General features: G+C 47.4%; 1 protein-coding gene and 1 long non-coding RNA gene across 4 annotated transcripts; both read left to right on the top strand.

Moving 5' to 3' along the window:
- Positions 1 to 36,916: 36,916 nt before the first annotated feature.
- On the top strand, positions 36,917 to 39,473 carry LOC308658778. Its single transcript, XR_014024238.1, has 3 exons — positions 36,917 to 37,039; positions 38,267 to 38,492; positions 39,369 to 39,473. It is a non-coding gene; the product is annotated as an uncharacterized lncRNA (long non-coding RNA).
- A 6,433-nt stretch (positions 39,474 to 45,906) lies between these two features.
- NUAK1 (NUAK family kinase 1) lies at positions 45,907 to 114,292 on the top strand. Of its 3 annotated transcripts, none has more exons than XM_081309709.1 (8): positions 47,591 to 47,626; positions 66,302 to 66,387; positions 76,502 to 76,622; positions 92,866 to 93,017; positions 94,419 to 94,484; positions 104,973 to 105,092; positions 107,406 to 107,538; positions 109,904 to 114,292. In XM_081309709.1, exons 3-8 carry the CDS (start codon positions 76,550 to 76,552, stop codon positions 111,043 to 111,045), a joined length of 1,686 nt encoding a protein of 561 aa, XP_081165835.1. In that variant the 5' UTR covers positions 47,591 to 47,626; positions 66,302 to 66,387; positions 76,502 to 76,549; the 3' UTR covers positions 111,046 to 114,292. The 3 variants fall into 3 exon arrangements, with proteins under 3 accessions (XP_081165833.1, XP_081165835.1, XP_081165834.1); XM_081309708.1 differs by lacking the exon at positions 66,302 to 66,387 and adding an exon at positions 77,000 to 77,140 and having other exon boundaries at positions 47,606 to 47,626; XM_081309707.1 differs by lacking the exon at positions 66,302 to 66,387 and having other exon boundaries at positions 45,907 to 47,626.
- The last annotated feature ends 29,147 nt before the right edge of the window (positions 114,293 to 143,439 follow it).

Below are 143,439 nucleotides of genomic sequence, written 5' to 3'. Positions count from 1 at the left end.
GACAGAAACTCATGCTTGCATAATGAAACTCCATATCTATCCCCCACTCCATGCTTATTTCCCCCCCACAAAACTATACCAAATACACTCAGAATTCAGAGAAGACAGAGCTCTCTTTATGTCAGACATCAGGAAAGTTTTTCGGGACTCAACAAGATTAACTAATATTTCTTTGGTGCCTTCTTACAGGCACATCTCATTTAATTATCTTCTTTCAAGTTTATGAAGCTGTATTGTTTCCTTTTTTTCAGATGAGGAAACTGAGGCTCAGAAACATTAAATAATCTGTTCATAAGCAAACAGTGATAAGTGTTAGGTGAAATTTGAACCCGGACACTGTGATTCTAGAGCTATGTCACAAATTATCCCAAATTTACCAACCTAAAGCCACCGTGGAATTTACGAGCAGCATAGATGGATATGAGGAACCTCTCATTCTGGCACAGGATTCTCATAAGGTTGAAGTCAAAGTGTCAGCTCACACTGTCGTCATCTGAAAGCTTAACTGGAGTTGAAGGATCTGGTTCCAGACGGCTGATGCACACGGCTGACAGTTGGAGCTGGATATTGGCAGGAGGTCTCAGTTCCTCACCATGTGAAACTCTCCAGAAGGCTGCCTGAAAGTTCTCTCAACATGGCGACTGGCTCCCCACTGAGCGAATGTTCAAAGAGAAAGCAAGAAAGCAGTTGCAGTGATTTTTTTTTAATGATCTAGCCTCAGAAGTCATGTACCATCATTTCCATCATATTCTTTGGATAATACATATCAGCCCTGTGTTACACAAAGGTGTGAATACCAGAATGTGAGATGGGGAGCCATCTTAGAGTCTGACTAACAATGCACCTGTTAGCACATAGAAGGTACTCAACAAAATATTTTGCATTTTTGGAATGGTATTGATAGAAATGGTAGATTTTTGAATTGAATCTAGAAAGCTGGGGAGTATCTGTCTTTTCTAACTAGAAAAGACAGATGGTATGAGTCAATCATTTATCTTTGCTTCCTCATCCCTAATCTCTTTTTTTTTTTTTTTTTTTGGAGGAGGGTACCAAGGATTGCACTCAGGGGCACCTGACCACTGAGCCACATCACAGCCCTTTTTATTTTTTATATAGAGACAGGGTCTCACGGAGTTGCTTAGCACCTTACTTTTGATGAGGCTGGCTTTGAATTCATGATCCTCCTACCTCAACCTCCCGAGCAGCTGGGATTACAGATGTGGGCCACCATGCCTGGCATCCCTAATCATTTTGATCATCATGAACTGACACCAACATTGCTGTTGTTATCACCATCATCATCATTGTCATGCTACTGATGTCTTAGACTACCTTTCATAGGAGTTTACAATGTACGATTTCAAAGATACGAACAAACTACATTGGAGTTCACACATTTATAGTGCTAAAGCAGTGGCTGTTTTCATGGAGTGAAAAGGTAAATTTACTCTGGGAAGCCAATCTCCATTGAGACCTGAGGGATTTGATGGAAATGAAATATATAAATGAAAGAGGGCTATCCCCAAATGTCCTCACTGTGTGTTTCCTGGGCATCCTGAACCTGTAATTTCTTGTGAATCAGGATGTGAAATCTGACTTTTGGTATTTTGGCAAAGTTCCCAAGAGTTGAGACCATCTGTATAGTACAAGCTAAGAAATTATGAAATGAGTTTTATTTTAAAAATTCTTTGCTCATCATCCACAAACAAGACATACATGGGGTAGCCAGGAAACTGATTGAGAAAGAATGGAGAGTGAGTAGTCTTGTTGAGAAAATTGCCAGTCATGTGTGTGGTGAGGGTGAGGAGAGAGATGTCTCTCTCGCCTTCTTCAAAGCCAGGTGGGAAGGGCCTCTGAGAATCATTTGGAAAAATCCCAGGCATTGAAGGGACTTGGAGACTGGCATCTGATTCATGCCTGGAGGGTCTAAAGGAGAGAGGCTGAAGATTCTTCTGGCAGCTTTGAGCTCTGTTAGGCAGGCACTTTAAGGGGATAAGGTCATCCTAGGGATTCAGCCTTGAGCTATTATAAGCTATGTTGGTGTTTGCTTAATGATTTAATGTGAGTGGGGGAAAGGGAGTATCTGAAATGATTTATGTTGAGTTTGCAGTTTTTATAGGCCAAATATCTTAGTCTGTTTTGTGCTGCTATAACAGAATACCACAGACTGGGTAATTTATAATGTACAGAAACTTGTTGGCTCACAGTCCTGGAGGCTGTGAAGTCCAAGATCAAGGCACCCGCAGGTTTGGGGATTCTGATACCAAGATGGTGCTTTGAACACTTCATCATCCATTGAAAAGAAGTGCTTCATGTTCATAGGGCAGAGATGGAAGGGCAAGGAGGCAAAGGGGGACTGGACTCACTTTTTTAAATGGCATTGATCCCAATCATGAGGGTAGATCCCTCACGGCCCTAACATGTCTCAACGATTCCACCTTCTAACACATTCAAGTCATGGAGCCAAGGTTGAGAAGAAGGCTCAGAAGAACCTGGCTGAGTTTGGTCAAGCAGGGAAGCTGTCAAGGGACAAGGTGACCCCGACAGGGTGCTTGAACAGTAGAAGGTGCTGGAAGTGATGGGTGGGAGGTTGGCTGGAGGAAGGATGGCCTATGTCAGGAATCACAGGAGGCCACTTCTAATAATAGCAAGAGGGAGTCGAAAGGAAACCACTTGAGTCAAGAACCTTCATGAGACAGAGAAGCAACACTTGGGCCACTGCTAAGACCAAGGACATCAACTAGTACACACGGTCCTGCTTCCGTAGGGCCTTCTCACCTTCTTTTCCTCTGTTACCTCACCTTCCTGTCCTCTGGGTCCCTTGTCCTGGTGCCAGAGGAGCTTCAAGAGGCACAGTGAGTGGCAGAGGAGGGCAAGAATCAGAAAACTCTTACTGAGTCTGAGCCAGTCCTGGGTGAAAATGGGGAGAACTTTTTCACTGGATAAGAGTTTGCAGTCTTGACCCCAAAACAAATGGGATTTTATGAATTATCAAAAAATAAAGAGAGGCTATTTTCTCCATGCTTAAGAATGACCAGACTAGCAGTAGGCTCTATCTAAAATAGGTCAGATTTCCAGAATAGTTTTTTGTTTCTGGTTTCATTGCATCTTTCCAGAATAGGAAGAGAGGGCAGGTTTGAAGAGACAAGGACGAGAAAAATAAAATTGCTTTCACGGACTCCAGTTCATTCAGTAAGTTGGTTATGTTTTTAAAAAATCTTCTTCTCTTTTGCTGGACCGTGAGCTCCACAGAGGCAAGAAAGAAACCATGTGGATCTTGTTCAGCGTGGGATTCCTGGCACCAAGCACAGTGTGCAAGTCATAGTAGGAGCTCAGTAAATCTTTGTTTCATTGCACTAAATTGAGTCGAGGGGTTTGGGTGAATGTAATGTCCAGCTGAGTAATTTAGTGAGCGACAAAGAAACCATACCTTTGCTCTGTTTAGGGTACCAGCACGGGCACCATTCTGTGAGCTCTGAGCCAGTCCTGCTCTGCTGCCAGTTAGCTGCTTGTCCTGGGCGAGGTTATCCTGGGCTTCATTGGTCTGGTCTAGAAAATAACAAGGTCAGTTGGATGGGCAACTGACGAGGCTGTAGATGAGAAGCATTTGGGGAACTTGGTGATCACACATGACTGGGACTGAGGTGTCCACAACAGGCCCCAGCATCTGCAGTTTTTGGCATTTCCTAGGTAGATCTGATGTACAAACATGGAACCACTGTTTAAGGTGATCTCCAAGGTCTGCTCATGACCGAAGGGTACAAATCACTTTTCTTACCTGAAAAATGGGAAAAATCTTAGTATCTGCCTCACAGGGATGGCATCAGGAGCAGATGAGATGATATATATATATATATATATATATATATATATATATATATATATATATATATATATATAAAGGCTGAGAGAAGCTTCTGGCACATGCTACTGACTCTGTGAATAGCATCTCACTGATATTTGTCCTTCAAGTAGAATTGTCCACTTTAAAATTGGTTTTAAACCCACAAATAGAATGCCAGATCTTTTGTTGATGTTGTTTTATTTTATTTTATTTCCTTACATATTTCTAGCCTGGGCCATGGGCCTTTTCCCTCTCATGTGTTTGTAATTATTTTCTCTGCTAAATATTTTATTATCCCATCCCACCCACAGACCAGGCTGGTAGTTGTTTCCCTCTTCTACTGAAATCATGGACGTTCCTCACTCTTTGTACAGTTCTCCAGGCAAACTTCCACTGTACCCCCAAATCAATGTCCCCAACACCAAGTGCCTAACAGAGCCCCTGGCACGCAAGCCAAGCTTTCTATAAATCGCAAAGCAAGCTTAATGAGGATTTGGGGCAGTGGGTGTCTGTGCTTCTGTGGTCAAGGGCCTGCAGGCAGAGGGGTTGCTATGGTCCTGGTGAAATGTTGACCTTGGTCACGCTCAGCTTCCTGGCTGGTTTTCATTGCGTCTTGACTTGGCCAAAGTCAAACATTTTGTGCTGGGCCAGCAGTTGTGAAATCTTGGGCAGATCTAAGTGGTATTGTGTGTCTATTTTTAGATGCGTGTCCTTGGGGCCACAGAGAATGGGGGGTTCTGTGGTATTTCACTGCCTCTCTGGGGCTTTGCTGTCAGGGAGTTGACCTCATTTTTTACTCACCATCAGTAATTGACTGCAGAACCATCTCTGGGCTTCTCTAGAACCATCTCAGACTTTTTCCCCCTGCACTCCCACTGCCTGGATTCTTAGATGGAAGAGGAAATTGATCCTGGCTCCAGGCTCTGCTCCAATACCTTTCCCTATAGCCACCAAGAATAGCCTAAAGACCAGTGTGTCTCAACTCCCTGCAGGTCCCTGCTTTTGATGAGCTAATAGCAAAGGGAAAATTGGAACTGGAGAGAATGAAATTTGGAGGCTTGTTCCAAGGTTTGCCAGACCCTGTACAAAGTGAATGGCAGAAAACATGGCTCTCGCTCACATTCTCTGTTCTCACCTCCCCTTTACTTACCGTCATTGTAAGACTTGGCCAAGTAGATTGTTAGCAGCCTGTGACTTTTCCTGCATACGCTAGCAGGTTATAAATTACTATGGCCCAGGCACAGGGCGGGAGCTCAGTTGATATTTGCCAACTATGAGTACATTTTGAATAAGTTACATAAGGACTGAGTATCATTCACCGTTTATTTCTAGTTTAACATGGGATTTAGTGATGGTAGGTGCTCTGTGATATTTGAGAATGAATGAATTTCAGTATCTGTGGTCTCTAAACCTGGCAGGGGATTCAAATGCTGGCTGGATAACTGCCGCAGTCTGGCTGGGCACAAATCACGAGCCACTGAAGCAGGGACAAACTTTATTTTTGAACTGCAAGAAAACACTTCACACAGGCTCCTGGGGAATCCTCCCGAACCACGCGGCTCCTCCAGGAACCCGCAGCCATATCTCTCCCGGAAATCCCTCCTCCTGCACTTCCCCAACCAATGGGAACTCTCGGGGAATCCCCAGGAGAACTCCAAAGTAGCAGCCTAGGCGGATAGTAATGCCTCGCCTGTCAACCAATACTGTTGGTGGCAAAATGCCAGGGGCCATACAGACTCCGCGGTGGCTCTCAGCAGATAACCATATGGCCAAATTGCTCAGTTTCCTGTCTGAACTTCACTTTCTTCATTTGCAGAATAGAAGTAATAATACCTATTACACAGGGTTGTCTTGAGGGTAGGGAGATACGGGGCTAGTTAATGAAGACATTCAGGAAAGGGAGAGCCTCACAGAGTCAATGAGGACTTTGGGAAGAAAAAGAAAACAGAAATAAATTTTTCTGGGTAGCTAGGAATTTTTAAAAAATATCTATTGAGTGACATATTTCTCTCCACTCCTTTTGACTATCCAAATCTTCTCTATAGCATTGTCCGGACTCAAAATGTGCATGCTGATTGCAGATACGAAGTCTAAAAACCCTGGAGCCATAGGGGAGAAGGTAGGGACAACAGCAAAGATATGGTGAGGGTCCTTGAAGGGAACAGAGTTTTCCCAACTCTCTCAACAAAGTATTCCTCCCTTATCCACAGGGGAATCTTCCAAGACCTTCAATGGATGCCTGAAACTGCAGATAAGTCACAAACCCTGTGTTTGTATGTTCTTTCTGTACATATGTGCTTACCTATGATAAAGCTTAATTTGTACATTAGATACGGTGAGAAGTCAACAATAATTAATAACAAAATAGAACAATTATAACAATATACTGTAATAAGAGTTATGATAATATAGTCTCTCTGGAATATTCCATTTTATATTTTTGAACTGTGGTTGACCAAGGGTAACTGAAATCACAGATAAGGGAGTACTGCTCCAGTAGCCATTATGGGTGACCCCTTCTGGATTAGAGACATGGAGATCCAGCTAGGAAGACTAGAGAAGGTTCCTTCCCGGCTCTGATTTTCAGCTCGGGGCATGTAGGACCCCTTGATTCCATGGAGGGATCCTTTACTGTAAGTGACTTTGGAACAGGATACAGGTGATAGGCCCAGAGGTCCAGTCCCAATCCCAGGACATTGGGAGCACAGACCCAGATGCCTGGCCCACCTCTGGAAGATCAGTCCTAGTTGTACCGAGGTAAGTAGGGTTTTTAGACTGTGACTTCTCCAAAATCCTTCGTGGCTGCAATCAGCATGCACACTCAGTGTTTGGACGATGCTATAGAGATCTGGGTAGTCAAAAGGAGTGAAGAGTGGAGAGAAATATGTCACTCAAGAAATATTTTTTAAAATTCCCTAACTACCCAGGAAAATTCAAGCGATAAAGTTTACATATGTATCAAATCTACAAGTGCCTGCCTTCTTCTAGTTATTCAATAGCCATTACTTCTTTTTTTCTCCTTGGCTGGACAAATCAGAATGAAAGGAGCCCCCAACTCCCTGTTCCACATCTAAATTACCAAGTCCAGAAATGCTGTGGCGTTGAATTTCTTGCGCTGGTTTCCAAGGCAAGAAACCTACTGTTCTTACGGGGTGCCTCAGGAGAAATAAGCTCAGCCGATGATGCTGGAGAAGTCCCTCTCTGCCCCATCACCAGCTCTCTGTGCTGGGAAACAGGTTGCTTGAGTGAACTAAAGAGCACAAACAGAGGACCACCAGGAACAAGCTTTCCTTCCTCTGGGATGCAGCCTGGATGCAGGGAAGAAGGCTGGACCAAGAGGCCGAGTCCTGGTTCCTCACCTTTGCACTGCCATGGGTGGTCCTCGTGATTATGAACAAGTTAACTAATATGGCCTCAGTTTCTCTATCCATCAAATGAGGCGTTTGAACCACATTACCTCTGAGGTCTTGGCCGGGAGACCTGAGGATGCAAGAGGAAATTAACTGGTCACTGCCCTGGTAGTCAGAGGACCATGCGTTCCTGCACATTGCCATGTAACTCAGTGCTTCCCACGGATGTTGGGCTTGGACACAGACTAGCTTTGGTCCATGGAATGTAGGCAGATGTGACAGAGCCATCATTCAGCAGAATCTTTAACAGTGGGCTTCAGATATTATTCTGATACTCTCTACCAGGAGACTAAGCCTGGTTCCTGGAATGTGGTAGATTTTGGAGTAGAGCCACAGAGTGGACTCGATCTGTATCCATTACCTAATGTGAGTGAGAAATAAACCTTCGGTATCATAAGCCACTGAAAGCTTAGAACTGTTTGTTTTTTCAGCCTGACCGAAAATGGACTGGTACAGTTTCCAGAGTTGAAATTCTGGTTCTACTTGCTCTAAAGCAGAACGCTCTTGGTCATTCCTCCTCTAGATGGCATGATTTTACTTAACCAGATATGACTGTATCCAGTCCAGGATCCATCTAGCCTATCTGCAGCCAGGAGTGCAATATCATCAGATCTCCATCTCTCTTCACCTCTGGATCTTGCTTTATCATGTCTGGAATCATTCTCAGATGGTATATTGGTGGCGAGAAGCTTCAGCATTAATCTCTTGTAAATCCAGTCCAGCCTTACAAGGCTTTCATTAATAGGGTTTAAGCACATCCCAAGATTACTCTGATTGGACCAACTTGGGTGAGTCATCCTTGAAACAATCCCCACAATCTGAAGGATGGAATTAGGTGAATTGATAGGTTTACCTCTGAGCCAATCACTGTGGTTTAGGGAATTCTGTGCTCTGATTGACTAGGTTTGGGTCACATGGCTGGCTTCCTGGTTTCTAAAAGTTTCCTGGAGCTTGTCCTCCAAAAGAAATCTCAGCTGTCTTGCTGGAAGAAAGGGGATGGCTGTTGAGAGGGGAGTCAGCAAATGAGCATTGCACAGATTGTGTCATAAATAAAACCCACCCACAATTTTCAGGATCAAATCCCAGCTCTTTGACCTGACTTTTGCTGACTCATTCCCTTTCCCACCTCCAGTCAATCCTTTCCTCTCAGCAAGTCATTCTCTTGGAGGTCAAGAGACACCTGGATTGGATATTCTCTGAAGAACAATGACGACATGTCAGAACCGGATTAGGAAAACTGGTGTTTTTGAAATGTCTGGGTTGACTAACTCTTTAAACTTATGCACATGCATTATGTATTCTGGGTTCACAGAATCTCATTTGGTGATTAGGGCCCAGAGCCTGAATCTGGGGCCCTCTGTGAGGACAAGGCCCAGGCTGAATGGGGTTCCAGCCACACGCTAAACCTCTCCACTCCCTCCAGTTCCAGGGGCCCTCTGTATTCTCGCCAGTTACAGTTTCTGCAGAGTGTGTGCTTTTCTGAATCAAACATTAGAAAAACAACAACAACAACAAAAAACAAAATGGCACAAATTAGTACCTGTCCTTCAGCTTTGGCTTAGCCAGGCCCTAAGCAAATGTAAACCACCATAATTCTCCAATGACACAGACTGACTGATTGGATTAAAAAAGCAAGACCCAACTCTCTGTTGCCTGCAAGAAACACATCTCGTTGGCAAAGACATATACAGATTAAAAGAGAAAAGATGCAAAATAATATTCTAAGCAAACAAAATCTGAAAGCAAGCGTGAGAAGCTATACACATACCTGGTGAAGCAGACTCCAAACCAAAATTATAAGAGACAAAGAAGGTCACTACATATTGGTAAAGGGAACCAAGAAGAAAATCCAATTGTAAAGATATAGGCTCTAATATATAATATATAATATATAATAATATATAATATTATATGATATATAATATAATAATATCTAATATATTATATATATATGTGTGTGTGTGTATATATATATATATATATATATATATATAAAATGTTGCGCTCAGTTTCATAAAACAAACATTAATCAACATAAAGGGAGAGATAGGCTGCAAAATAATAGTGGTGGGTAATTTCAAACCTACCCTACTCTCACAAATAGGTCATACAAACCAAAAATTAAAAATGTATATCGATAAAGAAACATCAGAGTTAAACTCCACTATAGATCAAATGGGCTTAACAGACAGCTACAAAACATCCCAACAACAGCAGAATCCACATTCTGTCCAGTAGTTCATGGACCTTTCTCCAAAACAGAAACTATCTCAGGCCATAAAGCAGGTTTTCACAACAACAATAACAACAACAACTAAAGCCAGAAATAAGTTCTTGCATCTTATCAGATCATAATGGAACAAACTAGAAATCAACAGCATGAGAAACTACAAACGCATGGAGATTGAACTTTTCAATGACCAGTGAGTCACTGAAGAAATCAGGGGGGGAAACTTAAAAGTCCCTGGAGTCAAATAAAAATGGAAATACAATCAGAGTCTGTAGGACACAGTGAAGGCAGTTCTAAGAGGAAGTTTTAGAGCGATGAGTACCTCGTTAGAAAACCAGGGAGATGCTGGGTGTGGTGGTGCACGCCTGTAATTCCAGGAGCTTGGGAGGCTGAGGCAGGAGAATTTCAAGTTCAAAGCCAGCCTCAGCAACTTAGTGAGACCCTGTCTGTAAATAAAAAAATATTAAACAAGGGCTGAGGATGTGGCTCAGTGGTTAAGCACCCCTGGGTTCAATCCCTGGTATCAAAACAAAACAAAACAACAACAAAAACCCTAGAGAGAGAGCAAATATATACCTAATGATTCCTAATACCCTACTTAATAATGGAGAATAAAGTCCACTGGGGTTACTATTTAAAGATAGGTCTTAGAAAACCAGGAACCAAACCCAAAAGCAATAAAAGCAAAAAAATAATAAATTTCAGAGCTGAAACTAATGAAAAAGAGATTAAAATAGCAATACATATGATCAATGAAACAAAGAATTGGTCTTTACAAAGATAAACGAGGTTGATAAAACAAACCCTTCAAAAGAGAGAAAAGACACAAATGAACCAAATTAAAAACAAAAAAAAAGGACTTAATACAATAGATATCTCTGGAATCCTGAGAATCATTAGGGACTGTTTTGAAAATTTATATACCAATAAACTGGAAAATCTTTAAGAAATGGCTAAACTTCTAGGCACACAGCCATCTGATTTTTGCCAAAATTTCCAAAAACATACATTGGAGAAAAGACAGCTTCTTTAACAAATAGTGCTGGGAAACTACATCTCCATAAGCAAAAAATTGAATCCAGATCCTTATCTCTCACCCTGCACAAAAAGATCAACTAAAAATGGATCAAAGACCCTACTGTAAGACCTGATGCTTTGAAACCGCTGGAAGAAAGCAGAAAGGAAATCCTTCAAGACTTAGGCACGGGCAACGATCTCCTAAAAAGATTCTAGTAGCCCAGGAAATAATAGCAAGACCCTACCATTGGGGCTGCATCTTATCAAAAGCTTCTGCACAGCAAAGGAAACAGAGAGAGTGGAGTGACCGCCTGCAAATAGGGGAAAATCTTTGTCAGTTGCTCCTCTGACAGGGGATTGATTGACATCCAGAATATACTTCTGAAAGAAATATGAACGGCTCATCATTATATGAAAAACTGTTCCACATCTGTGGCACTGGAGAATGCCACCCAAAACTAAATTGAGATTCCATTTCTCCCCAGGCAGAATGGTTATCATCAAGAATACAAAAAGCAGTAGTCTCTGGTGAGGATGTGGGGGGAAAGGAATCCTTATACACTGTGGGTGGGAATGTAAATAAGTAAAGCCATATAGACATCAGTATAGAGGTTCCTCAAAAATCTAAATATAGAACTACCATATGATCTCACTTCACCACTTCTCAGTACATACCTAGAAGAATTGAAAGTCGGCAGACTATAGAGATACCTGCATGCACAGGTTCCTTGTGACATTATTCACAATAGCCCAGTTATAGAATCAGCCTAGGTACCTGTCAGTGGGTGAAAGAATAAAGAAAATGTGGTATAGATACACAAATGGAATATTAGTCAGTCATAAAGAAGAACATAATCATATCACATTGCAAGAAAGTAAATGGGACTGAACATCAGAATGTTAAGCCAAAAAAAGCCAGGTACAAAACGATGATTATCACAGGTTTTCCATCATATATGGTGGAATCAAGGGAAAAAATAATAACATGAAAATACAGAGACTATTGAAAGGGATAGGGGGAGGGGAGTGTCAGGGAGGATAACGGGGATGGATATAAGCAAAGTCTGTTATTTGCACGTAGAGATATGCCCCAGGGAAACCATTATTTTGTATAATTAAAATGCACTAGTAAAAAAAAAAAAAAAGAACAAAAAACAAAGTGCTTTTCTAAATGCTGTTTCCTAGCCTTAAATGTGTTCCTTTTCCTTTGCTTGGTTGAATTCATACCCTTTAAACACAAGCAACAAGTCCTTCAAAAGATTGTACTGGCAACACCTTGTCCATGGGCTACTAATCTCTTCATGTCTTGGATTCCATAGGAAAAAGTGATTTTAGAGATCGTACAATAGGTAAGTCTCTTTAGTCATGCATTAAGTAACACTATCCAGCAGAAGTCCCAGCAACTACCATGGTTTTGATGTAATGATCCAAATAATGTTATTTTGTGATTTTTTCCACCAGTGAAATAGGAAATGAGACTATCTGTGATTACCATTTGTGGCAGTCTCAGATAAAGCTACTACACTGTGGGTTGTTGCCAACATTTGTAACAGAAGATCACATTTCACTTCAGTTACATGTTGGTGAAAATTAAGATAAAGATTTTTTTTCTAATCCCCAATTCAGGGAGGCCCTCAATTTGATCTACAGACTGCAGGTTAATGACCTCGCTCTAGCTGGGTGTGGTGGTGCACGCCTGTAATCCCAGCGGCTCTGGAGGCTGAGGTAGGAGGATCATGAGTTCAAAGTCAGCCTCAGCAACTTACCAAGGCCCTAAGCAACTCAGTGAGACCCTGTCTCTAAATAAAAAATATTAAAAAGGGCTGGGGATGTGGCTCAATGGTTAAGCACCCCTGGGTTCAATCCCTGGTAACTGAAAACACACACACACACACACAAACACACACACACACACACACACACACACACACACACACACACCCTGCTCTAGTCTCACTTAGCTGTCCTTGACCTAGCATCTGGGTTTCTGTTTCTCCTTCTCTCTCTTCTCTCCAGGCTGGACTGAGACATGTGGGCACTCTAAGCCAGCACTGCTGTGGATCTGGATTGTCCCCTCAGGGTCACGCATTACAGACTTGGTCCCGGGTGCAGCAGAGTTCAGAGGTGGGGCCCTTGGAGAGTGACTGGGTCACTAGGGCTCTGACCTCCTCAGTGGATTAACCTGCTCAGAGATTCGTAATTTGAATGGACCTTTAGGAGGTGGTGGAAAGTGTGAGAGGTGAAACCTAGTCGCAGGCAGTGGGTCCTCGGGGGTGCGCCCTTGGGGACTAATCTTGTCCCCAGCCCTGTCCCCCTCTCTCTCGTCTCTCTGGCTGTCAGAAGCCGAACAGCTTTCCTCTGTCCTGTCCTTGTGCCCTGAAGTCCTGCCTCACCTCAGCCCAGTGCAGTGGAGGCTGCCACTTTGGACTGTTTTTCTGAGGCGTTTGTCTACTTACAGGAGGGTTGGGGGATGAGGGAGGATGGAGAGGAGGTTCGAACTCTGCTGGGAGTGCCTAGCCACAGCACTGCTCTGCAGCTCGGTCAGGGTCAGCCCAACTTCCCCCAGTGAGATCCCCACACTCTTTAGAAAGCCATTTGTGTTTCTAAATTGCTGCTTCCTGAGTTTGATCCTTACAGGTCCAGCAGTGGAGGATGTTCTAGAAGCTTCTTTCTTCTGGGGCTATGTCTACTTCCCTAGTATTCAAATCATCTTCCCTTAGCCATCCAATGCCCGCCTTTCCTTCCCGACTGGAGCACCGGAAGAGGCAGGCCTGGAGGTGGGAGGAATAAATTGCAAAGCCAGTGAGTTTTTCTTCATTTTCTTTGTCACAAGTGTCATCTGCTTAGATGGATCTTTCCTTTAATCTAGAGTGACAGCAATCCCGAATCTGTAGCTAGTTCTCCTCTGGTGGACTGAGGTTAGATCCCAGGGAACACGTTATATACTCAATATTTTGGGAAGAAAACCTTCTATGGAAAAGCAATAGTTAATATGGTGAAGATCTCAAGAATGAGGCCCTAAAATACTTGATGAGGCAGAGAATGAATAAAAAATTCATTTAGCCACCTGAGAGGGAAGAAAATACTGGTTTTCATATATTTGTTTTTATCACCAAAAGTTTTTAAAAAATCGACAAACGTAAGCAGCTTGTTCATGGTTTTAGCACGGGGCCCCTTTCACTCAGGCACTGGGGACCTCCAGCCCCATGGCAGTTTGGTTCCGATTTAATTTGGTGACTTTTGGACATGCTGCTCTTGTTCCAAGGATGCATCGCTTTCCTCTTGGAGCACCTGGCTCATGGGGTTCTAGCTGTAGACTTTGGTTTTATTGACGTTGGGAGCTGTAGATTGTGGGGTAGACCAGATGTCCTAGCAGGTGGCCGGTTTGTTCCTCAAGATATTTAAAACTTTGAGGAAAAGAGGCCTACTTTAAAATGTCAGGGAACTTTGTGGAAAAAAAAAAATCTACATTTCTAGAGTTTTGAGGAACAAGTAGGCTTGGCAAATGTGGGCTCGCTTTGCAGGTTCCAGTGCCTGACTGGTGTTGCGTGGAGGCCACCACAGTTTTCGGATGGGACATGATTCTCTGCTGGCTGTGGCCACCCCCTGCCCTCGATGCTGAAACCCTGCAGCCTTCCCTTTGAACCTGGGAAACAGGGGAGCATTCTCTCCCTGGCCCACAGGCCCGAACCGTCTGACTTGTGCCTGCCTCTCTGATCTCCCCTTGGGCCAGCCACAGTAACAGCAAACACACCCACACTGTGCCCTGGAGGGAGGCACCATGACGCTCCTCATTCCACAGGGGAAGAAAGTGAGGTAGGGAGGGGTCACAGAACTTGTTCAAGGAACACGGCTGGGAAGAGCCAGGGCTGGGATGCGAACCCAGGTGGCCAGTGGCTCAGAGGCTCCGCCCTTCACCAGGCTCCGCCCTTCACCAGGCTCCGCCCTTCACCAGGCTCCGCCCTTCACCAGGCTCCGCCCTTCACCAGGCTCCGCCCTTCACCAGGCTCCGCCCTTCACCAGGCTCCGCCCTTCACCAGGCTCCGCCCTTCACCAGGCTCCGCCCTTCACCAGGCTCCGCCCTCCCGGTGTTCCAGTCTCCCAGTTCCATCCTACCTCAGGCTTGTGGCCGCGGAGCCCCCTTCCCAGCTCTTCTTCCTGCTGGGCCCCGAGCTCTCGGCATCTGAGCTTATAGGTCTCCTTGTTTAGGTTCCTTTTCTCTCATGCAGGGTCCTCTGACGGGGGCTTCTGTGGTGGTGACAGTGCTCTGTTGCACGTCCAGCATGGTGGCCCTCGGCCACACTGGTCATGGGCACTTGACTGACGTGATCAAAGAAGTGCATGACTTATTTTGTTTCACTTTAATGAATTCAGTTATATTTAAATAGGGACCAGGAACAAGAGGCTACCCTACTGGACAGCCCAGCTCTGGGGTGTTCACCTCATGTTGGAGTCACCTTCCCTGGGGGGTGCTGGCAGATTTTTCTGCTTCTCTCAACCACAGCCCACAAACCCCACAGGGTGGACAAGCAGCTCCTGCTCCCTGGCCCATCTCAGAATCAGCCAAGTGGACAAGCTCCAGGGCTTTGTCTCCACCAGGGGAGAAGGTGTTATGGGGGGGTCACCTGACACCCTAGGAAGGGGCCGACATGCAATAGCATGGACATTGGGGTCAGAGCTGAATTTGAACATGGGCTCCCAAACTTAGAATTTGAACATGGGCTCCCAATCTTAAGAGATGATCTCACAAATGAGGAAGTCAATACCCAGAGAGGTTAAGAAATTTGCCCTATGACACACAGCTAGGTGGTGCCTCTGATCTTTTCTCTGTTAGGATTAGACCCAAACGCTTTGACTTCCAGCATTTCCCATTTTTTCCTCTCTTCTCTTAATTCTCCTAAGTTCCATTTCATTCTTCTTACAAAGAAGAATGATAAGCCCTGGATGGAAGAGAAAGCAAGATTTTTGTCCCCAAAGGAGTTGATTTCCAGTATGCAAGGGATTATTATCAGTGACACTAAGTCATATTAAATCATTAAAATAGCCCCATGTAAAAGGAACAAGTCATTCCTCAGAAAATGGCTTCAAAGTCATTTTTCAGAAATTAGAGGAGGAAAAAAAAAAAAAAAACTAGAAACAGAGCAGGAATATCACAGTTGATCCAAAGTGAACACATGGAAGGTCCAGGGCGCAGCCAAAGGAGACAGAAAGAGCCAATTTCTTTCAATTACCCCCATTTTCCATCCCTTAATCTAGATGCAGGTTGTCATTTTATTGGCTTGTCAACTTTAGAAAACTTGAATAAACTTCATTTATTCAATTCTTTCCAGCCCCCGCACTCTGGCCAGGAGAGCGCACAGGGCCAGCAACTCATTCTCTCTCTCCGGGGCTCCTCTGCTTTTCATTGCTCAAACAGCTGCTCGTTTCTGCGTTTGGTCACTTTTCATTTCTAGCACCCCTAGGTTCTACGTCTCGCCCAGCACTCCAGGAGCGTGGACTGCGGAGTCCGCCGGAGTTTGGTTTTGAGCCCAGCAGGGACACACACCACCAGGGCAGCTTTGGATATATGAGTCCTCTGAGCAGGAGTCTCCCCGTCTACAAAATGAGGATAACACAATGACACATGGTTGCAGGACAAATAAAATAAGGTCGTGTGTGTGAAGTTACCTGCACACACTGAGCGCTAGCTCTGCCGATGCCTGTCCTATCCACAGGGCACCTTGTGGGACGCACACCGTTCCTCTCGCTTAGACACCTCAGGAGTGAACAGTCAAGGCACTCTAAGAGATGCCAAGGACTTATCAAAACCTCAATAAAAAGGGAAGTGTCCTCTTCAAAAGGGTCAGAGTTGGGAGTCCAGAGAAACTCGACTGGAGATGGAGTTAGAGAAGAATCCAGAACCGAAAGACACTGAAAAGTCCTGCAGAAAGAAATCTGTGTCCATTTGTTTAAGTAAGCCTTCTCCAATCTTTCTGCCAAGTCGTACCTGTTCATTCGCACAGCGTCTACATTACCTGACACTTTTGAACCACAGTTAACAATTTTAAGAGTGTTTTTAGCCACCCCAGGTGGAGATGACCTGAGGGGTTGAGGTGCTTCGCCACCCAGGTCTGCTCACACACCCGGGACAGCTGTCATTGCCCACATGAGGAGATGTCTCTAATGACCTGTCCACCCTCAGCCCTGCAGCCGGATCTGTACTCAAGACTGACATCTCTGGAGTCCATGGCCTCTCCCTACACCACGCTCCTCCCAGTTTTCTGAGCTCTCCACCCCCATCTTTCTCAACGGGGCTGCAGCTAGCCCTTCTCTGGCTCTCTAAGTTCCCTGGATCAGACATCTCAAAACCGCATGATCCGGCCGATGCAGAGAACATGCCTTTGGTCAGCAATTAATGCATGGTGTGTGTCCGCCAGAGGCTGTCCAGCCTCCCTGCTCTCTGGACTCTTCTTTCGCAGAGCGTCTCCCTGCAGGCTGCTGGCGGCTCTCTGGGCCAGCACCCTGGAGGCAGAATTCTGGCTGCCTTAGCATAGACATGTCCTGATTTTCCTTCAGTACGTGACAGGAGCAGGAGCTCAACCAAATGTCCAGGCCTGAATTTCCTTGAACAATTCCTTGAACGAATCCTCCAAACTCCTTCTCTAGAATTCTAATGTTCCAGCTAGGAAACGAGCAGGGTGTGCCAGAACCTCAAAGATGCTCCCAATAAGTACCTACACAATAAGAGGATCTGGCTTTATCACTTCATAAAGACCTGGGTTATGAAGTCCAACTGTTCGGTTGGAATCCTGACTCTACCATTTACTGTGTGATTCTGAGCAAGTTACTTCACGTCTCTGTTCCTCAGTTCCTTTAGGTTTCAAATAGGATTAAATCATAGAATCTATTTTGAAGGATAAAGTGATTAAAACAATGCCCAGCATTCTCTGAACGCTTGACAAATGTTGGTGGTCACTACTGGTGTGAGTGACCTTGGAACCAAGGGCCGCCTCAAGGTTACAAAGCTCCAGATGTCCTGGTTCCTGGACAGAAACGACCCCTCTCCCCCAGAGCTTGTTCTCTCCCCCTTCTCCACCCCTCCCCCTGCACACCTCCCTCCACCCCTCCCCCTGCTGGCCTGAGAGTCTAAGACCCCCAAAGAGGGGTCTCCAAGGAGTGTGAATGGAAGCCTCCTGCCTCCGGGGGGGGGGGGGGCCTCTCACAGCTGGCCTGGGCTCACAGTGACCAGTTGAGCTGAACAAGGTCGGGGGCAGCAGAAAGGTCACCAGAGCGATTGGCAGGGTCACAGGCCCCTTCAGGGACACTTGGTGCCCTGCACGTCCCCAGGCCTCAGGGCCTCCGGGCTATTGTGAAGGAGGTGTCCTCGGGTTCTGCTGGGCTTGGCCCCCCGGATGCCACAAAGGCCCTGGCTGCCCAGAGCTGTCCCCAGAAGGGGCTCGACCCACAGGGGTGGGCTGTGTTCTGGCAGCTGGACTCAGAGGAGAGCTGGCCGCCAGCGTTTCATGACTCGGACTCGTGATTGAGAGCAGGAGCTGGGGAGGCACCTGCCACCGCGGGCCTCCCCACGCCCCCATGCCCTGACCCCTGGTGCCACAGCTCGCCAAGACTGCCAAATGCAGAAGCAGAAGGGAAACTCAGAACCATCAACTCACAAAAGAATCCTGACTGTTATCACTGCCAGTGATTCAGTGATTCTCCACAATCCTGGAGGCAGAAAATCTTCCTTTGTTTTCTGAGACATCAGCGCATTGGGTTGGGGAGGGGTTTGGGGTGGGGCTCTCCATAACATCCCTCTTAGAAGATTAGTGATGCTCCCCAAACTCTGGGTCCTAGATTATGCCTTGCAAAGGACACTGGCACAGAGGTTACAAGAGGGCTTAAGTCTCAGCCTGGACACTTTTCTTGCTGTGTGACGGGGCCAAAAGACATCATTGTGCTTTTAAAAGGTATCTTGAGTATTGCAATAGACAGGATTCCTGCTGCCTATGAACTCTCAGGTGTTTTCTATCTCTAAGATGGCTCTAAATCAGTTATTTATTTTTGATGCATAAAACTAAAATAATAAAACTTAACTGTGTTTCGGGAAGGCTTCAGTGAGATCACATGTGAACAGTGCCCTGTGTGTAGCAAATGTTCAATAAGAAAATAACAGCCCAATACAGGTGCTCAACAAACACCTGCTTATTGCATGTGTGTTGCTGTGGCTTCCCACTCCTCCCTTGTCTCAGGCCCTTTCTGTACCACAGGCACCCACAAAGACATTCTTCTCCCTTGCAAATGTCCCTATGGCCCACTTGCTGTCTCCTTTGAGCCTTTGTCCCAAAGCAGCTGCCCCTTCCCTGGCACCTGCCTGCCCAGCTGTCCATTTGGTCTGGCCAGTTTTTCCGACATGCTCTAGTTCCCACATTCCCAGTGAGACTGGAATTCTGGAAAATAGACAAAGAAGGAAAAAATTTCAAACTTCATGAGTCTAAAACTAACAGCCAGATACAGTGCCCATAAGTGCTTAGGTCATATTTTCTCCCGTTCTTTTTATCTACAAGAAATGTGTGGAAACCCAATTGGGGTCACAGGACACTTACAACTGTGCACCCTGACTTTTCCTATACCATGGTAAGAAGCCCTTCAGGCGCATGGTGGGCATCCCCTACTCCATGAGAATGGATGGCCCACAGCTTCTCAGCCTTTTCCTTTTTGTCCATCTGGAATATGTTTGTGGAGGGGCCCAGACGGAGCCAGGCACCACTAGACACTTAGGATATATCTACTATTTCTAATATCATGCATGATCCTGGGTTAAACAATCTTGAACAAAAGAAAAGTTTTTTTCCAAGTTGGAGATTATCTTCTTAGGAGAGGTTCCCAGAATTTGGAGGCAGCTGACTGTGGTTAGTGCAGAGATCAGAGGTCTCTGAGTCAGACCCATGGGCTCTGCCCCACTGACCAGGAATGGAACTCAGGGGCAATTAACCACTGAGCCACATCCCCAGCCCTTTTTAGTATTTTATTTAGAGACAGAGTCTCCCTGAGTTACTTAGGGCCTTGCTAAGTGGCTGAGGCTGGCTTTGAACTCCCAATCCTCCTGCCTCAGCCCCCTGGACTGCTGGGATTATAAGCATGCACCACCGCACCTGGCCTAAATTCTTCATGTTACACCCTCTTGCCTTCTTTTGAGATTTCTTGCAGCTATCACCTCTTCTCGAGTTCTGCTCCCGCCAGCCTCGTCTGTGTCCCCACACTCTCTGTTTCCCTCCCTCACCCCCAAGCATCACTTTGCAGAAGCTTCATGGGCCGCTTGCCCTACCCCTCTTCCCATTTGTCCCTGAACTATCCATAGGGTACATTCCAAGACCCCAGTGGATTACTGAATCCATGAATGTTACCAACCCTACCCACAAGCACTGCCATACTGAGACAGTAGATCTAGTAACTAAGATGGCACCTAGTGACTAACGGGCAAGTAGGATATACACGGTGGACTCACGGGATGAGAGGGTGAGTCACATCCTGGCAGGACAGAACAGCATGGTGCAAGATCTCCTCACATAGAATGGTGTGCAATTTGAAACTTGTAAATTATTTATCTGGAATTTTCCACTGAATATTTTCAGACTACAGTTCCCATGGGTAACTGAAACTGTGGAAAGAAAAATGGCAGATGGTGGGGGTGCTATAGTTTGGCTCTTGAATGTTTCCCCCAAACCCATGTTTCGGAAGGCGTGGTTGCCAGCCTGTTGTGTTGTTGGGAAGGGGAGTAGCCACTGGGAGATGGGACCTAAGTGGGCAGAAGGTGAGTCATTGGGCCATTCTCTTAAAGGGTGCTATTGGGTCCCTTCCACTTTCTCTCTTTCCTTTCAGGCCACCAGAGGTGAACAGACCTCCTTGGCCACATGCTCCCACCATGATGTACTATGCCACCATAGGCTCACAAGCAATAGGGCCAAATGATCATAGACCAAAACATCTGAAATTGTGAGCCACAATAAACCTTTCCTTTTTATAAGTGGATTATCTCAGGTATTTTGTCACAGTGATGAAAGCTGATCAATACAGGGGGACTATGTACAGGAAGGAGGGCACCCACATGGCCTGACTCCTTCAGTTTCCTTGGGTCTCCCACAGAGCTGGGTTAATAGAAGTGCCCCCCCAAAAATGTGTAGAATGTATTGATGAATCAACTCATTGATTAAGAACTAACTCAAGGACTGAAGCAGGAAGAGGTATTATGATAGGAGCTTTCGAACTCCAGGGTCAGGCTGGTTAAAAACAATGACAAAAATCCCTAAAGCTGACTGCCATGGGATGCCAGATGCCAGATGGTATTGTGAGCATCTCATCTCCATCCCGTCCTGTGGGCAAGCAAACTGCCCAACAGCACATGCCTGGAGGCTGCTATTCTGCCATCCTGTCATGTCTATGAGACTGTCATGCTCTGCTAAGTAATAAGCCAATCCCCCAAACCAAAGGCTGATAAGTGGAAGTTGGTCCATAAGTGGCAGGGGGCAAGGGAAGAAAGGTGGAACTTTGAATTGAGCAGAGGGGAGGCAGGGGAGGGAAGGGGAAGTTGAGCGGGGGAGACGGTAGAATGAGATGGACATTATTACCCCTATGCATGGGTATGATTGCACCCTACATCGTGTACAACCAGAAAAATGAAAGTTGTGCTCCATTTTGTGTAAAAAAAAAAAAAAGAAACAAGAAACAAGATGTCATGCTCTGCACAATAGCTGTGCCCATGTACAAAGACAGGAAGAAGAAACAGGATACACATTACGTCCACTGTTAGGATGGTCAGGATTCCCATGAGGTTCTTTCCATTAAAAGACATATTATCATTATGATTAATAATTCCTTCTGTTAGATTTTGATATTGCAAAAATCAGAAAGTTACAAAGAATATACTAAACCCCCATGGACCTATCGCCTTAAATTCTATTAGCATTTTATCTAATTGGTTGCAAATGTCATCATACCGATGAAATTCTAAAATTTGAAGATAAAGTCCAAGTCCTCTTTCCCCTTCTTTCTCAACCCTGTTTACCCCTCTCCTCCCTCTGCCTTCCCCACCTTGTGTACCACAGGCACCTGTAATGGGCCCATCGGGGGCTTCCTTCCCAACTCTCTTTTATACCTGACCAGTATACTCCTGTACGTCTTCTGCACTTATCTTAAACCACAGAGAGAGTGAGAAAAACAAATAAGGTACTCTTCTAAGCTCCATTCCTCCTCTGTTGGATGGCAGAATGAGAGGCCACAAATCTCAGGTTAAGGGTCTAGAACTTTCCAGTAGGCATTCCTAGGAAGAGACTGATTGCCAGACCTGGAGTTGCCTCATAGGGCGGGGTTAAATGTCCAGTTGGAGTCCACATGTTGAGCACAACCAGACAAATGACAACACGATTGGCCCTCTGCATCCGTGGCCTCTGCCGTCTCAGATTCAACCAGCATCAGATTGAAAATGTTTGAAAATAAATCCCATCTGCACAGCACATGTCCTCTTGTCATTCTGTTCCCTAAATAATGTCGTGGCACAGAGGTTTACACAACATTTACATTGCATTGGGCATTGTAAGTAACTTAGAGATGATTTAAAGCATACAGAAAGATGTGTGTTAGTTATATGCAAGTACTACCCCATTTTATTTAAGGGACTTGATCATGTGTAGATTTGGGTATCCATGGTGGGGTGTGTCCAGAAACAAATCCCCTTCAGAGGCTGAGGGACGACTCTAGATTTATAGTTTACAGAATCTGGGGTACCTCCTTTATAGAATCTCATGTAATCTTCCCAGAAGCCCATGAAGACAGAATTTCACCCCCATTTCCTGGATGAGGAAACTGAGATTTAGGTAAAGTGACTTCTCAGATTACTCCGCCAACATCAGGCCCAGCTGGTTGTGAACCATTGGCTCCCAGAGCTCCTGAGATGAGGGACAGCAGCTCACTCAGGTCTGCGGGCCAAGGCTCTTGATCTCATTAGCGAGGGCTTCTATTTGATGTTCTGTTTTCTTACACTCACTCATAATTTTTCTGAAAATTTTTCTCCTGAGGGCAACATTTTCCATCACGAAAGGTGATTTGTTTTGGAAAAGTCTGAGTAAAAACAGCTCTTCTATTTCTTGGTTTTCAGAGAATGGAAAAACACATGCTCTTCAGTTGTATTTTTAATAGCTACTTTAAGAAAAAAGACACAGTCCCTCGTAAATTATTTCTTCCTTGTTAATCACCCCAAATGCCATCCAATTGTGTTTCCAGAGAATAACTGGGAATGTGAGTTAAGAAGCTGACTAATTTTTCAGCATATTTACTGTCCGTATGAAGTCCGCATTCTCTGTTTCAGAAAAGCAAATGTGCTGTTTCTCAACTTTGAATTACTCAACGTTATCCCTGGCCCAGTCGACTTCTGGGTGCTTTAGGGGCATTTGGGTAGAAACGGTTCTTATCTATGACATTTTCAACTTCCAAATCTGGTAAATGGGCAAAGCCGTAGAGAACTGCCTGAACTAACAATGACTAGTACTGGGGTAGCGCTTTGCGACCCCAAAAGCCTGTTCACATGAAGGATTTCATCAGACAGCCCTCTTGAGAGGTAGGGGAGGGGCCTTTGTTGTCCCCATTTTATCCAACAGGCAAGCAGGGTGCTCAGGGATGGAGTGACTGGATGCGGTCACCTGCCCCCCCCCCCAATGGAGGTCATCTGACTCCTGGATCTCGCTCATGGTGCAGGGAGGTGGGCGGATCAGGGTTGGACTCCTGTCTCTGATGTGGACCAAGTGGGCATCCTTAACGAGACGGACACTCACCTTCTGTAAGCCACACGTCCTCCCATCAAGCTCAGCAGGCAGGGGCCTTCTGTGGGGGGCCCTGGGGTGTCTCAGGAAAACCACACGTGTGCACCCCTCCTTTCTCTCCTCTCCCTTTCCTTCTTCTCTTGCTTCCTCCTTCTCTCCCCCCCTCCCCCCTTTCTTCTTTAATTCTCCCGAGGACCTGAGGCCTCTCATCTCTGCTTCTTATTTCCCCGTGTTCTTCCTTCCCTCTTCCTGCGGGTTTCGCCTGCTTCTCTGGACACAGGATACAGAACTGCCACATCGGTTCCCTGCCATCTTGGTTCAAGGGCCAAAAGTAAAGAGGCAGGATTTCCCAGTGTCCGTGACAAAGGAGATCTCAATTGACCCAGCTTGGGTCGGGGTTCATGGAGATGTGGCCAAGGTGGTGTGGGGCCGGCCTTCACAATACAAGCTACAGTGACTTGCTTTTGCAAGTCAGGTACCTTCCCTGCACCCCCGGGTGGCATTTAGTCTTCACAAGCGACCCTTGGAAGCAAGCACAATGAACCTCACTCTGTGTGCCTCCACATCAGGCCGCGCTACCTAGGAGATAGTTACTGCTCATTGGAACGTGAATGAGCGACTCCATCACATTATTTGAAGATTCAAGAGACCAGGGGCATGCCATGGTCCCTTCCCAACTCGAGTGTGTTCTGATTACAGAAGGATCATTCTTGGGTCCTAGTTTAAGGCATCTCTCAAGCCTGTCTCAGTTCTGTATCTGCTGGCTTTCCAACTCCCCCATTCAAACCCCAGCACAGGACACCCACAGCTGGATTCCCCCCCAACCCCTAGAGCTGGCACTAAAGTTCCAGGTTGTCTTTCTGCTCTCTCCTCCCCAACACAACATAAGTGACAACACAGGACTTCACCCACGGGGGGTTGTGTCCTGTGCAGACCCTCATATGATGGGAGGTCTTGGAGGGAGGGCACCATGAGAGGCCTGCTCCTGACCGTGGGGGAGTCTAAGTGGGCTGTGATGCTCATGGTTCCTGCTATGGCCCTGTCCCTTGCTGAGCTCTGCTTGGGTTGGGGAGTGAAGAGATGGTGGGCACAGGGCATGGGATCCTACCCCCTGTTCCTAGAGCTTGGCTTTTTACTTGCTTATCAGGAAACAGGTGAAGTGTGTTATATCCAACCTGACAGTAGGGGGCGCCGAGACAGCTTCTGAAGTTTCCCGGATCCTTGTGGCAGAGACAGAGACCATGAATGAATAAATAAGTCCCTGGAAATGTGCACATAGGGACAGCATTAGCATCCTTTGGCTGGGCTCGTGCCTGTGTGAAGCCACTCTACAAGGACCCCAAGGGCTGGGGAGGCCTGTTTTACCTCTGGGTTGGAAACACAGCCTCTGCCTGGAATGGGAAGACCTAGTTTCGGCCTCTGTGACTCTTGCTAGTTGTGTGACCTCTCTGGTTCCTCCTCTGAAACGGATATAACGAAGGACACTTTACAGATGTGTCCCGAGGATGGAATGAGATAACGGCTCTCCATTCCCTCGCACACGGAGGATGCTTTCTTCCCTCTCCTGCAATCCCTCCCCTTCCAACCTCACTTTAGGAACATCTTCTCTCTCCCTGAGGGCCCAGCTCCAGTGTCATCACCTCCAGGAAGCCTGCCCAGATCTCACCACAGCCTACATACTTCCCCTCCTTGGGGGCCTCCTGGTGAGGTATTCTAAGAGAGGCATCTGTCTTCCTGTCAAGTTCCTCAGAGTGATTGAACTTGATTAACAGTCCCCATCTTAACAAGAGGATGTTTGCCTGGTCAGGCCCGGGGCTCTCCAGGGTAAAGACTTCTTTCTTCAACCTCCTCTGCAGCTAGTGTGGCCGAGTGACCTCATTATGCTATGGACAGAAGTTAGGTGGGAACCAAGGTCTTATTCTGCTAGCTCTGGGAGCTGCCTGGGCTGAGAATAGCTCAAGGTTGAAGGCAGTCTTTGGATCTGAGGTCGAACCCCTGTCCAAGGACTCATCTCCGTGGGTTTGAGGTCTCACCTGATTTTGGATGTCCTGGGCATCCTGGCTTCCTGGCTCCTCAGGTGTTGGCTGGGACCTGGACCACATCAGCCCCGCTCCTCCCTCTCCTCAGTCTGGCCAAGTACCCTCTTGCACAGGTGTGCATCCTGAGCACGATTGTTAACACACGTCCTGCAGGCGGCTCTCCGTCCATCTTGGGGTCCACTTCTTGGAGCTCAAACTGTGACATACTATGAAGAACCCAAAGCTGAGACGCATCCTGTGTCCCTGACACCATGGAACAGCAGGTCAGCCCTGTGCCGATCACACCCGGGCTGTGGTGTGGGGAAGGAAGACAGCTCCTTTGTTCAGGTGGTCGCTCTTCCTGGTCTGTCCCTGAAGGCCAGCAGGGGCCATGGGGACTTGCTGGAATCTGCAGATGGTCAACTGCAATCAGCAGATTGCAAAGACTCTGTCTTCCTGACCTGGATTTTCCAGCTTTTCATATTCTGTGAATGCAGCACAGTGGACAGAGGTGTCCCCTAAGTCCCTCTGGGCATCACTAAAAAATTCTCCTTTTGGGGTTTTATCTAAGACATCTTAACCCCAGGAGGTGACCCTGCAGCTAGCGGGGGCCCCCATCTGCAGCAGGCATTTGGGACACACTGTGCCGGGGAGACCCATTGACCCTTGGTCTGGCCTCAGTCCAGCTCTGAGGGCACCTCTTCCCACCTTGTTGTTTCTCTGGGCTTCAGTTTCCTCGTCTCTAAAACAGGACCGAGCTATTTGAAAGTGCCTCGCTCTGCCTGCTTCAGAAAGTACCATGAGGCCAAATTGAGCCCAGATGAGGGCCTCGGAAAGGTCAGTAGCCCTGTCTAAATACACAAGGTGCCATTCTCATGATTGGTTTTGACGTTAAAAGGCTGTTTTGGTCACAGGTTGTGCGAACTGATGCTTGACAGATGGCACTCCCAAGCGCTCCCGGGGGCCTGGTTACTGGGGGATTTTCCACTGAATGCAGTTCTCTTTCAAAGTTCTGTTTTGTTTTGAAACCAGAGAGCCAGCGAGGAGCCTGGGTTAATCCTGGATGCGGGCTGAGCAACTCAACTGGCTGAGTCGGGGCAGCCTTTGATTCAGAACAGAACCTTGGGTTGACCTGGGGAGAGATGGTCTTTCAGTCCCTAAGACAGCTGGCCACGCTTGGCCACATGTGAGCTGCAGGCTTACTAAAGTTCCCAGAAGTTTCTGGGCTGAATGGAGCTCAATTCTTTGTCTTGATATATTTTCTTTGGGGCAGGTGTCAGGGGTGGAGGGAGGAAGGAGGGCGGGATGACAGCATATTGGACCAAGAGGGGACTTTTAGCTACTTAGCTATCTTACCCAACTTTTTCATGTCAGTAAGCATGACACATGGACCAAAGAGGTTTAGGATCTTGTCTAACATCACAAAGAGAATTTGCAAAAGAAGAGGGACTTCTTCCAGGCCCGGGGCTGTTAATCACCCTACAGAGGCTGTTGATGGCAGGTACCCAGAGCTCTTGAAGAACTGGGGAGGGCAGGACTGGGACTGGCACCTCCCTCTGGTGCGGTAGCTCCTTGTTAGATGAGCTGATCCCCGGAAGTGGCCATGAGCAGTCACCTGGCCGAACCTGCTGTGAAGTAAAATAGAGAGTTGATGATGGTCTGAGGTCACTGCCTTCCGCAGATGCCCCAATGCTGACCTGAGATTCCTTTATTACAGCCCCTCTTTGGCACTGCCTTTCTAAGATTCGTTTGTTGAAAGTGCAAACACAGAATTTTCTTGTGCTCATATGTGAAGGCTCGACCAGGGTCGCTCCACATCCACGAGAATGGGAAGTTATGCTCCATGTAGGTAGGATATGTCCAAACACATTCTGCTGCCAAAACTAACTCAAAAGAACAATAAAAATAAAAAAAAAAAAATAAATAGATACAAAGGAGGAGGAGGAGGAGGAGAAAATTCAAACTCTCTGGGAGCAGCAACTCCCCCCCCCCCGCCCCTGTCTCTGTACCTCAGGATCACGGAGCAGGTCCTGGGAGAATCAGCCTGAGCACCTTTGGGAGAGGGTGGGTGAGGGGAAGAGTGCAGGTGTGAAGAACTGGGTCGTGGGGATCAAACTTCTCCCGTGATGGCTGGCAGCTCTGTGGGGTGGCCCCTGCCTGGGTGAGGGGCATTTACCCCCTCTTTCCTGGTGACCTTGGCCTGACTTCTAACTTGGTCTAGGAGGCCTGGGGAGACCAGGTGCTCCTTAGACCTGCTTCTGACCCCTTCCACGGATGTGGGGCAGGGCTTCTGGGGATCAGCGCATCTCGGAGCAGAGAGACCTCCTGCCCAGTCAGAGGGTCAGCTGACCATCTGGCCTTCTCAGGGGCATGGACTATGTCTTCAGGGCCCTTCCTAGGCACACGGCCTCAAGGTGGCGTTGGCAGAGAGCAGAGGTGGGGCTCAGCTACAGAGAAGGCCGACAAGGGTGTGGGGGAGGGTCCTTACGGAGGTGGAGGAGGCCCCTGCCCCTTGGGTGATTTCAGGGGGAAAGAGAAGTGCCTCTTGGCCTCTAAATAATCCTGCCGCTACCATGGGCTCTGCCTTCTTGTCAAGGGATAGGCATGTTTTAGAAAAAGAACATTAATAAAAATTTAAACTCATGTATAATATAAAAAATTCATAAATTTGCTAAGGAAAAAACCCAATCAGAAAGCAATCTCCTATAATCCTGTTGCCCATAGAAAACCACTGTACGCATTTTGGTTTGTTCCTCCTAGTATTTGTGTTGGTGGGCTTGAGTCTGACAAAAACTGCCTTTTTTCCTGTGCAGGTCTGGTCCCTGGAGAGCCCTGGCAGGAGGGATCCCAGTGCAGAGCTTCAAGGGATACAGGCGCAATGGAGGTGCAATGGCAGCACCCCTGGGCTAGCGACAGTCCCAAGAACTCACCTTGCCTGAGGATGTGAGGAAGGTGGAGAGGTTCGATGTGGACAGGCTGTGGTCACACAGCAGGCCACAAAGAAGGCTCCATGGCCATGGAAGGAAGCTGCCAGCCCCTGCTCCTCACTGGAACCTCCCATTGGCTGTGCAGTCCATGGGGACCAGCCTCTCTGGCTGGAGGAAAGAGAGGATAAGGATTGACAAATGAAGAGTCAGCATCTTCTTTCTCTCCTGGGAGGAGCGTGTGAGGGGCCAAAGGGGACAGTGCCTCGGTGGGGCTACCCACACTGAGTACAAGTCAAGGATGGAGAGGAGGCCCCTCCCCCACCCGCCTCCGTCTGTCCCTCTCTCTCTATTGATCATGTCTGTCTGTCTATAAATCCTTCTAGGAGAAACTCAGGCAGCACAGGTAGCCGCTAAGTGCAGCCTTTGGAACCACAGCTGGTGAGTCCTTCAGCCCTGGCTGGACCAGCTCCTGGCTGTGTGAGTTTGAGCCAGTTATCCACCTTCTGTGGCTCAGTTTCTTCGACTTGCAATGGGACCAGTGCAGGCGTGAGGACGAGAGGAGTGAACACTGAGAAGAAGAGCACTGGACACACGGACACACGGTAGGTAGCTTTGTCAACAATTCGTCTTGTTCAGAACCAGCCAATGGTTGAATACTACTTTCTGCTTCTCTCTCTCTTCTCAGGTCTCCCCCCAGGCTAGATGCTGCCCCCTTCACCTCCTCCATGGCCCCAGGGATGACCCTTCCGAGGGTCTTTCTGTGGACTTTTTCTTCCAGGTCAGCCTTTGAAAGTCCTCCTAGGGAGGGAGGGATTCTCACACAGGTGCTAGGAATTTGCCAGATCTTGGCAGGAAGGAGATATTTACTTAGCTCAGAGCCTGAAAGGAGAGAAAAGGGGAGGAAGGAAGAAAGGGGAGGAGGAAATTACAGTAAAAGGCGCTGAAGGAGGGTGGTGTGTTTGAGATGGAAGGGCCAGCTTTTTTTTTGGGGGGGGGCTGTGCACTCAGTTGGCCCCCTGGCTCCCTTCCCACCAGCCCCACTCTCCAAACTGCCGTGTGGCTTAGGGGACCAGCCATCCTTGCCTCTAATCCTTCTCTCCCCCTCCTGGGTATGCCCTGGGGAAAGTTATTTTTAAAAGCCTCAGTTTCCTTACCTGTAAAATGGGAATAACAACCCTTCATTTGCTTCCAGCAAGATTAAATGGATGATGCATCTATGTAGTTGCTAGAGTGCCTGATTAAAAAAATGTAAAAACAGTACAGGGCCATGAGAAATAAAGCCAAGTGACTTGAACGACATTTCTAAAAAAAAAGAAAAAAAAAAGAATGGCCTATGAGCATGTGACGATCTTCCCAACATCATTCATCATTTGGGAAATGAAAGTCAAAACCATAATGAGCTGTCACTTCATACCCGCTAGGATGGTAAAAAAAATAAAAATAAAAAAAACCAAAAACAAAACCCTCCACAAAAACACAGAAAATAACAAGTGTTGATAAAGACACGGAGAAATTGGGATTCTGTGCACTATTGGCGGAAATGTAAAATGGTGTAGCCACTGTGGAAAACGGTCTGCTGTTTCCTCCAAAAAAAGAAAGAAATATGGGATTACCATATGATTCAGCATTTTGACTTTTGGGTACTCAGGTACCCCGAAGAAATGAGAGCGGGAACCTGGAGAGATATTGGCCCACCCATGGCCACACCGCGTTGCTCACAATAGTCAAAAGGCAGAAGCATCCCACGTGTCCCCAATGGATGATGCATAAACAAGATGTGGCTGACGCGCAATGGAACGTGGTCCATCCTCAAAAAGGAAGGACGTTCTGACAAATGGAGGAAAGTCAAAGATATGACGCCAGTTGATATACACCAGACACCAAAGCACAATGTGGTGTGACTCCACCTAGTGCAGGTGAATCCACAGGGACAAGCAGTAGATGGCAGTTATCGGGGGATCAGGGGAGGGGCTGGGAGCGTTATTGCCTGATGGATACTGAGTTTCACTTGAGAAAGATGAACAAATTCTGGAGGTGGACAGTGATATGTTTGCCCACCAATATGAATGAACTCACTGAGGCTGAACCTTAAAGATGTCCGTAAACGTGGCAAACTTAATGTTATGAATGTTTTACCACCAAAAAGCAAGCACAAAACAAAACCAGGAAATTATAATAACGATGTTATCAACAACAATTATGACCTCTTTGAAAAGCAGATCCTGTTTTATTTTTGCAGGGGCGGGGAGCAGTGGCGGTGGTCCTGGGGATTGAACTCAGGGCACTCGACCACTGAGGCACATCCCCAGCCCGATTTTGTATTTTATTTAAGAGACAAGGTCTCACTGAGTGGCTTAGCACCTTGCTAAGTTGCTGAGGCTGGCTTTGAACTTGTGAACCTCCTGCCTCAGCCCCCTGGGCTGCAGGGATGACAGGCGTGTGCTCCACACCTGGCCTGATCCTGTTTAACATTCTGTTCTTCCCCGCCCAGTGCCAGGCTGTCAGTACATAAAAGCTTAAAACAAGGCAAAACGAACTCCGCCTGGCCAAGAAGCAGAGGTGCAGGATAGTTATGTGGGTTTTCTCTTCCCCTTGTTCACATCCTTTTCTGCGTCCTTCTGAATGCAGATCCTGTGTCTTCTCATCATATAATTTCCTGGGCCTAGCCTTGGGCAGCTTACCAGCATTTTTAAAACACATAAACAACAAAGGGCTCTTCCTAAGAGCTACTTGAAGGAGAAAAAAAAATGCACCTTGAGGTTATTGACTCGGGGTATATAAAAACAGTGTGGCAAGGCAGGAGCTAATAAAAATAACCAGCCCCTCTTTCTTGGAGCATGGGAAGCCACCCCCAGTTTATTGAGATATCTTGTCGGGGAGCCACTCAGGCGGAGGAGCTGGGCTTGAGAAAGCAAGGTTCTTCTGGAAATGCAGAGTCCTTGACCATGAATAAAATCCACACAGGTGTCCTCTCCGGGAGCCATATTGTTTCCAAAGGGACCAGCTTCATTCCGCTTGAATCATCTAAGAGGCTTTCCTGGTTCTTTGCTTCCTCCATTGAACATTCCTTTGAAAGGTTCTATTTCTGGCATACACAATAGTCACTTCCTGGTAAAGCAAGATTTGTCACAGGTTTGAGAGCTGGTGCATTAAAACCCTTGGAGATGGAAAGAGAGACCCCTTTGCCTATTTGGAGTCTTCTGGGGTCCGTTTGCATCTTGCTGACCAAGTGACTTTGGCCACCCCACTTCTTCATCCTTAAGAGAGTCTCATAGCAACTTTCACGCCATCCTTATAACCAAAGTTATCGTTTGCTAACAAAGGACTCTAAAATTTAGTGGCTTAAAGAAGCAGCCATTCATTTAAATCATGAGACAATGTATTGATTGATTGTTTTTCTTATCTGGGCTCACACACCTGCAGTATGACCCAAGGACTGGCTGCAAGATTGAACCATTTTGGGTTAATTGTGGCCATCAGGTCAAGGTCATGGAGTACAAATTTACAGGGGACCTCATATATATGTGTGAGATGGGAGGTCAAGAACAGTGGGTAGTTACCCCAACACTTATCTGTGTGGTATCTCAGAGCAGAGGTCCACTGGTTTAACAGGGACCTTAAAGAAGAGTTTAGATTCCCTGTAACGGTCCAGTTATAGGAAGCATAGACTTGAGAGAGTAGAGCCACAGTACCAGTACCTGGATAAAACCTTGGTGGGCTGGTGTCTTGACATCCACCATCCTTAGGATTTTACCTTCCTCCCGTGGAGCTTTATGGTCTACCGCAGCATCACTTTCCAGTAACAAGGTTGGGGGCGGCTAAGAGAGAAGGAATATCATTCTCTTTAAGGGCATGACTCAGAAGCTGCCCTTATCTCTTTTGCTACATTGTTTAGAACCTAGTTACCTGGCTGGCTGGGCAGCAGGGGAGACTGGGGGACACAGGCTTTATTCTGGGTGACCATCTACCCAGAATAAAACTTAAAAGTCTGGCATTCTCCCACTTGGAGAAGAGGAGAAGGGGAAGCCTGTGGGAACCATGAAACTCCTGCTACAGCATAATAATTCCTACAAGTTGTTCCGAGGAGCCAGTGTTGGGGTGCATAGAAACCAGGCAAGCACAAAATCAGTGCACCCCTCAGTCTTGGTTTTATGAGCCACGGAAAGCCTTCTTGGTAGTGTTTTTAATTCTAAGGCTGGGGTTAAGAAGCCTCACTTCAGAGTCCAAATCTCACCACTGATTATTCATGTGCCCTGGGGTGAATCATTTAACCTCTTGGGGCCTCAGTTTCTTCAGATAAAATGGAGCTCATAATAGTGGCTACCTCACGCTGTCGAGAAAATCAGTTAAGACAATCTGACTACAGTCTAGCTGCGTGAATCAGCGTTCCACATATTGTCATTATCTGTGGTCCCCACTACCTGATGGCCTTCAGCGCCTGATTCCCTAGTCAGACCCTAGCTGAATTTTAACTTCGAGTGGAAACCAAATCTCTGAGAACCTTTCTCGGCTGCCTTCCCATCCCCAACTCCTTTCCTCTTTCCTGCCTCCCACGTGGGGCCTGGATATACAGGTCCCCAGCCTGCTTTGCAGCCAAGGTGGCTCTGTGCTCGGGTTCCGTGGGTGGGGAATGCTGGGAAATGTTTCTATCGCTCATAGAAGGACAGAATGACCCAGGAAGGGAGATCCCCTCTGTCCTGGATGACCCTCAGCCCTACCCCTTCTTAGTAGGAGAATGTGACATCGGAAACTATGGCAGCTATCTGTAGCCATGAGATAATGACCCAAGGGATTAAGAAAAGCTAAGAATAGTAGAGAAGAAGAATAGAAAGAGCCCAGTGTCCTTGACCTCTTTGTTGAGCTGCTGAGCCACCTCTGAGGAAACAATTTACCTCCAGGCTCCTTGTCCTGGGAGACAATGGCATGCATCTCGGTTTCAGGAACTTTTCCTTGATCCCGCTGGGCCTGGTTGCTAAAAGAATTCTGGGGTCCAGGAGGAAGGTGAACTTTTCCTCAGGCTGCTCAGAAGAAGTGCCATACATTAAAAAGGCTCTTTCCTCAAAGGATCCACCAAGTGCACCCCCTTTTCTGGTGACTGCTTCAAAATGGACACCAAAGGTTTGGATCTGTGCTTTCTGAGGTACTTAAAAACAATTTAGAATCATACTTTTGGGCTTCAGTTCAGCTTTGTTCAACATTTATTTAGCACCCACTGCATCAAAACGGCAATAGCACTCGGGGTACACAATGAACAAGAGACCCAGCCACCGTCTTTAAAGAGCTCAGAGTCTAGCTGGGAGGACAGGCAGAGGAGCAGACAATGCCAACAGAACATGGTGTCAAAATTCAAAGGAGGGGATCCCGCCACAAGGCAGGAAGTGAGGGAGCAAATCAACGCAGGAGAGAGAACAGCTATTGAGCATCACGTTTTGGTGTGTAGATTGTGTCTGTAACATTTAACTTGAAGTCCCAGCTCTAAGACCAATATCAACAGGTGGGCTGCCTGCCTCCTGTTTGATCAGCTTCAGCCTTTTAAGGTAGCCTGATTCACACATCCATAAGTGAGAAAGAGACAGACAGATGGGGACAGAGAGAGGGATGCGGGAACACCCAGCAAGGGCACCAATCAAATGATCGATCTAGGATCAACACATTAGGCTTTTCTTATTTGCATATCATTGATCAGAGCAAGAGTGTGAACAGCAGTGCCTCAGGAAGCCAATTACAGGAAAGAGATTCCTCTCTACAGAAGCCCTGGTGGCAGATGGCTCCGGAGCTGTGCTGACCCACCCCTTCACTATTTTCCTAGGTAACCCTTGAAGGTCTTTGGCTAGAGACTCTGGATCACACTGCGGTAAGAACTCATCCTTATTACTAGATTCAGTCTGTAACGGAGGCAAGAGAGCGTCCATTCCTGCAGTGATTCTAGAAACCTTCCTGGACATGAAGGCATGGATACGGCCTTTTACCCCAAAGCAAAATAAACTGGGTCTCTGCATCCCTGGGTTGTACATCTATGGATTCAACCAGACGTGAATTGAAAACATTTTTTAAAAATTTATCTTGGTTGGTCCCACAGTCTAGCTATTGTGAATTGTGCTGCTATGAACATCGATGTAGCAGTATCCCTACAGTACGCTCTTTTAAGGTCTTCTGGGAATAGTCCGAGAAGGGCAATATGCCCTTCAATAGATGAATGGATAAAAAAAATGTGGCATTTATACACAATGGAGCATTACTCAGCACTAAAAAATGACAAAATCATGGCATTTGCAGGGAAATGGATGGCATTAGAGCAGATTATGCTAAGTGAAGCTAGCCAATCCCTAAAAAACAAATGCCAAATGTCTTCTTTGATATAAGAAGAGCAACTAAGAACAGAGCAGGGAGAAAGAGCATGAGAAAAAGATTAACATTAAACAGGGACAAGAGGTGGGAGGGAAAGGGAGAGAGAAGGGAAATTGCATGGAAATGGAAGGAGACCCTCATTGTTATACAAAATTACATATAAGAGGAAGTGAGGGGAAAGGGGAAAAAAAAAACAAGGAGAGAAATGAATTACAGTGGATGGGGTAGAGAGAGAAGATGCGAGGGGAAGGGAGGGGAGGGGAGTGCCGCAGTCTGGCTGGGCACAAAATCACGAGCCACTCACAGCCTTGTAGATTCAAACAGCAATTCTTTATTCCCGAACTCACACCGGCACTCTACACACGTTCTGGGGAAATTCACATTCTGGGCAAAATCCACACTTCCACTCGGCTCTGTATCCCAAAAATACTCTCTGAATCTCAGGAGAACTCAATGGGAACTCAAGGAGTGGCACGACGCCCTATTCCCAGCAGGGTACACCTTAAACCTGGAACCGCCCTGAACCCAATGAGCGGGATACTCCCTATTCCCAGCAGGATATACCCTAAACCTGGATCTGCCCTAATCCAGTAGGATCCTCCCTAAACCCGGATCCACCCTGGTCCTTGAGCAGGGTCACCTTTCTCAAACATACATGCAAAAGTCACAGCAAAAGTCCAAGGCAAGTCCATTTCCACGAGTCCTTCCTCTAAGCAACATGGGTGGTACGCTGGCAAGGAAACTGTCATACCTACTTGGGGGAGGGGAGGGGAGGGGAGGGGGGATAGTAGAGGATAGAAAAGGCAGCAGAACACATCAGACACTAGTATGGCACTATGTAAAAATGTGGATGTGTAACCGATGTGATTCTGCAGTCTGTATATGGGGTAAAAATGGGAGTTCATAACCCACTTGAATCAAACGTATGAAATATGATATGTCAAGAGCTTTGTAATGTTTTGAACAACCAATAATAAAAAAAAAAATAAAAAAATTAAAAAATAAAAAAAAAATAAAAATTCATCTCTACAGAATATGTACAGACTCTTGTTATTATCCTTTAAACCATACAGTCTAGTGATTTTTTTTTGCATAGCGTTTACGTTGTATTTCGGTGAGACCTGCAGGAATACTTAGGTAAAGACAGTGGGGGCCCGAACGCTGTGCTTGCTGCATCTGTGCTGGGGCAGTTTGTGCCAAGGGGACTGCTCACCGACCAGCCTCTGCAGTAGGTCCTCGCCTGTCTGCATGAACTTCCCGGGGAACTGCCCACGGCCTCCTCTTTCTCAGTGCAGGGACCCGATCCCCGGGGCCAGAGTCTATCATCACTTGCCCTCCGCCCCCTAGGAGTTGCTGGTGCTGCCTGGAAGAGAGGGCTGTCTGCACCCCGAAGCCCAGGAGTGAGAGCTGGGCACAAGGCTGAGGGACTGAGCTGTATGGACACACCCCAGGAACACATTCAGTTCCCTAAGTTCCCTTCCAACATGAGGAAGGCCCTGAGGTGGCTACTTTTTTTTTTTCCTAAGAGCAGTTGTGTGATGTGGCGGGAAGTATTGGGAGATCCCTAATCTAATAAATAAGAATGACTGCAACACGGTTAGTCCTTCAGAGTGGGCCAAGAGTTTCTGCATCTGACTTTTCAACTCATTGACCTAACAAACCTGTTGGGGAGTTCTACCCTTACTCTGGTCTTTCAGATCATAGGTAGCGACAGATGGCCTCCTTCTTGCTCCGTATCTGTTTTCTTCCATCATATCACCCCCCACCCCCACCATTCTTCAAGGTCTTTGGCTTTATTCTAGGAGTTTGTAAGTTTTTCTTTTTTCTAAAGGGCCAGATAGTAAATAAATACTAGCAGCTTTGGAAGCCGTCCATACAATTTCTGTTGACACTGTACCCTGTGCCTCAGGGCTCCGGAGCAGGCACAGAAGGACACAGATAAATGGCATGGCTTTAGTCCAGTCAATCTTTCCTCATGCCACTCAGTTCTGAATTTCATATGATTTCTCAGTGTCATGAAATATTCTTCTTATTTGATTCCCCCTCCCCCCAGCCACTTAAAAATGGAAACACCATTTTTAGTTTGTAGTAGTCACAAAAATAGGTCTCCCCTGAATACCCACTCCCTGCCTTTGGCCAACTTCTTTTTCTCAGTCCTGGTTGTTAGAGAAGTTTTGTGCTTTGACTCGCCCAGAAGCAAACTCGGTTTCTTCTGTTGGAGAAGTTTTTAGAGGGCAGAGACTCAGCCACTGGGTGGCGCTGTGGTAAGATGTTTTTCCTGGTAAAGGCCCTCAACGCTCCTCCTGGAGACAGAAGGTGTGTTGGGAGGGCGGGGTGTCGTCCACGCCTGTGTGCCCACCCTGTTCATGTGGGCGGTGGGCGCTCTGAGTTCGGATGTTTCAGGAATCCTGAGGAGGATGGCTGTTTGACAGGGACCAGGAGAAGACAGGTCCGGTAAGACCCATTAACCTGCATCCCCAGAAGTTTCCCAGTTGTCCTGTCTGTCCTGGACCACATGGTGTGTGATATGTGGCTTTCTTTTGGAGCCATTAGATGCAATCCAGTGGCCTTTATCTTTTAGTGAACTGACTTTTCATGGTGTTTGTGTGAGATGTGACATGGCTAAGGTGTCACTAAAAGCTGCGAGACGTCAGGTCCGAATCTTAATCTCTTGGCATATCATGTGAAAAGTGGGGAAGATTAAAGTATCTAAGTCCAGATAAAATGTCCTTCCCAGGATGCAGAGAGACCACTCGGGAGTGTTTTGTGAACGCTGAGGGGAGGTGGTAGGACTCAGGACAGAGGACTGGCTTACGTCACCTTTGATCCCAACCCTGGCAGCGGGACAGCGTCATCCAGGATGCTCAGTTCATACAATGCTGAATGCAGGAATGAGCAGCTGGGGGTGGAGCACCATGAAGGGAGGAAGATCCAAAAGGTACCCGGTGGGCGAGGGGCTTCCAGGCAGGAGACTGGGAGAGGGAGCTGGAGAAGCAGAGGCCCTTGAGAGGAATCCGGGGCACACGCCTCATCCGCCAGGAAGCAGCTAACACGTCCCTGGCCAGCTGGCCGCCTGGGCCGCCTGGCTCCACCCCAGCCCATCTGCCAGGCCCCAGGCTGTCTTAGGGCTCTGTGACTGCTCCAGAGCAGGTGGACACCGAGCTTCTGCCGTCACGGGTGCTCTGGTGACCTGCCTGGAATGTTCTCATTCTTGCTTTTAAAGCCTTAGTCCCTGGTGACAGTAAACATAACGGATGTGGCCTGACACTGAGCTGCCCCAGGTCCTGGCAAAGCGGGACCAAAGGTCCTATCTCCCATGGATAAAAAATACAAATAAAAACAGAACAGACAGATACAGGCAGTTCCGTAGGGATCCAGGTCCCTGACCTATGTTTTCCTGACCTAGTTTTTTTTTTGTTTGTTTAGAATCAGATTACTTAGAAAATTATAATTGATTACATAGTTGTTATAGACGTGGTAGAATAAATCTAACAATAGTATCCTTATTTAAGCAGTAATGATGGCGGTTTCCATTTTGTCGGGGCTCACCATGTGCTGATAAAGGCATGTGCTGAGCATTCATGAACACTGTCTAAGTCCTGTAAGGTATGTACGAACCCTGCAGGATTTTACCACAAGAAGTGTTCCCTGGCAAGTGTCACTGCTAAACCTGTTTTATAGATGAGGGAGCTGAAGATCAATCACTTCCTGAGGTCATAGAGCAAGCAGGCAGAAGAGCTAGAACTCAAGCATCTGTCCGTCCGTCCATCCATCCATCCATCCATCCATCCATCCATCCATCCCACAAATACTAATTGAACACCTACTACCCGCTGGCTACCATGGATTCATGTGAGAATAATAAAGATAACAGTCCCTGCTCTTTGGAGACAAACACAACAAAAAGGTAAATTACATCCTGCATTACATGGAGGTAAATGCAATAATGAAGAATAAAACATCAACCGGAGGAAAGTGGTGGGAAGGGTGGGAAGAGAGGGGACTGTAATTTTCAACAGGAAGGCCAGAAAGGCCCCACAGAAAAGGTGACGGCTGAGCAAAGACATGGAGGTGCTGGGTCACTGAACCATGTGGATCAGAGAGAATTTTACTGCTAACGGGGAAAACTAGCAAATGGGGGCACAAGGAAGGTTTCTAGGGATTCACCAATTCTCTAAGCTCGTTTTCAGTCTCTTTCCTAGGATATGCATTTCCAGGTTGGGAAATAGAAAACTAGGGAAGAAGTTAAATGAGTCCATCCATCCATCCATCCATCCATCCATCCATCCATCCATCCATCCATCCATCCAGTGTTTGTAAGGCACCCATTATAAGCCAGATCTCTACTACCATTATAAAGAAGAGTTCAGATCTAGACTGTACTTTAGGGTGTAGTAGCCCCTAACTACATGTGGCTACTGAGCTCTTGACATGTGGCTATGGGACTTGAGAACTAAAAATTCTATGCAATTAAGTAAGATTTAAATTCAAATTATATAAAACTTGAAGCAGTGTCAAATGTTCTTCTGCTAAATACAACTTTATTGTTTTGCTGGGATTACATTTCAGTTTAACCCCTGAAAATTTAGCTCTGCATTGAGATTAGTGTAAAATACACTACAGATTTGGAAGATTTAGTACAAAAAGAGATTGTGAAGTAGCTCCTCAGTGAGTTGTTTATATTGAGCACATACTGAAATGATGCTGTCGCGGACATATCTGGTTAAATTACATTTATTATTAGAATTGATTTCTCTTGTTTATTTTTTTTGTTTTTTAACAGAATAGTTGGAATTATACATGTGGCTCACATAGTGTTTTTGTCCTGGCTCTGGCCATTCCAGAGCTCCCAGGCGACTCAGGGAGCAGGGCACACAATGGAGTGATTGTAGTACCATGAGGTAGGTGCTATAATAGACCCAGGAACAGAATGCACTGGGGAATGAGGATTGAGCCTTCAGTTCTGTCCAGCGCAGGGTCAGAGGGGAGGTGACATCTTCCGCCAGGTCTCCTCTTTACAGGACAGGAAAGGAGGAGTCTCAGGCATTGGGCAGAGCATGTGCAAAGGCCAAGAGGCATACATTGGCAAGAAGTGCCCCTGGGATGCAGGGTGCTTGGAGGAAGGAGGTGATGTGGGTGTGAACCAGAAGAGTCCTGGTGGGGTCAGACCAGGGAGAGAAAGAAAAGGGAGCAACACTTAACAAAGGACAGGAGTGCCATGGGGACCCCTTCACGCTAGCCACCGTGCTTGCTCCCACATTAGCCTATTCATTGACTCCATGCCTCTTTGTTGAATGCCTACTCTGTGCTAGGCATTGTTACAGGTTCTGCTCCAGAACTATACACCAGGGAACAAGATGGACAAACCCTGTTCTCACAGAGCTGACTTGCAGGTGACATTGCTCAGGACAAGGAAGAGAGAGAACAAATCACGGTCGGAGAGGTTGAGTATCTTGGGTGAAGTCACACTCTGGTGAATAGTATAGCCAGGATTCCTTCTTATTTAGTCCTGGGGATTGAAGCCAGAGGGGCTCTACCACTAAGCTACATCTCCAGCCCTTTTTATTTTTTTATTTTTGAGACAGGGTCTCATTGAGTTGCAGAGGCTGGCCTTGAACTTGAGATCCTCCTGCCTCAGCCTCCAGGATTCTAATCCTGTTTCTGCTGCTAATAGCAGTGCTCTGATTGCCCTGCCATGTTGCCCTGTGCCTGGCTAAGGAGTTTGGACTTTGTCTGAAAGTCACAGGTATCAGCAGAGTCATGGAGGAGGGGACACAGGGTCAGATGTGCACTTTAGGAATGGATGATGGTGGAGGAGGGATGATACTGGGGAGGTGGCCTAAGTATAGATGCTTCTTAGATTTGTCACAGCTACCTCCTCCTCCCCCTCAAATCACGTCCCTCCTTGTCCAGGTTTATTTTCAGTGCAGTGACCAGAGAAAGAGTTTACAAGCCCAAGTCTGATTACGACACTGATCTAATCAGACTTGGCCAATGGCTTTCTGAAGGACTCTGTCCCTCTGGACTGAACTCCTGTCATTCTCCCATTTTGCTCAACCACAGAAGTTTGGCTTTTTTCTTTTGAACACGTCAAGGATATTCCTGCCTCAGGGCCTTTGCATGTACTAGTCCCTCTGTCTTGAAGATTATTCCCCAGATATCAAGATTATGTACCCCTTGCTGTCTTTTTTGAGGTGTCTGTCCTAACATCAACCTTATCAGAAAGTCTTCCCTCCCCACTTCCATTATTCTCTATTCTCCTAAACTACCCAATTTTTCTTGCTGACCCTCATCATCATCTGACAGGCCAAGCATTTGTGTATCCATGGCTCATTGTCTGTCTGCGACCCTAATGAAGAAAGGGACTCTTGGTTCACTTCTTTATCCTCAGTACCTAGAATCATCATGGGCCAAGGTCAGCCCTTCGTTAATATTGTTGAGTGCATTAGCCTCCTCGAGGAGGTAGGAAAGAATTTTTTTAATATTTCTTCCTACCCTCTGTTTAGCTCAGTGAAGCCACCAGCCGCTTCCTTGCAGCTGGAGGTTTCCTTTCTTCCTTGCAGCCGATTGGAGGTCTCCTCCCACGTGGCCCAGAACATCCTGCACATGATCTATCCACTCTGGGGACTCTTCCCAGGATGGCACCGTGTTGTTGTTTTCTGTTCTGGAGTCCTGCCAGTGCTTTCCCGGTTGATGGGAATTTATCACATTTCAGTTTCTTTTTTGAATAATAAAGTCTCCTAATGAACCCTTGTTGTTCCTTCCCTTAGGAGGAAGCTACCTTGTTTTTCAGTTTGAAGTTCAGGGCAGAGAAAACAAGGTGGATGGAAGGGCTGCCAGTCATCCCGTTGCCCCGCCCCCTTCACCTGTACACAAAGGAAGGAGGAAAAGAAGGAACGTGCAAGGAACTTAGAGCTGAAATCTCCAAAAGGAATCAAGAATGTCAGTGTTGGAGCGTCGTATAGATCATCTCCTGTCCCACTGGTTGCCCCCCTACTATGGTGGATACCCCAATGGATGCTCTTCCCAAGGGGACCCCTCTGCCATCACAATTACTAAATGAAGGACATAAGTGGCAGGAAAACTTAGTCTGGGTTATGTCAGTGGAATCCTGGTAGGTGACACCAATTCTATTAATAAAATTCTTGGAACGAGAAGTATTTCCGGTTTCCAACTTTTTTAGATTTTGGAATATTTTGTACATAATAAGCTATCTTGAGATAGCTTACGTGGAAGCATGCAGTTCCTTCACATTTCTTGTATGTGTTCTGCACAGAGGCTGACGGTCATTGTACGTAGTATTTTAAATAATTTTGTGCATGGAACAGAGTTTCCCTTTGTAGCATCGTGTTGGTCCTCACAGAGTGTCAGATTTTGGAGCATTTTAGATTCTGTATTTCTCAACCTGTTCTTCTGTTTCCGATGTCACCTATCAAACCCCGTGAAGATGTTTTCTTTTATCCTTCATACACGAAATCATTCCAGTGGAGAGGTGGTAAAAGGTCTTGACAGCTGCCATTATTGGGTGCTGTTGCATCTCTTGCTGTTCTAAGTACTTTTTTTTTTTTTTTTTTTTGGCAGGGAGGGTATTAACTAATGTAGTCCTTGTGTTAGGTTTTCATTACAGGAAAAATATATGTGAGATAATAATAAAGTTATCAAGGGAAAACCTTTATCTTGGCTCAGTTTTGGAGGTTTCAGACTCTGACTGATCAGCCCTGTTGCTTCTGGGCCTAGGATGAGGCAGCACATCAAGGTGACGAGTTCCTGGTGGAACACAAAGCTGCTCATTTCAGGCCCTGGATGGGAAGGGGTGAGGAAGAGACTGGGCTCCCACGATCCCCTTCGAGGACCCCCCCCCCCCACTAGGCCTCACCTCTTAAAGGTCCCACCACCTCCTAAGAGTACTGCACTGGGTGCTGGACCTTTAACACCTGGGCCTTGGGCAGTACTTAAAATCCAAACTGTAGGAATCCATATTCAGGTAGCCTGGTTTCTCCCAAGTTTGGAGGCTGGAGGCCAGTTGAATGCTCTGGACTGGGCTTAGTCCAATGGCAGTTCCAGGAAGAGGAGACAGTCCTTTACTGCGCCAGCACACCCTTGGTCTCCAATTGCCTGGCACAGAATAGGAAAATATTATGGAATGAGTAAATTTGGTTTGTACTGTTTCAATAAGAGTGTTGGATATTCCTCTTATTTGGTCTTTGGTACATGAAACACTGGAAAAATTCAAGGAAAACCTGACCCTGCCCTCTGTAATCGACTTTCCCTTGAAACAAGAGGATCGAAAATATAAAAACATCATTTTTGGTTCTCATGGTTCATGGGATTGCTACAGTTTTCCACTTCCCATTTCATGTGTGGTACAGACTTAGTGTAAGCTGTGTGTGTTAGTTATGGCAGCACTTGTGCAATAACACATAGAACCTCTAATTTCAGAGACTTAAGGAAACAGAAGTTGATTTCTGCTCATGTACCAGTACAATGTCCTGGTCAGAGAATGGTGTTATTCTTCAAGGTGATGTAAGGACCCACGTTTCTTCTACCTTTAGCTTCACCATCCCCTCGGGACTTGGAGTCCTCTGTTTCCAGCTGAGGAAGGTGAGAAGGCATAGAACTTTTTAAACAGCCTGGTCTCACTTATGCTCATGTTCCTCAAGCCGGCACCAGTGACATGGCCCATTTGCCCACAAGAGAGGCTGGGAACTATATTCCTGGCTGAGGAGCTGTCAGCTCCCTATTGATGGAGGAACATGAGTCTTAGGTGGACAATTAGCTTTCTTTTGCCACAGTGAAGAATATGCGTGGTCTGATTGTTGTTTAATGTGACCTTGCCCACCACACGACATCAAGTTAGAAATGTCATCATCTAGGGTAGCGTTCCAAACCTCATCTAGAAAGATGGAAGAACAATATCAAGCAAAGCATGGGCATTACTGCGCAAGCCTTGAGATGGTAGGCAGCTTGGAATAGAGGTCAGAGCAAAGCTTTAGGATCAGAGACACAAGTTCAAATCCTGATGCAGGCAGGTACTGTCTGACCATGGCAACTTACTTAACCTTTTTGAAACTCAGTTTTCTCAAGAATGAAATGGGAATCGTAACACCCACCTTGCAGTTTCATGTTGGTTAGAGGTAGTATGTATAGGTGGATAAATGGCATTAATATGTTTCTCGAACAAAGATTTCTCAAGAAAGCAAACACACCTTTCTTTTAAATCGATCTGAAATATCAAATGTAATCAAGGACAGGTAATGAGCCTTATGTAAAATATAAGATGTAGGACAGTGTGGATGTTATGCTTCCAAGTTCAGATGTTACAACTTCTTTCCTGTATTCAGCACAAAACCAGAAATCAGAGTCTAACCAAGCAGCATGATTAAATTGCTTGTAATTGCTCAGAATTCTAGGAGCTGTGGAAGAAAAGAAATAATATTAACAACTGTGATTCATCAAGTGTGTTAGACCCCTTAAACTCCACACCAACCCTGTGAAACATATGGTGACCCCGGCCAATGACACATATATTGTTATCATCATCTACAAATGAAAAAACTGAGACAGAGTGGAAAAAATAATTGTCCAAGATCATCAGAGAAAGTGGTGGAACAGGGATTTAAATCCACTTCGTGTGACTCTGAAACTCACACTTTTAACCAAGGAGCCTGGGCCCTGGTTGGAGGAAATGCCTTCTCTGTGTGAAAACACTCACACAATGCATGATAACATCATGCTGGAGGAGAGTGGTTCAAATTATCAATGCTGTAGGAATTCTGGCTGGAGAGGAAGTCTCAGGGCTTGGGCACGACTGCATGCCAGGCATTGTACTGGGTGTTTTTCATCTTTCCCATTTAAGGAGAGGTGGCCTGGCATGTATGGAAGTTAGGGTGAGCAAGAATTTTGGAACTGGATAGGTAGGGTTTTGATCCTGGTGCTGCAAAGTACTAGGCCTTTCTGATATGATTTCCTCAACTGAATATAGGAATTATAACAGCTACCTAACAGAGGAGGGATTGTCATAAAATGGTACCAGCATATGATAGGTGCAGTCTATCAACAGACATGGATTAAGTCCTTTGCACTTGGAAGTATCAGTTAGGTTATGCTGCTATAACAAACACCCATTAAATTCACTGGTTTAATACGAGAAAAGGTTAATCTTTACTCACCCGACTTTTCTAATACAAGCTACCTGGCAGTGTTCTACCACCTTTACCTAGACACCCAGGCTCTCTAACTCTGCACTCCCCTGATAGTCAAGATCAGAAAAGAGAAAAGAAGCTTTTTTTTTCTTCCTATTTAAACATTTTATATATGACAGCAGAATGCATTACAATTCTTATTACACATACAGAGCACAATTTTTTCATATCTCTGGTTGTATACAACCGAACTCTGAAGTCTCCATGTGGAAAAAGCACAATTACTTGTGCCTTCATTCTACTGACCTCCACAAGTCATATGGCCACATCTAATCTCAAGTGGGTTGGGATAGTAGATTTCTACCATATCCCAGGGGAAGGAAAAGAACAGAAGATACTTGGTGAACAATTTTAATTACTACTGCAGAAGCAATGTGTTTACCTGAAAAACCTATCAGGTAATTTCTGTTTTAAGAAGAGGAAACTGAAGCTTTGAGAGGTTAAGTCATTTGACCAAGGTCATGCAGTCAATTCACTGGGAACCAGGATGCACTCTGAACATCACTTACTTGATTCTTGAATTTACATGCACAGTTATTTGTATAAAACCAGAACACAGGGGTGAGAGTATAATTCAGTGGTAAAATATTTCATCCCCGGCACTGGGAAAAAAAGGCAGAAACAGTTTAGGATGGGGGCAGAGAGGCCCTGCAAGTGTGGTGGACAGAATAGATTTGAATAAACATTAACTTTGCCTATGTATTATGTGGTAGCTCTTAGGGAAGACAGGAAGGGGCAGAGGGGTTTAACGTCAAGCATCAGTGGAAATAAAGTTTGGACAGATTGCTAGAATGCAGCAGAGGCAAGTGTGTGGAGATATGTCTGGGGTGTTTTGGGCCATTACTAGGGCTGCAGGGAGGAGTTTCTGGGGAGGAGGTTCCCGGGAGGGCAGGCTGTTGCCAGAGCCCAGGGGAGTCCAGTGTAAGGTGATAAGGGGTAGACAGGAGTGAAGACAGCAGGAATGCGGAGGAAGGGATGAACCTGGGAGCTGAAGAGGAAGCTCCAGGGCGTTCACTGGTGGAAAAGTAAAGAATTGCCAGGTGATTTGCAGAACGCACCGCTCTTGCACCATTTATTTAAAAAAAAAAAAAATCCCCACGCCTTTTTTCCCTCTTCCTTCTTCCTGATTTTTCCCTTGCCTCCTCTTTGGAGAACCGGGACAGCTCCCATGGTTGGAGGGTTCCTGACTGACCCTCACCTGGTGGGGTACGGTTGCTGTCGCCATCACCTGGATGTGGCTCTTCCAGTTAAAGGAAAACTCCCAAGGCTCCTTGGGGGCCAAGATCAAGGGGCCTGCAAGTCGCCTTTTGCGAGGCAAAGGGGATGCTCTGCAGGCCCGGGCCCCTGATCAGTCCACTGCTGATGGCTGCTTCGCGGCAGGGTGGGCCTCTCCGCGGATCCAGCTTCGTCTCCGTGCCTTGAGCGCCCCATTTCTTCCACACCCCCAACTCTGCTACCCTCCCAAGCGGCTGTGCCCGCCGGAGTCCTGGGACGGTGTTGGAGGGCCCCGGGTGCAGCCTCGTAGCCTCCCTTCGTCCCGACTCCGCCTTTCTTCGGGCCGAAGCGCCCCTCCTGGGATTTTCCAGGGCGCTCAGTGGCCCCCGCAGGACGGAGGTGGGGGCCGGCGGGCGGGGGTGCCAGCCCGGGCGGCGGGGGGGGGGGCTGACTCACCGCCTGAAACCCAACACCGCCGCGCCCCTCCCCCAGCCCAGCTCCGGCCTGGCGGCCGCCGCGACACCAAAAAGAAAATGAAGAGGCGCCCGGGCCCGTGGAGCCCCTGGCCGGACCGCGAGCGGGCGCCGGCGGCCCCCGGCTGGGTGCGCGCTAGCCTCCGGGGTCCCGGGCTCAGCGAGCCGCCGCCGCCCCGGCGCCTACAGGAGCGGAGGCCGAGCGGCCCGAGCCGGAGGCTGCAGCGGCGGCGGCCGGGTCGGAGGGCCCGCGGTAGCTGCAGTGGGTGAGCCCGGGAGCGCCCGGGGAGGGGGCGCCCCGGCTGGGATCCCCCGGTCCCCCCGGCCGGCCGAGGACAAAGACTCCCGGCTGCCGCCGTGGCCTGCGCCGCGCAGCACAAAGGGCGAGTCGCGACAGGCACCCAACCCCCTCCCAGCCCGGGGTGGCCGCGCCGGTGGCGGCGGGGAGGTGGGGAAGCCCGGGCCGCGCCGCCCCTCGCTCCCCTCCCCCGGGGCCGCGGAGCGCGCCGCCCCCGCCCCCGCCCCGGCTGCGCGTCCGCCCAGGGAGGAGTTGGGGGGCGCGGCGCCCCACATAACACTCCCCCTCCTGCGCTCGGAGCCACCCCTCTCCCCTCCCTCCTGCAAACACCGCCGCCTCCCTGCCACCGCCGCCACCTCGCTCGACGCTCCGCAGCTCGCCGCGGCCGGGGGGCGGTGCGCCGACCGTGCGCGCCGGGGGCGCCAGATGTGCAGTCCCTGCCGCCGCCAGTGACCCAGCCGCAGCTTTAGCGGGAGCGGGCCGCCTCGCCAATGCTGCGGGGTCGACCTTGAGCGCACCCCGGCTTCCCACTGCGGGGACCCCGACACCCGGAGCGTTGTGCCGGGTCCTGCCCTCTGCAGCCCGGCTTTTGGACATGGAAGGGGCCGCTGCGCCCGCGGCTGGGGACGGCCCCGACCTGGGGCTGGGGGCGCCGGGTTCTCCGCCCGAGGCGGCGGCCGGGGCGACTGCAGCTCCCGCGGTGGCTGCGGCCCCGGAGCCCAGGAAACCGCACGGGGTGAAGCGGCATCATCACAAGCACAACTTAAAGCACCGCTATGAGCTTCAGGAGACCCTGGGCAAAGGCACCTACGGCAAAGTCAAGAGGGCCACCGAGAGATTTTCGGGCCGAGTGGTGAGTGGGGATGTTCCCGGAGGGGGGGGGGCGCTGGCTCCTTGCAGCTGCAGACCAAGGGCGTGCAGGGCGGGAATCTGTGGGCGCTGGGGCTCTCCTGCCAAGAGGGGGCTTCTTGAGGGTCCCGAAGACAGGCTCTTCATTTTCCTCCCGGGACCCTGTGACTCAGGCGTGTGTCTCTTGAAACACTTGTTACATCCTGTCTGCACATATTTTGGGGTGTTCTCCCCTTTTATCCAAACAGCAAAGTAGTGGCTAGGATATGTGAACAGTTTGCAGTTTTGGGACAGTAGGGTCTGCCCCGCCGGACACATCAGATCATGCCCCCGAATGTCTTATTACTCAGAAAGACTTATCCTCCTCAGCCCAGAGCTGGTCCCTCAAGTCTATGTCCTATAGTTGTCTCCCTGTCCCCCCCCACCCCCCGCCCCGTTTACCCACAGACTCTGCATCCCTCCACTGATTCCCCATCACCCGATGCTGACCCTGCAAAGGAGGGCAAACTCCTGCCTGTTCTTTAAGAGAGAAGGTTAGGAAGCAGAAATGAAGGCTGCTACTGGCATGCCTGAGGATTGTGACAGTTTGCATTGTGACTTCTGGGAAGACTGAAATGCCCCGGCATGGTAGCCATTCAGATGCAGCTCTGAGTAGTGCCGGGGGCTCCCTTGTGTTTCAGGTCCTGACCTCAGGACTACTAAATTGCTTAAGGGGTCTGGCCAGCTGCCCTGTGACAGCTGAAACCTTGCCAGGGTGCCAGCATGATTTGCACAGCTCCAAGAAGTGCTTTGAGTGCCTTAGTTTTGTCCCTGTCTTGGTTTGTTGTCATTTTTCCTTTCTGCATAACAGGCCCTTGAAATCCACACGGCTTGTGGCTAGAGAGTTGGGTTCAAAGTGACTGACTGTTGCAGAAAGATTTTGTGTGGTGTGTGGCAGAACATTAACATGGTTCTTTGATTTAAAGCAGATCAGATGTAATTTTAATCGATTTAGGGCCAAAGTCAGAAACTAATTATGAGGCTCCTTATGTGCACTTTTGGGGGTGTTTCAAGGCCCAGGGTCGCTAATAAGTCTAACAGATGGTCACAGGGAAAGCAAAATGAGCTATCAACTGAAGTGCCAGTGTTGACATTTTCCTTTTGCATTTGTGTAGGGACAGTTCTGTTGGAAAAAAAAAAAGGCTACTAATCAGCAAGGTCCAGCCCTTAAATTCTCAAATATCTGGATGCCTGGATAACTCCTTCATTTCTCAGATTTGCTATTTGTGTCAATACAGCTTAATCTTATAACTTAAAACAAAGTCTGTTATTGATTAATTGGAAATTCAGGATGGTGTCCTTTTTTTAAAAAAGCTTCCTCTTTAATAAATTAATTGTGGCATGCAAGTTGGAACTTTACTCTGCCCAGGTACCATTTTTGCAGGTTGAAAATCCTAAAGAGGATATGGTTGGGAAGATGTCCTTTGAAGAACGGGCTTTTGGGTTTGTAGAAGAGACTGAGAAATGCGCACTTCATTCATGCTTTTCTTCTGAGGTGATATTCCCCAGGCTGGATGTTGAATAAGCAAAAACTAAGCTTAGTTCTTTGCTTGTGTTGTCTTAATAGCTGTTGAAGAATCGCACTAGGAAGTTGGAAAGCATGATAATGAAAAACAGATGCAGTTCGAGGTGCAGGTTGAGGATGTGAGAATGTGAGGGGTTGGTTGGGAAGGGCGTGTCTGGGATCTGTGAAGAGACCCCAACACCTAAGAGCTAGGGAGTCTGCACTCTTTGAAAGAATGCAACCCTGTCTTATGGCAGACGCCTTCCCAAGCTTCCCTGGCGCTTCCTGTCACGCGTTCTTCTAGCTATCTGATCCACAGACTAAGTTAGAGCAAAAGGATTTGCATCAGTAGGCAGGAGCCTGTCTTTCTCTTTTGGTGGGTGTCTTGCTTTTTGTTTGCAGAAACTGTGAGCGTTCCTCCAGGATTTTTGTCTCACGGCCACTAGGGGGAGCCCTGAGAACGATAGAGGCTCTTTTCTCAGTTGGAAGATGAGCGAGCCCTTACTGGGCAGCCCTAGTTGACTTTTCCATCGTGCTATTAATTTCAGCTAAATCTCTTGTTTTACTCAAAAATTATGTAAAGATTTTGAAGCTGGCATCAGATTCAGTCCCAGAAACTGGCAGTCCCCAAACTGCTTCATTTATCCACGGGACTGTTTTTTTTTTTTCTGGATAGCTGAGCAAGATTCTCTGGTGAACACCTTGCATTTAACAGATGGGAAGACTGAGGTTTGGAGAAGGGAAAACCTTGGACCCAAGTCCTCCCCCCTCCTGAGCACACTCCTCACAGATGGTGCAAGAACTGAAGTGAGAAACAGGAATTGTCAGGTGGAAAATTTTCTGTGCTTGGCTGAACAGAAAATAATGCGAAACACACAAACAAACAAAGAAAATCAGTTATTAAGTTGTTCTGCCCATTCAGTACCCAGTGATGCAGAATCTGTCAGGAGCAGCAAGAAATTTTGTCCAATGTATGAACATGGAGTTTTCTTCTGGTTCTAGGGATGCATGAAATATCACAACTTGCTCTTAAGGTTCAGTCGAAGAGCCTTGAGAGAGTGTGATCTTAATTCTGCCTATTCCATCTCTGGGCACGATGCTGATGTAATGTCTTTTAAAACCTTTCTCAGAAGGGGCAGTGGTTCTAACCTGTCTTGCCAATGAGTCAGGTGCTGGGGATCGCCAACATTCCTGTTGAAAGCAGGGCCCCTGCTCAGAAAGGAGAGACTTTTTTTTTTTTTTAACATGAGAATATTGTTGCCTTTTTTTTGGGGGGGGGGTACCAGGGATTGAACTCAGAGGCACTCAACCACTGAGCTGCATCCCCAGCCCTATTTTGTATTTTACTTAGAGTCAGGGTCTCACTGAGTTGCTTAGAGCCTCGCTTTTGCCGAGGCTGGCTTTGAACTCGCGATCCTCCTGCCTCAGCCTCCTGAGCCACTGGGATTACAGGCGTGCGCCAGCGTGCCAGGCTAGAATGTAGTTGCTTTGATGGTATATCTGGAAGGGCCTTCTGAATAAAGCACACCAAGACCCACCATCACTTTCCATGTTCTCTGAAATGCAGTTCTGAAGAGAGTTGCAGAGTCAGAGCTTGGAGTCGACTGGTTCAGCCCTCCCCATGGTCCAAGCAGCACCCCTTCACATCCCCAGATGTGGTCTCGCAGCCACATTCACGAGACAAGGACTCAGAGTAGCTTGTGATTATTGAGTCCAACATCAAGGCACTCTTGCAAAAAAAGCTAAAAGCCCTGGCTTGCATTCAAGCCTTCACCTGATCCTTTCTAGCTTTGTGACTTTAGGCAAGCTGTGTGTCTTTGAAACCTCAGCTTCCTCATCCATTAAGTGGCCGCTAATAGTACCAACTTCTTGGACTTCTGAGAGTTGAATAAAATAATCTATATAAAGCCTCAAAAGGGGGAAATTAACCATTTTAGTTCCTCTTTCTAGTAGGGTTGCCCCCCTCGAGATTTCAAGGCCACCAGAGAGACAGGATGCTTTGGACAATTAGCCTTATGTCATGGGGAGGGGTAGGGGAGATAATCACCTTTTCAGGGTTTTAAACTAACAGGCTAGATTAATTAGGGAGGTGCACACAAAGGAAGGTGAAACAGCGAGATTTGGATAGGATCTGAACATGTTCCTGAAGTCTTGAATTTGGGCCTCAACTATTGCACAAGCTTTGTTTTGATACAGTTTTGGTCAGGGCTAGGGGTGAACCTTGGTGTCATCTTGTGGCATGTGCTTTCTTTGAGCCAAATTTCTTGGACCTTCAGGCTGCACAAAGCACTGCCCCAAACTCCAAACCCAAACCCCTTTGGGGAGAGGTGTCATGTGGTTGCCTCAGTGCCCAAGGTCAAGGTCAACTTTCTCCCCACACCAGTTTACCTGATGTGTGGCAGAACAAGGTGTGCCTGAGCTGGAGGCATGGTCTCTGGGATGGGAGGGGCAGGACTGGTGGGCAGAGGGTGTCCTTGTCTACCAGAGTGCTTCCAGCCACCAGAGAACTAGCTTAAGATAATAGGGCATCCTCACCTAGCAAGCCAGGTGAGTTGACCAAAAGTGAGTATTTTAAGCATTGACCCAAAGCTATTCATAGCCTGGTGATAGAAAACTGGAGATCAGAGAAGCAAAGTTGACCTGCTTATCCATGGGTGTGTGGCCATCATATGCACGGTGGTTGAGGTACCATTTTGCAGCTAAGGCCCAAACCCAATTTCAGAGTGTTAGGTTCCTTGGCAAATGTGTCATCCAAACTTCTCATCCTCAAGGTGGGAAACACGAGGCACAGAAGTATTAATCGACTTTTCCAAGGTTGCACAGCTGGTAAGTGACTGAGCTGGGTTAAAGTTACTTGATTCATGGATTGGAATTTTTCTGTCATTCATTTAATAAATCTTTACTAAAGCAAGACTTCAGGACCTCGCTCCTAAATAATTATAATCTAGTAGCAAAGATAGATGTACCTACAAATACTGGACGAATTTTTATTCATTCGACAAAGATTTATGTCCGTCTGCCAGGTGCCAATGCCAATCACCTTGTTAAAGGTGGAGACATAGATATGCGTAGGACCCAAGGAGCGTAGTGTCCAGTGGAAGAGAAAGAGTAATGGTCACCAGGCTGGGAATAACTCTTCCATGAAGGATGCGATCATTCCAGGTGGCTTTCAGGTTGGAGTGTGATGCCTTGAAGCTTAGTTCCCGGGATTGAGTTGACCCTGCACCTTCCCAGGCTTTCAAGCTTCTGTGGTTTCTACCAGCTGATATTTTTAGCTCCGGTGGGTCACGCTGTGCGAAATGCTTTACAGACATTTCCCCTCATTGAGCCCTCGCCCTTGAGGTGTGCACTCCGGTTAGGTCCATTTTACAGATGGGAGATATGACACATCGGGAGGCTAGTGGATTTGCTGAGTGTCACACAACTGGATGGTGCCCAGCAGGCCTGTATTTTGGGAAAGCCATTGCTGCTAGAGAAATGGAGACCCTCCTTGTGCCGCCCAGCTGGTGACCTCTAAAGTCGGGCAGGTACTTTGCCAGTGATGTCTGAAGAGCGGCCAAGGGCGATTCTTTTCTGGGGTGGGTTTTTCTTGGTGCTGAGGAAGAGGATGTAGAGGATGACAGACGGATGAATAGGGAGGGGATTTCTCCACCAGCTGAGAGGAGGTTGAAGACAACCCTTGGTTTGGGTTTCAGGAGACTGCAATGTGGGGTGCTTTAGGCAGAGGTCAGGTTCATGCATGTGTGTGGGAAAGGGGAGGAGGCCCATGGGTGTGCAGTGCTGGAGGCAGTGGGAGGCCAGTTTGGTGAGGTAGGATGGAGGCAATATGATGATGGTGATGATGGTGATAATAGCTAACACTCCTCAAGAGCTTATGGCATGTGGGTATATATGAACTAATAGAGTCCTTGTAGCAATTCTGTTTTCATCCCCTTTTTCAGATGAACAACTGAGCTCCAGAGAGAGAGGTTAACTAGCTTGCCCAAGATACCATGCAGCAGCAGAGCCAGGGTTGGGACCCAGGCATGTAAACACAGAGACTTGACCCCTCTGGAGGTGCACTGAGCTGGGTTCTGATCACAGCAGGGCTCCGTGCCCGTGTTGGTTTGGGGTGCTGGCTTGGAGCAAAGAGGTTTTCACAATAGTTGAGGTGTGAGAAGATAAGGATCAGGAGCAAATTAGAGGAGAGAGACAGTCTGGCTCTGGCAAGCTGACTGCTAGTTGGACCCCGAGCGTGATTTCATGAATCGGGCCAGGGTGCGCTGCACCTGGGTTCACACTACATTCTTTGTTTCCCAGGTAGCCTCTGACCCTTGGATCCCTTGGGGGCTTCAGGGGTGAACGGGTCCACTCCTTGCCTGCAGACAGAAATGTACCCACTACCCTGAGATGTCTTCATCTACCCGCTAGGAAGCAGCTGGAGGCAGGGGATGGTGAGCAGGGTATCTCCCTTGTTAGTCCAGGTCTAGCTGTCTTGAACTCCTTCTACATTACCACCTCCCATCAACGCCTTGCCCAGTGCCAAGCACAAAGTAGGTCCTCAACAAAGCCTTGTAGGATGGAACTAACGGGGATAAATTGAGCAAGGAAGGTGGTGCGAGGTGTAGGGCTGCAGGTTATCATCCGTGACCTCTGGGAGGGTTTGTTGGCCAGAAGGATCAAGGCCAGAAGTGAATGGTGGGCTACGTGGTAAGGTCTGCAGAGACAGGCAGACCCTTCCTGCACGAATTCCTTTTCTGTTACACTTGCTCATGCATTCATTAGGGAGAGATGTATATCCTGGGCTTGTAGGATTTCTGGCCATAGCTTCCTGTCCTCAGTGGCTCCGGAATCAGACAGCAGAAGTCTCATTTGTCTTTCCCACATGAAAGTCCTGGAGCATCTGTAAGTTATGATTTGTGAAGTATCTGCTTTAAAGCAGAATGCATTTATCATTGTCCTGGCTCAGACGACATTGGTGAGTGCAGGAATGAGAAGATCCCAGGCCCCAGAATGGGAGGGGCTGGGCCAGATGACCCACCGCCAAGTGGAGTCTGGTTGAATTGATAAAATTCCCTGGAAACGGTCCAAGAGCAGCCAGATGTGGGCTTCATGGCGAGACTCTTCGATAAACTTTTAACTGCATGTTAAAACCAGGGCTGGGCAGCTCCACTCCTAGGTCTGCCCAGGAGAATGCAAACATGTGTCTGCATAGAAACCCGTGCACAATGTTTAGACCGTCGTTATTCATAGAAGCCCCAAAGGAGGAGCTACTCAAATGCCCATCAACGATGAATGGATACATAAAATGTGGTATGTCCATTTTACTTAGGGAATATTATTTATGACCTATTGCATAATTTGCTTGTGGAATATTTATGAAATGTTATTTAGCAATGAAAAGAAATGAAGTACTTAATACATGCTACAACACAGATGAACCTTGAAAACCTTATGCTAAGTGAAAGAGATCGGTCACAAAAGAACGTATAATACGATTCCATTTCTATTAAATGTTTAAAATGGGAAAATCCATAGAGACAGAAAATAAGATTAGTGGTTGTCAGGCCTGGGAGTGGACTTGGTAATAAATGGAGATTAGCTGCTAATTGACATGCCTTTCTTTTTGGGGTGATGAAAATATTTTAAGAGTGTGGTAATGGTTGCACACTCCTGTGACTAGACTAATAACACCTGAATTCTACAGTTTATCGGGTGACTTGCATGATATATGGATTACACCTCAGTGAAGCTGATATTTTTTAAAAAGTGGGGGTGAGGGAGGGGGTAAGAGTGAGAGTAGAAGACAGTACCATCAGTCCCCCAGATGCCATCTTGTGGACTACAGAGCTCTCATTTTGTGCGAGAAGCAGTATCTTGCTTGCCCTTGGGGGGGGGGAGAGAGATAGAGAGCGCGCGCCAGGAACAGAGCACCTGAATCAACCCCTCATCCCACCCCTTGACAGCTGGGTGACCTTGGGCCATATTTTACCTCTGTTTTCTCATCCATCTCTTATTGTATGGATTATTGGGAGGATTCAGTGAGGCTGTATGGCTAAGCCTGTTGTCCAGTTTCTGCTACATGGTAGGTACACAGCAAAGGCTGTTGGGACCATGGCCAGTCTAAAAGGCACCATTGTCTGAATTAGCAAGAGGGTATATTTGTAAAGTCTCTGTCCTGCTGAAAAAGCAGCCCTCCAGACCAATGGCTGGTTTGTGGCTCTGTGACAGCCCTGTGGGCTGATGCCATTCCTGTGCCCCTCAGCTATATGCCTTGTGCATGGACTCCTTGAACTGGCTGCCCTAATAGTAGCTTTTCTCCACTCTTCTTAGCTACCCTGGTCACTAAGACCGATGGCAGAAGCTATATCATAAGAAAGACATCACACTCGGGGGCCTGGCGCACCTTCTCTTCTAAGCTAGCAGTTAACCAGGGTCCCTAACGAAGGCTTACCAATGTGCTTAGGAGTGTGGACACTTGAGAGGGGATTAAGACAAGTCCTGCCATTAAGATACCTAGAATTTATTTGGGGGCTGTGTGACAAATACATCATGAATATTTTGAGTGGATAAATGAAGTGCCGAAGGAGAAATCCTGGCTGTAGAATAGACAGATGGTCCACCTTTCTACGGAGTAGCTGCCGACCCTGGGCAAACTGTTTTCTCCAAGATTCTATCTTCCCATTTAGAAAAGGCACCTGCCAGTATCCTACCAATTGGAATCACTTGCAGAAATAGGATTTGGAATCTTCCAGTGCAGAGCCTGGTGCACAGAAGCTATCGAAATGAGAGCTAGTAGTATTATTTGAGGGGAAAGTGTGGAGAATCTGATGACCTCGCTGTGGCTCTTGACTCTCCCTGTCAAAATCCTGCCGTGGGTTTGAATGGGGACTGAGTGTGGATTTGCTCCTGCTCAGGTTTCCAGACCCTTCCTTCCTTATTCCTCTGCCCCAGCTCTGTATCAGTGTCCCTCCAGCACATGGGGAGTGTGGGCTGGATTATTTGGGTGCACCTTTTCTCCTATGCCCCCTCATTAGGAAGGAAGCAGGGTGCTCTCTGGCTCTCAGGTCACTGCAGCCTGGCCTGGTCTGCTGCTGGGTGTAGAGGGGATGCTCAGTGAGAGTGAATGAATGAACGGCTGCACCCCTGCAGGAAGTATGCATCAGCAGTCCGGAGAAGGAGAGTCCCTGAAGGTGGGAGGCAGCAGGGAAGGCCCATGCTCCTTCCTGTTCTCTTTTCCCTGGGTCATGGCTCTGCTCACCGTGCATGCACCCAGGTGCCTCTCAGTCACGCTCTGCGCCAGGCAGGGCTGGAGAGGAGGGGGAGGCCGAGCCCTTCCCCAGCCTGCCTCCACCCTCCGTGGCTGCTCTGCAGCCCCCAGGGCTGGGCTGCTCCCACACTTGCCTGTCTTCCTCTGGAGGTTCCAGCCCTTCCGCCCCCATCTGAGAAGCCCGGCGATCAGCTCCGCGGCATGTGCAACCTCTGGATGTAAAAGGCATCTGCAGGCTTTCCCCAGCCTTTCTCCCCGGGTTGTAAATCAAGTGCTTTAAGAATTGTAAACCGGCTGGAGTGCAGAGTTAATGTAGGTCTGGAAAAAACACCATCACGATTTGCCTTTTAAACTCGAGCAAAGAATTCCACTTGGGTTACTTTCGTGAGAGGCATTGAGGTTTCCAGTGGGAAGGTGCTAAGGGGGGCTGTGGTGGGTTCCGTGTCAGGAGCTGGTGGCGGTGGCCTTCCAGTGGTCTGGGCTCGACTTTCATCTTGGGGCTGAAGGGTAGTTTCCCAGTTACAAAAGGGAGCTGCTCCCTTCTCTGACTTAGCATCTCTCACGAAGCCCGGGCCCTCCTCTGTGTGTCAAGCTTCCCTTACTCAAGTGGCTCAGGGGCCACGCAGACATTCGACTGCAGCCAGCTACAATGCACCCCTGATGGATGTTGTCATTGTGCTGTGAATCGGGTCCAGCTCATGTGTGCTTTGCCCAAACTGCCCAAGGATGGTCATGTCCCACTCTTCCATGAGATCGTGGTGGGGAAGTGGATGGTCCGCTCTGTGAGTGGAAAGGGAGCATGTGGAGCCTGGATTTGAGCCTCCTGTGTACTTCGGTATAGCCATGACTCAGTTTCTTTATCTGTGAAATGGGAGTGACTGTGCGGGTCAGTGAGGTGTGTGGTGTTCTAAGGAAAGTGGGTGGCTACCCGCCGTGAGCATTATTCTTGGAAGGAGCCCTCTTGGTCTAGGCAGGACAGGTCTCAGCCATCTCTAGGCCTCTGGCAGCCTGACATCCGGGTGCCCCTGTGTCCAGTGCTCTTGCTTCACCTGTAAGTCGAGGGCCGGAGACAAAACATGCTCAGAGACATGCCCCCGCCAGCTCACAGGAAGAGAACCCCAGGACTCGCAAAACAGAATGGGTGAAAGGCAGACTTCATTTCCTGTTGCTTGGTTTTTGGCAGAAAGACTCCTTGCTGGTGGAAGGGAGCAACTTCAGCGCTCAGAGCTGCTTTCCAGTGTCCCCAGGGTCTCTGTCTGTGGTCCCTGTGCTATGGCAGAGGTGAGGGGAGGGTCCCGTCTTCCCTGACCTCTGGTTCAGTCCGGTGACACCCCAGGCTTGCTTAAACACGTCCAGGAGGTCATTCTCAACTTGCCCCGTGACATGGAAAGGGTGGCACTCCTGACACCTCCCTTTTCCCTCTGTGAAGCAGGCTGGTGAGGTAACCCTGGCCTCCATGCTGACACAGGGCTCATGACCCATCATGCTAAGGACCGTGCCCGATGCAGAGCCAGTTCTCAATGAAGTGAGCTGTGGTCACTGGAGGGATCTTTGCTCTGTCCCTAGACACTTAGAGCTCAGGGTGGCTTTGCAGCTTGTCTCAGTCAGGCCGGGGGCTCGTGGCTGCCTCTGCTCTGGCTGTATGTTCAGAACACCTGGCAGGAACCATTATCCTCCCTCTGGTTTTAGCAGTGACTCTGGGGGGATTCTTCATGCAGGGAGGGCTTGGCTCCTTGATCCCTGGTAACAGGTAACGCAGGAGGTGAGTCTCCAGGGATGAGGGAGAGACGAAGGAGGGGCCCCCTTAGTGTCCCTGGCCGTCTCTCTGACAGGGAAGACTCGGCTAGTTCATTTATTTCCACTCCTTTACTGAGCACTCTGTATTTACTGGGGCCTCTACTAAGTGCTTTGCCTGCAGCATTACGCAGGCTCTTAGAATGATCCTAAAAGGGAACTGGGCCCAGGGCCACAGCGTTTGCAACTCGGGATGGTGGAACCCAACCAAGGAGTAGAAATATCTCTGTCCTTTTTTCCTGTGACAAGTGTTCTTTCTGGCTCTTCCAGGTAGCAGGTTAAACAACATTTATTCAGATATTTATAGAGCTCCTCCCAGGTGCCTGGTACTGTGTTGGGCATGGGGGAGGCAGCTGAGAATAAGAAACAGCCACTGCCCCAAAGGAGTTCACCCAACTCTTGATTCCAAAATGTGCATCTAACCCTCACTGTTTCTCGACCCTCAGTCTTTGTGGTCCTCACTAACTCTCCTTGCTGGTCCATTTAAGGAGACTGATCCCCACCCTCCCACCCCCTCCTTTTTTTCCTTTTTTGAATCTCTCGGAACTTCATCACTTGGTGTCAAACATCCATCATGCAGCCTTGGCTTCCTCAGTGTCAGTTAAAAGAGATGCCAGCAAACTTTGAAATGGTCCCTGAGGTCTTTGAGGCAACGTAATTACTTGTGTGCTTCTTGGTAGCTTGGAAAGTGAACTCTTGCCTCGGGTAGCAGAGGTGGTGGGTGGGAGGAGGCTAAGCGTTTCTCTGGTGAGCTCAGAGCCCTCAGAGTGATGGCGCACTCTGGGGACAGCCATGGCACACTCCGGGAAAGCCGCAGCTTGCGTCTTGGTTAGTGGATCTCTGTTTTCCAGGCAGAGGCAGGCAGAGAGCTGGGGAGGAAGAGATGCTGCAAGCTCTGGAAGCAGGAATCCTAGAGCAGAGAGGAATTAATGGGACTCTCACTTACTACATAGCATCCACCTTGGATGTGTAGGAAGGCGCAGGAGGCTTTCCTTTAACAATCCTAATAGCAGGGGACATTTATTGATTGCCGAGTGTGTGCCAGGCACTGCACAGATGACTTGTGTGTGTGTGTGTGTGTGTGTGTGTGTGTGTGTGTGTGTGTGTTGCTGGGGATGGACCCCAGGCCTTGAGCTTTCGAGGCAAGCACTGTACCACTGAGCCACAGCTCCAGCCCTTCACTCTTTCGTATGCTGTCTCGCCTTTGAACCTGCGTGATTACTGTGGACATTTTGCAGATGAGGAAGCAGAGGTTTTGAGGGAGCCAGTAGCTTGTCTGAAGTTACAGAGCCAGGATTTAGGGCCAGGCTGTGCCTGACTTGGGAGTTCAGGATCATAACCCTGGCTCCAAGGCCTCTCGGAATGGTAGGCATCTGACGAACCCAGAGTTAAAGTTCAGAGAAGTGGTCTCTGTGCTTCTGAAAATAGCAGTTTGAGAACTTAGTCTCAAGATCCCAATCATGCTGTATCTTAAACTCACTTATGACCTCGCTGTGCCTATATCTGTGCCTGGCACACCATAAGAATGAAAAAAATGTTCAGTAGCCACAGAGTGCTGTGAGTCGGAGAATGTCATCAGGAGACAGTCCCAGTGTTGCCACAACCTAAGTTGTGTGACCTTGGTCAAGATGTCCCTCTTTTGACTTCAACTCATTTATCTGTTAGATGACAGCTCTGGGATAGATTTTTGTTGTAGGATTCATTATTCATTCAACAGTATAGATATTCATCAGCTTAAGATGATAAACTCATTGTAGTCGAAATCATCATAAATAAATCATCATACTCAAATGTGTTGAGTATGCTGAGTCTCCTGAACATCGTAGTTTAGCAACACAGAATGTGGATGAGTGTTGGTCACCTGCCCTGGTGATCATGGGGCTGACTGGGGGCTGCTACTGCCCAGTATCACGAGAGAGGATCCGGTGTACATCACTATCTGGGGAAAGATCCAAATTTCAAATTCAAAGTCTGGTTTCTACTCAGCGCCTATTGCTTCTGTACCATTGTCAGGTCGAAGAATTATAAGTAAAACAATCAGAAGTTGAATGGACTTCATTTATTGAGCGCCTGCTGTGTCTGATGCTGGCCCCAGGCAATAGCGACAGAGAGATGAGACAGACCAGGTTTCTGCTCCCTGCAGCTTACTTTACATCCTCTTCCACAAACTGGGTTTTGGGAGTCTTTATGTCTTGTCCCCAGATTGCTTCAAAACGGTACTTGCTGAATCTCCTCCACTTGTCTTCCTCTGCAGAAGGTGAATTCTGGCTGAGCAGGGGTTCTGTCAGTTCTGCTTACTGATGCATCCTGAGGACCTAAAACGGTGCCTGATTAATAAACACTGGTGACTTGCAGGCACGAGTTTTTGCCATGTCCGTTTGGCTCACGAAATCTCAGCTTATAAATACTCTACTGCTAAAGCCCAAGGAGAAAAATTAAGGAGCCAAGGCCCATTTTCTAGAAAAAATACCACTTTTACAAATTAAGATGCAGCTGAGACAGGGAAGGTTTCTGATCCCCGCTTACAGAAGGATTAGCGAGCCGGTCAGGATTCCTCGCTTTTTTGTCTGGTAGGGCTTTTTGCAAACCACAGAGAAAACCAAACAAAAACAAAAACTCCTTTTTTCCCCCCTCTTTGCTTCAAGCAGAAAAAGCAGTTGCTTCTTAAAACAGCTCATGAAGGAAAAAATTATAACAAATATTTAGCATTTCTCCGGTGGCCGCACAGTCTGAATTCTTTTCAGCCCCACAATGAGCTCTAATTTTATGAAATGTTTGGATTAGCCACCAATTTTCCGGTGGAATTTAGGAGGCTTGTATCCGTACTTATGCTTGAAGCGAAGAAATCTCATAAAATCTGCTCGGTATCTCGGGCCCAGTGGGACATTCTAGCCAAGGACAAAATGACCATCAGCAAGTGATGGGGGGAGAAAGAGATCTCTCTGGCAGCTGGGGCCAGGCTCTGCTGATGGTAGTGTGTTCTTGAGCTGCAGTCCCTGGGGCTTGGCTGGCCTGCATACCACTTCCAACTGATCATGGGCTATAAAAATTCCAGCCCAAGAACAATGCCTTGTACCTGACCTTGTTCTTCCAATTCTCAGAGCCAGAGGACATTAGGGCATCTGGTAATTGGGTGAGAGGCATCTGATAGCGAGTGGAGCTCTGGACGTCCAGCTTGTGGACGTCTTGTGTTCTGGTTTCCAATTCTCATCTTTCCTCCTGCCCCTTGACCTGTCTAAGAGGGACACACAGGGCTATTAAAATCAATTACCATTCAATGAAATGAAAAACTTCAGTTCTGTGGTTGCACTGGCCACATTTTAAGTGCCCAGTAGTCTACGCAGCAGTGGCTGCCATTGGATAATGCAGAGCAGGTCATTTTTGTTATTGTAGGAAGGTTTGTTGGGCATGGCCATGGTTGGTGCTGAGTTTGATGAAGACAGGGGGTTCCCCCTTACCCTGTTTTATTAAGCCTGTAGCACCTGCTGCTACTTGAAAGCATCTCTAAGCATCATCTGGTGTTACGTTGCTGTGTCTCCCGTGTCCAGAGCAGTGCATGGGTGCTGTATACACCTGATGGTGATTTTTAGAGTGAATGAATGAACTCATTTGTCTGATTCAGTCTTTGTACGTGCCTGGCACAGAGTGGGCCTTCAGAAAAATGGAATGAACACTTTTAGAGTAGCCATGACTGGGCGACTCTGAACTCGATTGTCGAGCACCTGTGTCCTCTGTTGTGCAAGGCTCCATCCATACGTGAGGAGCAGACAGACGTGGGTCCTCTAGTCAAGGAGACTGTCCAGCCCGAGGGCTCGTAAATCTGGGGGGACAAGTGAATTTCTGAGGTACACCTATTTCCAAAATGCATCTTCTTTGGCACTCGCCCTGGAAAGTCTGATTCAGCAGAGCTGGGGTGGGACTTAGGACACCTGGTGTCTTCTGCATTTTAACCAAGTAGCTCAGGTGAGTGATGGGGGAGGTCCACAGTGGGAAGCTAGCTGCAGCATTCATCTGGGAGACCCCAAGCCACTTCCTTCAGGTCACAGTTTCCTGGTAGCCTGTCACGTAGTAATGACAACAGCTATGAATACAGAGCACTTGTGCACCAGGTGCTGCTTGTTCATCACTGACTGACCTGAGTTCCTCCTCACTGAGAGCTGCACACTGTCCTTACCCCATTTGACGGATGGGTAAGGCAAGGAGGAGGAAACCATTCGTCCACATGGACACCGCTTGTAAATGGGAGTAGAACCCTGAACTGCTGGGATTGACGGATCACACCCTCTGAACTTGGAGCAGCTGCCCGCCTCCTGCATGCCAAGTGTGCCTTTTCTGCCAGTTTCTTGGAGTCAAGTTCAGGTGTATTTATCAAATGCTTGTTGAGGGGATTCACACATGTGCATATCATGAGTTATGTTGATCTTCAAATGTCCATCTCTGGTCTCAAGGAGTGTCCTTAATTCATTCAGGGGCATTTCCCAGGTGGGCTACACCAGGATTGGGTGGACAGGAAGGAGGCCTAGGCAAGAACCTCCCGAGAAAGTGCCACTATTAGTGGAAAAGCCAAGCAAATCCTAAGGACTGAATTTTCCCTCCTTTTGCTCCATCAGGGCGTCTATGTGTGTGCACATTAAGGTGTCTGTGTGCATGCACTCCCATGCGCTCTGTGTGTGTGTGGCAGGGGTCCAGTGGCCCATTCTGTTGGGCTTTTGTTCCTGCTCACTTTGCAGGAGGGCTGTGCCCCCTTCCCACCCTTTTCCAACCACAGGCAGGACAGGACAACCCTTAGACTTGGGAGCTGCCAGGACTTGAAGAGAGTGACGATGGGAGGGTGGGGTAGGTGGACCCGTGAGTGCGTGTCTTTTTCAGGGTGCGCTTCAGGAAGCTGCTCCCGTATGATCCTAAGTTTGTTTTCATTTTACAGTTCAAGAAATTAACACTCAGAAAGAGTATCGAGTCCGCAAGGTGGCACCAGCCTTAAAACCTTAAGGCCGCCTCCCCTGCTGTTGACTTTTCCAGCTGCATCACTGGGTCCCAGGCCTCACTGAGCATAGGAGTGGGACCGTGGACAGAGGGAGGACTCAATGAGGCCATCGGGGGGCAGGGGCCCAGGCATCAGTATTTTCAAGCAGCCCCCTAGGTCCCTGTAATGCACACTGGAGTCGAGAGCCCTTGGCTGTGGCACGTCTCCATCCACGCTGACCATGTCTCCATCCACGCTGACCATGTCTCCATCCACGCTGACCATGTCTCCATCCACGCTGACCATGTCTCCATCCACGCTGACCGTGTCTCCATCCATGCTGACCATGTCTCCATCCACGCTGACTGTGTCTCCATCCACGCTGACCATGAGTCCATCCACGCTGACCATGAGTCCATCCACGCTGACCATGAGTCCATCCACGCTGACCATGTCTCCATCCACGCTGACCATGTCTCCATCCACGCTGACCATGTCTCCATCCACGCTGACCGTGTCTCCATCCATGCTGACTGTGTCTCCATCCATGCTGACCGTGTCTCCATCCACGCTGACCGTGTCTCCATCCACGCTGACCGTGTCCCCATCCACGCTGACCATGTCTCCATCCACGCTGACCATGTCTCCATCCACGCTGACCGTGTCTCCATCCATGCTGACCGTGTCTCCATCCATGCTGACCGTGTCTCCATCCACGCTGACTGTGTCTCCATCCACGCTGACCATGTCCCCATCCACGCTGACCATGTCTCCATCCACGCTGACTGTGTCTCCATCCACGCTGACCATGTCTCCTCCATCCACACTGACTGTGTCTCCATCCACGCTGACCATGTCCCCATCCACGCTGACCATGTCTCCATCCATTTCTGGTTGGGCTGGGGGCTCGCTCCTGGGAAGGTGAGCCTCCCCTGCTCTGGCCCCAGTATGCCTTCTCCAGAGAGGACTGGTTGTCCAGAGCCGTCCCTCCAGGCTGGGGCTGGGACCTTTTGCTCTCTTGCATCAGAGGCTGCCCGTAAATCAGCAGCTGTCTTGTTTTCTTTCTAGGCCCCAGTTGTGGTGACCTTTGTCTCTCTGTTTATTTCAGGGAAATAATTCCATCCTGCAAAATCGATTCCTTGGGGGCTATAGAAGTACATTTGGAGGGACTTCTTTTAGTGAGGTGACCTGAAATGGCCTCTTGGTAGAGGCGACAGCTGCTTCCTTTCTCTCCACCCCCTTCTCACTTTGCCCTCTGACATTGTCCTCGTGGTTGGAAGGCCTTCTGGGGGTGTTCTTACACATGTCTCTGCAGAAGGTCTGCTTCTTCACAGTAATAACAAAAATCATAAGACAGCTAGCACTTTGGACCCATGTGGAGTGCTCATGTTGGGCACCTTTCTGGGCATTTTCTGTGTCATCTTGTGCACTTTATTTTCTCTTGGCAGTACTGGACATAAACATAAGTCTAACATTGGCGTTTAATCCTATCTAACAAGGGACATTTACAGTTTTGGCACCATTTTTGGCCTTGTTGGAGGATGGGGTGTTTTGAGAGCGTAGTGGCCGCCATATTGGAGGCAGTTAGGTTGCCTGGGATGGGGTGGGGGCTGGACTACTGAAGGGAAGGGTGCAGGGAAAGCAGAGAGTACCTTAACAGTCTCCCCACGTTCAGTCTGCTATGAGCTTTAGTCAGGGGAATGGAGGATATTGGTTCATCCTGATGTTTTGGTTAAGTGGAAACACTAAAAAGTTAATAGAAAGCTGTAAATATATATTTGCAGGTGATCACAGCTCATGAGTGTTTATTTATGAACCAATGAGCCAATGAACCAAACCTTTTAAAAACTGTAGCCATGCATGGTGGTGCACACCTGTAATCCCAGCAGCTCCGGGCGGAGGCTGAGGCAGGAGGATTGGGAGTTCAAAACCAGCCTCAGCAACTTAGTGAGGCACTAAGCAACTCAGTGAGACCCTGTCTCTAAATGAAATACAAAATAGGACTGGGGATCTGGTCAGTGGGTAAGTGCCTCTGGGTTCAATCCCTGGGACACCACCACCCCCCCCCCCCAAAAAAAAAAAAAAAAAAGAAACTGTAGGCATTTCTTAAGGAAACCTTCCTGAGAGGTGGCTGCTTTCTTTCTTGCCTTGTTAAAACAAAGTCCCTTTTCTTGGTGTCTTCTGGTGAATTCTCCTAAATGGTCCTCAGTACTGTGTTTGGGAATCTGCATGTTTGCAGTTTATAGTTTGTCTGTCTTCTACCTCATCAACGTGTATTTCTTTTTTGATCCTTTTAAAAGGTAAAATTTTCCTTTCCTTATAGCAAAACTAACACAGGCTTCATGCTGGACACTCAAGAGACAGAAAAATGTAAGATTAAAGGTGAAGTTAGTGCTCATGCCTTGATTCCGTCAGTGAGACTGTTTCTTGTTCTATTTTTCCAGCTTCTCTACAGATTTGCTGTGACTAAGCTTTTTCAAATTGTTTTGGTAGGAAAACAATGAGTGACCATCTGCAGGGACTTAGTATGTGGATTCTGTGGCATTTTTTGGGTGCCTTTTTTAGGGCTAAACTTTTTCCTATACTGTCTTGAGAGCTGAACAGGTTCTGAGAGCCAATCCAGAGAAGTTCTATTTTCTTGAGTAACAGGATGACCCTCCTTGTGGGGAACAGGACTGGCCAGTGTCAGACAGTTAGCATGTGGCTGAGCTTGGTTTCATGACTCAAGGTCAAGGGCTTTTCCTATTTTCCTACCTGTTCCTTGTGTTTTGGATTGTGGATTATAGATATGTGGTGTTGAAATAAAGGAGCTATTTCTAGGTTTGAGGACTGAAATCAGAAAAAAAACCAACCTACCTTTATCTCAATCATCTGTGTCACTCAATGACATATTTTTTTTTGGTGGGGGATGAGGAGTCAGAAGCCAAATTTTGCCCCCTCTTTAGCATTCCAGACCCAGCATCTGCTGGAGCATCGGTCTTAGATTAATACCGAGATGGACTCAGAAACACACTTGAAAGCAGCTTGCATTATTATCTGTGCATAGCTTTCATTTTATGACCTGCTTAAAGATGCAGGGAGCATAAATCTTGGGAAGGACTGTCTTATTTACTTCTCGTCTTTTCTGCAGATGGGATGTTCACATTAGAGACGGGCTGGCTTCAGAGTTCTGCTCCAGGATGTTTTAGCTGAACTGTACGAGTCCATTAAACAAATGTAAGAGTTTTTGGGTAAAGAAGAGAAATGTCTCAAACCAAATGTTTTACATGGAGAACATCTGGGGCATATTGGTATTTGTGTGTATGGTACATCAGAAAGCAGCTTGGCAGGGTTCCCCTGGGATGTTTCTGGCCCGTGGTTGCTGCATTTGACAGTTTTGTTGTAAGGGAAGGGTTCCTATGAAGGATCACCATCGAGCAATGCGTGATCCAGGAAGGAGTGTCCTTGTTTAGCTGCAAGCTCGAATTGTTCTGATTAGCTCCTCCACCAGCTCTTCCACGGCACATGAATGATCCAATATCTGAGCTAGTTTTCCCAAGGCTTACACTCCAGAGAAAGGAAGAGTCACCATGCCAAGGTGTCACCCAGTGATTCCATAGGTTTGACCAAATATGGGACCAGGTGTGGCCCAGGGAAGCAGCTTTGGCCACAGACTCCAAGTGCCTGGGTTGAAACTTGGGCTTTGTGTTTATAATCTGTGGGAACTTGGGTTCAGTTTTCCTCTCCTGCAGGATAAGTAGCCTGTCTTGTGGAGTGGTGGGGGGAGTGGAATCAAGTAGAATGGCATCCTGTATGTTGGGGGGATCATTTATACCACATGGTACTGCATCTACATGTGCAGAAGCAACGTGAGTCAGAGGAGTATCTGGGAGCGTTTTCTGACCTCAGCAATTTGTAGTTACTGGGCCAGGCTGTTAGTAGTGGGTGGAGGTGTAAGAAAGGATTAGGGCTTATAAAAATGAAGGCTTATGATGTGCTTGAGGCTGAATTCAATTAAACTCAGTCCATGCTGATTGCAAGTCCACTGTTGTGCCAGATTCTCTCCCAGATATTGAGGACTCAGAGGGGACAAGGCGGTGACAGATGCCTGCTACCTCTGGGACGCTGACCATGAATAACCTTCGCTTTTGCTAGGTTATGTATGACTGCCTTTTAAGTAGCACAGACAGTGACTGGTAAATATATTGTAGATGTGAACATTATTTGGCAGAGGACATGGCTCGTCTTCCTGTTCCTTTGGTGCATAATGACCCCTCTACCCCAAAAGGCAAAAACCTCATGATAATTTAATATGGCACAGTTGTGGAGGGAGAGGAAGTTGTAAAAATTGCATCTGAGTGAGTCCCAAAGATGGCATTTTGATTAGTACTGATCCAGTGAAATAGTCACAGGCCCATTTCCTGGCAAGAAGGACTGAGTAGTGTGAAGTATGTCAAATGAGCAGGAGACCGGGGGTGGGACACATCACATACACGACGACATTGCTTTGACAATGGGATGGGGAATTAACAATGGAGCAAAGTGAGACCCAGTTCTGGTTAGAAATGAGTCTCCTTTAGGAGATGCAGGGGTGGAAATGGGGGCTTCTGAGGAGGCCCCCCTGCACGTACGCCATGGTTTGCCTGAGTTCCCCCAACCACCCCAAGTTCAGCGCCAAGTCTTGCATATGCTGTGCTCTAGACACCACTTGGCCCTAGGGGAGCCGTGGTGAATGAGAAGCAGCGATCGCCTCTGTGCAAATAAAGCTGCAAATAAAGGTAAGTGAGGCAAAGAGAGCGGACCCAGGCGTGCATCCCGGAGACTTGTTACAGGGTGGACCCTGTCCCGGGAGATGGATGCAGAGGATTCCGTCAGCTCAAAAAGTTAGCTGCGATGACAGAGTGTGGAGGGATTCTGGCAGAGGAAATGCCACGTGTGCATGTCCAGGGACATGGACACATTCCCCCCTGGCTGCGCCTTGGGTCCCCGTGAGGGCTGCAGATCCCTTCCCAGTCTCCTCTGGAGTCGGGATCGAGTATTGAATACTGGATGCATCTCACCTGGCTGATGGGGGCAGCAAGAAATGCCCACCCAGGACTGAGGACCTCCCTGGGGGTCAGGCTGTCATCATTTGTAGCCAGAGACACTCCTGCAAGAGGCACCCTGGGCAGGTTTGTGGAACCCTGATTAGGCTGCTGACCAGCATCGAGGCAGTGGGGCCGTGGAGCAGGGAACCTGTTAACTCTCTGAATAATGAGCAATGAGAGCCTCCCTTGCAAGGAGTGAGGTGCTGCGCAGGGGAGATGACTGAGATCCCAGAGGCCCCGGGTGACAGACACTGCAGCCTCTGCCACCGCTCCCCCGCTCTGACATGCCTCGTGGCTGTTCATCAGTTTTCCAAGCAGAAGGAATTCCGTCAGGATAAAAATAACTTCTGACAAATCCCTTTCACTCATCTGCAAAATCATCCGTGGTGAAAACACGAAATAAAATGCAAAGCCTTGCCTCTGTTTTTACCTGTTATATTTCACCAGCTTAAGAAATTAAAAAAAAAAAAAATCGATTTCTTTGTTCTGCCCACCTAGACCTGCTAAATCCAACAGACTTATTTCCTTTCCCTTTGGAAACCTCATTTGGCTTCTTAGGTCTTTTGTGTCCCTTGCTCATTGTTCCCAAGGTCAGCGATCCAGTTGCAGCCTGAAGTTAATATGTAAAAGCAGTATTTGCAACAAATTAAGAAATAATGGGACAAAACCCTCCTGAGTATGCTCATTCATGTGTGATAGCAAAGTCAGGCTTCAGATACTGGAGCGAGGTTTGGACTGAACTGGGCTGAAAACAGCGTGGTGGCTTGCAGTGTGGGGACAGTGCCCTGGGCCTTGTGTGGAGGTGAAATCGTGTGCCATGCTGTGAGACATGTCATAATTTGCCAGCACACTTAGAAGTATCTGTCGCTCTCTGTCTGGGTTTATTAATAATGCAGCAGTTCGGGGACTTCGTTGCAGCTGGAGCCTGCCTCACATATAAATGTTAATAACCCTTTTGTGGTGGCTTCCGTCCCGCTGCTAACTGTGGTTTAGCATGGGGTCAGTCAGGGCTCTCGTAGGCTGTCTTGTTACAATTGCAGCATGGCTGTTAATTTGGTGAACTTGGGCCTATCCTTTAACCTCCCCGGGACTCAGTTTCCTCATTTGCCCAATGAGGAGGTGGGAGTGGAGCGTTGTAATCCACGCAGCTCTAATGTCTGCTATGATAACGATGCTGTTGTGACTTCTGCCATGGTTCCTGTGAGCCTTCTGCAGTGTCACATACACAGTCCGATAGGACCCCCAGGTCAGTCCTGGTGTGGTGCTGCAAGATAATAACTGGAGGGCGTGCCGCTGTCATCCTCACTTGCAGATGGGGAGACTAAGCCTGTGTCTTGATTAGCTGTGGACGTCTCCTTGGAGCAGGTCCCTCCTCCAAGTTGCTGTGATGGCTGATAGGACAAGTGCTGACACCAGGGTTCAGAGCGGTTCTGGCCAGGACTCTGCTGGGTTCCGAGGTCCATAAGTACTAGTCGCACTGCCTTGTGCTGCCTGGCTGAAGAGCAGTAGCAGAGGGATCTGGGGCCAGCTTAGAAGTAACCTCAGCCCCTGGCTCATCCCTTTCCTTCCCTTCTTTGGGACAATTGTAACCTGGAAGAAAAGCAGTTGCACTTGGAATTCTGATCTGGTGTTGAGTTTGGCTTTTGGAAACGTGCAAGGCTAAAAATAAACAGCCGCTTGGCAATCCCAGCCCTAGCTCAGCAGCCTTGCGTTTGGAGCCTGGGAGTCGGACGCCGCCCGTGTTAGCATCTCATGTGTTACCGGGGGCCTTTGCACATTCCCAGTGGTGTGCAGACTGTGACGTAACCCGTCCCAGTGGCTTCCCAGGCCTCGGGGCTACGACCAGGGAAGTATTTATTGGAAGCGAACTTGCCATTTGACAGGGGTCAGTTAATCCTGGTCACTGAGCCCTCTGTATCGGTGGCAGTGCGTCAGTTGCATTAGTCACTGAGTGTACAATGTGACTGTCTTATTTGGTAGGAGCTGGCAGGGGCATGCCGACTTTGGTTTAAGGTGGTGGTTCTCAAACCTCAGCATGCCAGGTCTTCCCCGAGCCCCCACCACCTCCATTGACTGCCTGCAGGTGACCTGCTGCCCACGCTTTGACAGAGCACTCTCCAGAGTCTGACTGTCCTCGGGCTGGCTGGCTGCTCTGTTTAGGTATTCACCTGGCACTAACTTTCAGCTGGCCTTCTTTTCCCTGGGTCCTCCCTGCTCAGCTGTGGTCACTATCTCCCGGTGCCATACAGGGAGTGTAAATCTGTCCTGAGAGTTCTTCGTCATTAGTTCCCTTCCTCAGTAAGGACGCTCTCCGTGCAGTGCTTGGCGGGGACAAGCTGGGGTGGGGGAGTACTAGGGAGTGAGGAACAGCTCTCCGTGTCCTGGCTCCTGAGCAGGCCCTGGCCCCGGTCAAATGCAAATCGGCTTTGCTATTTAAATCTGGAAATAGAACACATTTTTCATGGCAGGAGAAAAATCTGCCTCATCGGAGGAACCATCGTCTCTTTTATGGGAGTTTTGGGAAACAGGATTGAGAAGCGGGTTATGGTGAATGATGTTTATCAGAACCTCTGACAAGATGAAAGGGCAGCTGGTGGCCGATGGTGGGTGCCCCTCTTTGAAGGCAGAGCTGCTCCCTGGCCCGGGGTGCCTCTCCTCTGAGCCTGTTCATACAACTTTGGCTTCCAACCTGCTCCGGTCTGTAAAAACATCCAGGTAACAACGTGAATCAACAGGCCAGGGAGGAAGAGAGGAGCCGTGGGCCCCCAGCGGAGCTGGCGTGGGCCCTGTGGGGCCTGTTGTGTCCTGGCAGGTTGCTGCGGTGTTGTCCTGAGTTGGCCAGGCTCCTCCCCAGAGAGCGGAGGGTCATTGAATTAATTAGGGTCTTTGGTTGCAACACAGCCTTCTGGGTGGCATCGCCGTGGTGATCCAGGCAGAGGCTTTCTGAGTAACAGCCGTAGCGTGGCCCATGTGCAGTGATGCCTCGCCCCAGACTCTGCCCAGCTCCCAGAGGAGAGCAGGAACCCCGCGCTCCCAGCCTCCAGCTTGACATGGCTGCCCGCCACCCCCTGCACTGGCCTCTGGGCCCTTGGTAAGAACAGATTCCCTGGCTGCCTCTGACTCGGTGCCCTGCAGCGTGGTGGTGGAACGTGGCCGGGAGTGAGGTCACACCTTGTGAATGGCAGGGAGGCTGCCAGTGCGTGTTGCTGGGATTAGAGCGCAGGCTTGTTCTCACTAAGTGAGGCTAATGCCGTGTTTATGACCGTGTTTCCTGCGGCTGTGCCTGTCCCCAGCCCTGCCTGCGTCTGGGTCGTCAGGCCCTGCAAAACAAAAACAAAAACAAAATTCTCTCTCTCTCTCTCTCTCTCTCTCTCCCCCCTCTCTCACTCTCTCTTAAAAAAAAAAAAAAAAAAACCACTTCACGGGCTTGGGCTTGGAGGAAGTCCAAGTCTCACTGGGCTTTGGGAGCCCTTTTGGATCCTTCTGGGGACTCCTGTCACCTGCCGTGGTTGCTGTCCGTTCCACCTGTATCTGCGCCTCAGGAGGCCGTGTTCTCTGGGCTTAGCCGCTGGCCCTCAACTCTCAGCTCCACATTTGACTTGCAGCAGTGTTGTTTTCTCCGTGCCTCAGTTTTCTCACCTGTAAAATGAGGCTGTAGTCAGGACTAAAGGGAATAAGGTCTATCTGCCTACAGCGAACACATGCTGAGTATCACTTATCACTGATGCTAAGGATATAGTCATGGACTATATCCGTTGACACGTTCCTCAAAGTGGGACCTGGACCAGCACGGCTGGCAGCACCTGGGAGCTTGCTGGAGATGTAGGATCCTTGGCCCCACCGCACACCTCTGGCCTCAGGATCTGCATTTTAACAATCCTCCCAGGGAACTCCTATCGGAGAGTTCTAGATTATTGTCTGCTGCTGCCTGCCATGTGGCCATGAGGGAGGTGGTGGGGGAGGGCCATGGGCTGGGTTTTAATTCTAACCTGCGTTTGCTGCCCTCGGTTTTGTGGGAAACTGAGGCCTGCCAGGATTGGGCTTGCCAGAAGCCACCAGCCAGGACAAGTCTGAGCCTTGACTCTGGCCCCTGCTTCCCCTGCCCCACATGCACAGCAGCCACTGTGGGAGAGAGTGCCCGGGAGGCTGCTGAGCAGGTGGGTTTGGGGGATCATTCAAAAAAGGAAAGTCTGTCGACCCAACAGAGGAGGCTGGGCTGGTTTCGGTTAACAAGAGGTGGGCACTGGCCAGGCCAAGTGTGCCTCTGAAGCAGGCGGCACCAGGGGCTAATTCACAGGGCCGCAGCCAGCCCTGCTGCTGCATAAGGTTGAAACATTAAACTATAGGGTGGCCTTATTTAAAAGCAGACCATTTTATAAGGCACATGGTGCCGTCTAGACTTGGGAACATTTATGGAAGTGGCCACGCCGGTCGGGCTCCAACACCTGCCTCCCTGCCGCAGCCTTGCTGTGTGTGGGAACGAGGTGGATGGTTTTGGGGTGGGGCGGGATTTCAGACATTTGGTAATCTCTTCCTGCTGAGCCCTTTCCTTACTTCCGTTTTTTCTTTGTAGATGTGAGAGTGGGAAAACAGGAGCGGGGTTTCCTCCACTGTGCGGGTGTCTGCACCTTTCTGTGGTAGCCCCTGGCCATTTGTGCTTATTGCACAAAAGGGCCCTGGCCTCTCCCCCGTCTCCCACCTGGAGGGCTGGGGCTGAGACAAACTGCTCCCTCCATGTAGGGTGTGTCTGGCACAAGGCAGGTGCTCACAGGGAGCAAGTGGTGCCCCGTCCCTGACTGTCGAGGCTGAGTGGGTGTCTTGGGACAGGCTTTTGATTCTGAGCAGTGACCCTCTGTTTCCCCATTTACCTCAAGGGGCAGCAGTCAGAAGGAGATGGGGGGAGATGGTCCTGGGGCTGCCCTCCCTCCAGCCTGGCCTGGGCCTCATGGGTCATGGTGCCCGTCGTGGTCCAGCTGTTCAGAGCTTCCTGCTGTTTCCGAGGAGGGTGCTGTTTAAAGACAGAGGACTGAGATCGGCTTGTCCTTTATGAACTTGGGGAATGAATTGGTCTCTGTGCCTAAGACTTCCACTTGCTGTCCCTTGAGGAATGAGAAGGAGGAAAGGAAGAAAGGAAGGGACACTCCCCCCAGGTCAAAAAATGAACCCTGGCCCAGGCTTGTTCTTAAGCACCTGGCCTGCAGTCCCAACAGGGATTAGTGAGGCAGGCACTGTTGCTGTTTATTTGATGAATGAGGAAAACTGGTGCACAGAGAGGTTGTGTAACCTGCCCAAGGTCCTAGAGCTAGAGAATGGTTTTAGTTAGCCAGCACTCAGAGCCATAGTCCTAGCCTTTAGGCTGTACTGCCTCTCAGTGTGCTGGCTCGGTTTATCCTTCGGTTCTGTGAAGCAGGAGCTACATTTGCAGATCGCCTTCCAACCCTCTGAACATGTCTGAACCTTTGTTAGCTCTCTGGTCCTGCAGAAACAGGCTCAATATGCTGCAAACACACAGAGAAGAAAGATAATTTTAACTGGTGTCAAATGCTCTAAAGAAGATAGAATGGGAAGGATGAAGAGAGAGGGCCGTGGGGTGAGAGGGGTCAGGAGGGGCCCTGGGGAGGTGGCAGGAGGATGAACCTTGAATGACAAAGGATGCAAAGATCACAGTGTTTGCACCGCCTGTCACAGGTCAGGTGCTTAATGTCAGGCTGGCTGATAGGATTTGTCACTGTGTCCTTGGTTTGCCACTACTGGCTGGCTGCCCTCAGGTGGGTCATGCGTGGCTCTTGGGAGTGAACCAAGTCTTTTCCCTCCAGCCTTGGCCGTGGCAGGGTTCTAAGTGGCTTTCTAGCATTGGTCTCTTCCTAGGCTACAACTACCCCTTTGAAAGGGGAGCAGAATGAGCCCTCTGACGTTTTCGTTGTAGGGAGAGGGCAGCTTTTGTGGAGGGTCGGCCGCTGTGGTTATTAACATTTATGGAGCCCTTTTAGTTACCGCAGTGCTGAGTGGGATTTGATTAGAATGTGGGCACTTTCCTTTTCATACCCAGCTAGAAGCATCTCCTGGGTAATTGCACCGTGAGACCATCACCCCTCGCTCTCCACTGTCAGCGGGGAATTGACAGTGGGCTCATTTTCTTACCGCTAGAATGTTGCTACCCTCCCCTGACCCTGGATGGTGAAAGAATTTATTCTTATTGTAATTTGACAATAGGGCCTCCTGGAGGCCAAGTTCAGCTTGCTGCATAATCAAAGGGGTGGTTTCTACCCTTGGCCCATCTTTAGTTTATGGAGGAATGTCGGAGTTGGTCCAGCAGCCACCCACATCCTCCCCAGCCTGTGTGTGTTCACTGTCTGCTTCCTCCAAGAGCAAACTCCCAGGATGCAGGCCTCACTCAGACAAAATAAAGCCTTCCAGTCATGTCTTCACGTTTGACGTCAGCAGAGGCGGCTTTTCTTGCTGCATGCTGAATGGGGCTCTGGTGAGGGCCTGGGGTAACGCTGAGCCTGGCACCGTCGTGAAAAGGGACCTTTAAGCCGGACGGCTCATTCATGTCTCTGCAGCTCCCTTAGCCAGCCATGGGGTCCAGCCAGGATGGTGCCTCCCCTGGGTCCCAGCAGGGTGTCCTGTGCTTCATGTGTGCTTCTTCCATGCCTTGATGGCCCTTGTAGATAGGACGGCAGAAGAATTCGAAATCATCTTGCTGGCATGCCTGTCTTGGCAGTAGTAGTTTACAGGGGGGGTCCCTTCTTTTTTTTGCCCCAATTTCACTATCCACCATGAACCCCACTTCCTCCTTTCTCCTCTCCTCTCCTTCCCTTGCTCTCTGCCTGCACTAAGGGTTTTCTCAGGTCTACTACGTGCCAAGTTCACAGGGTAAGGACTGGCGATAAAGCAAATGGTGAATAAGATCTCTGCTACTCCAGGGTCCAGAAGAGACCCAGACCCTGCCTTAGTTACAGGGAAGAGACAGATCACACACAGTGCAGGGAGCTGCAGGTCGGACTTGTTCTGGGAAAGGTCAGCACATAGCAAAAGCAGCAGCTTCCCAGTTCTCGTGGAGTCACGGATGGACAGACTACAGTTGAGGAGTGTTTGGTTTCCAGCGCTTGGTGGAGAGCTAGCCCCTGTCGGAAGTTACAGATGTTCCCAGATATGAATCCATTCCTGCTGTGCTGGACCTGTGGTCTCAACCCTGGGATAGTCAAGGTTTAGCTGCAGCTGCTCATAGAAAGGGGTCCTTCCTTCCTTCCTTCCTTCCTTCCTTCCTTCCTTCCTTCCTTCCTTCCTTCCTTCCAATAGCTCCATCCCTTTGTAAATCAGAGGGATGGGTGCCACAGGTGAGCTTTGAGGTCACAAGAGGGAGCTAAGGAGGCTTTGGGATGGGGTAGTAGATTGGTGGGGGGCTTCCTTGTTCCCCATGGGTCTCCTCTGCTGTGTATTTTTGCTCCCTTAGAGCCATGGTGGATTACATGACCAACCAGCATGTGTATGAGCAGAGATGAATCCATTGGTAAATGTATTTTTCCCTTACTAGATTCCTGTTTTTAATGCCTTTTGATTTATTTGCTTCTTTTGAGTGATCATTCTGTGCCTTGGCCCTTGGCAGCTCTCTGCAGTTTGGATTTGCAGACTACATTGGCAGAAGGCTTTTGGAATGGACTGGGGCTGGGCAGGGAGACTAGCTGTCACTCTCTTTGTCTCATCCTGATTTGTCTCTTGAGGAGCCCATTTGTTACACCACGTGAAATTGGAGATGCTTGGGCTGGAGGAGGGACATAGGAAGGATCTTGCTTCCGAGCAAGTGCATAAACACGGCACAGGCTGGAGTGTTGAGACCCCAAAGTTTGAGGCAGGACTGACCTCCAGATTGGCCTTGGAATAGTGATTTTTTGAATCAGTACCCTGTAAACCAAGCTTGCCTTTCTTCTCTTTTCAAAGAACCCGGATTCCTACACCAAATGCATGGGTCCACGTTAAGCAGCGTCTGCTTTATGAAAAAAACAAAAACAAAACAAAACAACAACATCAAAAAATTCCTGATCCCAGACCCTAGGCGGTTCAAACCTGATGTTTTCTGTTGCCTGGAGAAGGGTGTTTCTTCTAGAAATGAAAAACCTGATAGGGGGGTATTTCGAAGCTTTGTTTTGGTGATTGTCAGTTCTGCCAACAAGTAACATCTGTATTTATTTTCCAAACTCCCCCAATGGCTGATTTGCATCTGTTTAGTTCTCTGAATAACATTTCATTTCCTGACTTTATAGGTTGCTATAAAATCCATTCGTAAGGACAAAATTAAGGATGAACAAGACATGGTTCACATCAGACGGGAGATTGAGATAATGTCATCCCTCAACCATCCTCATATCATCAGTATTTATGAAGGTCAGTGGTTTCTTCCTTTCTTTTTTTTTTTTTTTTCACTCTTGTATCAGTTACCATTTCTCATACCATGGGGGCCGCCAAGACTTTTAGGTAATTGCCCTTCTGGGCCGGAGCCAAGTATTTCATGATGCAAAAATAGTCGGCTGTTATCTTTTATTTGGTTACCTTGAACGTAACCAGACACACGCAGGGCAGCTCATTTTGGTCATAAAACATCCCTGGCAGGCACCCTTTTTCCATCTTCCCAGTTCTTTGGCTGTTGCTAGGCAACCCACCTTATTTGAAAACCAGTCTATAAGACGGCCACGGTTTCTGAAAAATGGCAGTTTGCTGGGTGACCCAGGAAAGGTAGACACATCTGCACTGTCCTTCCCCAGAGCCGATGGTTTTGCTGGTGGCATGAAGAGTTTTTTCCCAAGTTGGGCTGTTGGAGTTACGAATGAACCTAGAGCTGGTCCAGGAAGCACGGGGAAGAGGATCGGTGTCGCAGATGCTGCAGAAGTGGAGTCCAGATTGTGGTTGGTGTTTACACAAGAGCAGGCTGGGGGAAGGCCTGTAAAAGCCCATGCTTCAGTTCGACCCTGTGGTCCTTCCCGGGAAGAAATGGAAAGTATAAACCTCCCACAGCCTGTCATTTTTTTTTTAATATCCGGTAAAGAAGTTACACAAGCAACATGTGTTTATTACAGAAATGCTCAAAGGATAAATGTTAAAATTTTAAAAATAATTTTATTCTAAACTCGCAAGTGTAGGTAGTGTGCTACATGAGGGGCAAGTTTTTCACGAACACTCCATTCTGACCCAATGAGTGGAGTTTGATTGTAATCCTTGCTACAAGTAAAATGTAAAAAAAAAACAAAAACAAAATAATAATAATAATAATTTTGTTCTAACTTCCAGTTTAATAAATAACTCTGTGTCTACATTTTAAATCTGTTTTTCTGTATATCGACTGTATGTAGTTTTTATCCAAAGTTATATTGTTTATACCATTTTTTAGCTTACCTTTTTTTCATTTGTTATATTACGTTTCTTCCTATGTCAATCAATATATACCCTGTAAGGACATTTTAAAAGGCTTTATAATATTCCATTTAGGGACATACTACAATTTATTGAATCTGATTCCTTTTGCCAACCATTTAAGTTGTTCCAAATTCCTGACTGTTATGGACAGAGTTTTATTGTCCCTGCTGTGCATTATTTTCACTTTCACTTGTGATTATTTTCTTATGAAAAATTCCTAATCTTGAACATATTGAGTCAAAGTGTTTCCTCAGAATATTTTTTATTTTGTGGTGGAGACAGAAAAAGAACGTATTTTTAATTTCTGGTTTGATGATAAGTAGTTATCAGGTAGGGCTAATAACCAGATGGTAACCTTAAAATTTTCATCTGGTTCCTTGATCTTTTTTTGCCATTATTTTTTCCTGCTGCTTCTATTTATGTTTTTTATCTAGAAGTCAATGTTGATAATATGTTTTATCCTGATCTTTCAATAGCTCATTTTTTGGAGCCCTGAGTGATAGCATTTTTTAGGGAGATTTTCATTCAATCATATATTCATTCCACAAACATCTCTTGCAGTGATTCTCAAAATGTGTTCTCTGGGCCAGCAGCGTCAGCATCGCTTGAGATGATGAGAAATGCATATTCTCAGGCCTTACCTGAGACTTGCTGAAGGGGAAACAGTGGGGGGTGGGACCAGGCAGTCTCTGCTTTAACAAGTTTGAGAACCATTGGTCTTTCGAGTGTCTACTTCCTGTTACACTCCCTGTGGGTGAGGTTGCAGATTTAAAGATGAATTTGATATGGATCTCATACTCAAGAAGCAATAAGGCAGGACAGAAAAAAGTGTCATGTGACAAGTTTTGGTGGAGCTGTGTGGCATCTCTACTGGGTCCTGAAAGAGAGATTTTTGCTGGAGAATTTGCAAAGCCAACTTGAGTAGCTTTGCCTGGGTAGCATATGCCTGGTGAATGAATGCAGTTAGAAGTGAGTGGAGATAGAAAATGAGCGCGGGTGTATACATTCTGAGGGTTTTTGCTCTGTGTGGCCTGGTTACCAGAGAAGCCTGGGGCCAGGGTGGGTTCTGCACTCTGGGAGCTCTGTGTGTTTTGAGACTTCTTGGCTTAACGCAGGAACCCCTGTATCAGGAGGGCAGAGGTAGCCTTCTTGCAGCGCGAAGCCTCCTGGTCCTTTGTTGGTGAGGCGGACTGCGGTACTGGAGGCCAACGGTGTTACTGGAGGCCGGCTGTGGTACTGGAGGCCTGGCATGGGGAAGCCTGATTTCTGGAGCAGCCCTGTGCCCTCCTTGGGAACCAGACAGAATGAATGGAGAACAGGAAACCATCCCCCTGCCAAAGGGAAGGCCATAGAGGAACCCTAGTAGAAGAACATTCTATTACCAAGGTTGGATTGGCCTCAGTCCAGCCCCTCTCCCTGCTGGAAACTTTGAGAAGCCCTTGCTTTATAACTTTATAAAGATGGGCTCCCGTGTGAATTGAAGTCATTTTGGTGACTTGAAATAATTTCTTTTGAGGCCTCAGGAAGGAGTGTGGGTCTGGTTTTGTAAAACCCTTCAAGCAGGTTTTAGGGAATCAGAAGAGCTGGGGTTTGCACTTTGGTCGGGCTCGGGTTTCAGGTTCAGATCCTGCACCGTGGACCAGATGTAAGGCCTTGGGCAAGATGGTGGGCCTCAGCAACCACACCCATAAAATGGGAACGACCCCTCTATCCCTGTCGTAGAGCTGTTGATAGCATTAAATAGCATGATACAGACACTGCTAAGCTAAAGAAAGATCATCCTGAGGCCCTACGATCATCACATTTCAAGAGCTCAGTAGCCTCCGGTGACTAGTGGCAACTATGTTGGACAGTGTAGATCTAGAACATTCCATCATTGCAGAAAGTTCTTTGGACAGTGCTAGCATATGATGTTTTGTGTGTTATGTACGTGGGTTCACCTTTTTCCTGGGTAGGAGGCACATAGCTTTTACCCAGAGTCCTAAAGGGATTCCTGGTCTCAAACTGGTTAAAAAGAACTCATAGCTTTCAAGTCTTCCATGACCTTCAAGGACTATCCTAATAAAAGGTGTTTTTTTTTTTTTTTCTTTTTTTTTTTGTCGTTGTTCAGAAAACTCCCAGGGATTTAAATGTTAGTTTCTTAGAGATTTCTGGTTTCTGTTCTGTTCCCTTTCCCTTCTCCCACACAAGTTCTGTTTCTCCCACATCCACTAAATAATTGTGGAGGAGGGCAGCTCCCCTCCCTTCCCCGGGGGTTAGGAGCAGGTGATCGCCAAGGCTGCGATCCAGCTCTCACACCTCTGCCTGTGACCCCACAACCCCCAGCCCCGTGACTTGAGCTGCTCGACTGCCTGGGCCCGTGCTTGGCTGGTAGATGTCTGCCTTCTCCTATCTTCACAGCATCTCCCTCTTCTCATGGACACTGGTAGATTGTCACAGATTGTGTGCTTGGGCCCCTGCCGAGGACCTCATTCTGACTGAATCATCCCTGTGAAGACTCTGCCTTCAAGCAGAGTCCCCTTCTGAGGACTGGAGGTCCTGAATACTGAGGTATTTGGAGGAGGGGAACAGGTCAGCCCATCACACTGGGAGTCCCCGGCAGCCTGTTGCCTGACTCCCAGCCGACCTTGGCCTTGCCCTGCTGGCTCTGCCGCCAGTCCTGCCTGGCCTTTTCCGTCCTGCCTCACGGCCCTTTGTGCAGACCTGGGCGTGGCAGAGGCAAGGGTGGTAGCCACAGTGGTGCTGGGACCCGAGTCTACGAGCTTGTGTGCTGGTCTCCCCGTCACTCATAGAGGCGAGGGAACCTTCACTCGGAGCCTGCTTGGTGACAGGTCCCTCAAGAGCCCGAGCTGAGCGCAGTAATGCATTAATTTGCTTAGTGGAAATCCATGCCAAACACCTAAGTGGCTATTTGAACATTAGCCAAGTGAATAGAAGCTATTAAAGAACTTTACAGTTTCTCTTCAGTAAGGACCTTTATAATTAACACACACACACACACACACACACACACACACACACACACAGAGCAATGGCACGCCTAACCCTTATAGTTAAGAACTGTGGGTTTTCATGAGGGAAAGGCGGTACCAACCAGTGATGTTAGAATATGAGCTCCAGAGAAGAAAGTAATCCATTATTCAAAAATGCCTACTGTGTGCCAGGCCCTAGTCTAGGCATTGAGGATATAAAGGCAAATAAAACAAATTCCCATCTTTCTTGGAGCTGATATTCAGGGAGGGGAGACAGGAAGTCTTCGAGGTGAATGGATAAGGTGGTGAGGAGAGGTCTTTCCGACTGATTTTTGAACCAAGTGATTTTTGAGCATCTGATGTGAGCTGAGTCCTGAGTGAAGCAGGGTCTAAGCCTTTGGAGAGCTGGTCCTTCCCCTCAAAGGGAAAGGCATGGTGCAGATGCTCAGAGGAGGGAAGGAGATTGGGTTGGTAGAAAGGACACAGGATCTGTGAGGTGAGGCAGAGGGTGAGGAGGGGTGGAGGAGAGAGGAGGTTGGGGAGGGCCAGATCCTGACCACAGGAACTAAAGAAGTGTGGGTTTAACCCCAGGAATGATAGGAAGCTATGAGAAGGTTTTGAGAAGGAAGTGTCATTTTTAAAAATTTACACTTTAAAAACAATAATAATAATAGTGAAGAGCTATTGAGCGTGCTAGGAGGTTGCATGTATTGTCACATTTAATATTTTTCTCTTTGAACTATTGACACTCCTGTCTTAGGGAAAGTTAGGCTTAAAGGCAAATTCGTTTTCCAAAGTTACCAATTAATAAGTGGTGGATCGGATTGTTGAATCTGGGGAGCGATGGTCTGAAGCCTGTGCCCCTGATATTAACAGTGATTCCCCATCAGAGAAAGTATTGTCCTAGAGCCTGTGATGCGGAGAACCCTGATCTTCACAGAGGTTGCTGTCTCATGTATCTGGAGCATTAAGCCCAGCTTTGTAAGTATTTTAGAAAACATTTCTGCCAATATCTTGGGAAGAATCTTGTGGTCTACATCCCGTAAACTCACAGGTTCAGTGTTTTCTAAACTGCGGAACATCAAGAAAATGTAAGTTCTGTCTATATCATTCTCATTACCCGCAGGCTCAACAAACCTGTGACTTGACTGATTCAACTCTGCTCACTCACTGGATCTCAAAAAATGTGTCTTTGTCAAAGCAGACCCAGGGGTGAAGGTGATTAACCCTCAGATTTGTCAACTCGGGGTGGACACAAACCGTAACTGGCTCATAATGCTAAGTAAACAGGAGAGGATAGACATACACCCTCCGCTGTGTGCCAGGGTACCCTCATGAGGAAAAAAAGAAGTCTCAGCAGCGTCTCTGGGGTGGACCCTGGTTCCCTTCAAAGAAATTCCGCTCCCTCAGCAGGGAGGTAATTGACAATATGAAAAAAAAAACAAAACAAAACAAAAAAAAAACAAAAAAAACCAGCGCAAAGGAAGTGCCCTCCAGAGCCTTAGACTTGGTTGCCTGGGATGGAAGAGATAAAAATGGTTTTGCCTGAGGTTCTGATTTCAGGACAGAGTTTAAACATCAAAGACACATTGTCTCACACATTTCCCCTTTGAAACCTTAGAAGATCCAAGGGAACATCTCTGCTGCCCAGCGCTTTAGGGACACTGCAAATCCCATCCGCTAACAGCCCTGCATATAAGAGCAAAGCGGGGGTGGGGTGGGGGGGTGTTCACTTGTATACCCGTGGTCTTGCTTTCTGGAAATCTCTTCCTGGCCCAGAGAGATTACGTCTCTAATTGACTGTTTGCTTTGTGATAGGCTGCAACTGGGTGATCCTTTCCTCACTTCTCCTATCTGAAGTAAGGGTGGTCCTGGCTTCTGGGACCCGGTAGGAAGCCTATTTGGCATTTATTAGCTGTGCTCACTCTCTTTGTTGGAAGAGTTTCTCAAACTGAGAAAAAAAAAATGAAGCAGACAAACAAATATGCCTCCTTTGGTCAATTTCATGCCCTCGCCCACCTGCCCTGGGAGGCTTACACATGCTGCCCGTGAGAAGGTGTGAGTCTGTATTCTCAAGGAGTCTCGGAATTCCTAGGCACTTTGGATGCATTTACTATCAGTGAAAAGTTTCTTCTATCTTTGTAGAAATTGAATTAAAATATGCTCTTTCCAGTTCTCTGTGCCTCCTTTGATTGTGGTAGATTCTTCTGGAAGGAGATAGATATCACTCTTGTTTCCTGTTGAAAATTTCTGCTCTAAAAATCCATAAGAGCAGAGGAGAAATCAAGAGACAGGCTCTGTCGAGGAGCCATAGCACCTACTGTGTGCCACAGGCCCCCTAACCTGTGGTCGGGGCAGGGGTGCTTGTGTAAGATAGGTCCTCAGGATCCAGCAGAGGTCTAGGAGTCAGAAGGTGCTGCTGTGCCATGCCCTGCTCTTGGAAAGTAACCCCTGAGAATGGCAGGACCCTGGTAAACTGCCTGGGGTTGCATTTGGACAGTATTCTCAAAGGACAGAGGTCCAGCAGCATCAACATCAGCTGCGCCTGGCCTAGATGTCCTGAATCAGAATCTCTGGGTGTGGGAGCCCAAGGGGTGGGCCCAGCCCTTGGAGAGCATTCTGATGCACTCATAGAGAGAAACCCCTCCTTAGAAAGTCAGAGACCAAAGCAAGGCGGCTTTTGCTTGCATCAGTTATTTGGAAATGCTGACAATGGAAGCAGGCTTCGTTGTGCAATCTGGGGTGTTCAGGCAGAAAGACTTGCAAGCAGGTCCTGATGTGGGCTCTTTGGAAGGCAGGGGATGGTCAAGTTGCTCGAACAAGATCAGTGGTCAGGAATACTTTCCACCGCTCTCATTCGCTCATTCACTTATTTAGTCATTCATTCATTCACTCAGTCATTTGTTTTGCAAATATTATATTGAGCACTTGTGTTTAAGCACTGACCTAGTAGGGCAAGTATATAATTTACCAGTCAAATAGACTTAGGTTTAACTAAGCCCTCTGAGGCTTAGTGTCTTTGTCTATAAAATGGGCCATTATCTGGCTACTCCAGGATTAAATGAACTAGCTAATAAAATTGCTAAGCACAATGCTGGGATTATTAGTAAATGGTATCAGTTAATCCTGATGAAATGTTTTGGGGTCCATGAGTCGTCCTTTCTGGCTAGAGCCGAAAGTTCTCTTGGGAGGTGGCAGGAGAGAAGGCTGGGGCCAGATCATCCAGATTTGTGATTCTCGGGTGCCGGATGCACTTTGGAATTTCATGAGGAGTTTGTAAGAGATGCTGATGCCTGGGCCTCATCCCTATGGATTTCAACTTAATTGGCCCGACCAAGAAATATGGACTTAATCCCGTGAGCTAGGGGAAGGGAGGAGCCCTGTTCTAGAAACTTGTCTTGGTCTGATCATTTGTCATGAGCGAATTCCAGAGAAGCACACATGTCTGGCAGCGGCCACCAAGGAGCAGGGAGTGATACCTCTGGGCCTGGGTTCACTTGGCCATTGGGTTGCTGCCCTCATCAGGGACCCAGAGCCCCATGAAACAGTTTGTTGAACTTGGCAAGGTGGTGTATCATGCTTATTATGTTTACTCTTTGGAACCCATGGCGAATGGCTGAGCATTGGAGCACTCTCAAGCTCTGCTGCCAGATTCCCAAGTCCCACATGACGTCCTGCAACTGGACCCAAATTAAAGACTCGCCCCTGTTAGCCCCACAGAGCTCTCTTCACTTCTCGTCGTATGAACCAGCTCTTCAGCTCTGAGTCTGTCCAGCCACGTCTCTAATGAGTTTCCTATTAAGTTAGCTATTTGACCTTCGAGTGTATTATTTTCATTGTTTTCATTTGATTACACCCAAGTCATTTTTCTAGGGGCCGGAGATTAGAAATAAAATAACCCCAAACTAATGCTACTCCCTGGCTGTCCAGCCTCACCCTCCTGGGTTTCCTGGAATTCAATATTTTCTAGTGCCTTAAATAATACCACTTGTACTTGAAGCTCATTTTTAAAGCAAAAAAAAAAAAAAAAAAGATTGCATTTAATAAAGGGTATTCTGAAATGAACTGGGTGGCTGGCCTGATTTGCTTAGGAAGAGGACAAGCATGTATTTAGGAGGTTCATAGAATACCTGAGAGGGGCCTCCATAGGGACCAGGCACAACAGGGATTTGGGAATTAAAAGGGGAGATGGGATTTGATGACCTGTCACATCATTAGAAAGTCTGAGATTCTTGATTAGGGGAATTTGTACTTCCCCCGGGCCTCCCTGATTCCTGACAGTGGGCTTATCTGACGGGTTGATATCTGTGCTGTAGACAGCACTGAGGCCCTGGGATGGACACCTGCGGTTTGGACAGGACTGGGGATTGAAGCAGGTTCCTGGTTAAGGAGCTGGGCCTGCCTTTACCTCGGCCTCTGGGGTGGGCCACACCAGTCCTTTGACATCTGTGAACCCTGGCTCACCATCTTTGCCATTTCCCGCTTCTTTCTGTGGGCGCCCATCCACCTCGAGGGCCCCAGTGCAGTCTCAGGTGTGGATTCTGCCACTGCAGATCCATGCTCCTGGCTCTGGTCCAGCAAGTCCTCATTTGTTCCGCTTGCTCAAACTAAGACGTGCTGCCTAACGGTGGCAATACTTTGGATTCTTGCTGCCTGCTCTGTGCTGCCGCCATTCTCACAAGGATGACACGAAATAGAGTCTTTGTTTTAGCCAATGAAGACACGAAAGCACAGAAAACGCCAAGTCAGATGCCCACGTGACCCGGCGGGTAAGTGGCAGCAGAGCTGGATTTGACCCCACATAGCCCAGCTCCATGACCAGGCCCCTAACTCAGTGAGGAGGGCTAGAATTTAGAGCTGACAAGACTGTCCTCAGAATGGCTGAGCTGTACGTGATGGGTCAAGCGGTGGCCAAATCAGGAGGTAACGATGAAGATAGGCCTGGCTTTTCCACCTTGGCCAGGTGGTTGGGTGTAAGACCACCCTCCTCCCCGCACGCAAAGTCCTCTGCTGGGGCTTCCAGGGGGAAAACTGAGGCTGTCCGCATCTAGGGATTTTGACCCTGTGGCTGTGGGAATTGGGGATGCGTACTGTTTTCAGAAGTTCCCTTCATCGGGTTCAAGAGCCCTTGCTCCAGCCTGGGGTAGTCGTGGGAGGTTCTGATTAATTTGCGGGGACCCTCTGGGTTCAGGATTGTGCCAGTGAGCGTGGGTGCTTGCAAGAGATTGGGGGAAGGAGAGAAGAGCTCTAGAGAGGGACAGAGAAAGGCAGGGAATGATATCTGGATGGTTGTGGAAGGACTGTGGAGTCCAGTGGCCAGGCCAGTGTGGTGCCCTTGAGTCCCCTCTTCCTTACAAACCCTGTCTGTACCCGCACAGCATGGACAGTCTTAGCAGGAATGAATGACCTTAGCCACTCTTCGGCTTCCCCTCTTCCACGGGAGCCTCTACCCTCACTTTCTCTTCCTTCATGGAGTCTGTTGTTGGTGGTGTGTGGCCCTGTTGGCCGTGGTTCTTCTTGGGCATGCCCGACAACATCCAGGAAGAGTTTAAGAAAAGACAACAAGTGAACAAAAAAAAGCCCTCCATTATGCAAACCAGGAGTCCCAGTGACCCAACTCTGACCACCTCGTTGACCATGGTGGAACTTGTAGTCTAGATGAATTTTCTTGGTATGCTGCCATGGGCTTCCTGGATCCAGAAGTCAGAGGACCATCATATGAAACGGTGAGTTCATGAGATGTTTGAAACTGAGTTGTGGCGAGGAGACATTGGAGGATTAGCTTCTGCATTGTGTAATTGACTTAATGAGGTTGCAGACAGCTCTTTCTAGGAAAGGTCCCTCTGTTTGCGAGATGAAAATAAGCTTCGTTCAGTGAGGATCTTCCTTGCCTTTAGAAAGAAGTTCTGTCCAAGAATTAGGGCAGCAAGAACAACACTGCTGCCCTGTGGCTGAAATAGCATCTTGGAACTAATTTAGGAGATACAAAGGAAAGCCGTGAGGAAAATTCTGACTGGTTCTCTCTTAGGTCTCTGGGGTTTTTGTTTAAAACCAACAACGAATCTTCCTCCCTTGAGGTTCCATGTATACCAGACCGCTGTCCTCCGTTTCTACAGAAAGAAATCCTCCATTTTCCAGAACCTACTCTTCTCGAGCATCCCATACCTTGGTGCCCACTGTCCCCTCCTTTCCTGCTAAAAGGCCTGACGTGCTTTGCTCTCGAGTAGCCAGTGGATGGTTAAAAATCCCAAGATCTCCTCACTCATCAGCATGTCTCCCGGGCCAGGTCGTTGTTTTTATAATACCCATTTTTCTCCAGTTATACAAGTTGTGTTATTAACCCCGAGGGCAGCAGTCGGGAATCGTTAGGAGTCGGGTAATTAGCGTGGTTGTGAAAGCCAGGCAATCAGAAGGCAGAACTGGACTGTCAGAGGGAACATCTGATGAAATTCAGAGTTAATTTGGAGAGGCAGCTGTTGCTATAGCAACCAAGCCCCACTCTCCCTTGAAATGGAAAATAAACAGAAAACATGAAAAGTAGTTCAAGTTGGTGTCTGGGAAGAAGGAAGGCCCTTCTATAGAAGAAAAGGGCGAGCATTTGGGTATTTCAGGATATGCTGTAACAATGGTCAGATTATCTTGTTAGAGCAAAATCCGGGTCATTTCGGATGGCTCGGATCTATGCCTGCTTTTTCAAGGCATCTTTGGGCTCATTTAGCTGATGTTTCTCTCTGGTCATCGAGGTGCTAAAAGTCTGAGCCCCGCAGGTTAGCTTTTGGATGATTTTTTGTAAGTTCTAGTTCAACTGGAATCAGCCCAAAAGTCTGCCAGCAGTAGAATGGATAAATAAACCCGAGTTTAGCTCACAATGGCGTTCTCTATCTCAGTGAGAATAGACCATCTTCAGCTTCAGGACAACATGGATTATTCTCTCAAACGTTATGTTGAGCTATTGAAGCCAGACGTGAAAATATATATATATAAAACATGTTGCATTTTTTTAAAACTTCAAACGTAGCAAAACATCCATGATATTGGCTTATATTCAGCATATCCAGACTGTTGGCTTATTTTCATCCCTGGGGAGGGGAGATGGTTAGTGACAGAAAGAGGACATAGTCGGGGGTTGGTAGGGTGCTGGCACTGTTGTTTCTTGATGTGAGTGCTGGTTCTGTGTTTATAAAGTAGGGATAGTATTGATATAAGTTGAGTATCCAACAATCTAAAATCCAAACTGCCCCAGAATCCAAAACTTTCTAAGCACCAACATAACTCCATACATAGAAAATTCTATACCATGAAACTTTGTTTCATGCACATAATTATTAAAAATATTGCCTAAAATTACCTTCAGGCTTTATTTATAAAGTGTGTATAAAACACAAATAAATTTCATGTTTAGACTCGGGTCCCATCCAATTATGTATATGCAAATATTCTAAAATCTGAAAAAATCTGAAACGCTTTCGGTCCCAGGCATTTCAGGTAAGAGAAACTCAGCCTGGACCTGTTTCATAGGGGTCATTGTGAGGGCTGAACACTTGAGACCATGGCTTGCAGTCCTTGTTCACTAACAGTTGATTGTGTGTTTAGGGAAGGAGGTTCACTGCCTGGGGATCTGGGAAGAAGTGACCCTTGGACTGTTTCATAGGTCCAGGATCCTGGATGCTTCCTGGCTCTCGCCTCCATCTCTCTGATCATTCTGGGCAGTGTTTGGTCATCTGACTGCCTTGGGGCTCCTGGTGGGCATTGAGGCCTTCCTGTTCCATTCATAGACCCTTCTTCCCCTTCTTCTCTGGCACCTGCCAGCGGCTGGGAGCGCTCGCTTATTCCCTTCCTCTTGCCGTCCCTTCCCCCTGACTGGTTTTCCCTCCCTCTCTCAACCTGGCAAAGCCTTCTCTTAATATCCCCAATGCCATCCACATAGTAGGTGCTTTGCAAAACTTAGTTGCTTTACCCAAACCCAGGCAGCGCCGCACATGGACCTGGCCTGGTGCCGTGGCTAATTCTGGCTGGGCCAAGTTTCTATTCAGGGCCCTGAGTCTCCTGGTAGGCCTGGCATGTCGAGGGCCACAGTTTTCCTTACCATTCTGGAGCCACTGGGCTTCTGGGTAAAACTGTCTGGCCAAGAGACACAGGCTTTCATTTTTTAGAAAGGAAACCCTTCCCAACTGGTGGAAAATAAGCTTTTGCTTAGTGACTAATAACATAAACACAGACAAGATTTCTGGGCTTATAAATAACCAGTTGTAAAAGTGCCCAAGGGAAGCAGCCCATTTCTCCAGAAGAATGGCCGAGAGTGTTCCTACCACCTCGCTGATAGTGACCTTAACCATGGGCAAGGAACCCTGGGCTGAGGGTGCGGAAGCTGGTCATTCTGCAGGGCGAATTCCCAAGGCCTTGCTCTTATAAATTATATATCCCAGACTTCTGGAAAAATAATAGGTGATCGCGACGTTCCTTCCTGCTTGAAAAACCTTGTTTTTCTGTGGCAGCCATAACACATTTTAAAGAGCCTTGCGGTCGGGGAGAGGAAGATCTTAGGGATTTTGTTCTGCTATAGCTGCCCAAGAGGCAGGTGAAGTATGATGGGGATGGCTTCCATTGACTGAGCACCAGAGTTTGGGAGGCGCCATGCTGAAGACAGACTCATTGAGTCCCCCTAGGACCATATTTGGAAATTATTAACCTCATTGATCTGACGAGGAGAAGTCAGAGGAATTAATGTGTATGAATAATAATATAGAGGCCAAGAGCTTGGAGTCTGCAGTCAGACTGCTGGGGCCCAGTCCTGGTGCTGGCTGTGCTCTCTGGAGCTGTGCCCATCAGTCATTAGCCTAACTGCCCCCAAGGGTGGCGATCTCTACTACAAGGATACTCAGAGGACCACATCTATATGGCAGAACTCATGTAAAACGTTTATTAGCATGGGGCCTGTGCATAGTAGGGCTACAACACATGTTGCTATTATCAAGAAGGAACTCAAGAAGCTTCACCTCTGACACCACACACCTCCAAGTCTAGAATTCTTACTTGCATTTAGCTCATGTAGAGGTTGCCTTCAGGACCGTGGCCTTGGGACTTGGATTGCTTCCTATGAGCCCGGGTGAGGGGTGAGAGATGCTGTCCCAGAGCCAGGCCGGACCTGGTTGGGAGTCCTCTGACGGGGTTGCCAGCGCATGACATTGAGGGGCTAATTTTATCACTCAGATGCCACCTGCTTCCCACAATGGCTCCTGACTAGGTTTTCAGGGTGTCAGTAGGAATACCGAGTGGCCCAGTTGACCTGCCGAGGTTCAGTTAAGGAAACCAGACTGGGAGAGGGCAACTAAGGATCAGCATTTTATTTGTGTTTGACCCTGGAATCTTCTTTGCCCAGGAGATCTTACAGAAGCCGTGCTCCAGGGCATGTGCACGTGAAGCTATTCCTCAGCTTCCTCACCATGCAGCCAGTAGAGAGAAAGGCTGGAGACTAGTGAGGATGGGCTGGGGTGGTGAGCAGGACTCTTGTACAGGAGGGACCACGGGACTTGATGGAACCATCCTATTGAGCTGTCCTGAACTGGATTGTGCTTATGTCTGCTTGATGCCTAGCCAGCCTGCTGTTTAGGAAGGAGCCTATCCCCGAAACAGCCCCAGGGTCTGCACTAGGCTGTGGCCTCCACCTCCCGGTGACAGTCACCAAGGGGCCAATGATGACTTTGGCCCCTTTAAGGATGCGCAGACTCGTTGGGGTGTGAGGCCCTTGTTTATTTTCCGGTCAAAGTCTTTCCCTCTTTCTACATTTCCTGCCTTTTTAGAATGAGAAGACCGGCTGCCTTCTCAGGGGCACATCACTCCATCATTTTTAGAGCCTGATGCACACGTCCGAGGCAGCCTTTCTAGTTTCCAGAGTTTATTGTTAATGGAAAATGCACACTAGGCTGAAAGCCTGGCAGGAGCCGAAGCTGCAGGGTACAGCGGGGCCAGCAGTCGCCAGAGCAGCCGGTTGTATCTGGCCGCGCCCTCCTCCTCCTGCCTGCCTCTCCCCCCCTTCATTTTATCATAGAGGTGGCTGGACTTAGAGGAGCCAAAAAGGAACCGCAGGGGCCTGAGCTTCTAGTAACCAGTGACAAGTGTGGGTGGAAGGAGACCCAGGCCTGGGACCCATTCCAGTTCAAGTCAGTTGTTCATTGGGTGTGTGCGTGTGTGTGTGCGTGTGTGTCTGTCTCAGTGCCAGGTGCTGGGGATGCAATACCACTAATACCAACAATAATAGCTCACATTACTGAGAGCCTCCTGTAGGTTCAGGCTTTGCTCTGAGCATCAAACATAGCTGGTCTCAATAGGATCCTCCCAACAGTTCTAAGAAGTGCTGACTAATGTTATTCCTATTTTATGGTGGCCTAGCCTGAGGCTCAGAGAGGAGAAGCAACTTGCTCAGAGTCCCACAGCCAGTCAGAGGCAGAGCCAGAATCCTTCTTAGGAGTATCCGATTCCCAAACTACAGGTTTTAGCTCTCTCAGGCCAGGTTCACAGTCTAGGGGGAGGCATTTCCCAGAAAATAATTGAGTGTGCTTTGAAAGTGCTAGGGGGTGGGTGTCTGCTAGGCAGAGTAAGAGGTGGAAGGAGGCCTGGCAGAAGGCACATTTGAGTGCAGTCTTGATGGATGAGTTGGAGTTTACCTGCAGGGAAGACAGGTAGAGGGAAGGCCAAGGGCAGAGTAGGAAATAGCTCAGAGTGTGTGTGTGTGTGTGTGCGTGCGTGCACGTCTGTGTGTCTGAGCAATTGGTTATGCATTGGCATGTGTGGGGGGCCTGATGGGAATAGCAGAAGTTGATGAGGTGGAGGAACATAGGCTGAGGTCCTTCAGGGAGGGTCTTGGGTACCCCACAATATTATACCACATCCCTCGTGAGTGATGGATTTCAAAACCATTGTTATTTCTCTTGCCGTGGCTCCGAGGACATCTTGGGTGGAACCCAGAGCACAGAGCAGGTAGCAAGGTGGAGGTGGTGCTGAGGACCTAGAGCCTGGCCTTCCCTCTGCCCCCCTGCATTGGTCTTGGATGTCTGCCTGGAACCCTCAGTTTGAATGTGACTGCTGGAGAGCCCCAGAGCTGAGGACAGCAGCGTTTACAGACATTGGGGGAGGTGCTGACTGTGGTGGTGAGGAGGTTGGGAGAGAAGGACCAGAGCTAGAGGCAGGGACCCGGCTCAGGGGCATCCCAGATTGTGGCTCTATGGCTCCCGTCCTTGCCAGGAGCCAGAGCCAGCCTGATTCCACCAGCGCCGTCAAGTATCATAACCTCCACGGGCCTCAGTTTCCTCGTTTTTCAAATGGCAAAAATGACAGATACTTCCCGAGAGCTCACCATGAGGTTCAAATGAGTTTGGGCAGGTCCTCAAAACTTACACGAGCCTGGTGCACAGTGAGCACAACGTGATTATTTTCTGTTGTCCAAAGACCAATTATGAAGTTGGAGTTTACTCATTAAATAAAAATTAGGGCTGGGGTGTAGCTCAGTTGTAGCTCAGTGTAGCACTTACCTAGCATGAGGTGAGGCCCCAGGTTTGATCCTCAGCACCATATCAAATCAAATAAAATAAAGGTTCAATTCTTTAAAAAAAAGTTACTTGGCCCTATAGTATGGCCGAAAGATAGACCAACCCTCGTTACGTTCAGGTGGGAGAAATACACAGAAAGGAGGTGAAATAGGGGTCAGAGGGGCCCATCAGGTAACACAGGACTCAGTGATGTCCCCATTGAGCAACTTTGGGTTTTATTTTGAATGAGAAGGGAAATCCAGATGGTTTTGAGCAAAGAGAGGACAAGAGTGGGCACCTGTTTAGGGGTGAGGGTAGGTGTGAGATCCAGCGCCCGGTCCTTGTGGAGGGGCTGGTAGGTGGTAGCTGTGTGTTTATTATCCCCTCTGCACACAGCAGAGCTCCTCTGGTGGGAGGGGGTTGTGAGGAATGATCTTGGCAACGGTGGTGTTGGTGTCCTCAGAAAAGAACCACCTTTCCCTCGATGCTGCGAAGGCGTGTCCGCTGACGCAGAGAAGTCCGTTGTCCACCCGACTGGGAAACTTGCCCGAGTCCTCTGGGCGTGGGGTGCGCTGGTTTATGTCCTGACCCCTTGATCGCTGTTTGGCTGGCTTCACCCCCATCAGCGACATCTCCGCCGTCCTCTCTCACACTCTGCGGTCACAAGCGGGCTTGCTGGATAAACGGGGTATTTATTTATCGCTTTTCCCCCCACCGCAGTGTTTGAGAACAAAGATAAGATTGTGATCATCATGGAATATGCCAGCAAAGGGGAGCTGTACGATTACATCAGCGAGCGGAGACGCCTGAGCGAGAGGGAGACCAGACACTTCTTCCGGCAGATCGTCTCAGCTGTGCACTATTGTCACAAGGTACGGCCCAGCCTGACTGTCAGCTAGGGCCACGCAGGGCCCCGTGGATGTGTGATTCTTACCAGGTTATACAAGTGATACCTGTTCATTGTGATATAAGAAGAAAATCATGGCTATTCAAACTCCCCACTCTAGACCTCTCTTGGCTGCCTGGAAAGGCACCCACGGTCCGGTCTTTCCGTGCTCTGTGTTTTATTCTTAGGTGCCGCTGGGAAGCACGGCGGACGCTGTTTTCATTATTTGAAGTGTGTGAACACTTGGATTCTGTATGAATGGGGCTTTCTTATGTCTAATTAGGAAACCAAGAATGTTACAATGTAAACCAAACAGCTCCCAGGGTTCAGAACCAAACAAAAGCAAGCACCTTGTATTTCATCGTCCTCCTCCCGGAGTCGTGGTTTTGAGCATTTCTGAGTTCAGAATGCCTCCCTGAAGGCTTGGATCAGGACAAGAGTAGCAGAAATACACGTTGTCATTCCTCTCCAGTCAGTGCTTTTGGAGATATTAGGAAATGTCACAAGGAAAAGAAAACAAGCAGCCCAGATCCTACTATAAACAGGGCAGCCGGTGTGCTCCTGAGCGCGGCTTCGGCTGCACACGTCCCTCCTGCGGAATGAGGCTCAGATCCTGCTCCCTGAGCTTTATCCACACAGCTCCCTAGAGGACACTTGGATCTATTGCCAAACGGCCCATTCTCATCTTTCGGCTGGTTCTGTGTCACTGCAGTTCAGCTTCCAGCCTTGCCAGTGTGCCCGACGGGAAGCTCGCACAGTGTGGCAGTGTGACCCGCTTAGGTGAGGCCAGTGTCTCCATTGGTCTGCTTTGTGGTTCACCTTTCACCTGCCCCAAGTCCTGCTAAGCCCAGAGGGACTGCCTCTCTCCACCCTCCCAGCTCTGTAGGAAGTACCCGTGGTCCTCAGGGCAGGTCTCCATCACTTTCATGGGTCAGAGGACCTTGGCCCAAGCGCCTTTCCAGCGGGGGATGCACACAGACAGGCGCGGCCTGGGAGCCCCGCACTTGGAGCAGACGGCTCTGCGCCTTCCCTGGGAATCCCGTCTCAGACAGACGTGGTCTGTGCTGCCTGGGATGTTAGGCTTTCACATAGCGGAATTACATTCCGACAAAGAATCCCCCTGCTGGTTTACAGGCACTGGGGGAGAATGGATTCCAGTCATTTTTCCCTTAACCACACAGCAAGTGACTAATGCTCTCCTGTCCCTGTCGCTGGCGGGGGAGCGTCATGACAGCAAAAGCAGCCTTGAAAGATGGAGGTGCAGACCACCGGGCGGGCGCCCTTCTTTCATCTGTCAGACGTTCCCACTTGCTCGGCCTCCTCCTTCCTCTTTCTCTCTCTCATCCGGCTGCTTCTATTCAGTTCCCCTCCTGTCTTCTCATTTCAGAACGGTGTGGTCCACCGGGACTTGAAGTTGGAAAATATACTGCTCGATGACAACTGCAATATTAAGGTAAGGCTCTTGCCTCGCTGATTGATAGGCAGAGTCTGGGTTGCATGGGGCTGGGGGCGGAACCCCCTCTGGGCTGTAGCCTGGAATGAATGAGGCAGCCACTCACTTCCCTTGCTGCAGGCAGATTCCGGAAGAGCTTGGCTTGAGCTCTCAGTTTAGTGCAGTTCTATCCGACCATCATTAATTGATCTCCTACTATATGCCAGACTGTGCTTGCTGCTGGGGTGTAAAGAGATGACCGAGATACAGTTCCTGCCCTCAGGAAGCTCCTAGTCTAAAGTCATCCCCCCGAAAAGTACTTAGCACCAACTAACACATATTTCATATCCCTTAAATTCAGTCTTCATGACACCCATACAAGATAGGAACTGCTATTTACATCATTTTGCAGATAGGGAAACTGAGGCACAGTAACACAGTGGTAAGTACTGGAGTTAGGATTTGAACCCCACGAGCCCAAGTTCATGTCACCAAGTTGGTTTTGCTAGCAGGGCCCCACATCTCCTACTTCTCCCTCCTACTTCCCCCTCTCACCCCTGACACCAGCCACAGAACTGGGAGGCTGACCAAATTGATGGTGGTGTTGGCTGTTGGGAAATTGCAAAGGATGGAGTTTACTTTTATGGGGAGTATTATTGCTGGCTGCCGTCGGAGCTGGAGAAAGCTCTCCTGGCCAGCAGGGTTCAAGTGCCTCCTGGGGAGCACTATGAATGTCCTTTTGATCACGTCTGCAAAATAAGCAAATACGGTTTCAAAATAAACGGAGCTCGCTGCATGGGTTTCATTATGACATGGCCTCAGTATTCCCAGCACCAGCAGGAGCCCTCCAATTGGCCACTTGTGACGTTAGTGCCTTATCCCTGGTCCACGGACAAAGCATGGGAACGGGTTTGCACCCTTGTCTCTTTTGTTGTTCTTGGTGTCAGTGGTGGGGTGCGCAGCGAGACAGTTCCCGGCTTGGAAGGATGGAGTTGCTTTTGTAGATCATGGTGGCAACCTCTGGTCACCACCACCCTTTGAGAGCCCCTGGAAGCCACATCCCGGTGACCTCTTGTTCTCCCAGAGTAGCTGACCTCAGATGTACATTTTCATATAGTCCGTAAAGTTCAGAGGAACTACTGGTCAGTTTCCCTAGGAACAGGAAGTGAATGCTCAGGATCTTTCCATTTTGGGCAAAGTGACTGGATTATTCTAGAAGAAGCACTAGATGTGGTGTTAGAAAATTCTGGGATGTGTGACTTATTAGCTGCTTAACGTGGGGAAAGCTACACAAACCTGTTTCCTCCACTGTACAATGGGCAACAGTAATGCCCAGCGTGTTTGCTGTGGGCTGTGAACGAGATATTCTCTCTGTTCAGTTCTATTAACTGCTAAGAACGGTGTACAAATGAGTCGAGGTTAAGAGTAGTGGCTTTGGGGATGGATAGCCCAGGTTTGCATTGCAACCCTGCCCCTTACTAATGGAGGGTTTTAGGTCAGTTATTCATTGGTCTAAGTCTTTGTTTTCTTATCTGTCAAGCAGGGATGCCTCTTCCTATCTCTGGGGATTATTGTTCGTTCATTTTGTTCATGTGCATTATCTGTGTAGTTACTGTGTACAGCACCCTGTGCCCAGTTCTGGAGCATCAGTAACAACATGGAAAATTTAGACAATACTATAGTGAAAGTGTTGGTGCTTACTGATGCTAGATGAGAGCCACCGAGTGTCTGGGCCCTGGAGAGGGGACCGAGAGGAAGCCATCTGGCTGAAGGTGCTGGGTCCTGGGGAGTGGGGGTCAGGTCCTGCTGCAAAGTTGGGTCCCGGCCTTCTAAAGGCTTGTGTCATCGACCTTGGTGGCTTTCTCTTCAGCTTCTTCCTGCCACCTGCCCCCAGAGCCCTCAGAACTAAATCCAGTCTTTACAAGGCCTGGAATGTGATCCTCTGCCTGGGGATTGTGTTCTGTGCTGCACTGTGACCTCTTTGTCCTATGATGTAGTCCCAGAAGTGATAAGGCACATAGCTTCCTGCAGAGTCATAGAATTCCCCAGTGGAGGAGAAGAATGGTTAGAATTCTGACAGCAATTGTGCAGGGGACAATGGGGCAGGAGCCTGGAAGGATGGCCCATGTCCGTAGTAAGCAACATGGCAGTGACAGGGGACCAGCTCCCGGGGACCAGCTCCCTCAACCTTCGTATGAGGTAGGCAAACAGCACACACAAAGAAGAACGGTAACATTGAAGTTTGGACATGTCTTTGTCTTTTCCTTAGAAATTTCTACTCCTGGCATTTCCCAAGGTAGAGTGTGTGCATGTGGACACACACACACACACACACACATCCCATGTAGAATCAAAGCTCTGCTTTTTTTTTTTGGTTCTTTCTCTGCTTATTCAAGGAATCCTGAGAATCCCAGAGCTTGAAAGGTTGTTGAGAATCACTTTCCAACCCCTTGTTTTAGTGATCAGTCTGAGTCTCAGTGACGTGTTACTGATCACGCGGTGAGCCCGAGGTAGCCGTCTCTGTTTCCCTGGTGTGTCAAACAGTGCTCAGCACACAGTAGGTACTGAGGAACTGTCGGATCATGGAGTGAAGGAATAATGGGCCGGGATTAGAACTCACATGTTTGACTTCCAGGCAAATTCTCTTTTTCTTCCTCTCACACCCACTTCCAAGGTTTTTGAAAATGGACTTCAGCTGGTGTTGATTTGTCTTCCGGCTTTATACCCTCAGCACTTCCTGACTCAGCGTTTTGGCGAAGCATATTTAGAAAGGGCACTTGCTGACAAAAGCAGCCAGACACATGGCCACAAGCTGGCCTCTCGTGTCCATCCCCGCTGGACCGGGGGCCCAAGGCACAGATGGGCTACCCCCCGGGGGTAGGAGCGGCAAGGTCCTGCCTCGAGGCTCTGAGGGTGCCTCTCTAAATGCGGGTCCACCTTCTGTGTTCAGAGGGTGGAGGGCTTGGCCCTCTAAGGAAGCCACTGGTTTTAAACTTGTGACACGTCGCTGCCATCTTGGTGTGGGCCGTGTAGCTTGCACCTCTCCTCTTCCCTGCCTGATGTTGATTTGCCCAGAGCACATCTGGCCTTGGAAATTATTTATCTGGCCACTGCGAGAGGGTGTGGTTTCTAAAAATACTCACACAGTCCGTCGGCAGAAAGAATGAGAGCAATGTGCTGCTTTGGGTCGCATTCCGTGCTCTGTGGAAGCATGGACTAAAATAGCACCCGGCATAGCATTAATTTGCAATTAATAAAAACGGGCCAGATTCACATCCCACTCTCTGGGAGAATGGAATGCTGACAATTCCCAGAGAAGACTCCTGTACAGACGCCTCCCAGTGAGAAGAGAGCCCGGCACCAGGGTCAGCTAACCTCCTCAGAGAGGGCTGGGAATCTGGTGAGCTCCCAGGGCTCGGGGTAGAGGGGCATAAGGGAGATGGCCTGCTGCCCCCGGTGACAATGGAAGCGCTGCTGTGGCTAAGAAAAGAGGCTTTGAATGGCCGGGGACAAGATGAGATAGAAACCTCCGGGTTTTAACAAGACTGAGGCTTGGGATCACTGGGATCACGGGCCTCTGGGCTTTGATTATTTGAATGTGAGAACTTTGCATTCCTGCACTAATCAATTCATTTGTTCATTCATCTCTCTACTGTGTGTGTGTGTGTGTGTGTGTGTGTGTGTGTGTACATCCATGCATTCACTCACGTAGTTCTGCACTTACTCATTGAGCAGTTGAACATCTGGGTGATATTTGATCATAAGTACTTAGCGAGTTCGCCCTGGTTTTTGGTCCTGTGTTGGATGCTGGGGATTTAATAGTGAATCAGATGACCAGGTCCCTGTCCTCTTGGAACTCAGAATCTGGCAGTTGTTAAACCGGCAGTCGTACTGGCCACAAGGACACAGAGGTAAATGAAGAAGCTTAGGTGCTTCCCCTCGTGGATTTAGGATTTCCAGTCAGGAGTGCAAACCAATAAGTAAATGACGTCATTGGTGCAGGAAACCCACTCAGGTGAGGTGGAGCATGCAGGTGCTGATTTAGCTGGGGAGGTCAGGGAAGGCCCCTTAGGTGGGACTTGAGCTCCTCCGTCCACCGAGCTTTCTCTGGCTTCCTGACCCTGGCACACGTGCTTCTGTCTGGAAGGCCCTCCCACTCTTCTCTGCCTGCTCTGCTTCCGGGAAGCATTTTCTGAATCTGATCCCTGGTGCCATGGGGTGTGAAGTGCTGAAGGAGCTAGTGGGTCTGTCCAGGGGAAGGGCCAGAAAGCCTTTGTCGAGGAAGTGGTAATAGAGGTGGGTTTTGAAGGATGGATAGGAGTTCAACAGAAAGGCATGTGACAGTGGCCCTTCAAGGGAAGAAACCACAAGCTCAAGAATAAGGTGTAGAGAGTGGAAAGGAAATTAAGAAGCCAGGTTGCTCCCAGTTGCTTACTCCTCTGATCCCCAGGACATCCCCACCAGGATGCTCTGATCACCCGCATCTTGCAGATGAGGAGCCTCCTGCAGTGAATACTAGTGGGACTGGCCACAGCCGTGTAGCCAGCACCTGCCTCTAAGTTCTACCCTTTACTGCCAACCCCCCAATTTGCTCCAGGTCCAAGAGAGCCCTTGGTAGGAAGGCACCTTTTAGTACTTGCGTAGTCCGCCTTACCAGGAGGCTTGCCGACAGCTGTCTCTGGGAGAGAATCTCCGAGGGCTTGTTGTGGCGGGGGGCCAGGCGTCCTGAGTCGCAGTGGCTGGAGCAGGTGGAGGGTGCCAGAGTCCTGTGTGCACTGAGCCGCAGGACTGTTCCTCCGCTCCCCTGGGAGGCGGCCTCCCGGATGTGCCCTTGGGCAGCAGCCTCTCCAGGTTGCTCCCTGTTGCTGGTCTCTCGTCTCTCTGGAGAGGCGGTGTGAGCAGAGACCTTCTGAAGATGAAAGCCCCTGGCCTCTGCTCATTGCTCCACTCCCTACCTTCAGGCGAGCCATTCACCCCTGAGTGCCTCGGTTTCCTCATCTGCAAAATGAGGAAGACCTTGTCGTAGGTTAGTTGTGAGAACTGAGTGCACCGGGGTATGTGGCGCTCACAGATGAGCACGGGGCTCTCTGAAGAGCTGTCACTATTATTCTTCTTACCTCGTTTAACCTGACTTTGGTTGTCACAACACTGTGGTTAGTGCTACTGCAGTTCCACTTCCCAGCAAAGGAAATGGAGGCTGTGAGAGGTTAAAGTGGTAGCAGCCCCCAGTTACTGAAGGCCTGCTGTGTGCTGGGCATGGTGTAAACACTTTCACTTGGCTTCCTACCAGTCCTCCCGGGTGGGTTACATCATCATCACGAACCCATTGTACAGGTGGAGAAACCCAGGCTCAGAAGGGCTGGTGGGCAAGTGAGTCCCCTGGAGCTTGTGTTGAAATGCAGGTTCCCATTCAGTGGGCTTGGGCAGGGCCCTCAGTGCCCCTTTCCCGGATGCTCCTAGCTAATGCTGATGCTGCTGGTCCAGGGACCTGATTGGAGCAGGGCAGATTGACTGACATGCTGCAGGTTAGCTTTGGTAAGAGGTGAGGCTGGGATCTGAACCCAGGTCCTAAAGCTCTCCATCCCTTACGTCTCCCGACCTACTACACAGGCGTGTCCCGACGGACACGCCTGTTTCACACATGGGTGATGATAATATTCTGTGGCTCTAGTGCTTTCAGTACAGAGTTTGCCCTGCTCAGCAAACAATGGCTAAGTCAGTGCAACCATCGGTATTATTGCGATGTCTATAATTCACAGTCAGCCGGTGCCAAGATTGTGCCACAGGCCTTACCCGCATATTCTGCAGCCCACTCAACACCTTTATGAACTGAGTTCTGTCGTGAGTCCCATTTTGCAGAAGGGGAAATCAAGTGGCCTTGCAGGTCCTACTGATTACCTAGGAATGATGAGGCCGAGGCTAGCCCCAGGGTCCCCTGGTTCTGGTAGGTCAAGTGCCACAACACTTCCTCTTAGACACTACAAGTGGCTGTCAGGCTGTTGCGTCTGTTGTGAGCACCTCCCTTTGTTGGCTGTCAGTATTAACAAGCTGATGCTCCCTTTCTTACCAGGTGAGCTTGTTGTTTGCAGTGATCTGCAGTTAATCCTTTCTTTATGGTGGTAAAATATACATCAGGTAGCATAAAACTTACTGTCTGTAGGTGCACGGCACAGGGCATGAAGCAGGTTGACACCCTTGTGTGACCATCGCTGCCCCGTGGTCCATCTGCATGGCTGAGTCTGTATGCACATCGAGCACTGAGCCTTCTGCTCCCTGCGGCCTGCCAGCCACCATTGTGCTTTCTCCCTCTCTGAATTCATTGATATGAGGGACCTCATATCAATGGGATCAGACAATATGTGTCTCTTTGCATCTGGCTTGTTTCACTTGTGCCCTGACTGCAGGGTGCCCCTAGGTTCTAGCGAGGTTAATCCTTTTGAAATGTGACAAATCACTCCCTAATTTGTCTTTTAAACTCCAAGCTTCATGAGCTGGGCACCCCTCTATTGAGGATTGGTAGTAACTAAAGCTGCTAAAGTTCGGGCCAGGGGCCTTGACTTTCCTATTCCTCTGCAGAGTGAGAGGTGGATGGGCAGCACCACTCATAGATCCAGGAGGCTCTGAACCAGGACCAGGCAGGGAACAGGCCGCACAAGCGCGGGCACAGCTGGTACCTCTCTGCAGACCTCACCAGGGTGCGGCAAGGTGCTGCTCTCAAGCAGAGCCTGGTGGCTTCCCTCTGGGAGTCCCCTCAACCTACAGCTCACGTTCTGTCACAGAGAACCTGGAAAGCGGCGACCCCCATGTTCTTGTGCTTGGTTTTCTTCTTTGTGACCTTCAGCAAAGCGTCTTAGGACCCTGAACCTTCCGCTGCTTCATTTCCAGAGCAAAAGTCAGGATGAGCATCATGAGGGCCCTTTCATGTGGAAACCAGTTCTGCGATGATTGTTTCTGTCTTATTCCCTTGACATTTAATATTTCCAGGACTTCAGCTTTCCTTTCCCTCTGCCTTTTCTAATATCCTTTTTTGCAATTTGACTTAGTGTTTTCACTGAGTTCAGGTGGTGCTTTCAAGTGATATTTACTGAGAAAAACCCTAATTAATTACTTGTGATGGAAAAACCAGTATCACCTGTTAGGAATAGAAGACAAGTTCAAAAATAAATATAACAGAAACCAAAGAGCATCATTAAATTCCAGCTTGATCCGGTTGTTGTGAGGTGGAGGCCTGCTCTCTCTGACACCTCTCTGCAGGGGCTCCAGACCCGCTGTGGCCCACCTGAGGCCTTCTCTCTGACTCAGGTCAAAGGACAGAAAGAGAACCCAGCAATGATTAATGTGTCATTTTGCAATTCAAAGCTGCTTAATTCTGTGATGGTTTGGCACCTAACCTTCTCTATTCTGTGGCTATTCTGATATTGGGATAAGCTCTGCGTCAAATACATTAACTTTCTGGATTTAAAGGTGGGAGGCAAATATTCATTTAGTTCCAATTCTGTGCCAGTTACTACTGTAAACATTTTATGAACTTTGTGTCAGCTTCACCACGTCACTGTCAGGGTGGATAATTTTCCTGCCCTCATGTTACAGAAACTGAGGCTTCTAGAGGTTTCATAACCAGTGGCCACATCCCCTCTGGTCATGGGTCCTGTAAGCTCCATGTGGCATTAAATCTTGGAGCTAAAGCCCACGTTTGACTGGCTCAGCGTTTGAGAACTCTGTGTGTGTGTTGATTAATACTGCTTTTCCGTTCAAGTGCCAAGAACATGGGCTAATCTAGATTTCTATTAATCTTGTGTCAGCAGTAATGACAGTTTTACAGGAGAGGCTGATAAACATCAGTCTGTGAGGATGGGAGTGGGCCACAACGTAAACACACTCTCTGGCCCAGCAACAAGGATGCCCAGACCCGCCGGAACCTCCCGGTTCAGTGCCAGCTGCACGGGTGCTGCGGGAGCCTCTCAGACACACGTGTGTTTGGAAGTGCCTACATGCCCCGGGTCCTGTGAGCTCTACTGTGGCTGCAGCCAGAGCGAGGCTGAAGCCTGGGGACCTCTTGGGATCCCCAGGACTGCACTCATTCCATTCCTCTTCTGATTGACAGGGCACACTTCATAAAGCTCCCAACCTACTTCCTGCGAGCGAGTCAGGGGCCTTGATAAGAAAGTGGAATTCGGGGCAATTAAGTGCAATCTGAGCCCCGAGAATGTGTTTTCTGAGGGTGGTTGTACACCAGCTGCTTTCAATGACATTCCATTCATTCAAGGATGACTTTTTTTTTTTTTTTAATAAAATAGGCTTATTCTAGGGGCTTCTTTCAGAACAGAGCCTCAGTGGTGTTCAGGCTGGGCTGTTCTCCGGGCACGGGAGTCACTCATCTTACTTATAAGCCTCCAGTGGAAACCAGCCTGGGGAATGGCAGAAACCCACAGGGACTCTGTGTGCAAGTCTGACTTGAAATGTGCAGGTGGCCCCAGGGCAGCATGGCCCAGAGACACAGGTGTTTACATTGCCGCTTACTAGTTACCTCTTAGAAGGAGAACCTTATCTCCTTCTTTTAAATTGTGACACAATATCCATAATGTAAAACTGACCATTTTAAAGTATTTTTGTCTGTACAGTTCAGCAGCATGGAGGACATTCACATTGTTGTATGAGTCTGGTTTTGATAGGATTAGAGAATGCAACAGTGCCTGTGAATCATGATTTCTTCAATAAGCAGTTAATTTTATTATTATTATTACTATCTTTTTGCATTATCTGTTAATTAGCTTGTGATTTTTAAAGTAGAATGTGTACTGTTCAAAATATAATGCTTGGTGGCAAGTGTTTCTTGGGTAGGGACAGGTGCTAAGCACTGGGTGATTACAGAGATGAGGGGAAGATGTGGCACCTGCCAAGTGCCCCAGGGGACTCAGAGTCTGGTGGGAAAGGCAAATATGTGTATGTAGGTGTACATACGTGTGTATAGTGTACAGATGTGTACGTGTGTATATTTGTGTCCACATGCTCTATATGTACATAATTACATGTGGAAGTGCAACTGTAAAGATAATAAAACACTCCCAGAAACCAGAGAAGAGAATGATCCCAAGAAGCGTGCGGTACAACGGATGTGAGGTGAAGTAAGACATGTGCACAAAACTTGCGGCTTATGAAGCACTTTTGTTCTCAAGGTCTTGACTTGCTTTCTTATTCTCACATTAATTCCATGAGCTAGAACAGGGTAGGATCATGGATTCCTATTTTCTGGTGGCTCAGCAGAGGTTCAGAGTTGCTGAGTGACCTGCTCAGTGACAGAGTTTAGGCTGAAATATGAGGACTCAAAGCCTGATGCTCTGTGTGCACTTTATATTGGGTCAAATAGAGCTCTGATCCGAGTGTGGGTGGATAAATAGTGCTCTCAGTTGCGTAGGTCAGAATTTCCCACAGTGTGACGCCCATACTACCACGATGCAGTGTGATTTGGGATAGACCATGGAGAGACAATTTTTAAATTAATAGTCATACAATAATCTCCCCTCGTTCAGGGTTTCAATTACTATGGTTTTAGTTACCTACAGTGAATCAGGGTCGAAAATCATTACATTGAAAATTCCAGAAATAAACAATTTTGTGTATTTAAAATTATGTGCCATTCTGAGTATTGTGTTGAAATCCTCTGCCGTCCATTTGTATCCTGTCTGGGAAGTGAATCATGCCTTTGTCCAGTGGATCCACACTGTATATGCTACCCATCCATCAGTCACGTAGCCATCTTATTTATCACAGTGACTATTGTAGTGTTGAAATGTCTGTGTCAAATGACCCTTACTTTACTTAATCATGGCCCCAGAATACAAGAATATGATGCTGGCAATTAATCTTATTACAGTATATTTTTATAATTGTTCTATTTTATTGTTAGATATTATTGTTAAAGTCTTTTTGTGCCTGTTTATAAATTAAACTTTACCATAGGTATATATTTATGGGGTAAATATATTTATATATTGGTGCTGTCTCAGGTTTTAGCATTCACTGGGGGTCTTGGAACATGTTCTTCACAGATGGTGGGGAAACTATAAATGCTTTGATGTTCATAAGAAATATTAAGTAGGTGACTTTGTGGGAGTTATTTCTCAGAGCAAGTCTCAAGTTCAATGGAGAATCCATATGAAGAGTAATTGTAGGGCTGGGGTTGTGGCTCAGTGGCAGAGCGCTTGCCTCGCACATGTGAGACACTGGGTTCAATCCTCAGCACAACATAAAGACAGATAAACAAAATAAAAAATATTTAAAAAAAAAGAGTAATTGTAAGTAACAGAGCATGTGGTCTGCAGATGTGGTGGAGCTGGTAATGGGTGCTGTGGCCTGGGAAACCTTGGCTCAATTGTCCTTGGATGGAGACTCAGGACTAGAGAGGAAATGGCCCAGGTGCCCTCATCTGCTCTCTTTTGAACTGGTTGAAACTGGTTTGAACTGATGGCCAATGCTAACAAGTCTTGTTGGGTCTTCTTCTCTTTATAGATTGCTGACTTTGGGCTCTCCAACCTGTACCAGAAGGACAAGTTCTTGCAAACATTTTGTGGGAGCCCCCTCTATGCATCCCCTGAAATCGTCAATGGGAGGCCTTACCGAGGGCCAGAGGTAAGCAGGCTGCCTGGTATACAGGGGGTGAGGCAAGAACCGGATCTGGGAAATTCTTTAAAAACCCAGAAGAGAAGCAGAGAAAATAGAGTTTTACAGTGTAGACCTCTGCACTTCAAGAATAATTAAGATCACAGAAATAATTGGGATCATCTAAAAATAGCTGAGATCAAGTTAATAAAGGGCAAGATGTCCATAACGTGACATTTATATATATATATATATATATATATATATATATATATATATATATATATATATAATCTATCTATCTTACCCTTTATTAACTTAAAATTGTATTGTGACATCTTCCAAATATATTATCATTAAAAAATGATTTGTACAACATAATGTCATATAGTATGAATATGACATATTTAATAATCTCCCCTTGATTTGGATATTCAGCTTTTCCATATTGTATCAAAACAAATAGAACAAATGAGCAAAGAAAGAAGAAACTCCTGACTCTTCAAGTGAATATTATTTTGCACATATTTTTAATAGCATAAGTATTTCTTTCTTTTTTCTTTTTTTTTCCACATATTTTTTTATTGGTGCATTACACTTCTACATATTTTGGGGATTTGTTGTTACATATTCACACGTGCACACAATATGACAAAGTAATTTGACCAGTATCCCTCCCCAGCGCTCCCCGCCCTCCGCCACCCATTCTTGGTTTCTTTCCTCTGTTGATCTCCCCTTTGATTTATTGGAGATCCACCTCCACGTGTGTTTTCCTTTTTCCTCTCTAGCTTCTGCATATCAGAGAAAACAGGAACCCTTAACCTTCTGAGTTTGACTTATTTTGCTTAACATGATGGTCTCTAATACCATCCATTTTCTTGCAAATGTCATAATTTCATTTTTCTTTATGGCTGAACAAGACTCCATTGTGTATATGCACCACATTTTCTTTATACGTTCACCTGTTGATGGACACCTAGACAGGTTCCATAGTTTGGCTATTGTGAATTGTGCTGCTATAAGCATGGATGTCACTGTAGTAAGATGACTTTCCTTCTTCAGGATAAATACTGAGGAGTAGGACGGATGGGTCCTATGGTGATTCCATGCCTGTCTTTCAGGAGCCTCCACACTGATTTCTCTAGCGGTTGTACTAATTTACAGTCCCGCCAACAGCAGGACATGTATTTCACTTAGGAGATATGTTTTAATGGCATCTTCTATTTCAGGAGAGATGTATTCCTCTGTATGCCTAAAGCTTTCAGGGCTGCTGCAAGATGTATACGTATAAAATGGTTATTTTGAAAGTAGGTTAGTTGTGGGTGATGATTCTCTTTTAAGATGGTTCTCTTTACAGAGAGGTTCATCCACTTAATATCCTTTAAATAGCAGCTGCTCAGTGTGTGGAAATGTTTTTTTCTAAATATTTATCTATTCCAGAGTGTTTGGGGCAGGGCTGGGGGGGCGGTGAAGAGAAGGATACCAGTGTCTCCACCAATTCCCGAAGAGAAAGTCTTTTAAAACTAGACTGTAAGGGAGGAGCATCGGGTTTAGTTTACAAAATTGCAGGAACTCAATGCTGTAAATTTATCTTAGGCAATGAATGCTGCTTTGGTGATGATCGGTATCCGAGGTTACAAGCTGGCGATCTCTGATCTGGCTTTATTTGGCCACATTTGTCCTTATAAAAAATTGAACAAACATTTAATAATTGGGAGATATTCATAGAGAAGTGTGGTTTCTGACTTCTCTTTGAAAATAAAAGGTGGTGGTGGTGGTGGGCCCTCATTTCTACATGGCAGCAGTGATCCAAGGAGAGGTGGCCTATCCGAGATGGGTGGGTACCCTCTACAGTGAGTGTATCTCCAGCACTGTGCATTGTACCCCAAATTCTTTCTTCCTCTGTTCATGTTGGTTGTGTACCTGACTCTTGTAAAATTTCCACTAGAAGCCTCCCCAATCCATTTGAAGAAGAAACAGGAAGGAATTGATTCCCATATTAGGAATGAAGAGTCACATGTCCCAGTTTTACCCCCTGGAGAAACCTTGTAGCTGCCTTGTGCCTCTGTATTCTCATCTGTCAAATGGGGCTGAGAATAATCCAAGCCCTACTTGCCTCACTACAGTGAGGATCAAAGATAACCTACTTAGGAAAGTTCCTCAATAGGTCAGGCCTGCATTATGATCAGTTTTCAGGCTGTGGTGGGATCCTGTCTGCCAGGGGCTACATTCAGTTCCTGGGGGCATTGGGGGTGACTTCTCTCATGCTGTGATGCTGATGGTCTGGAACGCATCCCAGGAAACTCTCTCTCAGCTCCTCTGTGTCCTGTTTCTCTGCTCCAGGTGGACAGCTGGGCCCTGGGCGTGTTGCTTTACACCCTGGTTTACGGAACAATGCCCTTCGATGGTTTTGATCACAAAAACCTCATTCGGCAGATCAGCAGCGGAGAGTACCGGGAGCCAACGCAGCCCTCAGGTGCGTGCCCTGTGGAGAGGGTCAGCTCACCTGCCCGGCTCACACTCTGCTTTATCTGTGTGTCGTGAGTCGCCCACCTTCCTCATTCATCTTTCTGGAGGGCTGTCTTTGGCACAGCTGGCTCATGAGTTTGCTTTATCAGACTTTCCCAGGTGAACTCTGCTGAGCAGATGTTCTGCATAGCAGCCCGGGGGCTGGTCTCACTGTGTGAACTTGGGCAAGTCAGCCTCTTGGATTCAGTTTCTCTACGATATACGAAGTCCCTTCCAGCCATGTAGACATAGAAGCCACCCTCCCTGGACTGTTAGTGCCACAAGGGTGCCCGTCACCTGACTGCTGTGCCTCTGCCCAGGTTGGCTTAGGGCTCTGTTTCACTATCTCTGGTTGCATCACAACTCTCCTGTTCCCCAAAACAAACTCAAAAGAACTGCTATGTGATCTTATCCCCCCCCCTCCCCCCCGCCTGTCTCTGGGTTAGGCAGGGCTCTCTGGCCTTGCTTGGGGCTGCTGCTGGGGCTATCACACCCCTCAGTGCTTGTCCCTGTGGTGTCTCCCCACGGCCTGTCGTTCCAGGACAGAGCCTGGACATGGCAGCTCCGGGGTCTAAGAAGGAGGGAGCTTCCCAAGGAGGGAGAAGGAGCTGCCAGTGTTCTTACTGACTTGGCTAGGAAGCCAGCAGGCTCTACTGTTTAAAGCAACCCAGGTCATAAGCTCCATCTCTTCATGGGAAAGCAACATGTGTGGACAGTGAGAACGTATAGGCGGCCACCGTGGAATATAGTTAACGCAAACATTTCAGTTATGTTCGTAACGTACACACAGTCGATCCTCATTATCCCCAATAGTTATGTCCTGTAAAGTTGCTGCAGTCACCGAACCACTGCTTCTAGGGAAAATACAGTTAGATGTCCGTGAACTTCCAACCACAATGTATTTGTCTGTTGATCAGTGCTTATCTTATTTTTTGTATATTTATTTTTAAAGTCCCTAATTTAATATGTATTATTGATTCTTTAACCTCAAACTCCATGGCAAACGGCACTTTTTCTCCTGTCTGAGCAAAGCGTGTAATGTATGTTTTCTTTTTCCCCCCTTGGGGCACAGGACAATCTTTTTTGCACTTGGGGACACTTGCACCTGGGGACATTAGAAAACACTTCAGTAATTTGTTTGGGTCCATTTTAAGTGGCAGAATCACAGCAGAAAATGCAAAAATGTGAAAAACATGGCACAAGTAGGCTGAGAAAGGGACAGTCGTTTATGGTCCAAAAGCTGGCACATGTGTGCACGGGTGACAAATGCTTCACGCTCCGTGTGTGTGCAAAAACAATGGCCATGGAGCTGCGAGGTTTGATTGTGGGATGATAGATACATTTTAGTGAGTAGGAGAATTGGCAAATATGGAATCCGTGGATAATGAGGACTGACTGTTGTCTATATCGATATGCACATGTCTATCTGTCTGTGTGTTTTTTCAATAAACCAGTCTGTTCTTTTTGGGGGAATTTCAGGGTGACTTCTGTGGCGGTTCTTATTTACCTCACTAGCTAACTGGTGCCAGTGAAATCTCTGGCATGTTGTAGGGGTTTAGGAAATGCTTTTTGAATGACTGAAGGATCACCCTATTGCTTTTCAGGGGTGCCTCTCACCCCAACCCCACTGCTGAGTCTTTGCCAGCTACTCATTGCTGTACGAGTGGCTCAGGGAGGCGGCAACTTCCCAAGATAGAATTCATCTCCTGTGGGGGCTGAATGGTTTGACCCTAAAAGTCAACTTATTAGCTGTAGAAGTCACTAATTTTGTTCTGTAACCTCCTGAATATCTCTCTGGGCCTTTCCCCCAGTTTTCTGGCAGCAGAAATTTGCAAGGGTTTTTTTTTTTTCCCCCAAATTGGCTGTGAACACCTGGTAGCAGATACAGACAGCTGCTGTGTGACCGACAGCTCGGTGGATACAGATGCCACTTATGTCAGACAGGGAAAGAGGTGAGCTCGCTGGGTGTGGCTCTCAGAAGCTAGCCAAGACCTCAGGGTGAGGCCAGTTTGGGGGTCAGCGGCTCTCCCTGCCCAGGTGTGTCAGGTAAGAGCCACTCCTGGTACAGAGGAGCTCCTCTCTGTGCTCTGCCTCCGATTCCTTTTTCCCAGTGACCATGAGTGCTGTGTTTGGGTGAGTCCACCTTCAGAGGAGTGACAAAAGCCATGGTGATGGACACCTTTTCCTTGGAGTAAAATGATCTTCACCAAAAGAGTAGGGGTCCCTGCTCCAACGTGTAGCTGGACCAGACCTGCAAATGGATTTTTTTTTTTTCCTGGTAAACTCCAAAGCCCCCGGCCATGGCCTGACTTTTTCTGTCTCTCGTCCCCTAGATGCTCGAGGACTCATTCGGTGGATGCTGATGGTGAACCCCGATCGCCGGGCCACCATTGAGGACATTGCCAACCACTGGTGGGTGAACTGGGGCTACAAGAGCAGCGTCTGCGACTGCGACGCCCTTCACGACTCCGAGTCCCCGCTCTTGGCACGGATCATTGACTGGCACCACCGATCCACCGGGCTGCAGGCTGAGGCGGAAGTCAAGGTGAAGGGCTTGGCCAAACCCGAGGTCGTGCTGGAGCGACAGCGGTCGCTGAAGAAATCCAAGAAAGAGAATGACTTTGCCCAGTCCGGCCAGGACTCGGTGCCCGAAAGCCCTTCCAAGCTGAGTTCCAAGAGGCCCAAGAGCATCCTGAAGAAGAGATGCAACAGTGAGCACCGCTCCCACAGCACGGGCTTCATCGAGGGGGTCGTGGGTCCCACCTTGCCCTCCTTTAAGATGGAGCAGGACTTGTGCCGGACTGGTGTGCCCCTCCCCAGCTCCCCCGAAGCAGATGTGCCAGGGAAACTGAGTCCCAAGCAGTCGGCCACCATGCCCAAGAAAGGCATCTTGAAAAAGACCCAGCAGAGGGAATCGGGTTACTACTCGTCCCCAGAGCGCAGCGAATCTTCAGAGCTGCTGGATAGTACCCAGGCCATGGGCGGTGGCCTCCCCTCCCCCAGCCCCCCGGACCTGGCCAGGGGGGCTTCTCACAGCCTGTCCTGCCGGAGGAAGGGCATCTTGAAACACAGCAGCAAATACTCAGCAGGCGCCACCGACCGGGCTCTTGCCAGCCCCGAGGTGCCCACACTGGAATCCTTGACGGAGCCCGGTGTCCCCGCTGAGGGCCTCTCCCGCAGCTACAGCCGTCCCTCCAGTGTCATCAGTGACGACAGTGTCCTGTCCAGTGACTCCTTGGACTTGCTGGATTGGCAGGAGAACCGCCCCGCCCGCCAGCGCCTCCGCAGCTGCGTCTCTGCTGAAAACTTCCTCCAGATCCAGGACTTTGAAGGACTCCACAACCGGCCCCGGCCCCAGTACCTGAAGCGGTACCGGAACCGGCTGGCAGACAGCAGCTTCTCCCTCCTCACGGACATGGATGACGTGACTCAGGTCTACAAGAAAGCGCTGGAGATTTGCAGCCAGCTCAACTAGCCCTCCAGGGCCCCGGGGATGGGGTGGGTGGGGGCGAGGGAGGAAGGGCCGCAGGGCTTGTGCTAACGGGCTGGTGACCTCTCTGCTGGCCGGGACCACAGACTGAAAAAGGATTGGCGCCGTCTGGCTTGGCCAAGTTCACAGCCTTGAGCCAGCACCTAAAAGGGAGAAGCAGGCGGCCAGCCAGTTCTGCCAACTGCTAGTCAGAATTTGGGTCCTAATTGGTATTTGCATATGGCACCTCCTAGAGGACCAGCTGCCCAGGGAGGGTGGTGTTGGCTGGCGCTCGGTGGGAGTGGGGAGCAGATGGGGAAGGAGGCATTTCCCTAGAAGTCATCCGGATGCTTTGGAGGAGGGCAAGAGAAACCGGGACCATCTGCTTTGGATAAGCCCAAAGAGCTTGCTCCTTTGCTTCTAACATTAGCAAGCTTGATCTGACTGCATGGGGCTGGCAAGATTTCAGCAACCCGGGCTTGAATTGGTGATCGATTGATAATGTCTATTGGGTGTGTGGGTTTCAGTAGCAGCAGAGTGCTGTGATTGAATAGTGATGGCTGCCACGGGAAGGGAAAGGGAGGCCATAGCTTTCATGCTACGTACTTGTCATCTCTAACCTGGCTGAGCCCTGGGAATTAGGTTAAAGCATTCTGTGGGATCTACATTAACTCTTCCTGCCACCACTGTGGCATTTGTTAATTTGCTACTCTACCTTGAATGGAAAACAGGGCTTTGGGCAGAGACTGCTCTGAACTCTGCTAGGGACACAGTCAGCCCATGGTGATCGTGTCTCCTTGCTGTGTGTCTTGCTCTTCAGCAAGAGAGTGGGCAGGGAGAAAGAAGACAGTGTCAGAGGCCGGAACTCTCGCGTATTCTAGCGCAAAAGGCCTTCTGTGGCCTTTGCACAGTTGAACGGAAGAGGAAGTTCACTTGCAAGGGGCAGCTTGTCTCTTCTCTCATGTCTTAATAGTAACTGGAACGCTGCCTTTTGCTTTGGATTGGAGGTGACATTGTCCACAGTCTCTAAAGGATGACTGCCTGGCTCAGTTACTGGCTCTGTCCACAGATAGCAAGTGGTCTCCCGTGCACCCAGTAGAGCGTCCTCAGAGGTGGAGGAGCTTGCTTCTGGGAAGTAGCCCGTAGGTGGAATATTTGGATGAAGAAAGGAAAGTCAGACAGGAGGTGCTTTATTCCCCCAATCTAAGTATTCTGTCATGGTTTTGAATGTTGACACCAACTCCTGGGCTTTAGGGAGAAAGAAAGTTTGATCCATTTAAACGAATAAGGTGTCAGAAGAGCCCAGTGGGTGAGAAGGAAGCAGAGAGGAGAACCATCCAGATGGTTCTGGAGGAGGCAGAAAAGAGGTGGCAGGACTCCCTGAGCACATTGGGAAGCCAGATCATAGCTGACAAGCACTCCCACAGGGGACATCTCGGGGGTACAGTCTCTCTGGGATGACTCTAGTTTCTAGAGGCTTAGGAAAATCAGAATCCTTATTTCAAGGTGGTCGGTTTCATAGCCACTTACAGCCGGGAGGACTGATCTTGGGATACCGTTAAAAAAAAACAGAATTCACTAAGAACATTCATTAGGATGACGTCGCCCTTGCCTTCCGGAGATGGTTCTGGCTTGTGCTTTCCTTCAGATCGGGCTGAGCCGTGTGCTGAGAAGCTGCTTAGTTTCCTTTCATTCAGTTCCACTCCTTGCTCAACTCCAGTAGAGTTTAAAAGGGACAAAGATCTATAGAGGGCCAGTTGTGTTTGGGAGCATGGGGGTGCGTGAAGGGCACCCTGCAGCCTCTGAGCACTCTCTCTCTCTCCCTCTCTCTATCTCTCTCTCGGCCTCTGATCTGTAATCTTTTCTGACCAGCCTCTCCTGCCGCACTGCTGGCCCCAGATCACACCCGGCCTTGCTGACAGCTGGCGTGTGACTTAGGTGTTAACACCCACCTGCTTACCGGCCAATGTGTTTTTCCCTTTTGCCAAGTGATTGAATCTGCTTAGCATTTTCCATGGCTCTAATCTTTAAGTGAAAATGACACTATTAAGGAAAATCATTCCGCTCCTGCCTCCCAAACACCTGCATGTTCTCTTTTGTCAATAAACTTGGTGCATCGTGGCAAAGGATATCCTCCCTTCAGAGGCAGAGACTGGGAGTCCAGACCTGGTCTGCCGCTAGATGGCTGGTGGCCTTGGGCACTGCAGGGTGGGGGCTGTTCTCCTCTCCAGCAGGGCTGCAGGGTGGGTGGGGTTGGTTGGTCTCTCAGGCTCTGTCCAGTTCCGACATCCTCTGGTTTCTGGATGTGATGTCAACTCTCCTTTCAAGGAAAAACTTTGAAAGCTCTGCTTCCTGACCAAGCTCCGTCCACCCCACCAGCCAGTCCCCAGCCAAAGAAGTTGTGCTTGGTCCATTTCCATGGAGTCACAGTCGAGGACAATTTGATGACCTGCTTTGGAAGCAGGGGATGGGACGTCCGCTCTCCTGGTCCTTCCTTGCCTCTGTGGGGTTTTTTTTGGCGTCTTAGTTTACACGTCTGCCAAAGGGGTAGAATTATACTTCTTTTTACAGGTAAATTTCAAGGCAAGATCAGTTTTCAGGAAGTGCTTCAAGACCCCAGGCAACAGGAAAATACTAAGTACCCTCTGAATTTCCATCTCTGTTACCAGGTGCTGCTTCTTCGAGGAGCACTTTCCAGGGTGAAATTCAGGCGTTTTGCCCAGGCCTGCTGTCTTGAATACAAATGTGAATGATCGACTGACTGCTTATGGCCAAACTGGAAATGTTCTGTAGGGATTTACTGGCATGGTATCATTCCTAGGAGAAAAAGGAAAAAAAAAAAAAGGGGGAGAGAGAGAAGGAGAAACTTGACTGCACATTAAAAAAAAAAAAAAAAAGAATCCATGTTGTGACTTTTTATTTAATTTCTATTTTTTTTGGTAATAAAAAGTTGACTTTTTAATTTGAATTTGTCTTTTTTTTATTTATTGGTCTGAAAGGCATTTCAAAGGTATTATAATAATATATTGGTGTAATTTAATTGGTGCAACGTGCTTTATGGCTCCAGTCAAAATTGGTTTTCACTCGTTTGATTGGTTTGAGAACAGCCTTCAGGGAGGAAAAAAAAAAAAAAGCTGGATAACCACCCAAAGTGTTTGTATTTTTCATTGGAAACTGATTTTTTGTTTTGTTATTTTTTTTTTCGGTTGTTTCTGTTTTTATTTTTAAATTAAATAAATGGCAACGAAATGAACTGAGACTTGCTTCTTTATTTACTCGTCTTTCTCAGTCAAGGAAGTGACACAGTGGGTGGAAGTCCTGGAAATCTACCCAGGCGGGCGCAGTTACCAAGGGGGAGTTTACTCAGAGTCCTCAGAAGGGGCCTCAGCCCACCACATGCTGGAACCAAAGCTGGAGGGCAGTGGGAGCCTGGAGAACTGGATCCTCTCTCTCCTGCTCGTTCCACACCAGCTTTATTCTCCTTAATGTCAGACGACATCCAACCCGACCCTAGCACCAGCCGGAGAGAGTTATGCTCTGCTGGATCCATGCAAGAAAAGTCTGGCCAAAGAAATAACAGCACATGGGTCCTTTTCTGGTCTCCTGGAGGAACAGCAGATGAGCGTGGTCACACGTTTCACGTTTCTCCTCCCTGGTTGTGTGACCACCTTGACCTGCCCAATAACTTCCCAATTGACATCTTCTTGGTTATAGTTTCCAAGAGGGATGAATGGCCAGGTTCCTTCAGGTCATCGAAAGCTAACCACTTAGCCAGGGTGCTCCCGAGCTTCCCTGCCCACCCCCTCCCAAGCACGTCCTCTTCTCCCAGGGCAGACGGATTGTTAACTTGATTGATCAGGGTCAAGAGCAATGGCTATGTCTTCTTAGAAGCGGCCACTGTTGTGCTTATAAGAGCGTCACCAGTCTCATTTTGCCACCATTTCTTACATGAACAGACCCCCTAGAAAGTTCTTGGAAAGAATGAGCAGTAGGGGGAGATTGAGGATTCCCTGGGTCCTGGCCATCCTATCAAACGGAACCAAACTCTACCCTGTACCAGACGTGAGAGTCGTGCTCTGCACCCAGGGGTGGCGTTTCCAGGTCTGTGCAAGCAAACTCTGACTTTGCAAAGAAATGACAGCTCATCTTCTGGAAGAACCTCAGTCACAGCAAACAAAACTACAGGATGCCCAGTGACATCTGAACTCCAGGTAAATCATGAATAATTTTTGAGGGATTTTTTAATTAGTGCATTTTAGTTAAACATAATATTAGGGTTCATTTAGACATAATTATACCTAGAATATCATTTGCTCTCATTCAGTCCCCAGTACTTCCCATTTCTCTGCTCTTCTCCCTTCGTTCCCTTTCTGCTGACCTTTCTTCTATTCATTTATAGTTGTTTAAAATTACTGCATTATGGATATGCAAAAAGGCGAGATTCACCGTGGTGTATTCGTGTATGTACGTAGGAAAGCTGGGTCAGGTAATCCCACTATTCTTCCCTTTTCCCATCCCTCCTTCCTCTCTTTCATTTCCTTCTTCTAATCCACTGGTCTCCTATTTAATCATGAGTAATTTTTTAGTGTAAGTGTACCCCATCCAATATTTGGGCCATGTTTATACTGAAAAAATTCATTACCTGAAATTCAGATTTTACAGGGTATCCCATATTTTATATGGCAAGCTAATCTGATGGAACTTCATTGGCTAAATTGACCAGGTGCTGGGTATCATCAAGGATTGGGGAGAGGATGCTGATGATGGTGGCCTACAGGATCAGAACATGTTCATTCCTCTCATGGTGGGCTGCAATGGAAAGGTTCCAATTCCAGTCTGGACTTGACCTTACTGAGTTGAATTGCTGCAACTCCTTGGGCCTCAGTTTTCTCAACTGTCCAATTAATTGTTCTCTTGCCGATTTCTAACAGGGCTCCTAAGGAATGAGAGAGTTTCTGTGAAGTTACCTATTAGATTTTGAGTCTAAAACTCATTATGAATGGGAAATAGTAATCCTCTTTATTACAGGGCAATATGCATTGACTTTTTGACATTTACTTAAAGGCAACGTGTCTGATCTGCAGACTCTTAACTCTCGCTGCCATTATTACCTGGGCAGTCATTTGCGGAGGAAGGGGCTTAAAAATGAGACCCTTTGGAAAGACATAATTCTGCATCCAGACCAAGGGAACTGCTTGGGCTCAGCTCAGTGGCTGGACCAAATGGGAGGTATGAAGGTTAATAAAGGAATGGGGGTGACCACAGTGGCAGAGGTTGACGTGTTGTCAACTGTTGGTGGAGTTAATGGACAGTGGTTACTTAAAGGAGGAAAATCGAGAGAACATTTACTGAACTTGATACTCGCTGCATCTGTGGTGACAATTGGCAGGAACTCACTCAGACCATGTTAAGTACCAAGAGGAATTTCTGCTTCATAGAACTGAGAACTCCAAGGCACAGCTGGATCCAGGGGCTCAAGGGAAGTCATTGGCTGCATCATTCACTCTCACTGTGAACTTCCTTCTTAGGATCTCTCCATAGGGTAGCAAGATAGTTCTTAGCCACAGTAAGTTTATGAGATCCTTTTAGAATGTCATCCAGAGTCAGGGGGTTCTTACTGTCCTAATTGTTATGGAACAAGGAAGGACTATGATTGGCTTTCCTTGGGTCACATGGCTCCTTCTGGCCCAGTCAGAGTCCAGGGGAAGAGGCACTCTGATTGGCCAGTGTGGATCATGTGCCTACTATTTTGTGGTGTACTTGAATGACGTCTCCTTTAGAATCACACACGTGGAATGCAGATCCATCAAAGGGATGCAGAACGGACAAGGAATAACCCACATTAATTACAAGTTTTTAGCATTAATATACTCAACTATAAAACAGCATTAAGCAATCCCTAACTTTTAGAGTTACTACAATGATTACATTAAGTAAAGTACAGAGCAGTGCCTGGTACATATAAGATTTTAAATTCATATGGCTGACCCCAATGAAGACAGCAGTAGTAATACTACATAAAGTAGATATATTTGTTAGAAGGTCATCTATAAAATCATAAAATTCAACTGAAATTGGTTAAAACACTACCTGGGCTTTATTAATAAAGCTCATCTTGGGCTGGGGATGTGGCTCAAGCGGTAGCGCGCTCGCCTGGCATGCGTGCGGCCCAGGGTTCGATCCTCAGCACCACATACAAAACAAAGATGTTGTGTCCGCCGATAACTAAAAAATAAATATTAGAATTCTCTCTCTCTCTCTCTCTCTCCCTCCCCCCCCTCTCTCCCTGTGTCTTTAAAAAAAATAAAATAAAATAAAGCGCATCTACCTGGAATCCTAAAGGTGGGATAGATTTCATGGTTACTAAGGTCTGGTGGGAGAAGTGCACAATAAACAAGTAAATGAATAAAATATCCCAAATTACATGTAGAAATAAGTGCTATGAAGGAAATTGTATGTGCCAAGGTCCTGGGGTCTTCAAAACACAGTTTTGCAGGGTTAATTTCTGGTTCATTGGCATAGGAAAATCACAGTCCAGGGAGCATGGTGTTTTGTTAAACATGTGTGGCCACAGTCTAGTATGGTCTGACTGTGATCATTTATGACTTTGGATCCTTAATTACAAATGGCTGCTTCCTTCAACAGGTGGTCCCCAGACGAGACATATGCTGTGATGTGCAATTTTAAATGAGAATATGTTTCCATTGCAAAAATTCACTGCCAATTTATTGAAATTTATGGAAAGGATGTTTTTAATCCACAACACAATCATGCAAAGCTTGAGGCATGGAAATGGAGCAGCAGTGATATTATATGAAGACACACAAAGTTCAGAATAATGTTTTGGTGTCACTAGATCTGCCCATAGGAGTACCATTGTCTGATTCCATTATGAGATTGTAGGGGAGAATAGCAATTAAATTTACTTTAAAATCGTGGCAATTATTTTTCTCCTGAGGAAAAGTTCATAGTGCTCATCTCTACCTGACTGGGGAATGAATGAATATTCATTACATCTTGGCCTACGTTCTTTGGCCTATGCTCTGTGCTAGTTTTTGTTGGTGAATTAGTCTGGTTAGGCTCTGTTATGCTGAAGTAACAAATAATCCCCCAAATGTCAGTGGTCTATTACAGAAAGCAATCGTCTCTTCCTTTCACTAAGTCCAGTACATGTCGGGTGGCTCTCTTTTCAAGTAGGCCCACGGGTACTTGAGCTTCTCCCAGCTTGTCTCTGCCATCACAGGGTTCTACATGTGTGACTCTGTGACTGAGAGACGGCACAAGCTGGAACCTTTAAAGATCAGGGCTGGCTGTGGTGTGTGTCGGCTATTCCCATATCCCACTGGCCCCAACCGAGCTTCACGGACAGTCTTCTTGTCTATAGAACTTAAAACATGGAAAGTAAAATGACATCGGAGGAACACTTACAGTATTTCTGTCTCAGCTTATTTTTGCTTCCCATGAGGAGCTCCCAGCACAAAGAAAAGGGATTATTGTTTGTATTAATCAAGGACTTCCTGAGCAGTACTCTGTGCCTGCCCTTTAAAATGTATATCACCTCTTTTAATGTTCCCTGATCTCCATTTGTACAGAGGTGGAAACAGCTTTGAGAAAGTGCAGTAACTTGCCCAAATCACCCAACTCTCAAATATGGAGCTGGATTCAAATATGGGCCTGGCTGATCTCCTTCTGAGCTCATGCTGTTAATTGCTCTGTTGAGCATCTGTGATGATCCTGCTGCGACTCAGTCTCCTTGACCATGAGCCCCAGCGTGTCACCATCCCTGTTCATAGAAAAAGCATTTTCCTGCAGGATCTGAGCAGATCAGGAAGGAAGACACTGGCCCAGGTTAGTACATTCTCCAAAGAAAAATGGAGAGCAGAACAATTGCCCCTTACTCTCACGGATGTCACCTTCTAGAAGACCCAGCTCTAATGGGTGGATTAGTGGAATGATTTGAGTTTTGTAGCCACTCTGGGGTGGAGTAAGGTGAAAGGGCTCATCTTTCTCCATGAGCATCTGCAACGGCTCAGAACTCACTAGAGGGGACGCCGGGGCCTTCAGGGTCAGGAGCCTTGCACTCCAAGCTGTGTATTCATATAGCCCAACAAGGCTCCATGTGCTCTTTCCTGTGCCCCAGCTCACAGCAATCTGCTCAGAGCCACGTGGAGACAGGATGCCGGGCTGGGCTGTGCAGACTGGCCTGGGGTCAGGCACCTGGCCGTATCCCTCACACAGGAAGCAGCACAGCACCCGGTCTTCCCAGCCCAGAACAGGGGGATGCCCCAGGCTTTGGGGTCCTCCAGAGGAACACCTCACAGTCCTGTGAAACCAAGGGTTGGGGGCAGTCCATGTCAGAGGCAGCTGGAGAAAAGGGCTCCAAAGAACAGCTAGCCCGAGAGAGTTCTGCAAACTGGAATCTGTGAATCCCTGAAGCTGAAAAACACCTGATTCAGCAGTGCCGAGGGCATTCCAGAAGCTTCAGCCATCGGGCTTTGGAGCCCAGACAAATGCCTGTGTGCAAAGCAGAAAGCCAGATGCAGACCGCAGAACTAGCCCCGCTGGTCTGCTCCAGAGGAGCCCTGGCTGTGGGTTCCATCCCTGGGAAGTGCAGATGGTCCCTGGCCGGGGGCCCTGCCTGGACTGGCTGCTCATAAACACATAGAGCGGGGGCCATCATAATGGAGTGAAGGGACACGGAAGGCTGGGGATCCGAGGAACAACCCGTAGCCTCTCGCTCAGGTACCTTTGGGGTTTGGAATGGTGGAACGTGAGGCCACGTTGGCTCCTGATTGGAAGAGGATTCCCAACGGAGTGGAGATCAGAAGAGGCGAGTGCTCCCCGAGGCTCCAGTGCAGTTGCCATCAGTGCTTCCACGAGGGTCTGCCGGTCCTGTGTCTTCCACACTGGGCGGCCTCCCTGTGATCCCAGGGATGCACTCGGTGCCCACCAGGTTGCTGGCAGCCCACAGCCTGGACCTGGCGGCTTCCTTTCTCCCTCTCCTCCCTCCCTGCCAAGCCGTCTCTGCCTTCTCTTACTTTGCCTTCATTTTCAGCCTCACGCTCATTCCTTGAGTATGACCACCGTGGCATCTTCTGGCATGCACCCCTGGATCAGCCCACACCCTCTGCCCACCTGGATGGTCTCCTTGTCTGGCCTGGTGCCAAACACATGCTTGAGAACCATCCTTTCAAGCCATAAGAAGCCGGCGGGCTTGGTCCAGCATAGATGCCCACACTGAGCGGAGTCAGGGGCTCTCGGTTCTGCTGTTTGGGATTTTAATCCATTTATTTTCCCCCTCGTCTGCCAAGGGAGGGGTGGATTGGGTCAGTGATGTTCGAACACGGTTCTTGGAATCCTCCTAAGGGATAATCACATGTGACGAAGTGGAGAGGAGAAAAGAAACGAGTCAACCGGGCCAGTTCCACTTGATGTGCGTTCTGTGCCTCTTAAGAAGTCTTGGTGGGAAGAGTAAGTCATGGAAACCCCTTTAAGAGAGTCCTGAGCGCTATAGCCCTTGCGAGGGGCGTGCTGGCCAATGCTCACCACCTAGCTCACTGGGGTCAGAGCAGCTGGGTGGCAGGGCCAGGATGTGAGGAGATAGCACTGATATCTGTAGGATGTGCCAATTTCTGTGACGTAGATACGCCCATTATGGCCAATTTCAAGACACTAATGTGGTACCAACCAGCTAGAAAAGTTTCTGGAAATATCAAATTTGGCTCTGGTGAGGCCCAGCCCCCTGCTGTTCTTCCCAAACGCTGTGCAAGTGGAGATAGCTTCTCCAAGGCCCTTGGATTTTCACTGCATGTGTAGCAGGTGTATTTTGGCTCATTTTGACAGTCCTCCTCCCTATTGCTCTTAGGATCAGAAGCGCTCTGCCCCTTTATAAGAAATGCTTTTTGCCCCGCTTTATTAATTGAGCCACTCAAACAATATTTGCTACAAGTTGGAGGTGTAGGGTAACTCAGTGGGGACTAGAGGTGGTCCTGGCCCTCAAGAAGACCACTCCAGGGGTGAGCAAAGGCGGCAGACAACACACAAATGCTGCACCGTGTCCGATGGTGATGTGATGAACACATAAAGCAGGTTGGAGCAGGTGGGCACCTGTCATGGAGTGATCCTCTTTTACTCTGGATTTGACTGGACTTGGCCTGGATTTTCTTCTTTTTCTTTATCACAACAACCCATACGACTGCTAGCACCACTACTATACTACTACTATCAGTGATAGTATGCCAGGCACCGTGGTGTGCGCCTGTAATCCCCATGGCTCTGGAGGCTGAGACAGGAGGATTGCAAGGTCAAATTTGCAACTTAGCAAGGCCCTCAGCAACAACCTTTAAAAACAAAACAAAACAAATAGAATAGCTAAGAAAAAAAAAATCTGGGAATGTGACTCTGTGGTTAAGCACCCCTGGTTCAATCCCTAGTACAAAAAATAGTATTATTATTCCCAGTCTGCATATAACTACAAGGAGGTTATGTATGTGTGCCTTTCAGGAAGCGGAAGTTACCTACCATAAAACACGCCCCTTTTTAAAGTGTTCAGTTTTGAGGAGTTTTGAAAATATAGACACCAGTGTGACTGCCACCACAATCATTATATAGGAAATTTGCATCACACACCAAGTTTTTCTAATGCCCCTTTGCAGTTAATGCAATTTTTTTTTTTTTTTGGCTGCAGCAAAAGGCTAACTTGCTTTCGGTCACTTCAGGCTAGATGATCCATTTCACGTGCATGGAAGCATGTCCTCTCTAGTCCTGCCCGTCTCCCTTCTTCATTTCAGCACAGTATTTTTGAGATTCCTCTGTGTTACTGTAAATGTCCATAGTTCACTGCCTCTGGCCGCCGTGGGGTTCCCCATCGCAGGAGTGACACCACACCACTTTTTCTATTAGACTGACGTAGTACTTGTCAGAAACTTAAGCCTGGATGTGTGGGGTCTATTTTAGACCCTTTGTTCTTTGTCAGTAATTTAGCATTCATTTTGCCAAAATCACACTGTATTGGTTACTGGAGCTTTATGGCAAATCTTGAAGTCATATAATTTTTTCCTCTTTTAAAAATTATTTTGGATCTTTTAGTTCTTTTGTATTGCCAAATAAATTTCAGAATTCACTTGTTCATTTCTACAAACCAGCCTAAGGTTTTGACTGTGGTTAAAATGAATCTATGCATCATCTGTGGAGCAATGACATGACATGCTGACAGTATTAAGTCACGCAATTTGTAGGCTACTTATTTGTGTCTTTAATTTCCCTCAGCATTTTCCACTATGGAAATCAGTATGGAGCTTCTTCAAAACACTAAGAATGGAACCACCGTGTGATGGAGCTATAATACTCCTGGGTATCTATCCTAAAGAATTAAAGACATCCTTATGATGGTCATACGTGCATACCCGTGTTTGTAGCCGCACAATTCACAACAGCCAAAGTCTGTGTGGCTAGTCTAGGTGTTTGTCGGTGGCTGAATGGGTAAAGTCAATGTGATATACATACACAATGGAGGTGTATTTGATCCTAAAGAATAATGAAATCCTGTCATTTGCAGAAAAATGGAACTTGAGACCATTATGTTAAGTGAAATAAGACAAATTCAAATTCAGGAAGTCAAGGGTCCCACGTTTTCTCTGATAGGTGGAAACTGGAGAGGAAAAAGGAAGAAAAAATTCCGGGGATCTCATGAAAATCTAAGGGAGATAAGGAGACGAGGTAGAGGAAAGGGGGAGGCAAGAGGGGAGGGAGAGGGGAAATACCATGAAATGATATTGGCCAGATTATATTGTTTTACTGTTGTGTGCATCTACATATATGTAACAATAAATCACACCATTATTTATTACTACAATGCACCAAAAAATGGAAAAATATAGTTTAATTTTATGACTATGTTAAATTCACTTAATAGTCCTTAGTAGTTTTTGAAGTTTTAGAATTTTTTTTTGAATATGGCTGGGTTTTCTACATATAAAGTGTGTTCTACGTCTTTCTTTCTAATCTATTAACCTTTTCTTTCTTTCCTTTCCTCATTATAACAAAACACATTTAGTGCTGGAACTTCCAATATGGTGTTGAATCAATACAGAGTGAGTGAATATCTTTGCCTTGTTCCTGCACTTGAAGGACAACACTCGTCTTTCACCCTTAAGCATGATAACTATGGATGCCCTTTACCAGGTGGAAGAAGTTCCTCTCTATTCCAAGTTTGCTGAGAAGTGTTTTGTTGTGGTTGTTATAAGTACTTGTAGAAGCGTGTCAAGTACTTTCCTTGAATGTATTAAAATGACTATATGATTTTTTTCTCCTTTACTAGGTTAATATGGTGATTGTATTGATTGATTTTTGAAGATTAAACCAGCCTTGCATTCCTAGGATAATTTCCACTTTATCAATGTTGTGTTGTTCTCCTTATGTATCATTAGAGTTTGATTTGCTAATATTTTTAAAGGATTTTTTTAAATGTGAGATATTGGTTTGTAAATCTCTTTCTGTCTCTCCTTTTTGTAACATCTTTGTCTGGTTTTGTTATCAGCATAATGCTGACCTTAAAATGGGTTGGGCTTTGTGCTCTTCCTTCTATTGACCAGAACCTTTGTGTAGGACTGGTGTTGTCACGTCTCTCTTCCTACCTTCTCTGGTGCAGGGGATTGAACCTAGGGCCTTGTGCAGGTGAGGACAGCACTGTATCTGAGCTGCAGCTCCCCTCGCCTGGTATTATTTCTTCATAAAATACTTGGTTTTATTTCCAGTAAAGCTGTTTGGACCTGGAATTTCCTTCACGTGGAAAAGTTTTAAATTATGAGTTGAATTCCTCTGCTTGCTCTAGAGCTATTTAGGTTTCTATTTTTTTTCTTGAGTTGCTTTTGATGACACATGCCTGTCAAGGAATTAGTCTGTGGCATTTTGGCATGATTTTTTTTCCTTAAGACTTTATTATTTTCCTTTTTAATTTTTATTGGATTTCTAGTGATAATCCTTCTTTGATTCTTAATAATTTTTCATTCTCTTTCTTCCTGTCTCTTTCCCTCTCATCCTCTCCCTGTTTTCTTAGAACTTTATCAATTCTATTGATTTTTTTTTCTCGAAGAATAAAATTTTGGATTAATCTGTTTTAAAAATATTGTTTAAAACAACATTTTACCCTTCCTTTTGGGGTTTAATTTGGTGTTTCTTTTCTTTTTTGCAGCCTTTAAAAAGCTGAGGTCATTAATTTTGATCATTCTTTCCAAATATCAATGTTGAAAGCTGCATGTTTTTGTCTAATAACTGCTCAAGGTGCATCCCACAGATCTTGACATGTTGTGTTTCAATTTTCATTTGGTTAAAATATTTTCTGATTCCCTTGTTGATTTTTTTCCTTTTCTCTATGGGTTATTTAAAATTGTGTGGTCTGATTTCAAAATATTTGTTTTTTTTCCCTCCAGATTACTTTCTATTACTGATTTTTAAGTTAATTCCATGATAGAGTAACACTGTTTAGTTTTAATCCTTCTGACTTCATGGAAACTAGTTTTATTCCTAATATCTGGTCTAACTTAGTGAATGTTCCAGGTTCAGTTGAAGAATATTCAGCTGTTGTACTATTGATCTAGCAAGTGTCAACTAAGTACAGATGGTTACTGAATTTTGGTGCTTTTCTTCTGGCAACAAAGAAAAACATCTTGAAGCATCTATCTATTATTATGGAATTATCTACTGCCTTTATTCTTTTAATTTTAATTTTATTTTTTGAGGGATATACTGAGGATTGAACCTAGGGTACTTACTACTGAATTACATCCCCAGACCTTTTATTTTTTATTCTCAGACAGGGTCTTGCTAAGTTGCTTAGGGCCTCACTAAATTATTGAGACTGGCCACAATCTTATGATCCTCCTATTTCAGCTTCCAAAGTTGCTAGGATTACAGGCATGCACCACTTTACATGGTTTATTCGGCTTGAAGCTGAGCTATAAGGTGCAGATTTTTATGATAGTCACAGTATCCTTGTTAAACTAATGCTTCAACATTATAAATCAAGTAATACTACTTTCAATGAAGTTGGAAGATAACATGGCCATTCTAGCATGTATATGACTAGTATTTGCACAGTTATAGCCTTTTGCACCCCCACCCCCACCCCCACAGAACTATGGATTGAACCTAGGGGTACCCTAGGTTCCCTATCCCATATCCTCAACCCCTTTATTTTTTATTTTGAGACAAGATCTTGCTATTTGCTAAAACTGGCCTCAAACTTGTGATCCTCCTTCCTCAGCCTCCCTAGTTCCTGGGGATTACAGGTGTCTGTCACTGTGGCCTGCTTTTATTCTTTCATTTGTGTCCAGTCCATGTTTTTATTTTAATGTGGGCTTCCAAGAGATGGAATATAGCATTGCTTTTCATCCAGTCTTAAAATTTTCTCCTTTTAATGGGGCTATTAAGACCACTTAATGTTATTACTGGTATATTAATTTAAATCTACCATCTTTCACTTTGTGTTTTGGTTCCTTTACCCCATTTTTTTTCTCTTATTTTGGTGTAGTTGAGAGTTTTAAAGTATTCTACTCTTTCTCTACTATTTTGGGTATTACCTATTCCTCAGTGCTTTGCCCCAGAATTCACAATATCCATCTTTAACTAATCACTATCCACTGTCAAATAATACTATGCTACCTCATGCATAATGAGGAACATCATGTTATGGTATTCTTTCATTTCCCCTTTTATTCTTATCATACATTTTGCTTATGTTTTAGACCCCACAATACATTGTAACTGCTATTTATTTTAAATTATTACTTTTTAAATGATCTTTTAAATAAATAAACAGAATTATCTTGAAAATAGATAGAGGAGGGGCTGGGGTTGTAGCTCAGTGCTAGAGCACTTGCTTAGCAAGTGTGAGGCACTGAGTTTGATCCTCAGCACCGCAGAAAAATAAATAAGTAAAAGATATTGTACCCATCTACAACTAAAAAAAATATAGATGGAGGCAATATCTTCTATACTGTCTGCAATCTTACATTTGCTGTGTTTTCACTCCTTTGTGATCTGGATTTCCCCTGTACCATTTTTCTTCTTCTTGAAGACCTGCTGACATTTCTTCTTGTGAAGATCAACAACTTATTTTTAGCTTCTGTGTGCTTTTGAAAATTTTTATTTCAGCTTCAAGTTTAAAGGACATTTTCAGTGACTATTAAATTTTAGATGACAGTTTTGTCCCCCCCCCCAAATCATTCTGTACCTCCAGTTTGCGTGGTTTCTGATGAGAAGCCTGCCATGACTTTTCTCTTGGTTCTCTGTTTATAACAGGCCTCTGGTTCTGTGCAGCAATTTGATTGGAATTTCTCTTGATCAGGTTTTAATTTTTTCCTGTTTTTCTGCATCAAACTTTTGACAACTCTGAAGTTTATAGTTTTCATCAAAATTTGGATTTTCAAAATTTGGATTCAAAATTTGCCATTATGAATTCACATTTAAAAATTATTTTCTCCTTCCTCCCTCCCCTCCTTATAGATCACTTGGTATAAGTATGTTGTGCTATTTTTTTTCCTAGTGTTTCTCCTTTTCTTAATTCATAGACTCAAATTTTAGGCATTGTGTGTTTTTATCCCTAAAAGTTCCATGTGGTATATGTGCATATGTATTTCTTCATTTTGGTCACTTTTCTATTTCAATCTTTGTTTATTTTATGTACATTGATGTTTTGAGTCATTGACAGACAATTCATTCCTGTTTATAATTTGTATATTTTTCTTTTTCTTTTCTTTTTTTTAGAGAGAGAGAGAGAGAGAGAGAGAGAGAGAGAGAGAGAGAGAGAGAGAGAGAGAATTTTTTAATATTTATTTTTTAGTTTTCGGCAGACACAACATCTTTGTTTATATGTGGTGCTGAGGATCGAACCGGGCTGCACGCATGCCAGGCGAGCGCGCTACCGCTTGAGCCACATCCCCAGCCCCTAATTTGTATATTTTTCTGATGATTGATTTCCCTCTTTTGTGATTCAGATGTTCTTGTTGTATCTATTAATTTTTTCGTTGTGTGCTGGGCATTGTGCATTTTGGAGTCGTTCCTGTTGTATCTTGTTATATCATTTCAAGTCTTAAGTTTTATATTTACAAATAATAAGTTATTTGCTGTTCAGTTTAATTATTTTGATACTCAATTTTGATTTTTTTTTGGTACCAGCAACTGAACCCAGGGGGGTGCTTAACCACTGAACCATATCCTTAAGTTTTTATTTTTTATTTTGAGACAGGGTCTTGCTAAGTTGCTTAGGGCCTTATTAAGTTGCTGAGGATGGCTTTGAACTTACAATCCTTCTGCCTCAGCCTCCTGAGCCACTGGGATGGTATGCACCACTTCACCCCACTAATTTTGGCATTTTTTAATAGTTAACCTCTCCACTCAGTGTTAAGTTAGCCCCACTATTAAGGTGTTACTAAATTCCCAGTCCATTCAGCAATAACTCTTTACTCTGGTTGGTGAAAAGTTGACTATTTCTCCTCATAGATCAGCTCTGGAATTGTTTGGTTCAAGTGCCTGGTGATTTGTCTTCTGTTGTATTTTTGTCCAGCCTTATACTTGCACAGATTAGTATTTACCAAAAACCAGAATGGCCCTATGCAGATTTTTGAAGCTCTTTCTTTAGTACCCTGTGCCTCCAAATCCAGCTACACTGGCCTCTTTGACCTCTGTCACCTGACCTGGTTGGATTCATCCTCCTGATCTGTCCACCCAGAAACTGATTGGAGGTTAAGCTGGGGAAATTGTAGGATTTACCTAATTCTCCCCACCCCTAAATATTGGGGATCATGGTCCCCTGTGGGTGTTGTCCGGAATGTTTGGAAACAGTTGTATAATATATTTTTTTCTGTTTCATGGTTTGATTTTTTCAGAGTGCATGGGGTATTTCACAGATAGAGGCAAAAGTTGAGGTTCCTTTGTCTACTCATAGAAATAGCTGATGACAGGCTGGGCGTGGTGGTGCATATCTGTAATACCAGTGACTCAGGAGGCTGAGGCAGGAGGATTGAAAGTTCAAAGCCAGACTCAGCCACTCATGGAGACCCTGTCTCTAAATAAAATATTTTAAAAAGGACTGGGGATGTGGCTCAGTGGTTAAGTGCCCCTGGGTACAATAACTGATACCACCCTTCACCCCCCCCAAAAAAATGTATCTCTCTCTCTCTCTCTCTCTCTATTTTATATCTATCTATCTATCTATCTATCTATCTATCTATCTATCTATCTGATGTCAGGAACCAAGGTATGATATTTGTAAGGTAAAGTGACACTTGGTAATTAACTGTGTCCTCCGTCATTATCAAGGTCTCCCCCTTTTTGAGTCACATTCTAGAAAGAAGACAGATAAGGATTAAGTCAGTGAAAAACCAGTTGGTATTCTTGTTGGAGATTATGGTAAAAAGGACTAGCTGGGGAGTTGGCTGTTACAGTGGGCTTCTTCTCAGAGGTACCCTGCTAATGTACCTCTTTCTTCCTTGTGAGTGAGTAGAGAAAGCTGGGTGAAGCTCTTAATTTATTTGCTCACTCATTCATTAATTTTATCATTTATTCATTCATGTAAGATTTTTTTCTGAGATGTTCTTTCTTTTTTTAATTATTATTTTTTATTTATATATGACAGCAGAAGCATTACAACTCTTATTACACACTGAGCCCCAGGCAGTGAGCTTTTTGTCTTTTTCCTTTCCAGACACTGGAAAGCTTTTTTTTTTTGCTTTTGTTTGCCTTTAAAAATTTTTATTTCAACTTCATGTTTGAAGGACATTTTCAGTGATTATTAAATTTTAGATGACAGTTTTGTGTCCCCCAAAATCATTCTGTATCTCCGGTTTGTGTGGTTTCTGATGAGATTAGGCTGCCGTTATCTTTTCTCTTTGTTCTCTGCTTACAACAGGTCTCTGGTTCTGTGCAGCAATTTTCTATTGTTTGTTCTTTAATATTTATGGAACACCTACTGTGTTCCAGGTATTAGTTTTTCTTTCACTTTCTTCTTCTTCTTCTTCTTTCTTTTCTCTATTCCAAACCTTCAATGTGATCCTGTGGGCAAGACCTGCGCAGTGACATTGCAGGGATGTCCCCCAGGACCCTGGTGGAGGTTCTGGGTAGTCAGAAGAGCAGTTAGTTTCTCTTTTTATATTGAAATAAAATCCTAATACCCCTGGGAGGAATCACAGTGAAGTCAATGTCAAGATAAACCTCAGCCAGTCATTCATGTTTCAGGAGAGACCCTGCTCAGTGTTGTTTGGAAAAACCCTGGTTGTAGGAACTGATTGCCAGAGATGGAAGGTGCTGAGAGACCAAGGGAAGGTGGATGGATCCAGGACTGCTCGGAGTGCAGTTCCTGAGGGATTCACGGACAGAAGCATGGCCTGGGCAGCAGCAAGACAAGGGGATCCCTGCACCCCAAGGCTGGAGGAAGCGGGGTATAGGCTAAGTTAGTCAAAGATGGACCTTGGGCAACTGGAATGTATCTGGCCTTCTTCAAAAACCATTAACAGGTTTAATATCAGTTAAGACACAGTCTGAGCATCAGTAACTGAGCACAACACGTGCAGCTGACCATCTTAATGAATTTTCCCTGTAAGGCTTGGGATGCATAGCAGGGTTACCTGGTGGTCAAGATCCTTACAACCAAGATGGCTGTGGACCTGGGGTTTCTGTGGATCCCTACAAACATTAACTGAGAATGAGAAGAGAGAGCACAGAGACCTTGTGGGAAATAGGAGAGGGTGAGAAAACAAAGGAATTCTCAATGGACAGGAAGCAAGAGACAGACTCTTATCATTTTGCCTTTGGCTCAGCCATTACAGTGTGTGTCCCTTTCTGGCATTCCTCGGTCAGGGAGTCAATTAATAAAACTAAGTGACACTTTCTATGTTACCTTTGCACTCATTTTGTTCCTGGAAGCTTCCCTGCCAATAGACTCCGAGGTCAGTATTAATACTGCCAATGAAAAAGAAGGTTTGAGAAGGAAGATTATGGGCTCAAGTCATCCAGCTGGTACTTGTATGGTCTGAATTTGAACTCAGGCCGTCCAGATCCAGAGGTTCTGGTCTCAGTTCTATTCTGTCATCCAAGCACGCAAAGTTGCTAGCTACGGCCAAATACTTTCTGTGCTCATGACTGCTGCCCTCAGTTAAGCATCTTGCACATGCAACCTTTCTGCAAAGCACCAGGTCTGGGTTCCAGGGTCATTTGTACTCTTTGCATGTCATCCAGATGTTTGGTGCCAACTTTGGGAATGATTTCCTCCCCTTTGTGGTTGGTTGATTGGAATAGAAGTGAAAAAGCGAGTGGGGCCAACTACTGCCTGGAAGATGCAGAGATGACAAACAAAAGGACACAAAGATGTTTGCTGAAAACTCTGCACAACATCTGGGCAACTGAACTTTAAAGGAAGGGCTTTTTGGGGAAGCAGGAAGTCAAGGATAGTGGATCGTTGGGTTGACGGCTGCCGGAACATAAAGTAGACTGTGCTGCAGGGAGAGGTTTTAAGGCTGTTCTTAGGAGAGCAGTGGTGGAAGTAGATGGGTAAATGCAATTAATGCATTTCCTGTCTCCCCATGATTTCTGTTTCCACGGCTGCACTATGTAGTAATTCAATAAAGCTGAAATGGCAGGAATGTCTGAGATTTTTTTTTTTTTTTAAATAGGCTCCTTGGCTCCTTGTGGAGGTTCCATTTCAGTGCTGGTTTTTTTTTCTTTTTTTTTTTATTGGTTGTTCACAACTTTACATAGCTCTTGACATATCATACTTCATACATTAGATTGAAGTGGGTTATGAACCCCCAATTTTACCCCAAATGCAGATTGCAGAATCATGTCGGTTACACATCCACAATTTTACATAATGCCCTATTAGTAATTGTTGTATTCTGCTACCTTTCCTACCCCCTACTATCCCCCCTCCCCTCCCCTCCCTTCTTCTCTCTCTACCCCATCTACTGTAATTCATTTCTCACCTTGTTTATTTTCCCATTCCTCTCCCAACCTCTTATATGTAATTTTGTATAGCAATGAGGGTCTCCCTTCATTTCCATGCAATTTTCCTCATCTCTCCCTTTCCCTCCCATCTCATGTCACTGATTAATGTTACTCTTTTCTTCCTACTCTTCCTCCCTGCTCTGTTCATATTTGCTCTCATTATATCAAAGAAGACATTTGACATTTGTTTTTTAGGGATTGGCTAGCTTCACTAAGCATAATCTGCTCTAGTGCCGTCCATTTCCCTGCAAATTCTATGATTTTGTCATTTTTTATTGCTGCATAGTACTCCATTGTGTATAGATGCCACATTTTTTTATCCATTCATCTATTGAGGGGCATCTGGGTTGGTTCCACAGTCTAGCAATTGTGAATTGTGCTGCTATGAACATCGATGTGGCAGTATCCCTGTAGCATGCTCTTTTAAGGTCTTCAGGGAATAGTCCGAGAAGGGCAATGGCTGGGTCAAATGGTGGTTCCATTCCCATCTTTCCCAGGAATCTCCAAACTGCTTTCCAAATTGGCCGCACCAATTTGCAGTCCCACCAGCAATGTACAAGTGTACCCTTTTCTCCACAACCTCTCCAGCACTTGTTGTTGTTTGACTTCATAGTGGCTGCCAATCTTACTGGAGTGAGATGGTATCTTAGGGTGGTTTTGATTTGCATTTCTCTGACTGCTAGCGATGGTGAGCATTTTTTCATGTACTTGTTGATTGATTGTATATCCTCCTCTGAGAAGTGTATGTTCAGGTCCTTGGCCCATTTGTTGATTGGGTTATTTGTTATCTTATTGTCTAATTTTTTGAGTTCTTTGTATACTCTGGATATTAGGGCTCTATCTGAAGTGTGAGGTTCAGTGCTGGTTTGAGGGTGAGATATGAAGGGCCATCAGAAGCCCTGTTTTCTCTGTTGGCCTCTACCACCTCGCACTGCCCGCTGCCTCTGCACTTCATTCATGTCAGTATCATAGGTCATTTAATGAAGGCTTCCTGCACCCGAAGTTCTGTGGGAGACCACTGGGGTTTCAGGGCCCACTAATCCTTGTCTTCACAGCTAGGAAGCGTACGCCTCAGTTAATGGTCTCTCTTTTCCTCTTGATGTAACAAGAGACCTTAACTCTTTCCCCGGGGGGGTCATGCTGGGATTAATGCTTGTGGCCATCTTCCCGTGTTACAGCCCAGAGACCATGGGAAACCTTCTTCCCTCGTGTGTGTGTGTGTGTGTGTGTGTGTGTGTGTGTGTGGAGAGAGAGAGAGAACAAACTATGTGAGTGCTGTGTGTACTGGAGCATGGCTGGATCTCTGAGTCTAGAGTCCTTACAGCAAAGACCCAAGACTTTGTCCTGCTGAAAGCTACCCCTTCGGGGGACTTCATTTGCTTGATTTGGCCTCTGCCTTCACGTTGTTTGTGGTCCCAGGGGGACGCGCTCACCACGGCTATCTCATACCGAGTTCTTAGCTTCAAACACTGGAGGCAAATTCTGGTTCTTTCAAGCAGAGATAGAAGTAATAGAAGGCTATCTAGTTTTAAACACAGAAATTTTAGGAGGGCCATAGACCTAGAGACTATGTGGGCCGAAACAAAATTCTGTTGCAGAACTGAGTACGGACAGGGAGACCTCACAGGCAGCCCAAGTGGCCATAGGTATTGTCCCATTCATTGCCCACATGACAGGGTGATTTTGAGCACAGGACAGTAATGACCCAACATTTGTCATGGCTGCCTCTGAATATTGGAGACATAGCCATTGTCTTTCCCAAATGGACTTCATGCGAGATCTGCCTCAGGGTCTGAGTGTGACATGGGTGTGGCTAATTGGAGGACACTGGGTAACGTGGCTGAACCCTAGTGGCAAGGGCTGGGAACATCTTGTTTCTATAGTAACCTCTGCCTTGTGAATGCATCATGGGATAGGGACTTCTTCAGACACAGGAAGGATGACAAATATCCACGGTGTTGACCCTATTAGAGAAGGACAGGTTTGAACCTACAGCCTCAAGGGGCTTCAAGTTCAAGAACTATGGAGTGGTACAGACTGGACAGGCTTTACCAAGAAGGCTCATGTGACACATTACTCAGGACACTCCACGCAACTGGGGCTGCATCTCTTTTGTTTGAAAGTTACCTTTTAGTAGAATAATAATAAAAAAAAATGATACAAAATAAGCTTCTAATCTGAGATTCCTAATAATCTCACTTTGCCCCAGTTCTGACTCTCTGGAGCGGCCAATCCAGGAGTCAGCCTTGTTATCCACTTAATTGCTAATAAAGCAAAATTAGAGAGTATGGCTCAGACTCAGGTGCAGCAGCCTTTTGGCTCCTCCCTTCTGGTGAACTCTAGTAACAGGCAGAGAAGGAGGGTAATCCTATTCTCCCCTCACGAGGCACCGCACCTGGGCCCCAGGAAGAAGCCAGAATTCCTGCAGAGGGTGGTGAACTGGAGAGCAGCCCGAGATGGTCTTGGGTGGGCTGGCTCTGGGCACCCTTCCTGGTCTCCCCAGACAGATAATTGCTCTGTTCAGGGGTGGAGCTAAAGTCAGGAGGAGCTGTGACCTTCAACCAACCTTCCCTCCTGCCAGGTGGGGAAAGGAGTCCCCAGCCTTGGTCACAGCAGGTGGAACAAACCCTCTTCTGCTAGTGTCACTCACTGAGGTTTTAGTCTGGGTCTGACAGGGTGTAAAGCACTCACACAGATGATCTCGTGTAATCCTCATGACGATCCCATGAAATATTCTAGGAAGCAGAACTTCTGTAGTGTCCACTCATGGCCAGAACATTCCTAAGCTCTTGGCCTGTATATTTTCATTCATTCCTTACCAGCTTTTGCCTAGATCTGGCATGAAGTAGGATAGGGTTTTAATAGGACCATTAGGACCGTGAGGAAGGTGTGGGCAGGGAGCAGGGCAGCTGTGGGGGATCTTCAGTCCCCAGGAACAGCGACAAAGCTGTGAGGAAGGAGCAGCCACTGGACTCCAGAAGATAGCTGTGTCCACAGGACCTCCAAGACTAGAGCTGTCCCCAAGAGAAGCAGCCAGGCAGAGGCCACCCTGCAGGGAGGGAGGGAACCTAGGAAATTACTTCCTGGGTCTCCGGCTTCCCTCCCTCTGATCTGCCAGAAGAGTGCGGGGTGGGGGGCAACCTGTGGATGTAGTTGACATGGGTCAGCTTCCAAGCCCCATGGCAAGAGGAAGGGTGGGAGCCCTGCTACAGGAGCCGGGGAGATGCACAGCCGAGGAGCTGGCTCCTGTGCAGGCAGAGCGAGCCCAGCCTGAAGCCCACAATTCCAAATGCTCCCGAATCCAAAGCTTTTTGAGCACCTCGATGCTGCAAGTGGAAAATTCCACATCTGACTCATGGGTCAGTTGGAACATAGGTTCACTAAAAAAATACGGTATAAAATTATCTTCAGGCTGTGGATAAGGTGTTTATGAAACATTAATGGATTCTGTGTTTGGACTTGGGTCTCATCCCCAAGATATCTCATATATCTGCAGATATTCCAATAAAAAAATCTGAAATTCAAAACATGTCTGGTCCCAAGCATTTCAGATAAGGAATATTCAACATGTATTCCTATCTTATGGATGAGGAAAACAGGACTCTGAGAGGGCACATTTTGTCAATAGGTGGCAAAGTCACACGACAGCCCTCTGACTTTATAAAGCTCTGGCCCTGGGGACTTTGGCTGAGCTTGTTTGTTTCCGGAAAGAGTTCCACAGACTTGTGTGTCCAGCTGCAGTAGGGAGACCCACGTTGATGGGGCTTCTTACTTTGTGCCAGGCCTTGTGCTAGGAATTTTACCCACAGCAGGCCTGTGATAGTTATCCCTGCTTCCATTCCGTATGGGAATAATCTGAGCTTCAGAGAGGTCAAGTAATTTGCTCAAGGCCACACAGCTGGTTAGGAAATTAGCCTAGGTGTTTCAGATTCCAATGCCCATCATCATCTTTTCACTGTATTTCTGAGCAGGAAACCAAAGAAGGAGTGGAAGGGGTGAGTGGGAGCTAAGGAAGAGCTGTGGTGGGCACGTTCCAAGATGGCAGGCACGAATGGAGGAGAATTCAGACAGTAGTGCCCTTTTTGGGCCTGAAGAGCATAAGGCGTGTGGGCAGGAAGCCCAGGGTGCCATCTGGAGTCTCCTAACACCCCTGAGCAGACTTTATTTTTGCAAACTTCGGAGAGCAGCCTGTGCTGGGCTGCAGCCTCCTGCGGGGAGGGGGCGGTGCTCAGTCCTGTGCTCCGGAGGCAGCAGCTGGCCTCGGGGAGGATTTTTGCAGCAGGTGGAAACTGGAAGCCGAGGGTTGGGCTCAGGCGCTCTCCAGGCTTCTCGGGTTCATTGTGTTCAAATCAAAATCATTTTCTGTTTAAATCAAAATCGTTTTCTCCCCCCTCCCCGCCCCCCCCAGCAAACTGGTTTCCCCTCCTCTCCTCACTGGTTTTGCATTTTGCTCACTGGCCCAGATGCCCGGGATGGACAGCTGGGAAGAGCCTGCCTCACCCCCCCCCCACCCCGACGGACTCCAGCTGGCTCCGACCCGTCTCCACCTGTCCCGGTCCTCTGCCTGGTTTTACCCTCCTCATCTGTCTCTGAGATCCTCCAAGGCTTTCCGAGCTGAGTCCCTGAATGTGTGCTCAGCACCCGGGGTCGGAGCTCACTTGGAGTCCTTTTCTAGTCAACACCAACTGTGGTTGCAAGGAGAGGAGATGGAGGCATTTGGGGCACTTCTGGGAAGGAGGGGCTGGTGGGCAGATTGACAGCTCCCCCGAGTTTCCAGGCCTAATCTCCAGGGATCTGAATGTTATTTCCGTGGCTAAAGGGACTTTGCAGATGTAGTTTAGGCTGGTATCAGTTGACTCTAAGATGGAGAGATTATCCTGGATTACTTGGCTGGGCCCCATGTAATCACATGAGCTCTTAAATGCAGGAGAAGAGGGCAGAAGGGAAAGGCAGAGAGAGCTGCAGTACGAGAATTCAAGGTTCCCTTCATGGCTTGAAGGTAGCAGGGGCCACAAGTCAGGGAAATGGGAACCTCAGTCCTACAGCTTCAGGGGACTGAATTCTGTCAATGACACCCGTGAACTTGGAAGTGGGTTCTGCCCCAGAGCCTGCGACAGGGAATGCAGCCTTGATTTTGGTCTTGGGAGGCTCTGAGCAGAGAATTCAGTTGTGTTAGATCAGACTTCTGAGCTACAGAACAGTGAGATAACCAATAGGTGTTATTTTTCAGCCCCTAAATTTGTGACAGCCCCAATGCAAACCAATACAAATAGGAAATGGATACAGGGGGACACTCCACGCACTGCACACCTGCTGCTGCCCGGGCACTGGGGAAAGTGCCTTTGATGGCCAGGCCAGACAGGGCTCTGAGGCACACACCGAAGGGAGACAAAGGGCCCAGGGAGACAAAGCTACTTTCCCAAGGTCCTGAGTTTCTCCGGAGCAGAACTCGAACGTGAGCCGGGGTGGTCTGAGTCTTGAGCATATCACATAGTCTGTCATTGCAGTGACTTCAGCAGGGTGAAAGTTCAAGGTTAAATCCTTCTGAGGAAAGAAGAGGCATCTGGATCTCCTCTGGTCCTTGGCTCTGGGGAGATGGTTGAATGGGGCAGTGGCCAGGTCCAGTTCTGATCTAGTTACTTGTGAGGCCTGGGCCCAGCCAAACCTTAAGCCTTTATTTTTTGGTGCAGTATGCCTTCCAACATCTGTTCTGAGTGGTCACTTTTGTAACTGTACAACATGAGACATGGTCTCCACCGTGTCAGGATGAAGCATAGACAAGGGATGTTGAGGACCTGCTGATGAGGCTGTGGTCTGGGAGCCTCATCCCTTTTCTCCACCCGCCCCCTGCTCCCTGACAGCTGCCCTACTCCACCAAGCATGGCAAAGGAAAATGCAGGGGTCCCACTCACCCCGGCCGCTGCTGCACATGCTGGACTCAAATCATAGCCAGCTGTGTTCCCAGTGGGTGGGGGTCCACCTGGTGCACCCCACCTAGCATCCCAGGTGCACTTCCCTTCTCCTGCCCCATGTGTTTCCTGCTTGGAGCCAAGTTAGCCTGAAGGTCAGGCTCAGTGGAAATAGCCAGGCACGGACCCCAGAGCAGGGAAATCCCACTCAAAACTGCCTCTGGATGACCCTCAATCAAAACCATCTGTGAGTGTGACTTAGTAAGGCTGATGAGACGTGGTTCATTCAGGCATTATTCATGACAAATATGCAACATGCACGTTTGACACAGACACTCAATATTCAAATATAGAAAGTAAATGTTCAAGAGATAAATATTTGATACATGTTGCACCCACTTAGGGCTGTGAAGCGGAGTATAGGAATTAAACAAATGGATTGTCCAATCCCTACTCTGTGCCGGGATCTGACACACATGGTCTTATTCAGTGTGCTCAGTGGCCTCTGAGGCGGGCCTCAGTGTGAATATTTCTGATATTTTACAGTTGATAAATGGAGGTGGAGAGCAGAGATAATAGGAGGGAGATTGTTTTCATACATTGTAAAGCACAGTGGGATAGATGATTATAATTACTGCTATTATGAGTAATCATCGTCATTAGGATTAGTGATGACTGAAATACAGAGGATTCATGATAACACATGTTATCTGGGCCACAGCCTGTTGGGGTGTCAGGAGGGACTGCAAGATGAAGCACAGGGTCCTTTGTCCAAAATTCACTTCCTGTACCTCTTTCGATGCCCTTGATCCTGGGTATTTTCCTAACAGGATTCTTCTGGACTTGAGAGATGAGAGACTATTACGATCCGATGGGAGAAATGGATGCATAGCAAGAGGCTAACCACTCTCTCAAGTTCGTGCAATCAATGGGTATTTGCAGCCTGACAGTTAGACTCTAAACATGTCTCATTTTCTATACCAGTAAGCCTGCTTGACATTTAGCCTTGGGCACATCCTGAGGATTTAAGATGGACAGATTTTGCAGAATACAAAATACAGGATCTCCAATTCCATTTGAATTTCAGATAAATGACAAATAATTTTTTTTTTTTTTTTTTTTTTAGTATCAGTGTGTCCCATGAGCTGTGACCATGGGCCAATTCATGTAAAGAGTTTGATAAACACCTGGCACATAGCTGGTGCCCCCAAAGACCAGTGTTCTCCTGCTGCCCAGGCCACTCCCGCTCGCTCGCTCTCTCTCCTAGGTAGTAAATCCCACCTTTGAACTGGGCACACCATTCAGCTGTACTCTCAGGGTTCCCTTGCTGCCCTCATTACTAGATGTCACCAAGTAACTAATTTATATCAAATGAAATGTAATCACAAGTGTCCTTTGATGTTTGTGGAAAGTATCTTTACTTTTAAAGAGACCAAGTATTCTTTTCCTTTCATTTCTCATGTTTCCTGCTTTCTCTGGCTTGTAATATAGATAAAATGACTGGCAGCTATCTTGACCACAAGATGATGGTGAGGACAGAAGCCAAAGGACAGGTGAGTAGAACAGAAAGCCAGATGCCTACATCCCTAGTTACCAGAATCCAGCCTTCTTTCCCTGGTCTGCTTGCTTCTAGATATCTTTTGTTCATGAAAGAAATAAGTTTGACACGGTAGTAGCGAATGCAATCATAAGTGACATGTGTCTATTCAGTAAATATTTAATGAGTATCTATTATGAACCTAACCGTGGTCTCATGTTATGTTTTTGGAAGTGTATTTTCAGGGTGGATTCCCAGGAATGGACTTCCCAGGGTCAAAGGACAAATGCAACATCATGTTTTGAAGTATCTTCAACGCCTCCTCTTTAGGGATTGTGGCATTTGCATTCCTGGTGATGTATGAGATGCCCGCGTACCCACAGTCCTGCCCTGGAGTGAAACTGAGTGAACACTGATATTTTTAACAACCCAATAGGTGAGAAGAGTATCTCAGCCTGGATTTGATTTGCACATTTCTCTTATTGTGAGTGGGGTGGCGCATCTCTTCACGGTGTCTGGACTGCTTGCTTGTTTTGCACGTCAGTGCCACCCCTTTAGAATCTATCTGCATTGGTAGAGTTTGGTGCTTATTTTCACTCGCTGCATGCACCCCAGAAACTGCACTCAGCATGTTTAACCTTGCTATTTCTCTCCGCATCTCCCATTATCATAAACCATTACCATAATCCATGGGGAGAGACAGCATCCCTCGGCTATGTATGAGAGGACATATGCACTTTCACTCAGGGGTGATGGGTGTTTTTGAAAATATCTGTAATCATTTCTCTTTCTACCAGCATGGTTGTAGGAGTTTTTGCTCTGAATCGACTTACTCTACAGTGAAGACTTGATGGGGTCACAAAGTTAGCCATGGGAGCCAGGATTTGAATACTGGTCCTTTAGGTCCCTTCCTGGGGGTCCATTGGTTGGCCAGAGCCTGATCTTATAAAAATGGATGCACTCAATATGAATTTATGGTGTGCTCACTGTGTGGCAAGATGGACATGGGAGATACCAGGGGGAGGCTAGCAGTCCTGAGGCGTGGGCTGGGAGAAGTCGGTAATAAGCAAGGATTTGCTTATTTTCCATTTGCACACACACACACACACACACACACACACACACATACACACACACACACACACACGTCAGGTGCATGGGCCATGACAGCTGGCCCCTCCTGCCTTTCTTCTCACTCTTGGCCAACTCTGAGCAGGATGGAAACTGGTGGTTTTGCTCTTTGGCCTCCTCCATGTTCCCCTGCTAGCCACAGCTCATTTAAAGAGGCTTGTTAGGAACATCTCATATCTAGAAACGCTGGCCAAAACTCTGCCTTGTTAAATTGTTCTTTGGAAAGTTCAGTCCACATATAATTAGAAAAAAAGCAAAACATGAGTATGGGCACATCTTCCTCAGGAGTATGAATTTCTGATGAGAATTTGGGAAAATTGAGTTTTTCCTTGTATAATTTTGTCCAGCTTGGCTCCCATAATTTCCTGTCTCCATTGGAAACGACGAGATGGAACTGGAGAAAGTCTCCCACTTTTCAATTCTTGGGGCCTTCTTTTTTAAGCCTTTTATAGATATGTTTTGAGACACTGTATTTGAACAATTTGTTAAATAATAATCAATTTTCTTTCCCTGCTATTGATGACTCCGATATACCATACTTTTGATTATGATATTTAGAAATTCTTATGATGGTCCTGACTGTCAATCAGAGATTCCAAATACTACCCAGTAAGCAGTGTTGGGATACTGGTTTCCAGGACCCTAACAGTATTTAAGACCATTGAGGGCCCTGTATCTCTGATTTCTATGTGCATGTGCTGGTTACCAGTTCCCTTGAGAACACCAAAATCTATGCTCATCTCATAAAGTGGAATAGTATTTGCACTTAACCTATGTATTTCCCCCCATAGGCTTCAAATTTATCGCTAGATGACTTAGAACACAATGTAATCAGTTGCTCTACTATATTATTTTGGAAATAATGACAAGTCAAAAGGCCTGTATGTTATCAGGACAGATGTGATTTTTTTGAACATTCTTGCTCTGTGGTGGTTTGAATGCATAGATGCAGAACCCTGCAGATATGGAGGGCTGATTATGTATCTGTATGTATATGCATGCGCACACACACAGACTTGTATTTCGGGAATTCCTTGGATATCACCTACGATCATGATCCAACAAATTCATCACCCAGTTAATTGAATCTCAGGCAGAACCTTAGCATGCCTCCTGGTTAGAAGCCTGGACTGCGAAGTCAGACTGTCTATGTTTGAATCCCAGACATGCCTCTGGCCTTCAGGTATCCGGTGGTTACTGTGAGCCAGGCATGACACTAAGTCCTTAGAATCTACATTAAATTAAATGCTCTGTTAGTTCTTTTGATTATAAGTTATGTCGTACGCTGGCTTTAACAGAATAAAAGTAATTGATTTGTAGCTGAACATTTCTGGGGCTTTAGGTCTGGCTGGGTCCAGGGATCCGCCAGTGTCAAGTCCCCGTCTTGTCATCGCATCCCTCGTGTCTGCTCCTGCATCAGGCTGCCTGCTGTGACGATGTTTATTCCAGTGGCTTCAGTTTTATGACTTATTGACTTTGCAAACTGAAGGGAAGGGATTCTCTCTTCCTGAGGGTTTCAGTAAAATCAGGATAAGATCATCTTGCTTGTTTATTTCTGAGTGACCCGCGGTGGCTGTAGGAGTTGGACGCTCCCACTTCACCCATCGGTGGCACATACCCACCTTGGACTTGGGGAGAGGCCTGCTTCACGGCAGAGCCTGAGGATGGGGGAAGTGTGGTGGCTCCTCAAGGACAATCAAGAAGGTTGTGGCCTGGATTCCCAAGAGCGGACGCCTCCTGCGTTTCTCAGGCCAAAAAATTAGCCACTTCCCCAAGTCACAGCTAGTAAACTGCTGCCAGGATTCAGATCCAGGCCCCCTCACCCCAAAGCCCCCCGCTAGTGCTAAGCAGGGCTGAGGCCACGGGGTCTCTGACCCTTTCTGTGCCCTGTCCTGTCAACCCCCGGCTACTCCTACTCTCCTACCCTGAGGGTCTGTCTCTGCGCGTTAATCACCTTCTCCTCCCTCCACCCTGATTCCCAGGGCTGTGTGGCCCAGGGTCCCCCTTGTCATTCATCTTGTTTTAGCTGGTTCCCACAGTGCCCTGGGGAGGAGGCGAAAGGCTAAGATGAGTGATTCAGTGGTCACCAGGGTTCAAACTCCTCAGCTCAGGGGACTAGGCAGAGGCCCATGGTTCATGCTGGATGCAGTGGGTACCTAATAGAATCATCTCATCCTAGAACACGAATTGTCCCCCTACAAAGTATCCTCAGAGAGCAGCGAGAATGAGTTAGCTCTGGATCGCATTGGAAGCAGGTGGGTGTCCCCGGGTGAACCTTGGAATCTACAGACCCACCAGCCCTGGGCAGCTCTGGGCCACCTCTCCCTGGGTGGCCAGATCCTGCCTGGAGCACTGTCAGCATGCGGTGGGAGAGCAGAGCAGTTTCGTGTGGACCATGTGGTTCCACCAGGAGGGACGGGAAGGAGAAAGGACTTCCGCTCCACCTCACCTCCACCTTCTTTCTGTGCCAGTGAGAGCGGGCAGAGAGTGGCCACTGTACAGAAGGCACCGTTGGGAGGAGAAGGTGTGTGGACACAGCCCTGGGCTCTGAGGTCCAGGCAAGGTTCTCAGGAGGCCACCTTGCCCTGGCCGTCCAACTCGTCACCTGCAGTGGCTGCTTGAGGGAAGGCACAGGAGGAATGAGAAGGGACAGGCAGGTGGGGCTGTGCAGGGGAGCAAGGGGTGGGAGCCCAGAGACACCGTGACCACCGAAACCCTGAGCTCACCAAGCAAGATGCAACAGTAAGCTGCATGGGCTTCGGAGTCTGAAAAACACGGATGTGCATTCCAGCCTGCCATTTTCTTTTCTTTTTAAAATTTGTTCTTTTTAGATATACACGACAGTAGAGTGTTTTTTGACATATTATACACACATGGAGTATAACTCTTCATTCTCGTGGTTGTGCAGGATGTACGGTTACACTCGTCTTGTATTCATGTATGAACACAGGAGAGTGTGTCTGATCCATCCCACTGTCTTTCCTATTCCATCATTTCTGATTTCCCTTCTATCCCTTCATTCCCCTTTGTCGAATCCAAAGAGCTTCTATTCTTCCCTCCCTGCCTCCCCTTATTGTGCTAGCATTCACATATCAGAGAGAACATTTGGCCTTTGGTTTTTTGGGGATTGGCTTACGAACTCAACACAGTAGTCTTCAGTTCATCCATTTATCAGTAAATGCCATGATTTTATTTTTCTTTATGGCTGGATAATATTCCATTGTGTATAGGTACCACATTTTCTTTACCAATTCATCTGTTGAAGGGCACCAAGGTTGGTTCCAGAGCTTAACTATTGTGAATTGAGCTGCTACAATCATTGATGTGGCTGTGTCACTGTAGTAAGCTGATTTTAAGTCCTTTGGGTATATGCTGAGGAGTGGGATAACTGGGTCAAATGAAGGTTTCATTTTAAGCTTTCTGAGAAATCTACATGCTGCCTTCCTAAGTAGTGGCACCAGTTTGCAGTCCCACCGACAATGTATGAGTGTACCTTTTCCCTCCACATCCTCACCAAATTTATTGTTACTTGTATTCTTTTTTTTTAAGAGAGAGTGAGAAAGGAGAGAGAGTGAGAGAGAGAGAGAATTTTTAATATTTATTTTTTAGTTCTCGGCGGACACAACATCTTTGTTGGTATGTGGTGCTGAGGATCGAACCCGGGCCGCACGCATGCCAGGCGAGCGCGCTACCGCTTGAGCCACATCCCCAGCCCCGTTACTTGTATTCTTGATAATAGCCATTCTTACTGGAGTAAGATGGAGTCTCAGTGAGGTTTTAATTTGCATTTCTCTAATTGCTAGAGATGTTGAACATTTTTTCATA

The sequence above is a fragment of the Spermophilus citellus genome (genome assembly GCF_964194105.1).
Source record: "Spermophilus citellus genome assembly, chromosome: 10".
NCBI lineage: Eukaryota > Metazoa > Chordata > Mammalia > Rodentia > Sciuridae > Spermophilus > Spermophilus citellus.
The sequence above is the reverse complement of the archived record's forward strand: the minus strand, read 5'-3'. Positions and strand labels throughout refer to the sequence as shown.

Excerpts from the sequence above, each read along its gene's own strand:
- NUAK1 (XM_081309707.1), top strand. The coding sequence starts at position 47,369 with ATGGAAGGGGCCGCTGCGCCCGCGGCTGGGGACGGCCCCGACCTGGGG. Across the intron at positions 76,623-92,865 it reads TATCATCAGTATTTATGAAG|TGTTTGAGAACAAAGATAAG; the intron begins GTCAGTGGTTTC and ends CCCCCACCGCAG. Across the intron at positions 107,539-109,903 it reads GGAGCCAACGCAGCCCTCAG|ATGCTCGAGGACTCATTCGG; the intron begins GTGCGTGCCCTG and ends CTCGTCCCCTAG.